General features: G+C 38.6%; 2 protein-coding genes across 6 annotated transcripts; one reads left to right on the top strand and one right to left on the bottom strand.

The window, feature by feature from the left end:
- Positions 1-30018: 30018 nt before the first annotated feature.
- Positions 30019-35404, bottom strand: rdh8a (retinol dehydrogenase 8a). The gene is made up of 6 exons (XM_055035377.1): positions 35296-35404; positions 32650-32811; positions 31629-31808; positions 31363-31456; positions 31063-31246; positions 30019-30946 (listed from the first exon to the last, which is right to left on the bottom strand). Exons 1-6 carry the CDS (start codon positions 35399-35401, stop codon positions 30719-30721), a joined length of 954 nt encoding a protein of 317 aa, XP_054891352.1. The 5' UTR covers positions 35402-35404; the 3' UTR covers positions 30019-30718.
- Positions 35405-35423: 19 nt separating this feature from the next.
- On the top strand, positions 35424-95960 carry col5a3a (collagen, type V, alpha 3a). 5 transcript variants are annotated; one of them, XM_055035373.1, is made up of 68 exons: positions 35424-35528; positions 40051-40144; positions 54494-54658; positions 54987-55200; positions 55463-55625; positions 60942-61064; positions 63419-63826; positions 65100-65222; positions 65320-65433; positions 65528-65581; positions 65692-65733; positions 66872-66934; positions 68486-68560; positions 68718-68801; positions 68947-69003; positions 69277-69330; positions 69464-69517; positions 69646-69699; positions 70213-70266; positions 70478-70531; positions 71040-71084; positions 72878-72931; positions 73034-73078; positions 73284-73337; positions 74819-74863; positions 75195-75248; positions 75859-75903; positions 76208-76261; positions 76802-76846; positions 76979-77032; positions 77137-77244; positions 78185-78238; positions 78582-78635; positions 78742-78786; positions 78916-78969; positions 79252-79296; positions 79394-79447; positions 79571-79624; positions 79825-79878; positions 79986-80093; positions 80392-80481; positions 80689-80742; positions 80933-81040; positions 81311-81418; positions 81512-81565; positions 81688-81741; positions 81821-81928; positions 82013-82066; positions 85370-85423; positions 86715-86768; positions 86847-86900; positions 87017-87124; positions 87226-87279; positions 87368-87421; positions 88522-88575; positions 88682-88735; positions 88837-88944; positions 89037-89090; positions 89217-89270; positions 89358-89465; positions 89546-89599; positions 89898-89933; positions 90372-90425; positions 90522-90822; positions 90926-91038; positions 91119-91187; positions 92072-92305; positions 92528-95960. In XM_055035373.1, exons 3-68 carry the CDS (start codon positions 54538-54540, stop codon positions 92672-92674), a joined length of 5484 nt encoding a protein of 1827 aa, XP_054891348.1. In that variant the 5' UTR covers positions 35424-35528; positions 40051-40144; positions 54494-54537; the 3' UTR covers positions 92675-95960. The 5 variants fall into 5 exon arrangements, with proteins under 5 accessions (XP_054891348.1, XP_054891347.1, XP_054891351.1 ...); XM_055035372.1 differs by lacking the exons at positions 35424-35528; positions 40051-40144 and adding an exon at positions 44652-44914; XM_055035374.1 differs by lacking the exons at positions 35424-35528; positions 40051-40144 and adding an exon at positions 50677-50725.
- Positions 95961-117081: the final 21121 nt, after the last annotated feature.

The raw sequence follows: 117081 nt of genomic DNA, 5'->3' as shown, positions 1-117081 counted from the left end.
AACACTCCCACACTGTTGTTTCTGCAACATTGGGGCAGACTGGACTGTGTCCAACACTCTGTAAGCTTGTTTGTTTGTGTGTTTAGAGCTGATTAATTGCTGATAAGGGACTGAATTGTGTTTACATGGTAGCAGACATGCAGTCTGCAGGCAGCTCTGTTGTCCTCATGGCTAGTGTACTGAATCTGAGTCCTAATTTCTAAGTTCATCTCAATCTCAATTCAGCCAGCAGCCTCCAATGAACTCATTTTCTGCAGGCGGCACATAGTGCCTCAGTTGTTCTGCTGCACGGCGCAGAGCCTTTTGCTTTCAGAGACAATAGGCTTGATTTGAATCATAAAAGCAGTGCTGCATTATGACACAGTTTTGCTCTGCAGGGGAGGGTTGCACGCTAATATTCAAGTGCACTGCCTCTACGCTATCGTCTCCCCCTTTCTGTTACTCTGTTCCTGGACCTGGCCTTGCATAAATTACAGGAAGGAGTTGGGCTATGAATGCAGCAGGCCGGTTTGGAGACAGCTTCGTTAGTGCATGTGACATCATCTACATGGGCTTGTTAGGCCTTGGAGACACCTGCTTCCTTTGGCACTCCATGTGAAAAAGATCTTATAGAAATTTTTTTTGATAGCTGAATTTAACTTTTCGTGCAAATTATTTTGTCCTGTTCTACTATTACTTGAAATATAATACTGCAATAGAGATCATTATGATGACTCACATTGATGCAGTTACTACTCAGATTAAGAGTTTACAGCAGAGTAGCAGCAAGTGCAAACCAGCTTTATAGAGAAGAGTGTAATTCTCTGTTACTGTTCCAAGCAGGTGTAATAAGATGTGTGTGTGTGTTTTTTGCTTTTGTTTTAATCTGGTTGTGAAAATATCTTTCACCCTGAGGGTTAGCTACTAACTCAAAACTCTGGCGTATGTCTGCAGTATTTTGACTGACTTCCAGTTGGAGGACGTCCCAGGGAGAGTGAGCTCATTGCACTTGAGGCCAGCCAGTTGCATTTTTAAAAATCTTTCTATTTGTGCACAAACACTGCAAATGTGTCATGTGTCTACAAAAAAGAAACAACTATTGGTACACATCTCAAGGATTGCTTGAGCATTCACAAAATACAGACCGAGGAGGTGATCAAAAACAAAACAAAAAAAAAAAACCAAAACCAAATACAAAAAAAATAAGGAGCCAAAGTGGAAACTCCACTTTGCATTGGCTTTCTCCAATTTCTCTTTAGCGCAATTCTATATCTGAAACCTCCCTTCCAGAAATATGATCACTGTCATTGTTCAAAGAATGAAAGAGAACCTAATACATGATCATGTCGATACTTCAGGACATCCACTAGTTCCTTTGCACGAAATATTTAGTTTTCCTACTAGCCCTATAGTTTATGTACACAGGATTTAATAAAAATCTGATTATGCAAGGAATTTGTCTTCGTATTTAGTTGTGTCACACCCTTGGACAAACACACATAAAGTTAACAAATACATTTGTGATTTGTTTGTACTGGAGAGAACCTGTGAGAGTGAGAGTCTTGGTGACAATGTTCTCACACAGGACTCCAGGGAAATCTCCGGTCACAAAAACAAAGAAGAGACAGGCCAGAATTTATAACCCTCTTCTCTGCTGAAAACAGAGCTGTGCTTCCCTTTGATCAATGCTAGTACTGTCCTTGGATGATAAACACAAAGAGGAAACGGCTATTCTAAATTTAACTCAGACATTTATTAGCAAAAAGCCTTTAATGTATCACCTCTTCATTGTACTACTTCTCTGCATTTCTGGTTCCAGCTGTACCATACCCTACTGTGAGGCACAGAGATAATGTAAATGCTGCTACTCAAGACTGTAAATTAATGACTGAGGTTTGTGGTGTTAGGAATAAAAGTGGACCAATGCCCATTAAGGGAAGACCACCCATTGGTGAAAAGGAAAATTGTATCTATGTGCCGTCACGACAACTCTCAACCAAGTAGGGCCTTTGCGACAGCGGCCAAATGTATCTACATACATTAGGCACGTAGAGCAACTTAAGAGGTTATATGGTTAAATATCAATTAACATTACACATAGTTATGTTTTATACTGTCTCAACTATATTTAAAATTTTGTATTTCTTCCTTTTTGTTATAAGTACTGCAAATAAAGATTGGCATCATCACCAAAAAACCAAAACAAAAAAAGAACAACAAACAAACAAAAAAAATAATTAACAGAAGTAGTATATTAATATTAATCCAACATATTAATGACTAGGTGTAATACACACGAAATATAGCTTTTTCATACACAAATCAAGAAGTGGCCATTACGCTCCCTTTGGGGTTGGTGGCCTTTAGAGCTAAAGTCCTCCAAGTGATATGGGCAGTAACTGGCCATGTGTGTGGACACAGTGGACGTGATGACTTTACCACCCAGACCAGACTGATTTATGTGGGAAAAACCTGAGGAGCACCCACAGAGCGTGTGGAGAGGATTAGAGGGCCCTCTGCAAAACGGGTCACGGCCAATCAGCAGCCAAGACCCCCTACAGGCAGACATTGGGGCCAATTGAAGATCAGAATCCAGATAAGTTGTACAATTTAAAGTTTGTAGTATATTTTAAAATGTTTAAATTGCATGCCTGTTAGTTTTAACGTTTTCTCATTTACCTTTGTTTGTTTATTCACTTATTTTAATGCACTGACATATATAAGGACATAATTAAAAGCAAAAAGTAATTTAGTATCACATGAAATAAAATAAATATTTTAATAGAGAATTGGAGGATATAGCTTAAAAGTGATTTTAAAATCTGTTTTTTTTTCATGTTTTCTCAGGCATACCATATCGAGGAGCTGGTTTCCTTCATGTGTCAGGGCACTTTTAGTCTACAAAAACGAAATCTGAAGAAGGCATCCTAATTGCTTCACTAAAATTGCTGTGTATTTCATTTCAGAAACAGAATTCTGAAGCAATATGACAAATGAATGTGAACTAAAAAATACAGATTTTAAAACAACTTCGAGACAAAGAGCAGTAAAATTCAGTACAGTGAAATTGTTACATTGTGTTTTTCCTTTTATTGATTTTACTGACACCCTCAAATTTATGAAGGAATGAGGACAGACTCTTGATGTTGTCTGCATGTTTGAAAAAAGCCCAGCATCCCCCATTGAAGCTCACACCCAACTGCATCCCGGAGCGATAAGATTAGAACTCTTTGGTTCTGCTCTGTTAAAGGCAAGTGACCTTTTCACAGTGGAAAAAAACACCTCTGCTTTTCCCAAGATTTTTGAGAGTTGTTTGTGCAGCCACCGTCCCACTGCTGTAAGTTTTTCCACACAGAAACACAAAACAAAGATGAAGGTCATTGTACCAGTTGACAATTGTGTATTTGTACAGTTTGTCATCTACACCATTAAGTATTGCTTTTTTTTTTCTTAATGTTTTCTATTTTAAACAATTTCTGTACCTGGGTGGCTTTGTTGCATTGAACATGACATGTTTCTTGCTCATACTTAACCTGTTATGCCACAACTGAATAATTGGTCATGAGGCAACCTGAAAAAACATTTCTACAGCTTTGTTTGTATTCATACATTGTGTATCTTCAGTTACTGAGTCTTTGGTTTCGTTTTTTTCCTTCCACCCACTCTCTGACATACACACAGGGTAACTTAGAGACTGGATTTTTTTTTTTTTTTTTTGGCCAAAAGTAAACATACAGGAATGATGGATCTTTCTTTGGATTGTGGGAAGAAGTGTTTGACTTTCACACAAGGTCTCGAAACGACTATTAAATTGTAAATGTGTGCAAAGGTCTTGGTTCTTCTAAAAACTGGGACAGACAGTAGAAAGAAAATATTTTTTCACAGGACTCTTTTTTCTAATGACTCGTTTGACACTAAATTGGTGTCTGTCAAAGGAATTACAACATTTTGCAAGTTTATCTTGACATCTCTAATCTAAACATAGCCCTACACCCCCAAAAAAACAGAACTATCTTTTGGTGGACAGTGGATTCAGAGAAAGGTTGCATGCATGCGTTTCCAAATATGTGAGAGGCTGGAATCAATATCACTGTAAAGGAATGCAAATCGGAAAGAGCTGGAGGCACAGCAGCTGGGGGAATTGAGAGCATTATGACTCTGCTTCCGTGTGAAATAGCTGCTTAAGACCACTATAAACAGCTGCTGGGCAGCACCCCCCCACTTCCACCCTCTATACAATGTTCCAGGTCCTCTCACCCTCTATGAAGCTGTAAATCTTAAATAAGAACAGAGGTGTTGGCGACTTGCTGAAAGGAATCCAGGGAGAATCCCGGGGTTCAGAGCAAAAGGTCAGATCTGTGTTAGCAGGCCGCAGCGCCGAGTCTTTAGTTTGATATCTACTGATGACCCGACACACACACTTCAGGCCACGGCACTGTCCATCCTAGCTCAACCATGCATCCTGGCTTCTGTTGTAAAAATTATTATTTTTTTTTTTCAAAAATAGGGAACCAGAATCCTCTTTGCAACAAGTGGACTTATCTTAAAAAATGCAGGTCACATGTCAGAAAATCATGTTTGAATCTGAACTGTGTGATCTGTCTAACCACGAATAACTTGAATTAGTTTGCACGTTTATGACAGTAACAGCCTTTAAAAGTCCTCTGGGTGGCATATGCTGCACTAAAAATGTCAAATAAAAGACATGTTGAGAAAAATGAGTGAATTATAACTGGGTCTGATCCCACATTTGCCTCTGAAAACCAGAAGAGAAAGACATAGAGGGGTCCCCTGCACTCTGTTCATCCTCTTTCCCTCCTGAGTCAATTGTTGGTGAAGCATGGTGTCAACCCTGCGCCATCAATCACCCCTTTTCAGTGGAGGGCAGACAAGGCAGGGACCCGCCCCCCAGGACAGGGGGGTGGAAGTTCTCATGCCCTCCCCGCCTCCTGAAGCCCTCCGCCCCTACAGACAGAACTCCGACAGCTGGTCTGGCCATTAGGGATAGGCCAAGACCTGAGGGCCCCCGCACAGCAGCAACAGCTGCCAGCCTACTGCACCCCTCTATCACCCCACCAACTCCGCTCTATAAAATTTGTAGTTTATAGAAACAATTTATTTTCTTTCTTTTACATTTCTGCACAACCATTGCTACATATCATAGCTATTTTTTTTTCTTTTTCTACCCGCAGAACAGAGAGTTCTGTGGGTAGAACCACAACTTTGATGAAAAAGTTGTGGTTAAAATTTTGTTACAGATTACTCATCCACACCCTCAATTAACAATTTAACAAGTGTCTCCGTCGGTGGGCAGCTGCTCTTCTGTTGTTTTGATGTCAAATTTTCAGTCTCTTCTCTTTTGAGCAAATTAGCTTCCAGAAGAGAAATACTGATTCACCAGTCAGGACAATTTAACAAAATAAATAGATCATGAGAAAAAAAGAGTATGTTAATAACATATTTATTGTAATTTTTTTTTTTTATGTTCATCAAGGAAGTTCTTGAGTGACTTTTCAGTCATAATTTTACGTCACAGTTAATTCAGAGAGATTTGTTTTGCAAGCTTCCTCAGCAAAGCTCTGCTTTTTAACAATGAAATCACTGCAAGGTAATGTTTACCTGGCTGAGACTGCATTTACAATACAAATATGTCTTTACATGCCTATCTCTGTGTGTGTGTCTGTACGTTTGGAGCGGGCTTTCATTTGATGATTGCTGTTTGCAAAACGTGTTGATTGAGATAAATGCATGAGTGTACTTAGTCTTCTGGCTAAATTTATGTGTTCCATTGGGTGAAAGAAAGACAAGAGACAAGAGCGTTAGAGGAGATTACGACACACTCCCTCAGGATCCTTGTTATTCATGCACTACTGGCGGCTCAGAGGTTCCCACACTTGTACTCTAAGGTGAGTAGGCTGCACCCACAGCCCCACCTGTCCCACTTCATGTTTCAGCAGAACCCTCCTGATCCAAGATCGTCATTAGGCAAAGAGCAGGGAAGAAAAACACTCTCAATGTGGCCGGTGTTTCATCAAAACGAGTCAGTACATAACAATGCAAGTTTACCACAAAGAAATTTGCAATTTTGAAGCAACCAAGAACGGGTTGATTAACAGGTACCTGCTTTTGCACAATTCTGTCGAGTTTAATTCAACCTATTTTCATCCCATTTTATCACCAATTACTTTGTTTTCAATTAATTTGTGATGTTATCAAATATTGGTTGATCCAATGTTTTTATATGTTTAACCATACAAGTCTTAAATGCTTGTTTTGATAACACTTTGGCTGTATAGAAAGTCATCAGTTCTTTTGACTTTTTACTGCATTCAACAATCCATCCTACTTTGTCAGCCAAGCAGCATCTTAATGAAAGCCTTCTGGCCCATGTATGACGGTGGTTTGTGATAACATGTGGGGTAATTTATTCCTAGCATCCTAATTTTGTCCCTAAAAGACACATTAAAAAATATCAATATTGTATGATCAGAAATCCAAATCAGGACAATTACAAAAAAAAAAAAAAAAAAAAAAGAAGAAACTACACAACTCCACCAGTCTCTTTTCCAACATATACATCCAATATAATGGATGTATTTCTAAGATGCTTCAAGTTGATGTGAAGAAGATCTACAAGTACAAAGCAAAGATTCTAGTACTGAAGTGTAAGGCATGTCACCTCTGGACTCTAAAGCAGTGGAAATGTGATGAATCATGCCTCTTGCTCTGGTAATTCGATGGATGAATCTTAATTTGGCAGTTGCAAGTAGAAAGTCACTCTCCTGAATGCATTGTGTCAAGTGTAAAATTTGATGTAGAGGGAATCATGTTATGGGACTGTTTTGCATTAGCTGGGCTTAGCCACTTAGTTCCAGTAAAAACATGCCTTTGCTCATCATTTAATCAGACCTCCTAATAGTTCTTGCTTGGACAACCTAGATATTTCAAACTGAGCCAACTGTTCACCTATTACGCCATGTTTTCTCTTGACACGGTTTTAAAAGATTAAACCTACAATGAAATCATTAAGCACTTTAAATGAACTGAACCATGCAGAAGGGTTTCCAACAGGAACAGCAGAATACAAAGTTGACTGGGGAGATGTCACTGTGCAGAGTGAACAAGGATTGAATCCAAACAACTAAAATTTTAGAAAATCTACCATTATTGCATGCCATCGCTATCCTGATCATCTGAATTACAGCCTATGCATTTTATCATAAATAGTGTCATCAACAAAAATATGTAAAATTAATTTAGTTAATGTAATATCAAAGTGCACCAACTTTATTTAGTCACATTCAATTTATAGTGTACTTTGTCAGGCAAACATTCTCTCAACTCATTATGGAACGCCCCCTGCACTCTTCATCCAAGACCAATGAAGAGGTCTGTGATTACATGTGTGGTATCCTCATCATCATCACATTACACTGGTAGAAGCAGGACCCGATCTAGTGAAAGATCCTATTGTATACAGACATACCAGAGAGGGTGGCTGGACTTCATTAAAGGAGGCCGATAGAGTGCTCTGGTCATTTCAGGGAGTGAAAGCTGGGATCAAGTCCAGATAAATGTGGGAAATGGCAGGCTTACTGGACACAGATTGAAAGGTGCATGCACATTCCATTCTCATTCTCTGCATGGCCTCAGGGCATGCTTAAATGATAAGGAAGGCAGTATTGAAATACAAAAAGGCTGGGCTACTGTTGGGAGTCAAAATGGTGTTGTGTGCCTTGGGTTACTTTAGGAAGAAGCCTCTTTTATGATATGCTGTTTGTAATTTAGTTGAAAAACAACATTTATGAACAGTAAGAAAAATTGTCTGTATGTTAATTGCAACATTGTGTTGACCTTGTTTTGTGTTATTTCTGAAAAGAAAGAAACATTGGTCAATTTAGGTAAAATTATGAAATTGCATGTATTAGCTTCGTTTGAGAGGGATTTCATGGCCTGCTCAGCGCAACTAGAAAATGGTCAATATGAGTCAGTTGGGTCAATTATCAGAAACAATAATAACTCTTCTTTGAGCCCAGTTGTGGCATTGAGTGGGTGAAGTAAGTGGTGGTATCTGCAGACATTCCACACCACACCACCACAGGGCAAAGAGGAGAAGATGAGTTGCAGTAATTCCACTTTTATTAAAACATATTGAACAAAAACATGAAAGAAAGTTACTAAATCTGCATGACAAATCTGCATGGACATCTTATCTTTGCCCTGATGTGTCCAATCTTATCTTCAAACAATGCATAGAAGTACTCAAACAACAGTTTAGCAATCACTAATGAGCCCACGAAGTCAATCGATTTTGCTTAGTTTGTCCCATCCCACCTGTCTTCTCACCCCCAAACTTTCATGTTGCTCCCTTTTCTTTTCATCTTTTGTGGGTTTTGTAATTGTGATCAAAATAACACACATTTGTTATCTGGAATCTCTGAAACCTCCCACCAACTCTGTTCCCGCAGCTTAAGGTAAAGGTTGTGTTCCGGGGCGGGTCCCAGCCTGTGTCCTGCTAATCTCTGCTAAATGGCCCCAACATCATTATTGAGGCTGGCTTTATTGTGTAGGCAATTTTACAACTATGCCTGCAGCCACGCTGACCCTGTGGCCTGGTCGCTGTTTCTCTGGCAACCAGTAAAGAAAGCTTGATAATGCACCGTAGAGAATTTTCTGCATGATCTGAATATTGGAGCTGTTACACAAAAAAATCTGCCATTCTCATTTCTTCAGTTCCTGGTTGTTCGTCATGTTTTTCCCCCCTAATATGTATTGACTGACTGGATGTGGACCAGTGACGGTTCCATGCAAGCTAAAAATTCCACACAAAATCCATGAGGCCAGGAATGCAGAGATATGATACACTGGATTATCCAGGATCCTGTCAAAACTATGACTTAGGTATAACCATTTTCTCAAGACTTTGCGGAAGAGAAAGGCAGTCCAGACAATCCAGACATTCCTGGGTCTTGTAGTGTTCTCTTCTAGTCTCTAATTTGAGAGCAGCTGTCAGGTTCTGCAGACCCTACACCATCAAAGCTGGGTGAGGAGGTGGGGTTTGTGAGCATAACTGATGCCCCTCCATGCTCTTCTGGTTTGTGGCACTTGCACTCAACTGAGCAACTTTAGAGTGAAGGATGCACAGTAGATTATAGACCAGAAAACAGCCACTGCAGTCCTCAGCAGTAAAAACAGAAGTCACACTGCTGACGATGGTCATAACTCCTTTGAAAATTATTTTTCCTCTGCTGTCAACAAGTTTTTAGTAGATTTTGGAATTTTTCACTAAAGACATATATTACAGCTTGTTGTTTACAATTTTGACAGCTCTTTGTTTATTCGCTTTTATAAAACAAAAGTGGTGTGATAAAACCTCAAAATGTTTTGGGTCAGAATAGATGATAAATAGATAAATAATTAAATCAGTTCCATATGTTAAGCGTTTCTTGTCTGCAACAAACAAACATTGACTTTTATGCCTCCCTGTTCTTTTTTTACAGCACTTTTTCTGGTATTATGAAGAATACCAGAATACCAGTAACAAGCAATGAAGTTTTCCAGATGTTTTTTTTAATTTTTTTTTTTATTTTTAAATTTTTCTTGCAAACACTTTGTCAGCTGTAAAATGGGACCTGGTTTGCATTTCAAAATCAGTCATGATTGCTGGAAAAGCCAGTCCTATGCTCTTTTTTTATGCTACTGGTCAGATTGTTGTGTGATATATACAGACTGTGGGTTTGCATTGGCCGACTCAAAAAGTGCATGGACGTTTTGGATAAAAATGTCCTAAAAGCAATTGCACTGCTTTGAAGAATTTGCATTCTTTTCCAATTTTCTGCCATCTCAGAAGAGTAAATTATTTTGGTAAATCAAATGACATCCCCTGATCACAGAATGATGCCTTGATATTAGTTATGAATATTTTATCTAGAGCACTCTGTTCATGTAGTCTAAAAACAAGGATGAATCAATGCTGTTTGGAAAATTGGTGATCACTCATGCTCAGGTCAGAGACGTTTTGCACTGGAATTCCTTAAGACTTCATAAATCATTTGAGTATATACATGCTGGAGGGAGAAATAAACATCTTCTTTCCATTGTTTCAGTCATGGATGTTTTCAAAAATGCTGAGAACATTTTTGTAATATTTCAAGTGTTGCAAAGGAACAAACTCTCATGCCCTTCTATTGTCTTGAAGAAAATTTCATTCAAAATTACTTACATTCTATTATGTTCATAACCACCTTTCAGATACGTACAAAATTTCTGTTTCTCTTTGTAATTTTTTACTTTATTTTATTGCTAGTGAAGAGATTGAATTAATGCATTACTTTTCTAGTCATATTGCACACATTTATGCACCGATATGCAGCTCAGTAGGCAACTTGCAGGGGCCAACATCATCATATGCCTGAAGGAAGTTGCAACAGAGCCTTCAACTTTCATATTGCAAAACGTCAATGAATGAATACCTATTTAAAAAAAAAGTAACTCTCATAGGATCATTGGTCAGAAACATATAGGGTCTGAATGGATGTATCCCCTGATTAAAAAGTATTGGATATAACAGCCTAAATATTGCCATTTGCTTAAAAAATCTGCAGTTTTTACATTTAATTCTTGACACTGTTAGAAATATCTTGTTGACAAGTATAACTGCAAGAAAATTGTTTTTTTTTTTTTTACAATAAACTGCGTCAAGTACAGTTAAGCCTGTCATATACAATTCACAATGTGATGCTGTGTTTGGAGCAACTGTGTATTTAGGTGTGCTTAAAGGCTAAGTTCTCACACTACGGCAAACATGCAGAGACACGAAGTCCCCAGGGGATCCCAGATGTGGGCCACACTCTGCTTTGTACTAACCCCTAATTACACTATTGGGTGCCTTATGGGACATAATTGCTAGGAATATGTCTGTGATTCAAATTTGTGGCTTTCAATTGATTTATTTTTCTTGTTTCTACTTCCAGTGCAAAAATGTACCTTCCCACAAACCCATGCATTTAGGCATATTAGTTCCAAAATAAGAATACGACAGGGTAAACGATTTAGATTGAGCCTGTAGGTTTTGTGTAATAATACAGCTGACCACTTGAGTCCAAAGATCGCCCTATGTATCTGGTATTGTTCACTGTCTGCACAGATTGAATGATAACTCAGTGACAGAGGCTTAGCATTTAATCACAAGGCATTTCTAAAAATTATGTTTCAGATCGGAAATCTTTGAATGCATCTTTCTTCCTAAAGATGAGAACTGCTGATGAAAATGCAGCACTGACACTGAACATTAACAGTTTTCATCACAATTCCAGCATTTACTTTAAAAAAAAAATAAAATAAAATTACTGAAGTGACAATGGCAAATTTCCCCAGAATTTGAGTAGGATTTATATGACAAATCCTTTTATGGTAGTGGATAATTGTAAAGTGGAAGGATAAGGATACATGATTGTTAACATTTTTAACAAATAAAAACCTGATAGAACTGCATTCATACTGGGATTAGATTACGCACAAGTGTACTCTATTTGATGGTTAGATTACTTATAAAAGTACTAAATTCAGTTATATTTAGGGTTATACTAGTAATTGCTGAAATGTGCATGCCACACATTTCAGGTCTTTTATCTGTGGAAATAGATCCTGAGAATTGTGTATCATTCTCATTTTCCTTCACAATTAGAGCTAATAAACAGAATCCCAGTAAAGTACATTGAAATTTCTAATGATATTTGACAAAATATTCTAAAAGTTAAAGGGGTGTGAATATTATTTATAGTCTATGGCTAAGCACTTTGTGCATTGAAAAATATTTAAATGTCAACTAATGTTTAACTGATGAGAAAGTTTCTCTATACATTGTCAGGAATTATCTATAAAATCTGTTTTTGGTCAACAACCAATTACTCCCAAAACAGGATCACGTTGTGCCTTTACGCTTCCTTCATTCTAAACCGGAAATGGACTCAAAATAATTTTTAATCTTAAGATTTTCACAATCTTAAGGATCTCTTCTGACGGACTTTGGAAAATGCTTTTCCCACACATACATTACAAGGGCCACCTTAGGGGTTTTCTGGACTTGCACTCCCATGGAACTGCTGTTTCAACAGCTTGTTCTAATTCCCATTTCTCCTCTAGGAAAAATAACGGGAGGCGGAAGCACTGAAGGCCAACATTGCAACAATAAGAGTTGCCTCGAGGGCACAAGGAGGAAAAGGGTCAATGGAATCACAGTGGTGCTCGAGGCACAGGAGTGAAAGAGCTACAAAAAAGAGAAGCTGTTAACTCACACCCTCATGTAGGGATTTCTCATTTTAACACAGAGTCTAGTCTTTTTCCCCTTTTGCACAAGCTGGCCCCCACTCACAGTAAGACAGTTGTAAGCTCTTGTGAAATTAAAATCCTTGACTCTACTGAGTGCAGTCGTCTTAACCTCAGATTTCCTTTGCTTTATGTTGATCTCAGAGACAATCAGTTGGAGTAAGCTTGATAAGCAGCGGGTTAACCATCTAAAGCAGCAACACAAGAAAGAAACATCCATCTCTGAAGTCAACTTCTGGATTTACGCCAATTTCTTAAAAAAACAAACCACTTCTCACAGGCCACAATCAGACACAGCCACCCCTGTGGTTGCTGAAATCAAGGCAGCATGAACGAACGCAAAGCACAGTTTTAAAAAAGGATCACATATGATTCTCTGTACGGAGACATCAAAGGAGTGCAAAATGCATCAAGTCCTTAGGAATCCTTTCATTTCCTTGAAAAAAAAAACCCAGAAAGTCTTTCCTGTGACACCACTGAGGGAGCCTCGGTGACTAATGCCTAGATTTCCTCTTCAGCACAAGCCGCATAGAGTACATTTACCATCATGTCAGGCCTTATCCAAGCAGGAGTGAGTGGCTTGTTGAATCTACTCAGTGATGGTGTCTGCCTGCAAAGAAGGAGCATAGTAAGAAGAACAGTTTATTGTGTGGAGAAAAGACGTTTGACCTCAACAGAGATGAGTGAAACCTCTGGACAGGTGGTGGTTTTATTGTGAGACACTGGATTTGGATGCTAGGTCTTGAGTGCAGACATCTGTTGCTCACATAGGCTTTCTCTAAGCCCTCTTTGACGAGGCCAGAACCTGTTTCATCTTTTTGTACTGTTGAAGGCTGTGAAAAAAAAATAACAAAAAAAGACTGCCATGTTCAAAGCGACATCAACTCACAAATTGGCAGGGACACTGGACATATAATCTCCCTGATGACAGAAACACACACTCCGTTTGGACCAATTACTGGCTTCATGGCAAAGTAACTCAGCCTGCTCTGTACATGCGAAGACTTTCCAACATCTACTCATCAATAGCATCCATCCTTCCATAAATCGTCATCTGTCTTTTCTTAAAAGACATGCCAACTGGGCCTTTTCATGGAGGTCTTGGTAACGCTGATGTTTCAAGGAGTGACCTCTCAGTGTGTTTCGTCTTGGATTTGCAGCTCCACATCCAGATGGCGGGCTGTGTGTGTTTGTTTAGGCTGCTGGGTGCAGGGACTTCATGTGGGAAAAAACTACTTTCTGCAACTGAATCGATGACGTAGAGATAAGAAAACACATTGCCCTTAGGTCAACATGCAGAAAAATTCTTGTTTTGCGTGAGAATTTTTTCCTCATTCTGATTTATTTCTTTGGATTATATAATGCAGCCAGGTCCACTTGCTAAGCATTGTTTAAAACTGTCTGAAACAGAGGCAGAGATTTACATAGTTTGTTCAGCTCCACTAGGTTATGTCAGAGGCATCATTGCTCATGCTGTTTATATTTTAGATATTTTCCAAACAACTGCAACCAACACATGACAAAAATGATGAAATGACTCTTTAAGAAAATGGTTCCTTCCAATTATAATTGCCTGGTTGCAAAACTGCTATTCATATTTGTTTTTTCCTTTTATATGCAAAGCATTTTTAAATTCAGTTACCACCCTTACTTAAAAAAATAATGTGGAGGCAAGATTCAATGGCACCACTTTCATTTTTCTTCCTCTATATGAATTAAAATAGATTTTGAAACAGAAAATTAGATTTTGCAGTTTGTAATTGTGCCCATCATTTTTTTTCCTTTGCAAAGCCACTACTAATTTATAAACACCACAAGAATCCTGGAATTTGAGAGTGTCCCTGTATTTTTGGCCCTTTCCCATCGCTGCTGGTGCTCAGCGTGGGAATCAAGGGCAGAGATAGGAGAATGTGGGAGAAAAAGAACGTTCTGCTCTTCAAACATACCAACATTTAGCAGGGGCACAGACAGAGAAGGCACCCAAACCTGTTTTTTTCTTCCCAGCCATCATAATATACAGCAAATCCTCGTTGAGCGTGCCAGATTGGATCACTAATAAGTCTCTGGGATCCCAACAGTCGATGTTACTGATAAATGGCCGACCTGTCTATACGTGCTGTCAGGCAGATCACTATCTCTCACTTTCTACAGTCGAATTCTTGAATAACACTAACACTTTTTTGGTGTGCAAAGATACTGTCATGTTGTTGTTAGATCTTCCACTGGAACTCAACGGCCTGAAAATGTTTTATTTGAATCGTGTTCTGAGTTGCTGTTTCCACACTGGTTTTTCCATCTGTTTTAATCAGTGATGATGTACTTCTTATTATATCCAAAAGACAAAAAAAAAATTCAGCTGAAAAAGACACATTCCAATATAACTACCATTGCAAAGTACAAAGCAGAATTGGGACATTGTTCCCAGTAAGCATAACAGAAAGAAAAAAAAGAAAAACACCTAACAAAAACAAAGAAGATATTGATTGTAAGATAAATATCTTATGTTTTAAATTAATATATGAATGTTTAAACAAGAAAATACAAGTCATAATAACAGTATAGGCAAAGTTTGTCCGCTGCTGTTCTGGCCCTCCTTTGTGGTGGTTGAAGAGGCCCTGTGTGTGGTCTGAGTGGCTCCCATCTGCAAGGAGCGAGCCGATCCCTCAGACACTTCAGGCTGCAGTCTCACACATAGCCACTGACGAGCGAAAAGAAGAAGAAGAGGCCCAATAAGCAGGTCTTGTTTGATCCAGCTGCAGCCAAGCAGCTTGCCAAGATGCCTTTGTCTTAGAGAGCACACCGCAGACTGCCGTCTACCATTGCTCTCTGCTGCGACGAGGGGCATCACTCACATGCTGCCGTGCCAGAGGGAAGGAAAAGAAAAGCAGAGAGAAGTTGGAAAGCAAAGACAACAATCAGAATGTGTATTGCATCATTATGTGGCCAAATGTTATTCTGTTCTCTGTGCAGTTGCACAAAAACAGTTGTGCAACATGCAGGTGATTATATTGTCAAGCTTTTCCAGAGCTATTGCACTTGGTCTGAGTCAAGCATGCTATTTAATCAGAACTTGTGGGAGACATTGGAGTGGGGGAAAGAGTTTGTCTTGCAAAATGCAAAGAGATATAAAGCCAGACTCAATAAATCTGATACTTCACAAAAGTGGAACCAGGATATTTTTGGCCCTGCCAGACAAAATACTGCTAAAATGTCACTCCTATTGTTGTCAATCTACAAAAGACTGATCTATGAAAAGGACAAATGCAAAAGATGGAGTCGTTTTAAAATACTCTGACTTAAATGCTTTCCTGCATGTGTGAGAGACTTCAATTCAGAAATGGAGCTTCTAAAGTCAGGTTTGACGTGTAAAACTATCCTGTTTCTGTTCGGACAGCACAAAACTCTATAGAGAGCTTTGGATCAGGTGTAACAGCATGCCTATTTCCCACAATCAAGACCCAGAACGTAGCTAGATATCTGACACTAATCACCCATTAAAACTCTAATGCTGGTATTGCTACGCTGGAAAGAGCAGCACTGGCAGCTGTTGCTGACACATCCAACTAGGCAGAGAAAACACTTCCCTGGAGGATGGAGAATGTGGGTTATTGTCCTTTTTTTGTTTCCTAACAATGTTATTCCGCATTTCTGATTCAGAATTTAAGTGTATGAAATTAATTTCAATTGAGATGAACATATTAATGAAATTAAAACAGACCTTTAAGTATACAAGATGAAGACAAAACAAAATGTATTTCAAGTTCAACATCAGATTTTGCTCAGGCGTAAGCTTTTGTTGTTTCCAATCTGTTTCCTTTGGTCACCTTCTTGAAGCCTGATCTTTTGCCAGCCTCTCCTCGGGACACAGATAATTATTGGATTCTAACTGCAAGCCTTCAACAGCGCCTTTATATCAGACTATGTGTGTAAAGATCAACTTTAAGACTGGGGTTTTAGGCAGTTTAGGAGCACCTGTTAGGGCTCAGCTCAGACCCAGGATTTTGCCAGACCAGAGTCGTGCAGCTGTTGGTCCAATCTTTCACCTCAGCCAGGAACATCATCATCCCATCTTCTCTCCTCTGTTTGGCTTGTGATCTGAAAACATGCACAACAATGAAGCTGCTCTGTGGGTGCTTTGACCTCAACAAGCCTGTAATCTCATGATATGGAATATGTCTGTGATGATCTAGTAGGCCCTGGAATGTAACTTACACAGGAAGACTGGGTTTCCTAAAAAGGACAGTGGAGCTGTAGTTTTAAACTGCAAGTGTGCAACAAGCTCAGTTTTTACCTGAATATTCCCTCACTGCTGCTTTCTGATTGATTTTTAAGTTTTTATTATTCTTTTAGTGTATATTGTAAATATTTATGGAAACTTTACCATGCGAAGGAATTTTAGAACTAAGCAGAGGGAAAAACAAAATGCTAAAGTTTACAAGTTTATTAGACAATCTAAACCAGCATTGTAAACATTTCAAACATTCACATGGATCCCCCCCCTCCACCTCTGCTTTCTTGCATGGAAAAATGTGTGGCCCCAGCACCTCTCTCTCGGAGCTTGGGTCTCTTGAGATGGGGAATATTAAAGAGCCTAATGTGACTGGGCTGTCCTTTAAGGGCTACCTCCTTGTGAATGTCCATTTATAACCAGATTGGTCCAAATAAGCAGAGGAAACACTGCACTTTCCCACAGTACTGCAGGGGCACAACACGACTTCGCCTTTAGAGTTCATGACTGCATGGAAACTGCACTCCCACTAAGAGCCCACAGAATGGGCGGACCAGTGGAGCTGAATCTGATTAACAAACTTGAAATCAAGTATGCAGATTGTGCTCAGCGCTGAATTAGCAAATACAATAACATGAAGTTAGATTCCCACCATGTTTCCTTGTTAATTCTTTAGTTCTAAACATATTGGCGCTCTTTAGTTTCTAGTTTAGCATTCTTTCTTTGTCTCCCTCTACAAGCCTGATATTTAAGTCTGCTTAAAAGTACAGGATAACATGAAACTCCTCTGCCAAGTTTAACCGTGTGTTATTTTTTTAAGAGACAGTTTCTCCCAGCTGCACTTTGAAATCATAAGTGCTTTGCAGCCCAGGTAACAAAATCTGACAGCCACCTGCTTCCACCCACTTGATTCCTGCTATGCTCTCTAAGACAAAGCCAGTGTGACCTCTGCATTAGTAGACCCTCTGTTCTCTTCTCATCTGCATGCCTGTGTCTTTGAAGACCTTTTGGTTGTTTTTATTTTTTTAAAGTCCGTTTTGGGTATCTGATTTCCAATGCTGTGGCTTGAGGCCTGCGGCTGGACTTTGGCAATGTCGTTCTGCTTTTCAAGACTTCTGTAGTCATACAGCGGAGAGGTTGCGACCTCTGCCTGCATGTGAGTGACAGGAAGGAACAGAGTCTTTGAAGGGGCTTTACTGTGAATTAGCACGCTGATTTGATGCTCTTTTTCACTGCGCTGTGTTGCAATCTGTGCATGCCCCCGTACAGATGGGCAGATCTCCGTTCAGTACAAACAAATGCATCTAAAAATATAGTTTTATATCTCTGCACACAAATGGAAAATAAAACTGCTGTTTTTTTCCCCCAATTCTTTGTTCTGAACTGACATGTTGTTTGGATTAATTTGAAACCTTTAGACAACAATTGTGGAGAAAAAAAAAAAAAAACACCACACTTGTGATTTTTAGGCTTTTCTGTAGCTTTAATTGGATAAAAGAGCACAATAGTGGCCGGTAAAGTGAGCCAGTTTGCTCTAATCAGTTTTTAGGGCAGCTGTGCAGCAAAGACTTTAACAACAACCACCCGGCTGGCTCAGACTCTGGGAACCAGCGAGAAGGGCTAAGATTCACTTTATGCCATTACAGACATGCATGGCCTCTGTCTCCGGATACATTTTTTTCTTACCTTGAACTCCAGCTCTTCTCTCTGCTTTCACACACAGATACACACACGGGCCTTATAAATGTATCAAATACAAGACCACACACACGCACACACACACATATATATATATGTATCTTAATTAAAAAATTAAGATACCACTGAACTCAACTTACTTGAAAACTTCTTGGTTTTTCCACCAAATATTGATTTCTGAACACTTCCTGAGTTAAAACATTTCTATTGTTTCTAAATGAATATAAACTATTTTTCTTTGCATTATTTGAGGTCTGGAAGCACTTTATTTTGACAATTTCTCATTTTCTGCAAATAAATACCAAGTTTATTTGCAGAAAATGACATGTCAGCAGTTCATAGAGAAAAAATAATGTTCATTTTGTTCAAACATATATCTATAAAAAGTCAAATCAGAGAAACTGATCATTTTAAGTGGTCTCTTAATTTTTTCCAAAGCTGTATATACATACACATACATATACTGTTTATGTACGTAGAGAGACGTGAGCATATATATTTCTATGTACATAAACAGCACATCAAGATCACACCATTTCTTCTACTTTTACCCCCTGGTTAAACTGTAATCTGTGGTTCTGTTCCAGGCCTTCTTCCAGCGTTTGTAGCGTCATGTGGTTCAAGATTCCCACATTACAGAGAGCAGCATGCGGTGTGGGCTGCCTGTTCCGCTTCCTGCAGATTAACTTTGTGAGCCTCTCTCCTCTCTTTACTGTGACAGACTGCATCAGGATAATGTAAATAAGCATTCTTAACTTTCAACAAACCGATGGACCCCAAACCCCGAAAGTCCCTCATGGTTGAAAGTGGGAGAATTCCACCAGGAGAACTAAATTTCCCTCTTTCCCAGATCTCAAGCTTGCTGTTTCACAGATGCCTCAGGCTCAATGAGTTTGACTTCCCACATTTAAGAGTGACTAAAAAAAGCATCCTCAAATTGCAACCATAAGTTGCCCCTCTTTCCCTCCTCCCACACACACATGTTCTTGCAAGCTTGATGGGGGTCCTGTACATTTGGGAAATTCAATTCTCAGTGGAATAAATTAGTTGGATTTCTCATTTCGCCAGCTATTCCCAGCGCAGTAACATGCTGAGAAAAGCCAGCAGTGTTGTTCTGTGGGATGCATACTAAGTTTAAGCCTCAAGGTGGAAAACAAAGGAGGAAGCTGCAGGCTTGCTACACAAACAAGAAGGGGTCTCCTTCCTGAAGACGTATAAGCTTTTTTACATAAAATGAGAAACTGAAATAATTGTAGTGAATTGAAAGGGTGATGGAAAATTTGAGAAAGTTAGTCTTCTGCTGTCTGACAATTAATCTGACTGTAAGAAATATATATATATATATATATATATATATATATATATATATATATATATATATATATATATATATATATATATATATATAATATATTATATATATATATATATATATATATATATATATATATGTTTGGATACACTGCGAAGCCATTCTCTTCCCTTTGGTAAATATATCTTCATTGCAAGCTTCTTCCTGCTCCAGGAAACTTTTTTTTAGGCCTGAGAGGTGTATGGAACTTGATCTCTGTGAGACAGTTTGACAGTTTATCCTTCACTCTCACTCCAGCAGAGAAAGAGGGGGAATCAAGTGTGTTAGGTGTGTTATTAGTTGCACTTTCAGCAGAAGTATGCTGGCTCATTCATGGGTCCTCTCAGAAAAAGGTGATTATCAGACAAACTGTTCCACATCCAAAGTCTTACCACTCTTATCATGATCTAGACCCACATCAGGGTTCATGAAATTGCTTAGAAAAAGTCTTTCATGCAACAAAAACTACTGGCAAGAGAGAATGATGAGAATGAACCAGTGGAAGATACTACACAGCACAGGAGGTATGAAACTTCATGGTGAGCTGGAACAATGTACACATGGATATTTGTAATGCAGTGGAACAAAACCACCTTTTACAATCTACCTTTTACCTATTTTCTACTCTTATACACAAATCAAAATCGTTTGACATTTTTTCAAATATTTTTAATTTGTGTTTAAATTTGACTGAAAATACATTTCAGTCAAATCAACTCAACTTGTCGCAGAATAAAATTTTGCTTGAACAGCGAAACAATACTGTGATCGTTTTACTTTTGCAGAACTGGGCCAAGGGAGGAAACCAGAACACCAAGGAAGAACCAATGAATGCACAAGCGAACACACACATGTCACACAGAAAGTCTCCAGACAGGATTTGAACCCAGAACCTCCTTATTGCAATGGAATAGTGTGAAACAATGGCCCCACCATGCTACCAGAATCATTTTCTTATTCAGTGTTGCACTTAAATAATCATTCATATGATTAGGCTCCTTTAAAATGGCTACTTCCTGAATGTAAAACAGAGTAAAATTAAATTTTACATCTCATTGCACACAGTTGACCTTATATCAACATAAATTTGAGCAAAAGCTGATTTCAGCATATTTTCCCCTGAGAAAAGTGGCATTGAAAGATTAAATCTTCTGGGAGTCGTAAATTATAACAAAAGTTGGAAAATGAACATTTTACTAGACGTGAGAGTTAACCTGTCCCATCATTTTTTGTCTCTTCCCATTGTAAATACAGTAAGAGCTTGGAGCCATGGTACTACTGTCAACAGTCTCAAAAGCAATGTCTCACACGTCACTGATGCTGAAAAGCCCCCGTGTTATACCGTCTGCTGTTTTAAAAACACACAACTCTATGAGGGTCTTAGTCAAACAGAAAAATTTAATAAAGTCTGTCATGGTCCATAACTCGCAATTCAAATGATCTTTGGTAACCCTGCCATCTTTGTGCCTTTATGTATAGAAATGTACTGCCACAAAAACATTGTTAGGTACATGAAAGCAAAAGAATTGTTGAGGTATGAAGTAGTTTCCTGCGCACAACTTAAATCATGCAGGTGACAAATCAGATTTTCTGCCAGAATAAAGAAATTTAAAAGCATCACATAGATAAATATATTTCTTATTATAGAAAATTATGGCATAAAATATATGCTCAGTAGTAGGTAGGTCATGTTGACAGCAGCTTTATTACCAAGGAAGTAAAACAACCATGTAAGCAGAAGAAACAGGCCGTTTAGTGCAGTCCTGTTCTAATGGTTTAACTTTAATTTGTGTTTGAATGAGGGGGTGGTTGGGAGGAGTTGTGGTCCAGTGTTGGTTTAGGTTATAACCTCATTCTTGGCCCTCTCTGTCAACGTTGTGAGAGAAGTTTCGTTCCCTGAGGATCACTCCTAGTTAACACCCCTGTCAACCCCACCCGCAATCCCTCATTCTAATGTATCTATTAAAATAACTATAAATAACAACTCCAATTTACCTCCAACATTTCACTCCTGTCACACGACCATGCTTTGTCTAAGTGGTCTTACTGAAGACAAGGTTGGCAGGATGAAATTATGAGCGTTGAGTCATGCCTCTTTGGTTAAAGGCTTCAAATTTCCAAATGCAAAAACTGTTCAAGCGAGTAGTCAGAGACTCAGACTTGCAGACACTCTCACACCCCTTCTCCTCTCCTTCCCTCTGACCGAAGGGCCAACAACAACTATAAGCCTCTCTTGGGCTTCATCAGACGGAAAAATATAAAAGATAAATAAATGAACTAAAAGTCCAAAATTGTTGTGCTTGCGTGGGAGACTTCAGAATGCCCCAAAATAGCTGTTAGTAAGACAAGAGGAATGAGGGTCTGCAACTTTTCACCATACATGGGCCTGTTTTCCATACCCGCTTTGTGACCGAAACACTCCACCACCCTCACCACAGTGACCAGGCTGCTGCCACAGACTGCTGTGGCTTGTGCACAATTTCTTTGTGCTTTTGTTCTCAGAACGTTGTCCTTTGTGTGTGCACACGAAGCCATATTTGATGGGGCGTTCGTTTTTTGTTCTGCAGTACGATCCCGGTTTCTATTGACTGGAGTGGCTCCTGGTAGACTGGCTGTGTGGAAATACTTTCCTGTTTCTACACGCACATACTGTGGAGGAAACAAAATAATAAAATTGACTCATATCGCTTGGTTTCTGAGAGATGTGAGTCAAAGGGACAAATGGCAACATACAGCACAGGTTTAATGAAAGTGGGAATGTGCGTTTAAAAAGCAAACTGAGGAGTCTTTTGACTTTGCACATGTACAAGTGAAACAGCCCTTCCCTGCGTGTCAGCAGCCAAAGCCTTCGACAGTCCTGACCTTTTACACAGAACATTCCTACAAAAAATCAATTCCCATCATCGCTTGAATCTTTTTCTAGAGACATTGCTATCTGCTCATTTTAGGCATGCTTGTGCTCTTTTGCCTTTATAGCTTTCTATCAATCAGTCATCCATTATTTCTGTCAAAGTGTTTTGCAAATATAATCAACCAACTATGATTGCTATGTTTATCTCCTGATGACCTGCAGATGGATCCAACTGTTACAGAAGGATACACAGTTAAAGCCAACAGAAATGCTTGTCAGGCCCAAGAAAGTCAGAAGGGGTAATCCTGCATTTCTAGACCCTCTGACCTCCAGTCGTTTCGCAGTGTTGGCACGTAGCTGGAGCTGTCAGCCCACCATCTATGGGAGATCTGTGTTTAATTTGCAAAAGCGGACTTTGCCAGAATACCGAGGGAGAATAAAAAGAGGGAAAGAGTGGAGGCGGTAGGGGTTGAAGCCAGTACTTTTTCCTTTGTATTTGAGAGAACATTTCTGTGTTTCTGAATGTGCTGCTGAATGCTGATGAGGCTGAGGCTAGACATCTTTGGGGTATGTGACTGAGGTGTTTTCAGTCTTTCAGAAGCTCTTTGAATGTATTGTGCAAGAAAGAGTTGTGTATGTTTTGTGCTAAAGTTTGTGGGTGTGTTTGTCAGGATGAGAAAAAGGGGTAGTCACTGCAAGTTAGTCCGTAATTGAATCTGGGCCTAGAGGACAGTATTTCAAAAGCGGCGTAGGAACCTCCCTCACTGGAAGATGTTTGTCACTAAACTAGACGTACTGAGCAAGATATGACGTACTGTATACTCCTGGTAGAAAGTCAGATGGGTTGTTTTAATCTCAGTTTCCCTGTCTGTGTCCAGACTTGTGAAGAAGTGTGTCGGTGCATAATAATTCTTGGATAAGAGTGACAGGTAACGGTGATTTCTAACAAGTTTTTCTAGTTCTCAGTATTGAACAAGAAATCAAGCTGTGGCCTGTCCTCTTGCTTTGAGCCTGGGAACCAGAGGAGTGATTCTCGCTTGCTTAAGTGCGTGGATGCTCTCTCTGGGAGCTGTTCCCATCCTACTCATCTGTTTATTATTTTCCTGTGAGGACTTGTGTTGTAAGAAGAGAAAGGACGCGGGGTACGGGCGGTGGAGGTCAAGAACGTTCTCCCATGTTTCATTGACAACCCTTCTGCAGAGATGAATGGCGTGTCCTGAATGTAAACGAGTCACAAAAACAAACAGCAAGCAACAGTGACACATGTTATATGTGCAGCAAACTCTTGACACAGTCAGAACAAGATGTTTGAAAAAGAGGGATTTTGTGAGGAGGTCCAGTGACTGAATGTATACAATACATAGAAGGAGAATGAACACCAACACATCACAAGGAAGCTTGAAATTAACATAGAAAGAAAGGGAATGGCTGGAAAACCACTACTATGAAGTGAAACAGGAATAATATACATAAAAGAGTGTAATTGATCCTGTTTTACTTGATGACAAAAATGGATCACTCTCTGCTTAAGAGAGAGAACTTTATTTGTGTAAGAATTCATTCCAGAGATCTTACTCATAAAATCAAGATGAGGAGCTTTAAACTCAGATTAATCTTCCCTGTAACATTCTCTCACAGATACATTTGTTTTTTTTAGGCTCAGTATGGCTTTGCTTTAACTATTTCCCACTCCTGCCCTGGGGGTCTGTAGTTGGAATTGCACCATCATCTGTGGGTTTTGTGCATTGCAGGGAGTGGGCACGTAAGACTTCTGACCCCTGACCTTCCCGCAGCCTCAGGAGGAGAGGCAGTTTCACTGAGAAAGGGAAGACCCTATTTCTGGTCCCACACAGTCCTCTCAAAGTCACATACCGGGGGATGCTTTTCCCACCATATACCAAACACATCATTCTGTTCTTTCCTGGTTTATAGCCAAGGGAGTGGGCGAGCTCATGAGTGGGGTCCTGCCCAGAGCTCATGGTAGACCTGACCTCCAGCAAGTACCACAGTAAGGGCATTCTCTGCAGGTCAGAGAAAATATGGAGAGGGGAAATGTCAAGTGCTGCTAAAACTACAATAGCATTTTGTTCTTATTTTATCAAAACTTTTTTCTTTTTCAAATGTTTTAATGACCCAATTTTAGGAACCGAGACATCGACATTTGAGGAGTATGATGAGCTTTATCATATAACAAACAAACATACATAATAGAGAATAAACTGCTTTCAAAATTATACTTGTCATTTTTACAAATGGATGTAATTTATAGATGTAATATTCACAGAACTCTTATTCAACAGTGACCAGTATTAGAGGAGATCATTTTTATTTGAAATGTATCATTTTACTGAAGTTAAAAGTATATTCAGTAAATTTAGATTAAACAAAGAGCAACATAAATAGTTGACATGGAGCTTTTTAACAATATACAGCCAATAAAATAGTTGTGTCTGAAGGGCCAGTTTGTGATATGGTGACAGATGTTTCCCTGGCTCAACACCCAAATGATATATACATCCATCCATCCATCCATTTTTCCATCAGTTATCTAAACTCAATAGTCCTTGTAAGATCACAGGGCCTTGTCCCTGTCCCCAGCAGTCAGTGAGCACTGGGCGAGAGGCGTGGTACACCCTGGACAGGTTGCAAGACCATCGCAGTGCAACACAGAGACACACTGGAGTGTCTGTGTCTGTATTTTCATGAATAAAATTCATGGTATCACCATTATTGGCAGCCCGGCTGCGAATACTTTGTGCAAATCACTTTCAGCAGCCCATATTGTTGGAGAATACAGTGAAAGAAGGATCTTTGATCTCTCTGTTGTCCAGAGTCATGGGTTTGTTCTTAGGGGTTTAGAAGGAATGTCCTTAACATTTAAATGAGATAAAAAGAAAAACACAAATGACATCTCCAAAGGGGAAAAATACTCTTAAAGTATATAATAACACAGATAAAAATACATTAAAAAGCAGCATGAACCTAAACAATATCATACTTTACCCCTTGCAGGCTGCAGAGTATGTAAGTCTTAGCCTACAGTATGAGGGTGGGCATGCTTGTTTGTTTGTTCTGGGTATTTCTGCATTGCTTTTGTGATGAAAGGGTGGCCTGACCAGTGTGTACCCCGACTGTCACCTAGCAATCACGGCAGATAGGTACCAGCCACCCCTGCCACACTGCATTGACAAGCAGGTGTAGACCATGGATAGATTAATATAGCCACACTTAATGGCTAGTTAAGTGTGGCTTGTTAACTTAAATGTTTTCATTGTTTTGTATTTGCCAAGAGAAAAAAAAAAAAAACAGAAAATTTCAACAAAATCACACAAACCACATTGCTTTGACATTGAATACAGTACTTTGCAACTCTTCCCTCGAGCAGCAGAAACAGAGCAATGCACAGACAATCACAGTTAATGTATGCCACACCTTAAAATAAACTTGTGATGGTCATTGCTGTAAATGTACAAATGTCTGTAGACAAATGTCGGCATGTAAGGCAAAAATAAAAGGATGTGAAAAAGAAGGGAGGAGGAAGACATTCGTTTGTTGTGTTGATAAATACAGAATGAGGAGAGGGGAAAAAAGAGGGGGCGAGAGGGACAGGAGCCAAATGACAGAGGCGTGTTTGTGTTCTGATTAGGCTGAGCCAAAAGAAGGCGGCACACCAATAGAGATAACCAACAAAGACATCTCTTCACAAGGGACAAATCTGCGAACATCTTTTCACAGTCAAAAGAGGTGGGTTCATTAGCAGTTTTTATGTAAAATAATTAAGAAATGAGAATTCATCCAGTGATTTTGGAGTCTGGAGATCATTTAACTTCACTCATATGCTGAAGCTGGCCCGTAATCTACGTTATCATTATGTTCTGATGAACCTCCATGTTGCATATCTATCCATTCTCACCCTGGCTGCCAAGATGGGATGCACTCAAGCTGAATAAACAATGATGTGGGCTCTTTGGGCTAAGGCAGGCTTCCTGGCATGGGTGTGCCTGCGCCCCGTTTGGTTTCTCATCTTTATAGTTGGCGACAGTGAATAGATCAAATCAGTGGCAGTGTGGATCAGGTCCTGAGTGAAAATTTCTCTCTGGCAGGGAAAGGAGGCTGGGATACAGCCAGGGTTGCCAGGCAAGGCAACCCTGGCTGTATCCCAGGACACTATTGGTGTCTTGTCTTTGAGTCCTCTCGGTCTGATTCATACACACATGCACACAAATACCCAGTAAGTTCTCTCTCACACAGCGAGAGGCATGAGAGAAAAACTGTGCCATCCTTGGGAAACAAATTAAAAGGATGATGTTTCCATAGTTGAAAGTACTCCTTCATTGGTGTCGGTTAAAACCAGAAAGGAAAGCATGTTGTAATTTGTCTGTAAATTAAAAAAACATCATATTCCCAGACATCTAATTATAACATTGAAAGAGAGAAACAACTGAACCATGGTGGCAGAGGTTGAAAACCAAATGAGAAATGATATGTTTGAGACAAAAATGTGAGGACATAAGTGGAAAGAGAGCATGTTTGAGTGTATTGCCATTTAGTTTTAGTTTTCTTTTGTCTGTTTTCTAGATTTTGTATTATGTTTTTTGATTCAGGCATCTTGCCTCGTCTTGTAAAGAAACAGGAATTTCAAGTTTTAAGAAATATTGCAACGTGCTTTCGTGTTCATCCAGTGGAATATTACACTCATCTGACCTCATCGGTGGCCTCTTTTTTTTCCGAAAGAAAAGAGATGATCAAGTTACCCTAACTCGGATTACATAATCTTTAAATCCCTGGACAATGAACCACCGACCACTCTTCTTTGAGATCTCCAGAACATTTACACAGACTAAAACCTCTAATCACAGAGTTTCACTCTGAACCGAACTGGTAGTTTTGAGAGAGTGAAAACAGCGAAACAAAACAACACGGTAGAGGGCAAACCCGAGTACCAGTCTGGAAATTCCTGTTGGATTGTTTATATTCTGGAAACGCAGTAGGGAAAGAGAACAGCACTGATGGTGAAATGATTGGGACAATAAAACCTCTGTGTCCATAAAACAATGTGCATGGCTGGCCAGAGGGAATCAAGCTACTTCTGATTTATTTGTGCTCCAGTCAGCTCCTGAATGACTTTACAAACAAGCACATAGACTGAGAATGAGAAATGATACCATCTCTATGAACATGTGAGCATCGCAAGTGACATAGGCTGCATGTGAGAGGGTACTTCTTGTGGACTGAGGATGAAAAGGAAAAGACATGGACAGTAAAAGGAGACCAGGGAGAGAATAAGTTGTGTTTGTTTCTCCTTGTGGAGTCGGCTGTCAAAGAGCAACCTGGGCTTCCCCCATGTTGACTGCAAAAAGATTAATAGCCCCCCTTAGGTCTGGGTTCAACTCTGTTGATGGTAATACGTCCCATGTGGCTACATTTGTAGTCACATTCAGCCGTGCAAAATGATGATTAACCCCAAACTTTTTTTATTCTTCAGTTCTCATTTGTCTTTTCTTTGACATCAGTAAACTGTTACTGGTTATTTAAGTTGATCTTTGAAAACAAGGAAAATGTCAATAGAAGCAGATAAGTGGAGTCTCCTTTGGGAGCATTCTGACCTGGGATCAGTCTGAAGCACCTTTGTCTAGACAATTTACAATTCACTTATCATCCAACTCTATACCTCTGGTCAATCCTCTGTGATATTTTCTCTCTTCCTATTTGTCTTTTTTTGCATTTAGTTCTTATACAAATTCTGAAGAACCTATCATGTTTTTAATTTTACAAAAATATTGAAAAAACAATTGCTTACATTTCTCCCTTTTTTTTGGGAAAATACATTATCCACATAAAAATGCTAATTGCTCATTAGGAAATATGGAATGTTCGACAATTGTACACTATGTCAGCCTCATTATATTGCAGTCACATTCCTGATTGTAAAACAAAGGTACACAACAATGGTTTGATAATATCTCTTGTTTAATGAGACTTTGCTGTAACTTCTGTATTTATTTAGTTAGTAAATAGGTCTTCTATTCATTTCCAGGGATCCCAATTCTCATTTTCCCAAGTTCAAAACATCCCACCCCTTACTAAACAAAATTCTATGCCCACTCCCTGCCAATAGGCTTCCGTGTCCCACTTTGGATCTTGGCACCCCTCAGAACATTCAGGACTCCTCCCCCACCCTTCTCAGATTCCGTATCCCCCTTCTTCACCAACCCGCACACACACGCATACACACACACCCGTTTGATTGTGATTGACAGTGTCTTTGTTCCATTGTGTGGAGCTGTCGCCTCTGATGAAGACACATACTCAGAACTGAAGCACAGAATTCATTGTGCTTTACTCAGACACTACAAGTTCAGCACCAGTTGCATTAACTTTTTGCAATAAGCTCAATGTGCATTCTGACTCAGTAAGATCAGCTTGGGCATATTCCTACAGCATGAGTTGATGAGTTGGAGAACAGAATATTAGGTTGATGTACACTAAACAGGACAGACCACGCTACGACAGGGCCTCAGGAGTCCAGACCAGAACGAGGAGGTCCGGGTATGATGGGTTAAGGGGGCCAGCTGGAGAGGGAGGCTGGAGGTTGTGCAATGCGTCTGAGGTTGTCATTAGTTTTCACCCCTCCTCGGGGATGGGAACCAGGTCACATTCTCTCACACGGCACAAAGCCGGGTGTGTGCGTGAGAGGGTTGGGGGTTCAAGGGAAGGATTCTGATGGGGTAGTGGGGTGGAGGTGGGGGGGCAGGCCATGACCTCTTTATATCCATCAACAGATCACTAACTTGGCCCATAGGCATTCTCCAGCAACACATTCCCAAACACACATGCACACACAGACATTATCATCCATGCAAATACATGCTAATATGTGCGCATGTGCACAACCAAGCCTTCTAACAAAATCCATGAGCAAAGACTAGAGTATCCTCTCCTGGTGGCCTAATGTGTTTCTTGTATGAAAATTTCTTCTTCCAATTTTCTTTACCTACTGAGATATATTTTTTTCTTTTGATAACATCTGCTGCTATCAATATTTGTCTTCCCAAATGAATCAGTAATAAAGTTTGTATGCAACACTGCTGAGACTGCGTCACCAAAACATTAGTTGCTAAGAGATGAGTGACTAATTACAATCTGAGAAAGAATGAATAATCGTTGGAACATAACATAAAGCGTACACCCATCTTTTTCAAAAAACTAATCAAAATGACAAACATGACATACCCTACAGTCATGTTGCAATAAAAATGAGTCCATGAGTGCCAGTAACGAATTGGGAAATAAAGGATTTTAAACATATAGCACACAAATATAATAAGGCATTAATTTCAAATACCAAAAGTTATTTTCGTTTTATAACACACAAACATCTCTGCATGAAAATGTACAGTTTTTAAGTTCTGTCAGACAAAAAAAAGAAAAGAAGGAAAAACAGTAAAACACTGCCCTCTCTTGGTAAAAGATATGTCCTGCAGGCTGAATTAAACAACAGCTTGTTTACATTTTAGTTTTAGGTTAGTATTGTGGTGAAATTTGTAATGTCTATTCTTAAACAAAATAGTGAAACTTTTGGGGTAAGTCAGAACACTGTTTATTTAAAAATCAAAATAATGATAATAATAAAAAAAAATCCAGCTTGGACCTTTTTGAATCATTAAAAACCAAAAACATTCCATTTGCCAAAAGATTAAAAACAGGATTCAACAGCAGTTATGACCACAACAACACTACAATAAACCAAACATAAAATTATTGACACAATACATTAAAAGCAAATTTGTTTATGACTCTGTTATTAATGCCATAACTCTGAGTCTTAACATAGCGTTATCTTGGCTACAATTTATTTATAACCTGACATTTCATATTATGTCATTGTTTCACATATTAACTGAGTTCAGTTTTGTGCTTTTATATTAGTCCATAAGATTTATATCTCATGCTGATTTTGTTTATTTTACCTCTCAGGTTCTTATTTAAAACAAATAAGTATGGTATTTTTTTTTTTTTCATAAAAAGTATGCTAAAACCAATGTTAGTGTTGTTTTGTATGATTTGTGCCTCTCCAATCAGGGCACCCTGGATATACCATCGCCTCAGAAGAAAACTTGTGCAATTTCGCATATCGTCTGTCAAAGCTTATCATAGAAGTGTCTTAGATCTAAAAGTAGCCTCCTCGCATTGAGCTTCACATTCTTCTACATTACCTGCTTCGCCCACAACCTCAAATTACGATGCTGGGGGGTTAGAGAAGGTGAACTGAATGCTGTATTATTCAGTTGGGAGAGATGGTGCGTCTGCGCAGGCAGCTACACGTCAGGCACTTCAGGATGCTCATGGTGATGTGCATGAGAGGACCGAAATTGAAAAGCAAGTTGTAGAAGGTGTTTACAGACAGACCACCGGTCTCATCTGCATACTTTAAGGCCACGATGGGTGTGTAGAGGCTGTTGGTCAGATTCCTAAAGCGAGGCCTCTCCGACTCAATAACCATCTTTGTGCACTGGAGAAATATAAGTCAATTTTAGATGAGGATTACTCAGACTTTGTATCTGTCAATGACTACATAACTCAAACTTTAAACTCTGAACAAGTTTTAGTTGGACTCAGCTGGCTTACTTTAGCTATGTCCTCTGGTGTCTGGCCCATAGCTTCAAATATATCTATGGATGATGGAAGGTAAACATCTTTAAAATATCGAACTGTGTCTGCATCAACTCCAGGAAAATCCATCTTAGCTACATCTTCCATCATTTTCGTCTCAAACTCTGTGTGAACAGGGCCAGGTTCAATCATGGACAACCTGAGGCAAGCAGATCCAGAAAGAGGCAGGGAAGACATAAAAATTATTAAAAAATGAGTAAAAAGCATAGATAAATTACGATAAACTCGGGGGACAGGAGAAAGAGGTAATTTTACCGAATGTTGAATTTCATCAGCTGCACAGCCATACTCTCACAGAAACCTTCCATTGCAAACTTAGAGGCTGTGTAAACATCATTGAACACCACCCCTGGTTGGAGAACAAAATACAGAACATCAAGATAACATATTGCTAAATCAGTAATTTGACATTTTAATTAACACATAGGTTAAACAACAAGAGAATGGTCCTCCTGACATAACTGGTAACAATTCGTCTCTTGGATCATATTGTCTTTACAAAGAGGTTTGGAAACACCTACCCTGGAGACCCATAACGCTGCTCATGACAACAATGTGTCCTGAACGCCTCTTCTTCATGTCCGGCATCACTTCTTTGATCATGCGAACCACACCGAAGAAGTTGGTGTCAAAAACCCTTTTCATTTCATCGATGCTGATGCTCTCCACTGGTCCAAGCAAACCCACACCTGCATTGTTGACTGAGAAGAATCCCAGACACAGACAGTACTCCACTCAGAATTTAACCACTTTAGATTGTTTAACTTGTCTTCTAAGAGTAAACACACATTGATCACACAAGCTATTACTTGCTAATGCCACCAGATGTCAGTGTGTGACAGTTTCAGGAAGGTGTGATGTAACAGGAGTCCTCGCTGTGGGGCCTCTGGGTTTTGAGTAATTATGCGAAGGGGGTGTAATACGGGATGGAAGCAGATTTATAAATAGATGCTTTATCCAGACTAAAGGTTTTAACAAGTACTGAAAAGATGTTCTGTTCGAGGGTCACTAATCTGAAAACTCGCAACATACTGCACATTAAAATCTGCTATTGACAAAAGAAGGTTTCTCAGTTCTAAAATAATTTTTTTCTGCTTACCTTTCACTTCAGGAAAGTCAATTACGACAACAAAGTTGTCTTAAAAGCGTGAACCTTTTATATCTATCTATGTGTATGATGGTATATGATAGCCTTTTTAGCTTGGGTGAAAAATATATCTGGCCACTGGAATTTCAAGACTTCCAATCCCCTCCTTCCACCCACTCAACTGCAAAACCACAGCGAGTAAAACTACAGTCTCAACAGTCTGAAACACTGCAGTTATGGCACTTTACAAACTTTAATAACAACTAAGTCAGCATCATTCTATTAAATGCAGACTATTGCAGAAGGAATTGCTCACTTAAGTCGTGAACAAAACATATGCCCTGAGCAGCAAAAGACAAAGTACATGTATAATAATAATAAGTTGAGACATATTTGGGTAACGGATCTAAAAGACAAGGAGCAGTTTTAAATCCTTCTCAGTGTGTGCCACTCACTCAGAATATCAATGTGGCGGTCCTTAACATTGTTGATGCACTCTTTGACAGATTCGTCGCTGCACACGTCTAACGGGAGCAACATCAGGGTCTTCCCATATGCATCTCCAGCTGCTTCCAGAAGCTTATCCTTCTTCTTTAGGTCCCGCATGGTGGCAATGACTATTTGACAAAGACAAACAGCAATACAGAACAAACATCCCAAAAAAGAACTTTTAAGCTGAAAAGAAGGATTTCTCTTTAATTTAAAGTTCCTAAAGATTGTTCAAACTTGTCCAATAATGTGCAAGATTGCTTTAATGTGGTTTAATGTTGAAAACACTGTGGGAACAACACTGCTGGCTTTTGGCTTTGTAGCCCTGCAAATCTTTACAGACTTAGCAATTTATGGCCAATAAATATTTTGTTTAGGATGCCAAAACTACCAGGACAGGGTTGGGTTACATAAAACAGCAAACAAAAATGATTTGGCCTAAAAGTAAAGAAAACTCTAAAAAACTCTGTCCTTCACCAATTCCCACTGAAACAACAACAACAAAAGAACAATAATATAGAACTTATTTTATTCATACTATGAATTTTTTCCCCTGTCTCTCCAGTGACTGGGCTTCTGTGATCACAGCCTGCCACAGCAGCTAATATGAACGGATGTGCAGGACGCACTGAACTAGAAGATAATTACTTTCTGAAGCTTACAAAACTACCGATGAGTCACTTCAGTTCAGACAGAGTGACACATAGAGATATGCAACACAAGCAAATGAAACTTTCAAAATGGAAACATAAGCAAGAAAACCCTCACAGAGGGTCAAAGTTCCCAAAAAAAGGCCACACCTGTTACAGGACACATAATTGATTTCCTTTGAACTTTAAACACAGGCGAGAGCTAACCTACATACGAAGCAGAAATCTATCACAAGCTGCAGTTATCAGCACAGCGCTGTTGGGGCTTTGTTGCCGTCTTCCCCATCCGGTATTATGATGTTACTTAACAGGCGAATGAGTGGCAGAGCTGTTGCACAATGACAATCAGCAGAAATAAACAGCCTTTTAATTCCACATTTATCTAAATCTACCTGTTGTCCTTTGTAGATAAAACCAAGGCCTAGTCTAATTCCTCCATGAACATAAATTGGGCGAGATAACTCAGGTGAAAATGGGATTACCTACCAACTTCATGCCCATGTTTCATGAAACATAGCAATGAAGGTGGACCTGTATCTTTAGAATTTATTTGCGTAAAAGTTGCATAATTTGCCTGCCACACAGACCCCAAATGAGTTCAACATAAAGCTGTTAGTACTATCATTATTTACAATGCCTGTGTGTAATCAACTGAAGGATTTACGTCTTGACTGAGACGCAATCAAGGGATCCATTGTTCTTCTAGTTCCTGGAGGAACTCAAACATTCTGGAAAGAGCTGCATTTGAGTGAAAAACAAACAAAAAAAAAACAAAGGCTTTTCAGGGGCCTTCTTAGAGTTTACAACATGTCACTGCAGCTAATTGTGACTCAATGCACAATGCAATATCTAATCTCTGCTGGGTTTCCCAATGAACAGAGCAAAACAGTTCCATTTCTCAGATGTGGTTTCGCTCAAAGCCGCTCACAGCGAGGAACACACTGGGAGGGAGGGTGCAGTCAACTGTTTTTGTTTTGCTCATCTATTACACAGCAATACATTTCATCAGATCCCAATGGCTGGAAGAAGAAAAGGAGATCTAAAATGCTGCAGAGTTGCCCAAAAACTGATAGTAAAGGCTTCATTCACCTGCGATTGTAATTTCAGGATTCAGACTATAAGGCTAATGATGAATGGTTTCTCTGGTGACATGTTTCATTGTAACACTACAAACAACATCAGCTCTGTGAAGATTCACAGCTAGCAACAACAATCTTTTCATTTAGGTCTAGGACAACTCCCACAGTGGTCTCACACACTCGGGAGGCTACACAAAGCAAAAGAAAAAAAAAAGAAAAAAGAAAAAGAAGACTCTGATTTTAGCTGAAATCTCTAAACTCAGATTAATGATGCCTGGGAAGCTGAGAGGAAACACACAGACAGACAATGTCAAAGTGGGACACCCCAACTCCCCTGTGCACCAATGGAGACTTCAAACAAGGCCCTTGCTCTGGAGTGAACCCATGCTTGTACAGGTCTCAAACTTTGTCCCCCTTTTCACACTCAATCCAGTGTGGGGACTATAGGCACATTAGACACGGCACTAAACTGGAGCAGGCCCTCTACAATTCACAGCAATAAAAGAGGGCTTTGTGCTGGAGAAGTCACTTGAAAGAGAACTGACAAGACTCCTTTTCTGAATCCTGGCTGGCAAGCGGCATCCTTGCAGAGCCCTACCCTGGAAGCAGCCCTTTCGGATGACAATAGGTGATCCACAGGAGGGGGTGGACTGGATCTCTGCGCTGACTAAACGGTATGATTCCCATGTTGAGTTGAGAAGCTCCACATAAAATCAACGTGTGCGCGTAAGTCAATCAAAACAAACTTTATGGTGGTGCGACAGCAGATCGTTGGAGGACAGTAAACACGGACAAACTAGACTTCAAAACGACTCAGACTATTGCAGCCCTGCTACTGGTAGGTCTAGTCAAAGAAACAATGAATAATAAAGCGTGTTTTTACCATGGTAACGCATCTTTTCATCTTTGGCCAGCGTAACGGCGATTCGCAACCCGATGCCCGATGAGCAACCGGTGATCAGCACAACTTTCTGCCCACTGTTCGCCATGATCCGTCCGGGTAGGCGCTGTGTTTTCCAGCCTCCTCTGCCCCTGATGGTCGCCGAGCTGCTGCGGGAGCTGCCGATCACCGGACTTTTAAAAAACTAAAGCGGATCATGAAGCCACTGCGGCCATGTGAGTCCCCAAGCCAGTCACATGTTCATGCTGAGTGGAGTCTGGAACTCAAAACGGCGTGACATAAGACCTCCTGCAGTTTAAAACTAAATAGGTGTCTCTGTGCAAGAAAAGTGCAGCCTTGTTAATCCTGCATAAAAGTGTGGACGTGCATGCGCGCAAGTGCGCGTTGTGTGAGGGGGCAGAGCTTATTTGATTTGTGAGCTGTTGACCCCACCAACACATAACTGTAATATTCACTCACTATCCCCGCACTATTTCTCTGGCGTGCTTAACATATAATTTTCAATCTAATATTTACATTGACAAGTTAAAAATAATTTTTAGGAACATATTTTTTTTTAATAAATCTGCTCATTTGTTGTGTTTCTAATATTTGTTCTATTTGTAGCAATGAAGTGTTGATTTTATCGACAATTTTGGAATTAGGTTCAATGTGTATTCGTTTGTAGCGCTTTTATTTTACTGATTCCGTTGTTTTCAAAGTAGTGATTAAAATGTAACGTAGTTAACTGTGCTGTACTGCCATCTTGTGTTTAGAAAGCGAGTTGCACAGTCAGGAAACACGTCTTGTGAATTGGTTAACTTTTTCTTTAGTTAGGCCATAGGCTACAAGGGATCATAATTGCAAAGAAGTCGTCCCAAGTCGTCCCTCATTTTCTCCAATGAAATCACATAGACTCCTCAAAAAGCCTGCCTAGTCTGGGCCTGTTGCTAAATGTGATGCAATCGCTTGCAAACTGCAGAACGCAGCCTCTGTCAGACAGCTGAGCTTTCAGTCGAATCTTTGCTGCCCAAAAGCATAAATAACTGAGTGATCTGAAAAATACTGATAGTTTATGCTGTTTGTAACTAAATGGCTTTTCTTATTAACATTACTTCGGGCTAATTTTGTTTCATCTTTCTAACCCTCATTGTTTCTTTGTTTTCCTTGTTATTTTCAGACTAATTTCTGATTGAGTTTTTTGTGTGCTGTATTAAAAAGCTGATGCCTGAATATTTCCAAAATTCCCAAGCAAAACAACCAATTTCTTCCACAGGTAAATACCCATTCCACAGGTAATATTAAAACTTGCTTATCTTTCAGATAAGCAAGTTTTAATATAAAATCGACAAGATCCTTTGCACAAAACTTGCTTAAACCAAGTTTTAAGCAAGTTTTAAAACTTGCTTATCTTTCAGATAAGCAAGTTTTAATATAAAATCGACAAATCCTTTGCACAGTAACAAGATCAGCCACCCGCCTATCTGTTATCTAATATGATTTATCCAAGAGTGGATACTCTCCAGCAGACAACAGGTGGAAGGCTGGGAACACCCTGGACAGGTCACCAGTCCAACACAAGGAAGCAACATGGACAATTTATTCATCTATTTACAAGTAACAAACTGGGTGATAAAGTCTAACTATGAATGACACTTGCATAAAAATATATCAGAGGTTGTAAACTTTTATCTAAAGTGTAGCCTTATCTTGACAAGTAAGACGAAGGATTCTATCCAGTAGAGGAAGCTCGGGATTCTCCATAAGCCTCTACCTCTCAATAAGATGCAAGAGCAGTGTTTTCCACTGGAGCAACATCCAGGGCAGTCGTCTCATGCTTTTTCTAGTTAAAAGGGACAGGTGGGAATGGCGATAAGAAGGACTGCTGGACATCAATTGGTGTCCATCAGCCTTCAAGCTGTTGCTGAGGAATTTCAGACTTTTGAGACTGTGAATGAGACAGAACAAGGAGGAATGATGCATGTCCGTACATGCTTTATAAAGCCGCATGCTTTTAAAGTCTTTTTTTGAACCTACCCTAAACTTCCTCTTCTCCACTTTCTCTGACACACATGATTTGTCTCACTAAAGTTTTCCAAAACTTTCAGAGAACCTTTCACACTTGCTTTGACACTTTTAAAACAGTGCCTTGAGCTCAAACCTTTGTTTCAATTTACTTGAATATCAGACTCTCCAGTAATGAATCTTCTGACCATCTAAAAGCTTTTTTTTTTTCTTTTATTTTCTTTTATTTTTTTTATTTAAAGTTTAATTATTAATTTCCTGTGTTCTGAGTATTGGCATAAATGAACGGATGATTCTCAAACTTCGCTTTTCTAGCTGACTAGGTCACAGCTAATTGTATTTGGTAACATTTAAGTGGGGTTATGTTATTAGAGATGTTGTTGAGGATAAACAATGCAAGATGAATGCCTGTTATGACCGACAAATAAACTATGAGTTTGCTTTGGCCTTGAAATCTCTATGCAGTTTTCCAGGAAAAGAGACACACAGTGGGTGATGCCACTGAAAGGATAAGGGACTGGAATAGAGAGTGGAATGTTTGCCACAGTGCAGGAGTAATTCTTTCTGCTCTTTTGTGTGCAGTCTGCAGATGAGGTGTGGAATGCAAACTTCATGAGAATAGAGGGGAGGAAAGAAACTGAGAGAAAGAATAGCTGGGGGTCAGTGCATGGGAGGACCACTTAAAGAGGGGAGAAGGAAGAAGGAAAACCGTTTCTAGCTCCTGAGGCAGAAAGACATTGCTGAAAGACAAGCACTAGCTGATGCAGCTTTATGCACACAGCAGCACTGTAGTAACTTAAGAGTGAGAACACCATTTTAATATCTAAAGCAACATTTTTCAAAACATTCATTGTACTTGCGTGTTACTGTTCTACAATATGTTTATCAGAAGAAAAATTCTAATTTGTCCTTTGGAAACCCAATGTGTCAATACAGAAGCAAACCCAAAACAGCTGCCATTAATGGGTTGTTAAACAGCTCAAAAAAGAAAGAGAAAAAGACCAGAATGAAAAAGATAAAAACAACAGATTGAGGTATTGGACTGCTTAAGCATCCCTGCGTAGTGAAACAGAATATTTCTACTCACTTACAAAAGCCACTGGATTTATTTCTTTTCAGCATTCAATTCACAATAATGTTTGGCTCTATGATCAAAAGAAAAAGGCAAAGAAAGTATATTAGCAGATTCTCTCAATGGCTGATTATACAGCCTTTGCAGCATGTTGCAAAATTAATCTGATTAAATCACTTAGTCGTTTTGAAAGTCCTTGTATGCTTTCAGTGAAAAGGATATTCTCAACAAGAGACAATTAAAATAACATTTTGAATGCTTCACATTTTCTTGATTCACCATCTGTGGCATTTAATAATGTCAGTTTATGAGAGTCAAGGTTTAGAAATGCGAGCTGTGTTAATGTACATTAACATTTCAATCAATGTGTTGGAAAGGTTAAACTTGTGACCCTACGTTAGCTCATTTAGTCTATTTTATTAATCTTCTTAAGCAGGTTAAGGTTCTTATATATTTAAGAGCTTATCCTCCATCATCCATTTTGATTGTAAATTATCATTAATCTAATTCCATAACGGGACATTTTTTATTTTTAATGCTCCCAAAGCTGGTTAGGCAACATTGTTGAAGTCATAATGTAAAAACTTAGTTTAAATAAGTACAATTACATTACTTTGCATCCAGGTTGTTTTTTGAGAGGTTCTTTTCCCTTAAAAATGTATAAGTGTAGTTTGGTATTTGCCCAATGTAATTACTAATTACTTACTTAATTACTAAAGCTAGATTAAACACAGTTAAACACAGTGACATATCAATCTCTGTCCCAGAGTATCAGTCTGCCTGACATGCTGGTTTTGCTCACTCACAATTCAGATTGGCAATCTTCAAAGTTAATTTGTGGAAATTGTTTGATGATGAACTGAAAACATTTAAATTTTTGATGAAAAAAAAAAGTCCTACCTTTAAAATTGTGTTAGAAACTGTCAAAAATATTTGTTTTTTGCAATAACTGAAAAAAGCCCTTTGGTTTTATTTATTTTTTTGTGTGTGAAAATAATGAATAGAAGGCTGATAAAGACATACCTTTTTGGTAACTTTAGGGTTGTGAGTATATATCTTTTTCAATACAAATAACAAAAGCAAAATGAAATGAAATGAAATGAAATAAAATAAAGTTGTGGATTTGGACTAGGATTTATAGGTTATTTAAGGCTAATAAATAACCTATATTTATTAGAGGTTAAATATATTCTCAAAAAGAGACATTTAAAATAACATTTTAAATGTTATTTTAAATTGCTGATTGCTAGTACTTACTGTCACCAGCAATCAGTGGAGTTCATAGTCTTACATTTTGTAACATGTATTTGGTGAGAGTGGCAATAAAGTTTAATCATACAGATTTCCACCTGGAGTTGCTATATGAATAATAAAGTAGTTATACTGAGGGAACTGATCAACAAAAGATACTTTTGTGGATATCAAAACTCTAAAAGGTTCATCTCAAAATACAGGTATAAATTAATTTTTTATAACAGTAATTTGTGCATAAGATTGGTTGAATTCCAATTTCAAAGGGTCTATGCTGGAAAAGGAAACTTTTCACATATTTGTGTGACACATTAAGCAGTTTATTGGCAGAATGAAAGCGTCAGTAGGATCTTCCCTTTTAAATTGTACATTAATTATTTTCCTGAATTGTGCTCTGTTGTCCTGTTAAGGCATGTCCTCCAAGCAATGGATGAACTGCAAGCAAGCCAAATAGAAGCCGATGTCATGGTCTCTAATCTTTGCACATCTGCAGGAGGCTTGATGGTAAGGCCTGAAGAGCAAGGTGTTGATTGACAACTTCACTTTCAACTTCCATGCTAACTGTTGCTAAACAATATGAAAAGTGCATGTTTGTTCATCAGCATGTCATCCAGAGGGAGACAGAAAATGGGTAATGATTTCAGTGTCTAACACATTATTGCATGTTTGATAAATGTCTAACTTCTTAACTGAAATCCTAATTTACTCACCATCAAAATGAGACTATAAATAATAAAAATGATGCAGAACTAAATAATAATTGGATTTCTTCTTGTTGAAAGACAGAGAATGATTTGCTCTGTGCAAACTTTGAAGTTTTTCCTCCAACAACACGTGCCAAAACACATTTGAGGTATGATTTACTGTTCGAACGTTTCCTGCTGTATGTTATTAAGAACAAAGTAAATACTCTCGACTGGTTTCTGCTGATTTGATTAAGAGAATAAAAGGACTGCCAACATGGTTTGGGATCACACCGGCAGTCTTTTCATCAGCGCAAACATGCTTTTATGAACTTGACAAATAGAATCTACTTGCCTTCTACTTTTTATTTTGATTAATCAAAACCTCTTGATTAGCACTGGATGATGAAATATGAGGTAATTTGACTGAGGTTCTTCCAATTGTAATGATTATGGTAAACACAATTTTTACAGAACCTGAGCAAGCATCTCATTTGACAAAAGATTGTTTTTCTGACATTGGTGGTTATGTTGTTTGTATGTGATGTATGTGACAAAGGTTAGACTCGTCTAGTAGATGGATAAAGCTATGTAGCACATGCTGGAGAAATATTTCTCACCAAGACTTCAGATTAGTTACTGGACTCCTAGTAACTATCTGCTAAAAGCTGCCAGGAATGTGATCCTGACTCAGCCTGGCTGAACCAGTGCTGAGCGGGAACACTGTAGGAGGTTAGAGGTATTTACACAACAGATTAACTCCAGCCTGTTTAGTTAGATACCTTTGTCAAACCTCCTTTAATCTCTCACTTCCATTATTTTCTGAAGTTTTCAATCAGATCAACATGTGGGTTCATGTTTTAAATTTTTGGTTTTAGAAAATATTTTTGTATTTCTGGAAAAAATTATGAGTCGACATAAATTCCAGAGCTTTTCAATCTTTGACATTTTTATAGCATTAGAAAGTGGATTAGAAATGTTCACATTAAATTACTTTAAATGGTAAAGACAAATTGAAAGACTACTGGCATTTTGTGATGGATGTGCTTTTTAGCTTTTATGTGGTTAGTCTTCTCCCATGAGGTTTGGCTCATTTTCTCTCTCTGGAGTTTCCTTAAAAAAGCCTGCTGTTGCCTGGACTGCAGCAACATTATCTTTGGTCATTTTCCAATTAGCAGAGGTTTTTACATGCCTTATCTCTGAGCATGTCTCCACTGAATATAACAGTCTGAGAATAAATTAAATTTCTGGCAAACTTAATTCAGTCCAGATATATTGCAAATTTTCTTCTGTCGGTTCAAGCTTTCAAAGAGATGTTAATTGATGTCACGGCCATTTACAAACTGCAACTGGGTTGGGAGTTGTTTTTTCTTTCTGCAATGTTTTTATTAAGTAAATTTTGTTTCCTACAATACAGATTTTCAAAATGCTAATTTAAGGAATTGGCCGAATCTTTAACCTTCACTCTGTTCAGGTAAGGAAATGTGCATTCAGAGACATCTTTTCTTTTCTATTCTTTTTTTAATCATTTGAAAATCACCACTGAGAGTTGCAGATTTACCAGGGAAATGTGTGTGTGTGTTTGTAAAATCCATAATTTCAACTGGTTAGTAGCCTGTGGGTAATGTTACGATTTTTTCCTCATCGTAATACAACCCACATTTTTAGTAGGAAATAGACATATGGACTGCAGGCCAGCCAGCAAAGCCCATTCTCCCTGATTTCCTGAGTGTTCCTAAATATTTTCCCTATGTTATGTATTTTACACCACTGTAAACTTGTTATTATCAATCTTATTTGCAGTTTTGCATTAAGGGATATTTTCTTTCAAGCGACTATTCTCTGGCAAAGAGGCAAAGCTGAGGACTTGGAAAAAAGTTTGACAGTACTGAATCTGCAGGGTTTCAGCGCAAAGTACAACAACAAACTTTGAATTTAAATAGCAAAGTCTTCAAGTTGAATTTATGGCAAGGTAAAGATTTATATGGTGATGTTTATATGATGATGTGAAGTGTTGTCTGAGGACAAAGCTTGGGAAGCTAACCAGTCTGGGGTTTGAAAATGCTTTGATGTGAGCACAGTCTGTCTGTTATTCACTACACTGATGAATAAATGCATTCATTCATCATTCAGGTAAACAATTTTAGCCCTGGTTCTGACCGCCACTGTTTCTCTACTAATTAATTCTGGGGTATCAGACAGACCTATTGACGTTGGTGAGGAGAAAATCATTTTCTTCATCATTTACATTTGTGAAAATTATTTTTGTAGTCCTTTTTCTACAATGAGCAGCCATGCATTCATTTGACATATTTTTTTTAGAAAGGTCCACTGCCACTCTTCATGACAGGTGCTGTTACAGAAGCTACATCACTGTGGATCTGAGGAGGGGCTTCTGTTTTAAAGGGCATAAGACAAAAGTGTCAAAAGACAGAAATGTAACATAACTTATCTGTTCTGAAAAACCAGCAGGAAGGCTGATTGTAATTCATTGCTGTTTTATACTTTTAACAATGTTAGGTGTCCAGCTGTAAAAAAAAATATTTGGCCTTTAAGCATAAAATCACAACAAAGCTGCCTTCTTTGTCAGCATCCATTCCACAATTGTCAGCATGCATTCTAACTATTTAAGAATTAAACCTTTACTTTTTGCAAAACCGATCAATTATAAGTGGTGAAAGATTCCTGAATTGTTGTTCTGACTGCCACCTATTGACATGTTTGGTATTGCACCTAATGGGTATTAAAAATAAATTAGAAAACACAAACATACACATGTACAAAAAAATAAAATCAAATTCTAAACTGTGTTATCAAAGCCTCAGACTAAACAACACACTACCTAATCATTTTTGACAACTGATCTTTTGATTTTATTGAGATTGTAGTTTTGAAGAAATATGAGCTCTTTACAATGTGACATACTGTTAAAGATTTAAACAATGTTTTCCAGCCTGATGCGCCTGTGTCTGAACAGTTGTCCAGTCCTGTCAGTAACCTTTGACCTGCAAGTCATTCAGCCTCCAGCTTCACATTTTCAGTCTCTGACATGCAAACAGATATTACAGAGACTGGGATTAAAGTACGGTTACAGCTACTGCTAGTGAAAAAAACCCAACAATTTTTAGCTTAATACTAGAATCTGTTTAGGGTGTTGCAGTATTTGAGTAAGTTTGTAAAGCTTTGTTCCATTCTCCACCTTCCAATATCTTTAGCACAACTAATCTTCACTGCAGTTAAAAAGTAACTTTCGACACATAACGTGAAGTCAACTGAGAATCTTTTATGTAGTCTATTATATGTAAAATATATCAACAATCCCAAATTCAGTTTAAAAAAATATTTTACAGGACCCGAAGAAAGAGGTTTTATTAGAGAAATTGCAACCTATTCAAATGCATCTTTATGTATGTTGCATATACTAATCACAGAGTTCCTTTTGAATTGTTGCCTCAATGTCATGAACTTCATTAATCTATGTTACTGCTGTAAGGAAATACAAACTACTTTACCAGCGGCATTCAGCTCATTCTGTGGTCTGTGTTATTGTCTTCTAATGGACAATGTTTCATAGTTTCTATCAGGCCAGTTTACTAGCCAATCAAACACAAGCAGATCATGATTAAAGCAGGTGCCAGGTTTTACTCAGAAATTTAAATCAAAGGCAGCAGATTTGCATGGCTGATCAAATCATTACTGATTGTGGAAACATTGTCTAGGGTACACTTTTTTTTCTTCCACTAAATTTCCTAAAATTTACACACATGTAGAACTCTAAAATCTGGTAGAGACATAATCTAAACCCAACGGAGAATTTTACACTTTGCCAGTTTGAGGTTTAGCACATGTTGAAATGTAACAAACTCATAAGGATTTACACATATGACTCTGAAATAGAGCACGGCTTTTTTGGCAAGGAACCTTTGAAAGTTGCCGAATTTGCTTAGTGTGTCAGGACTCGTTTTCCGGACAACTGCCAAGATATTATTCTTCCATCTGCTATGATTTTCAAAAATGATTAAAACTAAACGCTGAAACATATGTGCTTGTTTCTTATCCACACTTTTTTTTTAAACTGATTTGCTGAAACAAATAAATGTTTCAACAATTTCCTTATTTGTTTACGATGCGTCTGTGCAAAGCATGTGGTGGAAATGACAAAAAATATGAGATCTAACAAACTACTTCAACTAATAGACCTGATTTATGAGGGGGGGTTTCCGCCGGCGCACCGCTCATCCCTGCGTCCTGTGGGAGGGGAGAGGTGGAGAGAGGAGGGTGGGATTGATGATGAGAGGGAGAGATTGAATGAGAGGCACACTGGGAAACTAAGAGAATCCATCACAACAAATCTTCTCCAACAATCAAGGAAGTGGAAATACCGAGTGCATTTTCACCCCACACATGGCCGTGTAGTTTTTTTTTTTTTTTTTTTTGAACAAACAAGTTCTGCAACAGCCAACAAAGTTCTGGGCGCGGAGGCAGACGGGGTCCTCGCTCTAAAGGATGGACCACTTCATAAGGAGCAGGTCGCGCAGAAGAATACCGCTATTTATTTTCATCCTACTTCACCTAACAACGGCTCAAACTGGTAAAGTATCAAATTAACCACGTACTGTGTCACAAGAATGGATCTAAAATAGTTTATGGAGCCACAGAAACATAGACAGTTTCTTCAGTTCTAGTCTAAAATTCATCCAAGTTTCTTTCACTGTTTGCGGGCATGTCTTTGCCCTGAAGCAGTTCTTGTTTTTAGGCCAACAGAGGAGGCAAATTTGCATTTTTGCAAGTTTAACTTCCTATCTCGCATGCAAAGCTGCTTTTAATAACTTGAGGCTGGTGAGAACGTGTTGCAGTCTGTAACTTGTTATGCAGAGCTGATATCGGTTGGTAATAAATTGGCTCAAATTTCTCTCAAAAGTTTCCTAGAACAGCGCAAATAACTAATTTCGTTAAGAAATTCTCGGGTCAACGAACATGCTGCGATTAAATGAGCTTCTGTTGCCACATTTGCATTTTAATGCAACATAATTTATAATGCTTGGATTTGAATGAGCCCCTTTGCGCGTCGGGTCAGGATTCTGCGGCTCAGTGGGCTGCAGGCTGTGATGTCATGCTTGAGTTTGCCTGCGACCGGCGTCGGTTTACCGCGAAAAGGTTTCACGTCGGTCTGAGAACGAGCTGGATGCAAGAACACCGCAAGGAACTGAGTAGATTAACATTCCTGTCATGGATCTGTTTAATGGATCCCCTCCTTGCAAATGTCTGATGTTCAAGCGCTTAGCATTAGCAGTCTCAGCCGCCATATTCCTGTTTATTCTGACAAACGGAAATGTTTGACAGGTTTAATATCTTGCACATCTAGTTTTATTGCATGCAAAGGCAGAGTGGACTCATTTTTCTGCAATGCACCTGCAAGACAGCAGAGCTGTGGGCTCCTCCATCACTGTGTCATGCTGCACTTAAAAACACACCCAATATTTTGTGTACTATGTGTACCATTTGGTTCATGCTGTTTGCCACTCTTATGGTCCATGGCCTATGGCTATTGATGTTTGATGTTTGCTTTTAAGAGGTGCGGACCACTTCCTTTACAGGTACTGCTACTCAGAGACCCCTAATGGAGTGACACATCTTTAAGGTTATCACTTAAAGATGTTTTATCTTTACCCATGGCTTACACACACTTTGTAGCTGGAAGCATTTATTATTCACTGGATGAAATGAAGTGATGGAACGAGGAAGTGAGCCAGCTGACCTAATCACATTCAAGTGGCACAGTAGCCGCTGTGTCCACAGCTAATGAGGGTCTGGTGCACTCGGAGACTGAGATGATTTCAAAGCGCACAGCACATGTGGCTGTGTTGAGATTGTGGCCTTACTTTAGTGCTTGCAGTTGATAATATGTTTGTGTCTCTGAGTCTTTTGATGTCAGACATCAACATGTGTATATTGGAGACATGAGAGAGCATTTAATGCACAGACAGGAAGTGAGACATTCTTGCACATGCACAATTCACTTCAGTTACATTCACATGTTCTTCTACTTCCACACATTTGAGTTAGGTTTCCTTTGCATTCAAAGTCTAAATATATGAAGAGTTCGTTATTTTCTGTGCCTTATCTCCTTGTGTATATTTTCTCCCTCACAATTTCTGCCCTGTCTTGTCCTTTGCTAACAAGGGGAAACATCAATGATGCAGACCCCCCACTGTGTTCTGTTTGATCCTGTCCTCTTCCTTGTCCAGTATCAAACTCCCAAAAGCATAGAACAAGAGTTTCTTCTTTGATCAAAGAACAAATTAATTTAAACTGAAAACAAAATTACAAGGTCAGTTTAATTAGGCACTCTTCAAATTGCAGAACACTGGGATTTTTGTGCCTCATTGTGTGACTATCTTATTTCACTGGAAACATTACTGGAAAAATTAAACATCAGAAGTGTCGGATATGACGAACTCTGCGCCTAGTTGCTGATTCTGCAAGATTCACATCAAACTGCTTCTCAGACTTTTTGATGAGCCAAACTATTTGGAACGCCCCCAAGTCTTTAATATGTAGAAGTGATGCTTAAACACGTTGTGGCGCCGGACTGCAATCTATAGTATTCCATGCACATCTGGCTTCCAGAGAGTCCCTATCCCTTCAGGGTTCTACGACTCTGAGCTTCTGATCACTGAAAGCTCTTAGTAGCTTTCAGTGGGACTGGTTGGAGATGCTTCCTGTAGAATTGCAATGAGCAGACATCAGAGGATCTCTCTTCTTTGCAGTGTCCCTTTATGTCATCTGTGTTTTTATTCAAGTTCATGAACCCAGTGCTCACTGCTGTAGAGGTCATAATTATGAAAACAAGATTGAAACTTGTATATTTTTTATTTTTCTTCCAACAAGTCAGACATTCTTACAATCTTTCAAAGTCATATTTGTTATTTGCCAGACATTTTCTTTGGCTACTTTTCCACTCAGTTCAGTCTAGTCTTTCTGCCTTATCGCGATGGTGTATTCCAGAAACGTTAATAAGAAGAGAACAAAAGCCGTTGATAAAAAAATGCTGAAAATCTTGCCATTGTGAAATATGCTGTGTACCATTTACCTCAACCGTCAGATCAACTTGCATATCAGATTGGAATTAAACCCAACTTTGTTCCTGCAAGTCGAAAGTCAGTGAGAATTGCTGATTATTTAACTAAATGGCAACAACCATTGTATTAGTAATACAAGGTGGTAGAAGAATATTTCATTGTTGTACCATTTTAGTTTCATACATTTATTTAGTTTGTTTGTGATTCATAAACTGTGATGAGTTCAGAAAATTGCTATTTGAAAATCACGCTGTTGGTTCTAAAATGCCCTTTTACAAAACTGATGTTGCATATTTATAATTAACTCAGTAAAAAAAAGGGGGAGGAAATTGTGTCTTGCGACAATCTACTTGTGAAAGAGCGACTAAAGGCCCAAGGAATGACTCATAGATCAGAGTTATGTGGCTTAACAAACAAAAAACATTCCTCAGGAAATTACTAGGAGTAGGATTTAAAGCAATCAAGTTCCAAGCTCTTTTTATGAGCTATTACTATGCTACCCATGTCTCCACCTTAACACTAAATGAATGAATGAATAAATGAACACAAACAAATAAGTGACAACTAACAACATGCTTAACTTCCACCAGTTTTTTTTCCCCTGTATGTTGTTTTCTCCCTGTGTGTGTGTGTGTGTGTGTGTGTGGGGGGGGGGGGTGTGGGGGGGGGGAGGTGTGGGGGGGGGGGGGGGTGTGCGTGTGTGTGTGTATTCTCTCTGGGTACTCTGGCTTCCTTCCGCAGTCTGAAAATATGTTTTTGATAATGTTTTGAAACTGTGTCATTATTACAATCTCCCTGTCTGCGATACACATTATGTGAAGAACTGCTTGGATTGGAATTAATACCAGATATTTAAATACCATATAATGAGAATTTCTTTACGTGTAATATATTTAGTGATGCTATTTATTTATTGTAGCAAAAAACTTCTAAAAAGTAAGCAGGTCACATGGTGGTAAAGTCATTTGGAAACAACAAGTTGTTTTAAAGCTGAAAACAGAAGCAATTTTATCCATAAAACATGGCGGAGTCGAAATAACCAAGGATTAAAAATGATAGACATTATTAATTTTCTTTCTTTTTGGAGCAGTTGCATTGACAACTTTTTATCTTTGGTCTTTGCTGCCTATGAATCTAAAGCATACAGACATTAATAATTTATACTTATTGTATATTTTGTGCAAGTCATGAGTATTGTGTTTTCGTCATTATTATTTCAATTTGAACGTTTTAGTGATATTGAGCAGCTAATATTGGATAAATTAGTTGCTCGACATCCTCTGTGTCTTAGTGTTGCCCTGAAATGAACTCGCAACAGGAGCAACAAGAGCGCCTGTTGCAAGATATTGTTTGCAACAACAACAACAAAAAAAGAATTTCAGATAAAAGAAAATATATTTTGAAAATATATTTAATACATTTGGTTCTCTGGAAGGACTAAAGAGATGAAAAATCACTAGTGACTGTCTGGTTTGTATGAATCTCTGTCAGATCACTTGTTAATTTGTGCTTCTTTACTATTGGTGAGAAGTTGTGATTTCTTTTAGCATTTTAGAGTAAAATAAACTATTGTTAGGTCATTTTAACATTAAACAGGAAAAGGAAATCATACAGAAAAGACACACAAATTGCTCAAGAAAGTCATCATATGTCCAGAAGTTTAAATCTTGAGTTTTTCTGAGGGGCGGCTGTTTGGTTCAGGGCCTTGAGGGGCAGGTGTTTTCTCTGTGGGCCAAGTGGCTATTGGCCTGTCAGCTCATCATGCGGAGGAACAAAACAAGATCATGGAAATCTGCGGAGATCCAAAAATGTTGTGCTAATGTGAACTGGAAGGAGTCATGTAACCAGACTCCAACACCAAAGTGATAACTGATATGGATGTGGAACTATTAGCTCTAAAAACACGACAGAGTTCCTGACCCACTTTCAGTAGTGGGTTTAGTTATCATATGTGCTTTTTCTGGCTGTCATTGTAAAAATGCATGTATTTTGCACCTTATTTATGGACAAACTTGTTTTTCTGAGTGACCTTAAGCAAAGGCTTAACTTTTTACATTGTCAAAGATTTGAATGCAAATGTTTGATTAATGAATTATTTGACTACACTCTTGCATGTGTTAAGTGACTCCTTTCTTTTTATTTAGATTTTGTTGATCATTGATGTTTTATCATTTGTAGAATATTCTGTGTAATGTATTTTAGTTATGTTTTTGTCGAGGAAAAATGAGATTTTAAATCTTAATTGGTCTTCAAATTGACTGTGGTAGATAGGCACCAGCACCCCTTGCGACCCTGCGGTTATAATAAATACATAATAAACAGACGGATCTTTATAAAGCAATGATGATAATGATAATAACAGATAAACATTAAACATATCTACTCCAGTGTATCACTACATTTCAATAATAATACAAAACAAATGGCTAAATCTATATTTCTCATATTTAGAATTTTAAAAAATTCTTCACATTTATTTTGTGTGCCACACATAAAGCAACAGAGATTCAAAAGCAGTTTTAACAAGACATAAGGCTCTGTGTTATTTTTCCCCCTGTAGCTGATTTAATCAAGCTAGATGTGAACAGTTAATGCACATCATGTGCTCAGTTTGTCAAGATTATTTGTGTTTTTTACTTTTTAATATGTGTTACATGTATTAGTTCCTCTTAACTTGCAGTGTTCTTGTCTGCACACAGATGTGACCCAGACAAAGGGTCACATCCTGTTCTAATTAAATTATCTATTCCCAGTGCCTGAGAGAAAATGTGTCTGGATTTATTCAACCATTTGCACTGGATCTTTTATAGTTTTTCATTGTTAATCACCATCTTTGAGAGCCTGGCGCCCTTGGACCTTTTTTTTATTATTATTTTTTTTAATGCATCCTCTTTTTGCTGCACTTTTTACAGACAATTTCATTTCACTGAGCAGATTTGTATTTCTTCTTGATCCAAGCATGTATTTTTCACCACCTGATCTAATCTGAGCATGTCGTGTCATTTCAAGTATAAATGTCAGTTCTTTCCCTCCTCTCATTCCAGGGTGTGGTCAAAGATACGGTGGGAATATTTAAGTGCGCAGATCTCCTCTTGGCTTCATTTCTCGTTAAATTTCTTCCAGAGCAATCACTGTTGACAGTGTAGTACTGTCTCTATGAGAGAGGGGTGTTCTCAGGCAGGGTTTGGTGTGTAGGTGGTGTGAGTCATAAAGAATGTCTTCAGAGACATTTGCTTTAGAATCACAGAGCACACATTATGTCCATGGATGACTGAAATGGTGCTGAGTTGTGTCGCCGCAGGGCAGAGAGAGAACGGACCGTAAGTTCCACACATAAAGAATTTTTACTATCAGTTCTTGGGAACAGGACACAATCTGTAAGACTGACTACTCAAATATTCTCTGTCTAATAAAGCTTGTATGTCAATGCTACTTGGCGGTTCTGGTTATCTCCCAGATAAAAGTACAATGGGAAGGAAAGCGTGCTTAGAAAAAGTAAGAATCTGCAAGTTTGTTTCAGCTTTATATGTACATTTTCTGCATCCTCACTACATTCAATTTGCTGTATTTGAATGTTTTGCAAAAACATCTATGAACTGGCTGGATATTTTAGCTCTTTCCCAAGTTTTTTGACATTTGCTGTAGTTGGAAAAACACCCCGGTCCATGGAGCTTGTGAAATTTATAGTCACGCAGCACCGTTGCTTCTTGCACGGCTTATTTATCAGTAGAATTCCAGAACTTTTGAAGATTTTGATCTTTTTATCCTTGCTCAACCTTCTCAACTTTCTCCAAATTGACATAAGTTGAAAGGGTAGGTAAGGACATTGCAACAAAGAATAATGAGATGCGAGTGAAACTTGTTCAGACAGTCAGTGCTGCAGGAAAGGTAAAGAAGCTGTTAGAATTTATATAATAACTCATACTGACTTAATGGATCTTAAGCATAGAAACGATAACATTCTTTCACTGATGGCTGCTCGTATCCAAACTTCTAAAGGCAACCTTCCATTTCTCTGGGCTTTTTTTCTTGATGCTTGTGTGGAGTAGGCTTTTCTTTATTTTAAAAGGGTAAAGCTCTTTAATAAGCTTTTCACGTTGCTTCAACAGCTTTTAGACTGACGTCTCCACAGGATATTTTATATCCAGGTTCTCAGCATCAAACACACCCATACCAATAAGGTTTTTGCACATTGGTTTCTTGGAGTCTTATGATTCCACCCAAATCTAATTAGGGTGTCATCCTCACTACTTATTGGAAACACACAGCGTCTGCTGCTTGCTTCAGATGTCTCTTTGTGACTTAGATACAGAGTTTTATTATTCATTTACTGACATATGAGTGTTAGAGGTCAACAATCTTTTGTCAACCTCAAACTTAATTGTAGAAAACGATAACATTCAAAACTTACAGCTTTATGTCTGTTGGACAGTGCAAATAGATAAGATTAAAGTAACTTTGTCAGGTGCTGATATAGTTTGCCTGTCAGCTTTTTTAAATTAATCAACCCCATGTTGCTTTTGTTTAGGATCATCACAAGGGACCAATGGTCCAAACATCAGGGCCTTATGACTTCTCTTCCTCAGTGCTTTCAGGAGCCATATTATCAGTAACTAGAGATTTACCTGATATTATGATAATGAAAACAGATGTTCTGTGAAGATATTGGGGTTTATTAGAAAACATGAGAGAGCATAATTATGAAGACCAAGGAGTACTGGTTACATTGCTCCTTGGTTATGCAGGAGCATGCAGGCACCAAACAATAACCAAAACTTTGAACACATCTCAGTCATGTTCAATCGATCATACTGGAGTTGTCGGGAAAAGGAATGGAAAAATACAGTTCGGTCTTAAAAAAGAACTTCTTGTGATCCTTAAAAATTGTAAGCCTGAGGTGGAGGCTCAGCTTCCATACAGCTATAACCACAATTCAGTTTTAGAAAAAACCCAATGAAGACCAGACACGAATGCAATGAAGAAGTTGTGATAAGACTGGAAAGTTAATGGTGGCAGATGTTGTCTATCCAACCTGCACTGAAAGGTGAAAAACATTGACACAGGCCAAATATGAGTATGCATCACACTATTTAGATTTTCATTTGTGAAAGCTTTGGAAATCCCCATCACTACTTTCTGTTGGTCCCAATAAAATATAACACGATTTTTGTTTGCAACAAACAAAAATCAGGTTATGTGTGGCAAATGATTAACTTACTGTTTTAACAGTTCAAGTAAAACCAGCCACTCTTGGTTTGCTAGGCATTGTTTACTTTATACTTGCAATTAAAACGATCAAGCTAGTTAAATTCAGTAGTTGAAGCACTTTATTGCATGTATTTATGTATTTATAAGTACATGCAATATTTAACCACTGCTGAATTAGCACTTTTCCTCTGGAAAGTGACAGTTATAGGAAATCTCTGAAAGGCCTACGTCCGACAAAGTCCAAGCTGTCTCTTTTTCTGCTGTCCTGGCAGGTTTTTTTTTGGCCCATCACAGCTCTGCTGCATGACTGCAAACAGTAGCTCACACAAAATATTTCATTCGTTGTCAATAAATTTCCCAGTGCCACCAAAATGCTGACTTCCTGCAGAAATATATTATATAAGAAGAACAATTCTGCTGTGTATCACACAGAGGCCTCTGGACTTTGGGTTCAATTGTCAGCAAACGTTTTGTACAAAATTGCATGATGTGAATATTTATAAAACATAAGCTTGGTTAAACTTTTATTATTTTGCTGAAGCTTTTCAAAGAGTACTTTACTGTTCAAGCTAAAGAAATGTTTCAGTTTTTGCCATTTTCTGCTATTTCTGTAATGATTTAATTTGAACAGTGTGTATTACTCTTTATATAGTCAGCATTTGTCCCATCAGATCATGTTTTCTATTGTTGAACATAGTTATAATTTATTGTCTTATCTACCAACAACCTCTTATGTAGCTGAGGGCGATGGAGCTGTTAAAAATGTTTAGGGAAAAAAAAAGATGGAGTCTGCTCTGCAAATAAATAAAGCCATAAAATGTAATGCTGTGTTTTTCTCCAAGCGGTGTCTGGGCAATAGTAAACTATCCCTACATGTTTAATTAACGAGGAGAATAAAAGGCAAACTCTGAGCAGCGAGAGTTTCAGGAGGCAATTTGGGTTTAGGATCCTCATTTCAGATGCTTGGAATGCAAAGTGCTGAGCCACACTCTGTAGCAGCTGGTGGGAGACTGGCTGCGCACAAAGCTCTGATCCTGGCTAATGCTCACGACAGCACTTTATCAGCAGACATCTAATAACATGAGCAGCAGATTGCAAATAAAACACAGGCTCATTGAAAGGAGGGAAGCTGTCGTCTTGAAGGAAGCCCTTATCTGTAGGGGATAAAGTCAACTGTAATAAACATTATTTGATCATCTATGGTTCAGAAAATGCATTTAAACAACTGTTATGTTATTGAGCTTGCAAAAAATACATCATGAAAATAAAAACTCATTCCTTTATTTGTTTGTGGCATGCAAAACTGAGGATGACTGGTTTAGATTCTTTTAAATGAAATCCAGCTGTGTCATTGTTGGCTGGCACTGGGGGATCTGTGCAGGTGTCAGCTGCACTACCGCAGAATTACAGGTTAGTCTGTGTACCACCTCTTATGCTATAATAACATCCACAGAAGCCGGACCACCTGCCAACGCAGGGGACATCTTTTTTTTTTTGACTCACAGGAAGGAGGAAGGCACCACACATTAAAACCAATTACCAGCCACGATAAGTCCTGCTCATTGGACAAGTAACAACTAGTATTTAGCTGAGCCAGATGAAGAAGTGGGAAGTCGCAAAGGTAGAATTGTAGTTTTGAGCTGACAAGATAAAAGCATTTTCCCGTATGCTACAAGTTTCTTTCAGTGTTATGTAATTTTTTTTTATGCAATGTTAGATGAAGGGACAAACATAAAGCAAAACATCATTTATTAAAGTGCGTTAAGTTGTTTGAAATGTCTGAATTTACAAGTGTGTGAGCATGAAATAACTCAATGTTTTCTCAGACCCCTTTATTACCATAGACAGATGGTTCATTTTCTCTTGGTTTCCATTCACAGCTGATCCTGTTGATGTTTTGCGAGTTCTTGGGCTGTCAGAGAACATGGAGGGGGTTTCCTTGGAGGCTGGTTTCTGCACTGGCAGGAGGGGCACAGAGGAGACGGACCTGGCTTACAAGATCAAAAAGATCCAGCTCAGCACTCCCACTAAACAGCTATTCCATGGTACTGTCTAGACTTTTTTCCCCCTTCTACATGACAACACACAGAAAATCCTCTTAATCTACTTCTGCCATGGGGTTCTCAATTATTTTCTTTAATGTCTGAAATTAAGATGTACAAAATATATGCGAATGTTGACCCTGTAGAGCAAAATATATGTGACAGAACCTCACCTACTTTCCCCTCTTCTACACTCCATCTTTTCATAGTTCATATTTTTCATCATTATTCTTATCCAGGTCCTTCCCAGCAGGATGATGAAATGGGTGCTTCCTGCTGCGCCCCGCTCTTCATTTCTTAACAACTCTCCTCTCTGCTCCTCCACCTGCAGATTCCACTTTTCCTGAGAATTTCTCCCTGATGGCTACCGTAAGAGCTAAAAAGGGCTCCCAGTTCTTCCTTTTTTCAGTGTATGATGACCAGGGGGTGCAGCAGGTGGGGCTCGAGGTGGGTCGGTCCCCTGTCTTTGTGTACGAAGACCAGCATGGGCAGCCCACTCCACAACAGTATCCTATTTTCAGGAAGATCAACACAGCAGATGGAAAGTGGGTAGTATGAAGGCCTTATCCTCCCTGTTGAATATGACACCAAATGATCTGACAGAACTAAGCTGTCAGTTTGATTTCATGTGTTAATTCTTTTAATCTTAACCAAACTCAACATGAGATTCATCGTGAAATTGTCTTGTCTAAATGCTTTGCAATATATGTTAAAGACTGGATAAATTCGGCATCTTCTATGGACACAAACAAATAAACTTCTCCTTTAAGACTGACCTGTGTTAATTCTTTCTGGTTGGTGTTTCAGATGGCACAGGATAGCCTACAGCGTTCTCGACAAGACTGTGACCCTTTACTTGGACTGCCAGAAGGTGGAAACTCTGGATCTGCAGCGGGGGGACGATGCTGTGGTCAGCACTGAGGGAGTTATTGTTTTTGGAACACGACTGCTGGATGAAGATGTTTTTGAGGTATGAGATTATGAAAGAGCATGGCCACAAACAGTTGATTTCAGGGTCAGACTGATGCTTACTTTATTGCTTTTTTTTCTATTATGTTTAGATCTCTTCTCAGCAGATCTGGTTTGGCAGATACTAAGAATAAACAATGTGATTGTATTGTGTGCTGTGAGCCTTTATGCAGCAGCAGTTCTGTCTTCTGTCTGAATTTTTGTTGTGGTTTAAACAAAAGAAATTGTCTAAAACTTTACGTCTCTTTTATTTTTGTGTTGCATGTGTGTGGGAAGCTTATTCTGATGGGGTTATATAGTCTATATTAGATGACAAGGCTCAGTAGGGGACTTCCTGGTGATCATGCATGACCTATTTTATTCTATCATTTGGAAACCTCTCAGGGTTGTTTTAAAAAACCACCAGATGGAGTGGAGCTTATCTGAAGTGCTACAAACATATGTGGTTTTAAAATTGTCAAGTAGCTTAAACAACAGGGATTTCAACTAGTTATTGATACAGTTAGATTATGCGTTCCACTGCACCAGTTTTTAAACAGTATTTTAATTGATTCTTTTCTTACTTATATCTACACAGTTTCAGTTTAATGATGGCAAATTGAGAATTTGTAACTTCTATAGGTACTGCCACATAGATCCCATTGGACATGGGATCTCAGATGTTTGCTTGAGAAGATCAGTGACCAAAAAGCTTCAAGAAGACCAAACAAGACACCAGACATATGTTGTTCAAAACTCACAGCTTGAGCAAGGAGAGAATTAATTAAAGAACCAGAGAACAGGCCCAGGGTGATTCTGGAAGAGCTGTACAGGTTCTATTAATGGTGCGCTGCGGAAATGTGGCCTTTTTGGAAGTGTGGCAATAAGAAAGACGTTGAAAAGCAAAAGCGGAGTGTAACGAACATATTTGTTACACTTTTAAACACGTTTCAAGTTTGAAGCCTTTGGTTTAAATGCTGAATGCTCTTTTATGGACAGAGCTAGAGCTACACGTCACCCAGAATATACAATTGCCACTGCTAAACATGATAGATACCACTTGACACTCTGGGTATGCTTTGCTTTTCTTCACCAGAAAGAGAGAAAGTGGGAAAGTGCTACACTAACTGCAGAATAATCTTGGTAACTGAAAGTAGACTTGTAGCTTTAAGAGAAGCGTTGATTTTTTTTTATTTACACAAACAATTAAATCATGTGTTCTTTTCCTAACAGTTTACAGTCACACCATACTTTGTGTTCATCTATCACACAAAATCACAATAAAGTGCAAAAAAGTGTGTGGTTATAAAATGACAAAATTGAAACAAGTTCAGACTTTGAGGCTTTAAACAATTTGTAATTGTTAATTTTGTAGAATGGGGGTGACATATGAATTGTTTGTTAATTGCCACTGTAAAGAAACGACTGTCAGAAGAAAATATTATGTTTAATAAGGAAAATTGTAACTTGTCCTTTATACCAAAGCCAAAAAATAATGCTAGTATTAATTTAAAGATTTGACTTTGCACATGGGGAATCTTGGTAGTGTGACTGTAATGATAAAAAGCTTAATCTCTACAATTTAAGGGATTTCTGCAAAATGAAACAGGCAGGCTTTTTACATTAACATGAATGGCCACATATGTATTAATATGCAGCAAAGCTCACTCGGGGAGTATCAAATCAAACTCTGAGAGTCTCACCAGTTCCCTTTTTCTCTGCTGTAACCTTTACTGTCAGTCATTCTTTGTGCTTCCCATGATAATACTCAACCTTCTCCATTGTCATTCCCTATGAGGCCCAACTAAATCTCTAACCAGCAGCATGAAATTGAGATCAGCTCAAGCCCCTTCCCCTTCCATGTCCTCAGGGCCCAGAGTCCTCCTAATAGAGTATAGAAGAAAATGGATGATAGAGAGGCATAAGATAAGATTCTGTACCTGTTAAAAGGTTTTGTGAATGTGCAGGGTGAGTTTTTTATTCTTAGTTGCAACGACAACAAAACAGAAGAAATTCTTGAAAAAAATTATTGATCACAATACTTATTTACAAATTTTTCCTTGCTTGATATGTTTTTATTCATTTCTTTCTTTTCTTGTTTTTTTTTTTTTTGCATATTGCCTTCTTATAAACTTGTAGCTTTTTGGGTTTGTATGCATTGTCAACACTTCATTTTTGACTTTGCCCACAAATTAACATCTTACCATTTGTGCCCTTACTTAACCTCAGCTGCTATGCTGTTCCCCTCACTTCCACCCCACTTCCTTGTAGATAGTGATTGTAGCTTTCCAGTTTATGTAATTACTTAAATCCCACTTGAGAAATGCGTCTCCTTGTGGGCATCATAAATTTCCCTATTCAAAAGCAACCAAGACCTCTTAATTTTTGGCTTTGGTCCAAAATCACTCTGATGCCCTAATTTGTCATCTTATGCAAAGAGTCATGATGATGATCACATCCGATTTGTGGTTATGACTAATACGTTAAAGTCAGTCTTTATTATGTGTCATCCCAAATCATCCTTTATGTCAGTCAGTAAACTTTTTGAGGTTATATATATGTGAAGAACCCCCCTTTTTTGTGTTTTAATTAAAAAATATTTTTTATTTTGTATTTCAACAGCAGAGTTCGATATATTGGGTGAGGCTGGTACCACAGGGAGAGAAGTTAAGCAGGCTGACCTCTGGGCCTCTGTTCCCAGGCCCTGGTTCTGGGGAGGTGGCCAATGTTCTGGCCCAGTTCTCCCATCATGGGACCTTAGCGTGGGAGCACAAGGACTGTGGTCTGCCTATTGCTTCCAGATTGCCTACAAACGGCTACACAAACTCAGTATTTTTGCTCGGAGATGCAGTAAAGTAAACATCAATTTGGCCCTGCTGTGTTTTAGCTTTGGCTGCTGCATGCCTCCAGTACATGGACTGTGAAGATAAGATCCAAACCTGGACTGCATTGTTAGGAAATTATTATCCATTCTGGTTTAAACAGTACAAGCAATAAGAGAGTTATTGGCCTAGTATGCTGGGCATGTTGAAACAACTATTACAGTGCATAATGTTGTGTAACAAATGTGATGTTCGCACCATCGAAAACTTATTCAAAATGGTTGTCAGCTTTTTAGATGTTGCAATTGTTGCAACTTAGGCAAAAAATAAAAGTTTTACTCTTGTTATTTTATCCACATATTGTGCAGGAAGGGTTTGTTTCCTGATCTGATTAAGGCATGTCAGAGGGGCTCAGTTCAGTTTCTTCTGACATGGGTGAATATGATTGCAGGCTTTTAGGGAGGCAGTGGATAAAAAAAAACAACAACATAGCATTTGCCAAAAAAATAAACTGAATCCTAATTCAGGTGATGTGTTTTCTGTATGCAATTCATCCTCAGAAGTTCGTGCCTTATACTAAACAGAGTACGGTGCAGATTAGCTTTACGACTTGTGCTTTTCAAGAGGGGTTAAAAGCACAAGAAAAGTGCAGATGAGAAATTTCCTTTGATTTCAAATTGTGATTGGATTAGTTTGCATTAGCTCCCATTTGCTTTTCTTTCTTCTTTGTCTCTCACCTTTGAGTGCAATCATTTTATTTCCTGGGATCTGGCTTGTGGCCAAAACAGGAAGAATAATTGGATAAGTACTCCTTTTATGTTTGATGTTTTGAAAGCATAAAATGCAGTTTGAATAGTCAATCCTCAGTTTATCCTTTTGCTCTGCAGTTAAGACTATGCATGATCATATTTTGCTGACTAAGGTTGTCTTGAGTTGTTTCAGATGTTGTGAAACAGTGATGTTAATACTTTGGATTTATTTGACCTGTGGCTGCTAAATCCAGTTAAAGGGATTACAATGGGACATTAATTAAAACAATATCAAGGTTTCAGTCAAATATAATTTATCCCACATTCCTGCCCAGATGTCCTAGTTTACCATTTCACCTGACAGTTATGATTTCAAAGGGTGTGACTCCTTTCACTAATATACTGCTGTCAAACAGCAAGCAATGTGTCCTGTGGACTTTTACTTTTTAAAATTTGTTGAATAATTATTTCACAATTAAATTCAGAAACAAATCTGGATTTCACAGAGCTGTGAAAAAATCTGGTCACAGTTCATCCCCTGATTCTCTAGCCTCTTTTTAAATTTATTTTCACACTTAAATCTCTCAGGTCATAAAATAAATATTACTGTCAGAAAATATAACAAACTGCAGTTTTCAGGTGATTATTTCTTTTATAAATCACAAAAGGCATCCAAACCAACATAGCATAATGTGTGAAAATTTTATTACCCCCTAAATTTGATATCTGTTTTTGTCACACTTGGTGGAAACAACTGGCATTAATAATATTTTATGGTTCAATCTGTTGTGGTAAATTGCACTGGACTTAATGGAGTCCCATTAAAAGGAGCCACATTGTATCACTCTACAACTTCATGATTGACTTTTGGTGTGATGCTTGTTTGTAAAGAGCAAACTTGTGCAGGATGCACTTAGCTTGAAGTTTTCTTCAAGGTTTATTTAGGGTTACATGTTCATTATACAGTCTAACAGTAATCAGGCTTGATTATGACTTGTAAAATTTAACTCAGCTTTAAGAAATATCTTATTCATCAGAGTTAAATCATGATTTAACATTAATACAATTAGTTTTTTCGCATAGGGCCAGGTTAGTTAGAATAGCTTTTTCCCCCTTAAAATAAATAAATTTATTTATGTTAATTTTCTTGTATATTTGTTCAAATTTTTTTGATGATATGAAACATTTAAGTGCAATAAAACAACAAATGACATCCGTAACAAAGCAGATACTTTTTTACTTGTATTGCTTGTACGATTGCTATATGAAGCATTGAATTTACTATTGTCCTTGATTAATTAGAACTTGATAAGTAACCTAAAGTTTTTTCACAACACAAATAAAAAAATTATTCTAGTCCTTTAAATGCCATGAAGAATTCAGTAATCTTATAAGGAGATGCTAAAGCGAGTGGAGCCTGTGGGCTCAGAGCTGCAGGGTGCAGCAGTGCTGTCTTTGTCCATGTTTGTAAATATGCTCTGGCATTATGCCTGGAGGGCACAATGGGAAATTAAAGGTCCTGACAGGAGGGGTGAGAGAAAGCTTTGTGACTGTTTCTTGCACAAAAACGAACCCCCTCCTGGGGTTATAGGAGCACTGTGAGCTATTGTCTGTGTCCATGCTGTCACTTTTATCAGCCTGACACCTTGATTTAGCCAAATGATTACCAGCCCATTCTTAAGGTGTTTTGAAAATGGTTCTTCACTTTGTACCATTTTTTTATCACTTATTTAAAGGGATCATTCATTTTTGATTTCTTGATTTCAGGGAGATATTCAGCAGCTGATGGTTGTGGATGACCCCCAGGCTGCTGCCAACTATTGTGTGAACTTCATACCAGATTGTGACTTGGCTTTGCCATACAACAGTCAAACTCTGGACCAGCAGGAGGTCAGTACTGCAAGAGACCCAGCAATGCTAATCAGAAAAAGATATCTTTGCACAGTTTAGCTCTAGATTAATTTCACATATTTGCAAGATTTGCAAGGAAAAGAGCCCAAATGCACCACTTACACTTTTGTAATATCTAGATGTGTCTAGATGTCTGACTTTAAAATCTAAATGTCTGAGATTTTTCATGCACATTTGAGAATTCACAGTGTCAAAGTGAATTTTTATATCAGAGGACATCCAAGTTAAATGTGAAATTAAACTGTGAAATAAATCTAGAAATATTAAAGTTTTTTGTTTGAATTACATTTTCTCTATGACGCAGTTACCCTTTATATCTTGTAACACCTATTAGTGAAATGTGAAAGCTTTTTAAATTTTGCACTGTATTTTGAATTTTCTGTATTATCAAGTTATTTTACTGGATGTTTGAAGATCATAATTTTTATAATATGGTCTTAGAGACACTACAGGCTTTTGATTATTGCATCTGACTCCAAGTCCCCTTGCCCCTTGGCAATTGAAAAAGGTTTGGTGAATCCTGCATATCATAAAACTACTCATAAAAGTATTAGCTTACTACTAGACACAGTTGTGCGTTGCAAAGTGTGTCTGCAAAGAAACTGTGCTGAGATAAAGAGGGAATACACCAGCTGTTGAGACTTGTTTTGAAATACAGCCAACATGGAAGCATTTCTAATATCAGGTGCGCTTTTGGCAGCTCACACTCTCACACTAAAACACGGAAACAGAGAAGAAAAGCCAAAAAGGACACACATCCGACCACACATCTGTACAGCAAGCCAGAAGCAAATGACTCAACAGCTCATTCTTTCCTAGAGGCATGTAAAAAAACATAAAATAAAGATTTTATCAGTAATAAAGATGATTATATATGGTTTTGTGGTGATAAATGAAAGAGATAAGGGGAAAAGACGCAGCTGTGCGTGTGGACGGGTTTCAGGAAGCACGTTTTAATTCAGCTTACATAGAAATAATTAAATAAATGAACGGCGCACAATGCGGCTGCTCATCGATGAAGGAATGAAGAATGAGTCCATCTTGGTAGTCACACAGCTGCCTTTCATACAAATACAGCTGAATGAGAAGCTCTTAATCCAGAGCGTGTCCACATCTCTCACCAGCCTGACCTACTTCCCATCACACTCTCACTCACTGACCATGTTTACCAGCGGATCTAAATCATGTCACGTCTCACATTTCACAGGTTTTGCCTTCAGAAGCATTTTTAGCCACAGGACATTCAGATAAGTGACATGCATCATAGATCTCTCAGTAAAGGCAAATACTTTCTCAGGAACAATGACAGTTTTAATATTTGTTGGATTATACACAAAGTCTTTGAAAGTAATCTACTGCATATGATGATAATAACTGTAAACTTTAGCACATATTTTTCACACTACAGAAACAAGCTTCAGAGGGCTTTATTGAATGTAATATGACAGCCCAACGTAAAGTGGAGCAGAAATTGGTAGAGGAAGAAAAACTGTGAAAAGCTTTTTTTACAGGTAAAATCTAAAGATTTGTTTTGGATTTGTATTCACTGAATCAGTAGAAACTCCTTTTTGCTGCTACAATAACTTAAAGTGTTTTGGGTGTATGCATCCATTGCATTGGGCCCTCTCTTTTAGAAGGTATTTCAAACTCAGTCAGTTTGGAGGAAACACATCTGTGAACATCAAATTTGCAGTCCTTATTTAGATTTGGCACAAGGTTTTAATTGTGTCATTCCAAAACATGAATCAGACACTTTGATCGAAACCACGCCATTGTTCAGTGTCGTCGTCCTGCTCGAAGAAGACAAATCTTCAGGTTTCCCGTTCCATCTTTTGATCCAACCATCTAGCTTTACTATCAGGTTCCACAATGAGAATGGTGATGTGAAGTTTTATTCCACAAATAGCGCTTCATGATGATTAAAAAAAAAACTTACATTTTGGTCTCATTTAACCAGAGCACCGATTCCACATGTTAGCTGTAGCAAAATGCAAACAGGACTTCTTATGGTTTCCTTTAAACAATAGCTTTCTTTTTGTAACTCTTTGTAAAGGTCAGATTTATGGAGTGAATGACTAATAGTTTTTTATATCATCATATTTCCTGTTTCTACCTGACCTTTAAATCTCTTCAGCCACAAGGGTTTTTTTTTTGTTTGTTTCTCTGGTTGTTTTAGTAAGTTTGCAGGTTAATAAGTTGTTCCATATGCTTTTCATCAACAAAGGATGGAATGAGCAGAGCTCTACTGTGTGTTTTATTTACCATACTATTTGTTTTTGTTTTTTCCATTTTCCACTTTTGCTTCTGCTCTGTATTTCAACATTTGATAATAGAACTCCCATCTTGAGTTGATGCAAAGTGGCCAACAGAGTGAACTCTCTAAGAAGGACAGGAGAGGCAAAAAAAACAAAAAGAAGAGGCACAAAAGCTCTAAAGGAAAACGCAAAGGCAAGGGAAAAGGAAAGGGAAAGGGAAAGGGCAAGAAGGGGTCCAAAAAGAAGAAGCATGAAGAAAAGGGTCCAGAGGAAGACTTTCTCAGAGTAACTACAACACCTGCTGAGTTTCAGCCACAGGACCCTGCCCAGCCCACAGAACTACCACAAACTGAGGGCGACTTTGAAACTCTTCTCCCCACTGATCAAACCACCACGGTGATGCCAACGCATAAACCTGACTTCATCCCTGAGGGCCCCACCGTGGTGCCGCCTAGTACACTGCCTGTATCAAAGCTTATCAAGGAGGTAGACAAATCTATCAATAGATGTTATCCACTCTAATACCCTCCAACCATTTGTGATTCTAACCAGACACTGCCCTTCTAACCGTAGCGAACACCTCTTCCTCTTCTTATCACTCGAGTTGCTTATCACAACTAACCAGCACCATCCTACTCATCACCTAATCTTCATCTTCATCCAGCAAATTTGGGTATTGCATCCTAATTTAACAAACAAAAATGTGTTTAATCTTTACTGAATATCTGTCTGTAATTTTGGAAAACACACAGATGCAAATCTAAAATTTCTTCTCAGTAATTATGTATCTTAAGTTCACTCAAAATGAATTCTGTGCTTGGATGGCGGCTAATTAACCCTCCTCTTGTCTTCGGGTCATTTTGACCCGAAGACAACAGGAGGTTATTCTTATTTTTTTCGTCAAGTTCACATTTGAATTGCTCCAGCAGAAAATTCCATCTGAGTTGTGAACACTGTAGGTCTGATTCAGGACTGTTAGATTTCAAGTTTCTGTATGCAGTTGCAATTAAAAAAATGTTTTATAAGGGCTTGTCCTCGGGTCATGTCAACCCGAGGGCAACAGGAGGGGGGGGAAATTTGAAAAGATATCAGTTTTACGGAGATCAGTGATGCCATTCCATACTGTTTGCCTGTCCAGCTGTGATTTCCTTAGTCTTCCGGTCAGTCTGACCTGAGGCTGGATTTGGTTATCTTTATTATTTTGTAAAGTTCACATTTGGATTGCTTGAGCCTAAACTTCCCCCTGAGTTGTGCACACCGTAGTTCTGATGCAGGACTGTTAGATTAAAGTTTCTGTATGCAGCTGCAATTGAAAAACATATTTTTTAAGGGCTTGTCCTCGGTCGACATGAGCCGAGGACAACAGGAGGGTTAAGGACATGCCACAGCGACTCGTGGTAATATGACCAGGTTTTAACTTCTCTCTAATAATAAAATAATATTTTGTATGACTCCTCCATGTTTGTTATTTCCAGTTTGTCAAGTGATGTTTTCCTGTTCCCTCTGTTTTCTGTCAGTCTCTTCCAGGTGTCACATGAATCTGATCTAGTCTATCTGCTAATTACACTTCTGTGTTGTAATTAACTGCACACCTGTGTCTCAGTTATCCAACACGTTTTAATGAAATCACCCTTTTCCCCTAACATTCATTGTTCTTTAAAGATCTGCCTTCGCAGGGAGCCACTGCGCCTCTCAGAGAGGTCTCAGTGCTCTCTGGTTTGCCTTCATGATGACTCATTTGAAACTGTGTGCCGGCCAGCAGGAAATCACAGCATCCAACACACCTCTGGTGGCGGAGTATGAAGACGACATTTATGGAGATTTACATGAAGACCTCTCGGTTTCTACAGTGACTGTGGTTCCGAATATTACTGATTACGAGGTAGGACAAATCACATAATATGCAATAAAATAGGTGACTTCACATCAGAATAGAAACGCTGATGGATTCATTCACTAACAAGTTCCTGACGTTTCAGCATATTCTTGAATACGAAGATTTTTTGAACGACACACAGTATGAAGAATATGAAGTATATGAAGATGACTTTGACTTTGCAGAGCGGGAAAGAGCTGAGACACTGGATGTTGAGGTAAATCTGGTGCTTAAATTGGAAAGTTATGTTTTTTTTTCTGCTTCCTTTGAGTCATTTATAGAAATTTGTATCTATTGTTTCTTCACTACAGGCTATACTCAGAGCAGAGAAAGGCCAGAAAGGACAGCCAGCTGTTATTGAACCGGTGAGCTGCTCGAGGGTTCAATTTAATAGTACAACAGTTCCAGTTATGTGCGAAAGTAAAGAATACTGTATTTTTTGAATCTACATTACATGAAGTTTGTTTGTTTCTAGGGTTTCTCAGTGGAAGGGCCCCCAGGTCCACCAGGCCCAGAGGTAAGACACAGCTATTAAACAACTGCATCAAAATGATTATAACTAAATGACAAATAAAAAAATGTTTCACATGAAAATGCATTTAAAAAAATTATCATTAAGGAGGGAGGAATACAGCAAGTCAATAAATTGAAGCAATCTGTTGAGTTTTTTTTAACAATTTTTAAACTGATTTGAATAATGAATTGCATTATTCAAATCAGCTGTGATCCTATCTAGCTGATCCTAATCAGCTCGATCTTATCTAATCGATAGATAGGATCAATTGCAATGTGTGTGACATTGAACTGAAATGACCACAATTATTATCCTTCAAAACAATAATTTATTGTGAATTATTGCTATAAAAATAAGCTGAATTGAATTAAAAAGTTCAAATATTTTATAAAAAACATAAACTTATTACATATACCCTTTGCTCACAGGGATTTATTTCAAACAATTTCAATAGAGGGAAGCATGAAGTGCTATAAAATTTTCTGTTGGACAGCTGTGCTGACATTGGGCTTTATAAAATATAGTGGACCAACACCGGCAGAGTGCATGGCTCCACAAATAATCACAGACTGTGGAAATGTCACACTGAACACGTCAACCCACTTGTATTTTGTGTATGTTCACTCTTCTTCTAGACTCTGGGACCTTAATTCACAAATTAAATTCAACACTTTACTTAAAATTTTACTGGACTTCTAGACAACTGAGCAACAAACTCAGATAAGGTGTTTCTGTCATTGTCTGTGGTTTAGGTGTGGCTTAGTGAGACCTATATATTTTTCACTGACTTATGCCACACTGTAGTGCTCTGAGAAATAGCTTTTTGGTTTTTGTGAGTTGAAAGATAAAATCATTAGAAATAAATGCTTGAAATGTATAGCTATTTCTGTGAAGAATCTTTATAGTACATCATTTTTTAAATTGAATTCCAGAAATACATAAACATTAAACTTCAATTCACTGAGGTGCCCTTTCCCATGTTAGGAGGAAATCGGTGCACCACTGTAAACTAGCTGAGCAGGAGAATTTTACCATTTTTTAAAGCACTTGGAGAATCAAAAACATTTATTGTTCAAGAAAGCTTTATGTTGCAACATTGCCATGTTTGTTCGTTCTTGGCAAAGTATTGTTTTGTTTACAGGGACTTCCTGGGCCAGCTGGACCAACAGGCCCTCCAGGACCCAGGGGAGATCCAGGTGATCTGGTGAGTGTGGCTCACAGTTCTGTGACAAATCAGAGATTGGAGGACACAATTGTTTACAGTGATTTGAGATTCACATTTTACAGGAGGGACTAATGAACTGAACTTGACTGTCTTATTTTGTAACTGGAATAAATTAGGATAGGAAGTTACTGACATTAAATCTATGTGACTGGAATAAAAATACTACATATTTTCTATTTTATCATTGTGACTTAAGATAACTGAATAAACTGAACTTAGTTTGATTGAAGGTCAATTCGTCTTCATCACACTCAGGAATACTGGCTCTAATCAATGTGACCTCATTGTCACCATATTTAGCTTGTTACTGTTAGCTTAAAAAGAGGGACATTTTTGAAATGTTTTATTGCTATTTTATGCAACTTAGTGGCAAGAAGATGAAGGAAAATATCCATAAAAAGAAATGAGCTCAACCTTGGTAGACTATTGATTTAAAATTTATGATTTAAAAACTCCCTGGAATTAAATCATGACAATCCAAAATCAATGGTAGCGTTAGCCACAGGATGCATGAGCTGCTCCATTCTGAACAGTTCTTAAGTTTTTAATGCAAAAACACCATATAAATGCATGAGATAATTACAACAAGGCTGGCTCCACTCTGGTTCCAATGGGCTGTAGGGCTTGGTTAAGGGTTTGTTTCCTCTCAGGAGCTGGTGGTGAAAGCAGCCGCATCCAGAATATCCTTTTCAGCTCAGGTCCTGAAAACAAAAGCAATGGTTAGCAGTAGTAATGTTGGTCTCAAACAGGCTATCTTGAAAGTTGGGATATCTTTTTAGGTCTTGTTCGCTTCGGCAAACCCATGGGAAAAAAATAATAGCAGTTCCAATAATAGGGAATCTGTAACTCCAAGGTTACTCCAAAAATTCAATGGATGACAGACAACTCTATTTTGTATCCAAAGCTCCTGGATAAAGAGGCTGTCCTCCCCAAGTGAAGAAAAGGGGTTTGTGTGCTTATTTATCCACAGCATAGCTTGGATGAATAAAATTGTTACAGAGATAGATGAAAATGAAAGAGTCAGTAATGACAAATATTTTTTTCCCATACTCAATTTTGTTAAAAGCATTTGTCAGTTATATGACAAAATACACATCTTACACTGATCCATTACTTCAGAGCTCAAATGGGCATGTCAAATGGGCAGATTCTTACATGGATTTAAAAAAAAAAAGAAGCTAGAGAAATAACTATTATGACACACAACATCATTTCCTTATCTCCCACACCAGTTTCTATGCATGAATACAAATGAGCAGTCACTGAAATCTAGGCTGTTCAGATCTGTATTGGCAGATGGGACTAAACATCTGCTAAAGTGAGCTCTTTTCCAACCGTGTCCTTACATTAATTTCCTGAAGATTTAACCTAACTCTGTGCAATATTTGCCAAATTCTACCCCCAAAGATTAGAAAAATATGTCCCTTAAAATAGTATCATAGGCATAATTACTTTCTGTTTTCAGAAGATAGTTGGCTCCTCATAACAGGAGGCACAATCACTGATGCTTTTCCCGTTCTCTTGTTTCAGGGTCCCCAGGGACGCCCTGGTCTTCCTGGGGTTGATGGGATCCCGGGTCCTCCAGGAACCCTGCTAATGCTGCCAGTAAGATTTTGTTGCACACCAAAATCCATGGGAAAACACACACATCTTTTCTCCCTCAATGTTTTATATTAGCATGACCACAAGGGGGGGCTGTGTGACTGAGCTTCATTTACATTTGGGAATTCAACATTAGGACTTCTCCTTTCACTGCCAACAGTTCCACTTTGGAGGTGATTCACAGAAGGGGCCAGTAGTGTCTCCCCAAGAGGCACAGGCACAAGCTATCCTGCAGCAAACAAAGGTTCCCCTCACTGCTGTCATAATTACAGATCACTAATGATCACATTGTCATTTTTGCTATATTTTGATAATTTCCTTCCATATAAAATTTTAAGTATTTTGTTTGGCTTAATGTGACATAATAGATAAATATGTTTTTCTTTAAGCTGTCACTCAAGGGGCCTCCAGGTCCACTGGGTCTTACAGGGCGACCAGGCCCAGTGGTAAGTGACTCAGATCAAATTTAAACCAAAACCCAATGCCTTGCATGTCTTCTAGCAAGTTTTATCTCCAGCTTCAAACTCTAGACACGCTTTTCCCTCAGTCATTGTATCTCTAATTCCGACAAAATACACGCTCAGTGATTGTTTATTTTTATGTCTGAAAACCTGTAAGTGTATAAGTCACATTTTTTCTTAACGTGGGTTAATTTTGATTGTTGTGATTGTACAATGTTGGCTTGTCAAGTAAAAGGGAACGTATGTTTCATTTTGTAGGGTCTTCCAGGTCCATCTGGGCTCAAAGGAGACCGTGGAGACAACGGCCCCACTGTACTGTTTTCTCTACCTTACTCTGCACTTCCATTATACAACTTTTTCTCAGAATACCAATTTTGTTTTGTCTTCTTGCCTAACCCTTTTTCACTCATTTCCATTTGCTTTATCCCCTGCATCTCTTACATAGGGACCCCGTGGGTTGCCAGGACCCCCAGGAATTAATGGAAAGTCAGGCAAGAGGGTGAGATATCTAGAGTACTAGAGGTGCTCTCAGATGATACATTTTCCAATCTGGATATTGTGATCAAAACAGTGCAAAATGTGCTGTCAATAAAAGAACCTACATTAACTGGATTAAGTTTCTTATAGGGACGTGCAGGTGTGGATGGAGGCCGTGGAGCTCCTGGTGAAACAGGTGCAAAGGTAAATATTATCACAATGCAATAGCAGCAGATACTATTAAAGTATGAAGTCCAAACAACTCACTTAATCATGTAAATTTGAATACATTTTTTTGGTCCTCATTAACCTTGAATTCAGCCATATCACACATTTATGCAGAAATATATTTTAACAGTAGCCAGCGATCTCCACTTGCTAGTGTAAGCCTTTTGGTATCGACCAGCCCCAAGCCTATTACGTATTATTGACAACCAGGCACCTCAACACATAACAGCTGCAGGAAGAGCTTAGTAAATAACTCAGCCTCCCTTGATGCTGGTTCTGACTGAACAAGGTCTTTATCAGTTAAAGCAGCATTTTAGCCGACCTGCTGCTAATCTGAAAGCACCCTCTCCTTTTTTGACGCACACTCCAAGCAGACGGATCTGCCAGGGGAGACTTTTAAGACAATTCTGCTAATGTTTACACACTGCTGAATGTGTTTGTGTTTTCCGGGGTTTAATGCGTTTGTTTCTTTCTTTTTTAACGTCTCAGGGTGACAGGGGTTTTGATGGCCTGCCAGGGCTCCCAGGGAACAAGGGACACATAGTGAGTTGTGTTTGGTATTTTGATATTGTTGCTGTATTTATTTAGTCTTTAAGATATAAACTCATTAACATGTCATGCATAAATACTTTATAAATCCTGAGTTGAATGTTTCTTTAGTAATTATGATTTTTTTATGGCAGGCCAGAGTAAAAGGAAACATAATGAGCTATTTCTGCTAGAGAACAAAAAAAAAAAAGCTTCTATTTTTTAGGGGGACAGAGGAAGGCCTGGTCCTTATGGGCCTATTGGAGAGTCAGGAGAGAAGGTGAGTGCACTAAAGTTGTCAAAATGATTTTTTGCGACAAACAATAAAAAATATTAATATTTAGCTCATTTTTATTTTTTATTTTTTTATCTCAACATCAAAATCGAAATCCCTTTCAGATCAATAAATCAATTTGATAAATCATTTAGATGGAAAAAACATCCCAAATCTAAGAGATTAAATACAGTCATAGACTCTTGCATTATTAACTCTTCTCCGCTGGCTGGAGTTCATTGAGCACAAAGGCTTGCAAAACACATAAAAACTGGCTGGTGCATCCCTAATATGAACATTAAAATATGAAAGCGAGCAGCTCAGGCAGCACAGAGCCAACCTGTGATGAAGGCTGTGTAGCTTTGAGAGGATGGGTAGTCTTTGCTTGAAGATCATTATCTGTCCCACAGCGAATTTCTTTAATGAACTGATTCCATGGACATAAATGTTCTCAAACTAGAGGCTAAACTGAAGAGTTGCATTGGACTTAATCATTTTATTTCCCTTTTATTAGGGATCTGATGGACCTGTGGGACCAAGAGGTCAACCAGGTGAACCAGTGAGTATTCAGATGTATAGAAAAGTTTTTTTTTATTTTTTTTTAATCTCAGCTCACTACAACAGAGTAAGCATAAGCATTGTCCTTACCCCATCAGGATGATGATCTGGGTTCTTTGTTGGTCTCTTGGAGTAAACTATTTTTTTTCTATTTGAGAAAAATGGCTCTTATGCCTTGTTTCCATTGTTCATTAGTGTGGTTCGGAGTGTCATTTTATGGTTCGCTGTATAAGGAAAGCATTTCCACCACCAGATGGATTCTCACTAGAGAATCCAACCTAATGTGATATTATGCCAGTCTGATGACAAACAAAACATATTAGTATATCTTGTGCTTGCTGCAAGCAGTGATGTTTTTCTGTCTCCCAAACAATATACTCTGTTGTGTGATGCTAGTAGCTCCACCCTAACCATAAAGTATGGTTAGGGATATGATATGATATGGTTATGGTTTGGGACCATACAACTAAAAGCTTTTTAAAAGCTGTGGTTGGTTTTGATGTAACAAGGGTGCAGTTTGCTATTCATATGACCAGATTGGTTTGAATAACTTTTTTTTCCATTAATACACACTATTTAAAATAGGAAAGAGAACCAGAAAACTTGCCATTATAGTAAGACAGATGTGTGATGATTGACCTTATAAGTTCTCAATTATGTGAAATAAATGTTGCTCATAGCTACAATTAGACAGTAATCATTGTAAAATACTTGGCAACAACCTTTTTTTAATTATATATGGTAGGAAGGTAAAGCATAGCAAATCTCCAAAATGGGACTACTGCAGGACAGAAGCAAAAAGTTGCATGTTTTGGTCACCAGGTCTTCATAACAATTCATTTGATGGCTCTTATAAAAATCTATCAGTGGTGTCAATCATCATTTGAGAAGCTGCTGTATCAAAGACTAAAACAAAAATAATAAATAAATAAATAACTTCTCCACTTTTCCACTGTGAAGACTGTAGCTATCAAAAGAAGTCAATTTGATTTGCCCTGCACTCCATCTTACATTTAGCATCTGTCATCAAGATTCTCACTGCTTTCTGTGAACAATCCAGGAAACTGACAGCCTTCCACCAGACCAAAAGTTCTCACCATTTTTGTAGAAGCCAATGTTTGGTGCATCTACTGTGAAAACTGGTTAATTGGCTACAACTTGCTTCTATCTTTCTCCCAGTAGGTGAGGTTAAAGCTCAGCAGGGTTTTGTCTCTCCAAATGGGTCTCTCAGTGCTGCACGAAATAGAGCTGCCATGTAACATGTACGGGAGAGTCTGATAAACTGCAGAAACACTGGGAAGGAATATTCTGTTTTGAAGAGAGACAGGGAGTGATAGGAAAAAGAATAACAGCGGGAGACAAATAGAGGACGGAAATGTGGTTGGTGGTGAATGAGCTGAGATAGACCGAGCAAGCAAAGAGAGAGTTTCGGCAAGGTAAAAGACAAAATCCTGGCCTGAATGATTATATTTCCATATCAATCACTTCCCAGGAGATCACAGATGTGGTTTTGGAACAGGTGGCTTGGCCAGCCTACAAAGAGGGAGGCTGAAACAGATCACACAAAAAAAAGAAAGAAACAGATCACACACGCACAAGCCAGCGAGTTCAGTCTTCATGGCAGACACATACGAAAAAGACATGTTCAGTCACAGAAATACGTAGGCGACGTTGTCCTGTCCTTACATTTGGCCCCTCTCTTTAGTTTTGATTTGTGGTTTAGTATTCCACTCTTACATAGCCAGATCATGACTCCAGGTTAACTTCTGAATATTTGCTGTTTTTTTTCTCCAGGGTCCTCGTGGTCTTGTCGGGTCAAGGGGGCCACCTGGCCAACCTGGCCAAATGGTAAAAGAAATCACAATCAGCAATTATTTTGTAGTGAACAACATTTCTGGAGACTGCAGTATCTTTAAATAAAATCTGATTTTTTTGTGTCTATTTTATCAGGGGATTAGTGGAATTGATGGAGTCCAAGGATCAAAAGGCAACCTGGTGAGTCTTTCTGCTTCGCTTCAGATTACTTGTCAGTTCTTTGTGGTTAAATGTGAAACAATGTCAGGGATTTGTTTAACAGTTAAATACAAAAACAGAGATAAAAGTGTTATTCCCTGATGAAACAGAAGTGTTTTTATTTCATACACATCATAATAAAGAACATCTATAGACAAAGCATGCCCACTGTTTTATCTGTTATTAGGGTCCACCTGGAGAAATAGGACCACCAGGTCAACAAGGAAATCCAGGAGTTCAGGTACAAACAAAGGATTTTCATTCTCCATCAGATCATGTTTCAAAATGCCTCTGAAATGTCATAGCACTAGAAATAGATGCAGCTGAGACCAGATGTTTACACAGACTCCAAGAAAAGCCACAAGAAATCGTTTTCACTATTTGATTGCAATAAACATCTTCTGTTTTAGGTCAGTAAGGATGAGCGCCTTTTTTAATTTGATTAATTCAGAAGGATTTATTTTTATTACTTCGCTCAAACTTTGAAGTTTTCCACATTATCTGTATGGCTTTAAACTATTTGGGAAAGTTCTATATGATGTCATATACCTTATAGTCTAATTCACAACATTTGATTTAGGATGCATGCCTGTGGATGTATTTGAAATTGACAACTCAAACACACCGCTACTTTGCGGGATGACATGAGAAAATAAAGAGAAATCAACCAAGATATCAGGAAGAGAATAGCAGTCTGGTTCATCCTTGGGACAATTTCCGAGTCGCCTGAAACACCATCGGTGCTATCGTACCACTCATGAAAGACATGTTCTGTGTCTCAAAGATTGGCATGCTGTAGTGTTAAACGCTGTTATTAACTACAGAACAAAAGCAAAGCTGAAACTAATGAGAGAGTCATTATCCACAGTGTAATGAGTCCTCCAGTGACATGGGCTGGACAGCCAGTCAGTGTGGAATAAGCTGCAAAAACAGCATTAAAAAGCCATATTCCAGTTAGTAAATGCAATCAGTTTCTTACCATCTTTTAACTTCAGGATGTAAAAGTTTGGGCAGGAATGTGTCTTCAAAATGTACAGGTGCTTTCAATCTGCCTTTTATTTTTTTTTTTATTTTTTTTTTTTTAATAAAATTGTTGTCAGGACAATAAAGTCAATGTTTTGGAAAGGCTCTGATTTCACTCTGAGGTAAATTTATGTTCAGGGCTGAAAAGCTGTGTGTGAGAAAACCTGACTCAGCAAGGTGTGACCAAACATTAAAGATACTGAAAACATTTGAAGCAAGTCATGTAGTTTAAGCCGATTCTACCAGATAGGAAAGGCATGTATGCATATTTCTGTATAAAATTTTTTGTTAGCCAATAGAAATAATTATAACAATCCGAAATGAAGTAATACTGGAAAAGTTTCTTATCAAAGGTTCTTGAAAAATAAAATGCTATTTTTTACATGCTACAGTGCATGGAACTAACTAATTTAGTTTATTACATTCAGAGTTTTTTTTAGTGTGCTTTGACAAAACTGTTACTTTCTCCGGACGTTGAGAGGTTGATTGTCCTTAATGCCAGTTTATGATTTAAGTTGAGCAAATTGGAAACATACATACCTTTTCATATGTTAACATTTTCATTGTTTTCATTGTTTACTCAGATATCCTATTCTACAAACACACAATCATATAGTGAAGATTTAAGCAGCATTTTGACTCCTGAACATTTTGAAATCAGCTATCACCCAATCTGATTGTTGCTTTGCTTGATTTCAGGGGTTTCCTGGCCCTCAGGGTCCCATTGGACTGCCAGGAGAAAAGGTAGGTTACATGCCTCCCAGTTGATTTAAGAAATAAAAGTTGACCTCTCAACCCCTGTCATTCCACACCCAGGGGAAGCAGGAGAGTATGACCAACCACTTCTAGCTATAATTCTGAAGACAAACGGGTCTAGACAGAAAAAAAAAAAAATCAATACTCAGCAAACAGACAAAGACATTTAAAACTGAAGAAGTTCTATGTCAGGAAGCAAGAAGTGGAAAAGAAACAAAATACACTCTTAAGTATGATATATAACCTGTCCAGTGGTAAATTGGTCCCTTAAGTACATCTCAACTTGTTTAGTATTCTTTACTGTCCATGTTTGTTGCAGGGTCCCCAGGGTAAAGAGGGCATACGGGGCCTACCAGGCGTTGATGGTCCTCCTGTAAGTAAGCACTGGTAAATACATATATGAAGGGTAATGTAGAGCTGGGAGAAAGTGCTTGGCCCTTCATACATTTCTCTGTTCCATACTAACCCAAGTGAGTGCAAAAAGTAGTTTGTAAATCATAATTTCAGTCAAATATTTTCTCAAAGCACGACACAGAGCATTCATGAAACCTAAGTCTCAAGGTCGATGATTGCAATTTAAAAATAATTTTGTTATATTTTTAGTAGCGCTATACAGTTTAGCATGCTATATATATTGCAACATGGCCATATAAGATACATGCTCTGTATCCTAGGTAGCAAATGTAAGCTGATCCAGTGCAATATGACATTTGAAACAACTACAGATCTTCTTGCAGCGAGGTTTTTCTCATAACAAGGAATTAATTTTCCATTGGAAACACATTTGTATGAGCGTCACATATTGCCCTTTCCATTGTTCCTGCAGAGCTTTGTGACAGAATGATACTTCATAATGATTTTTTTACTTTCAGTGACACCTTCTCATTTGTTAGTTACATTCACAAAATTCTGTTATGAAGAGATATGAAATGATGCATCACTAGCAGTGATCATACAAAGTAAAATCCATGTTTCTGCTTTAGGGTCACCCGGGAAGAGAGGGACCCCCAGGAGAAAAAGGCATCCAAGTGGGTAACTGCATGTCTGAGGCTCATCTGCTGTGGAGTTATAGGGAGAGTTTAAAGCTACCAAATGATTCATTTTTTCCGGTCTGCAGTGCATTCAGTCACAATGAGGCTTGTCATTACGACCACTCTGTTCCAGTAATGTCATCATCTTTATTAAAGTATTAGCCCATTAGAGGCAGTGCTGTGCACTCAGAAACATTTGCAATTTTTCTGACCCTAAAAGATGGAACATGGTGTTGTTAAAACAGCATTTCTTTTTTTATTTAAAAAAAGAAGAAAAAAAAGAGTTTTTTTTTGTATGTAGGGTTTACCTGGCTCCCAAGGACCTGTTGGATATCCAGGCAGCCGTGGAGTTAAGGTAAGGCATAAATTGTCCATGATCTCTGGCGTTCACTTATATATTTATTCTCTCTGCTGTTTCTTCTGTCCACATGTCAGCCATTGATGGACAAGCTGTTAGTGTCCATGAGTGATGGGTGACTGGTGGAGAAAGAGTTCCTCAGTTCTCAAGGGAATTCTATCAACAGAGTGGAGTTTAGGAAAAACAAGCAGGGCTGAGATGTCAGGAGTCTATTTTGAGCAAACAAAATTCATTTCTTCTTCATGTTTGATTTTGTGAATCGTAAACAGCAGTTTGTCTTTAGGGCTGGCTCTACTTTGCTGTAGAATGGCTGTGATAAATAAACATGAGAGATAATTGAGATTAAAAAAGCAACCAAGTGTCATATCAAGAGAAAATCAACAAATTAATTCTTAATAAGTAAATGTTTTAGACTGAGTATATTATTCAAATAAAAATTAAACCGAGATCCAAAATTAGGTCGATAGTATATTCTTCAGAATTTGATTGTGATTCTTGTCATGTTATAATTATATTCCTTGTTGTTGTATTTCACAGGGAGCTGATGGGGTTAGAGGACTAAAGGGGAGCAAGGGAGAGAAAGTGAGAAAATTCAATAATTTTTTTGTCTGCCATGTTTTTAGACTGTAAATTGTGACCGACTTCTCAAACTGCATTGCAATGATAAGATGTAAAAGCTGTCATTACTTGTCACATCTCCTTGATGAATGTTAGGGAGAAGATGGCTTTCCAGGAGCAAAGGGTGACATGGGTATTAAAGGAGACAGGGTGAGAATCCCATCTAATTGCAACACTTGTTGCGACTATTCAGCAGCTACTTGTGGAGAAAAAAAGAATTATCTCTCATTCTTCCTGATATATTTGGACTTTAGGGGGATATTGGTGGTCCTGGTCCTCGTGGAGAAGATGGACCAGAAGGACCAAAAGGTCAGTCTGGACCTGTAGGAGATGTGGGAACCCCTGGCATAGCAGGGGAGAAGGTATTTGTTTTTTGTTGTTGTTTTTTACATTTTTGCTCGCCCGATTGTTGTGCACTGCTTCTTAGACACCACTTCCCTGAACGGTGGAGTTCAACAAGGCGCAATTCTGGGCTCATTATTATCTCCTTTTCACATTCTTTCTCTTGATAGTGCTATTCAGTTTTTTTTTCTGATAGTTCTTATCGCTTCTAAGCCGATGACATCCAAATTTTTCTCTCTTTCAAAAAACACCAGCTGGAGAATTTCTCCATCCTTGCCCAGTGTTTGTCACACATTAGTGACAAACATTTTCTGGTTTTCACATTTTCCACTTATGCTTCTCAGAGCACTTCTGAAGTTTACAGCAAACTGGAGCAGAGTGGAGACGCATGCAGTGTGAGGCCAAAGATACTGCTGGTGTCTGATCATGATTTTTTTTAATCTGCCACCTCACATGCAGGCATTACAATGCAGGTTCCTGCTTGATGGTCCATTGATGCGCCACCAGACAGTATTAATGCAACAGTAAATACCAGAAATCCCACCAGTGTAAACAGAAGCTGGTCCTGCAGTAAACATAAAGCTGTAGTTAATTGCTGTTTCACTCTTTCATTTTTTTCTGTACTTCTGAAGTCCTACTTTTTTATGAGGAATTTTTTTTTCCATCAACTTGGATTCCAAAATGTATCTGGTGTGTTCAGGGTTAGAGGGGTTAAAAGGTGTCGTTTTGAGATTTTATAAAAAATATGTTGATTCTGTACGTTTTTTTTTTTTTTTTTTTTAAATGTCCATTCTGAGATTATGGCACTGCAAACACAGTAAATAATTTCCTTCTTCTGACACCTTTTCTAAATCTTTAGATTGGAGGGTGCTTTCTTTGTTGTCCTTTGCTGTGAGAAAAATTCTGAACAACCCTTTTTTTCAGACCTCATGTTTATCTCATGTCTTTCTCTCTTTCCAGGGTAAACTCGGGGTGCCTGGTCTGCCAGGTTATCCCGGACGACAAGGTCCTAAGGTGATTTTACATTAAGGAGCTATTACCATCAGTCAATGCATTCTCACGTTGCTGTATCTGAGCTTTAGGCTGCTATAGATATGTGCCTTTGCTAGACTTTTTCCTGTCTTATTAAAAATAAAGTATGATAAATGGCATATTCAGAAAGACTATTTTATTTATAGTTCATTAGTGACATCTATTCATTACATGTTGATGAATGATGTATTTAAGGCTGTGTTGGGCTCATGGATTAGATTTGCTTTAATTTGATACAGTGGTTAATTATAAGTTAATGAGACATTGGGGATGACGTATGATAAATGGAGCGCTAAGGCTGATTAACTTCCACTTGTGTCTTCAGGGATCACTTGGCTTCCCTGGTGTGACCGGATCCCTCGGAGAAAAAGGAAGAAGGGTAAATATTACGCTAGCATTTTAGTCAATATCACATCACATGCAGCTCGATGTTGGTGATAAATAATCATGTAAGTGATAAATAATTGTTGATCGTTACAATGCAGGGTCCTGCCGGTCAGCCGGGTTCTGGGGGTCAAAGAGGTCCTAATGTAAGAACGCTAAGTATACATTCAATGTGTATGTGTAAGCAGGTGCCACATTTTTTTCAGATCATTAGATATTTATCTTCCACCTTTAGACATACGTGCACTAATAAGACAGATGCTTGTTTTCCAAAGGGATCCCGGGGGGGAAGAGGAGCAAAGGGACCAACTGGAAAGCCTGGAGAAAAGGTGAGCTTCGTGGCATAAACACAAACATGAACTTGCAGTTATACATACATAAACACACCTGGCTGCCTCATAAAGTATGGATGAATGCGTCGACCGTGATGGAGCGGGTTGTTACTTTTCACTTCTAGATGACAGGCCATCTGGCACAGTGAAAACATGCTGTCTGGCAGGGGCTGCCGCAGTCTATGTTCTCACATGGAAGAGTTAAACAGAAAAAGAAATATTTAAGCGAATGACGTTAAACTGAGTTTCTGTCAATGGTTTGCTTTTTCCTCTTGTAAGGGATCTGCTGGACAAGATGGTCCTCCAGGATCTCCCGGAGAACAGGTGAAGATTTGTTAATTGGATGAAACTGACTGCAAATAATCTGAAGGCTGAAAAACCTTTTGGAAAGCGAGTTTGACAAACTGTGTTCTTGTTTCAGGGTCCTCAAGGGCCACAGGGTCAAAATGGAGAAACAGGACCTAAAGGACCCAATGTGAGTAGGCTAAGTGTGATTTGATGTTACTCATTTTCTATGTGCTTTTCTCCTAAACCATTCCAAGGTATTTCAGTTAAGTTAGTAAGAAAAAAAAAAACAACAAATAAACTTTGTTTTCAGGGTCTACCAGGAAAGGATGGATTACCAGGTCATCCAGGTCAGAGAGGAGAAGCAGTGAGTCATTTTTCTATCTAAAAAAAATGCCTCAAAGAGAGGATTAAAAATGTTATTAAGTGTGCATTCACTGAGTAGATTCTGCTGAGATTAAACATGATCTATTGATTCTAATAAAACATGCCTTCAACTCTGGAAAGTACGCTGATTCAACTTAACTGAAGTTCAGACTAACAAACTTAATGTTTTTTTTTCTTCAGGGCTTCCAAGGCAAAACTGGTCCTCCTGGCCCCCCAGGGGTCGTTGGGCCACAGGTTAGCAGATTTCTCTAAAACATTTCACAGATGTTGCTCTTTTTAGTAAGCTGTTGTTTAAACAAGGTGCTTTTGATTAGCTGTTACATAGCACGTTTTATCTTCAGGGGAAGTCTGGTGAGACAGGGCCAGCTGGAGATAGAGGTCATCCAGGTTCACCAGGACCACCAGGTGAGCATGGTTTACCAGGAACTGCTGGAAAGGAGGGGGCCAAGGTGAGTGCTATTCATCACATTGACAGGTCACCTACTATCATGAATAATACAGTTAGATAAAGCCCAAGGACTCTCTTTAGCTCTGTCTGAATATCTTATCCCCTCAATCTAATCCTAACTTCTAATTAAGTGATAATTTTACAGAGAAACGCTCGAGGCGTTAAGCGTATTTTGAATAATGAACGACAGATACACTTTCTCAGTATGACTTGCTGTTTCTGTGTGATTTTTGACAGCTTGTGTCTGCTAGCTTCTTGCCATTTATCTAATCCCAGGGGTGGTCGTGTGTTGGTATTAGGGAGATCCAGGTCCAGCGGGGATCCCAGGAAAGAGTGGCCCTCCAGGAATGAAAGGCTTCAGAGGAAGCAGAGGGACCCCTGGTGCAATGGTAACACAAACTTTCAAACATCTTATGTCCTCGCCTGCTCTGACGTTTAACAGAAATGTGTCTCTTTGATTTGGATTACAGGTGGAGTATTAGAGAAATATATAAAGGATATATTTAAGAATAAAGGATTTAAAAACTCATTGAATGGTACAAGGTACTCGTTGCTTGATTGTGACTGATTTTTTTTATTTTTTTTTTTTTCCGCAGGGCTCTGCTGGTCTCAAAGGTGGAGAAGGTTTACCTGGTGTTGCAGGGCTTACTGTAAGTTTAATTTTAGGAAATTGCCTTTCATACCATTTCCCGACCTGTGTTGATGTAATAAAGAACGATAAGACTCATAAAACAACAGGCTGTTCCTATGGTGACCATTGATCGTGGCCACTGCATTAAATAAAACAGTGATTCATGTGACATTCTCACTTCAGCTCATCTCAGCTCGTTTTATTTTCAGGGTGCTGCTGGAGAGAGGGGTCCCGCTGGGCCTGCAGGAGCAATTGGCCCACCAGGACGCGCAGGCGGTGTGGGTCCTGCTGGGCCGAGTGGAGAGAAAGGCACACCAGTAAGAGCTTGGAAAATTACTGTTTTTTTTTTTTTTTTTTTTTCTCAGTTCACCCTCACCTCCTACCACTAGGTATGAAAATGTTTTGAAAGTGCCATTTTGAGAAAAGTGAGGGAAGACAGTTTGAGGGACAAAATGCAAACGTAATCTTGGTAGTGATTTTCCTGTATGATATGACACATTAATCAAAATGTCACTCGATGATATGAGAGCAATGGGTACCACTTGTGCAATTGCTAGATGTGTGCTGTGTCCCTATCTGTTCATCAGGGAGAGAAGGGAACCATTGGGCCTGCTGGGCGCGATGGGGAGTCGGGACCTGCAGGGTTGCCAGGGGTTGCAGGACCTCCTGGACCTCCAGGGGAGGACGGAGATAAGGTAGTTGTATTAGACAGTAAGTCTAGACTGCAGCTCTACTGTATAGTTCATGGATATTTTCTGACTTAGCTATTTATGAATTGTTTTATGCAGGGTGAGACTGGTGGACCAGGGCAAAAGGGCAGCAAAGGAGTCAAAGGGGAATCTGTAAGTTACATTTACATGGGATAATAATACCTCTATTTTTATGGAATAGAGGTATGTCTGTGCTGCAAATGGCAAATGGCATCATACATGTCTCAGTGAACGTGGGTTGAATTTGTTTTCAGGGACCTCCAGGACCTGTTGGGATTCAAGGACCTGTGGGCCAACCAGGACCATCTGTATGAATCATTTCTACATCATAAGCGAGTGTTTTTTCTTTTTTTTTTCTGGTGTGCTAATTATTTCTGGCTATTTCAGGGGACAGATGGTGAGCCAGGCCCTCGAGGTCAAATGGGCCTGAATGGACCTAAAGGGGATGAGGGATCTAGGGGCTTTAAAGGACCACCTGGCCCCTCTGGATTACAGGTAAAGATAATTATCAAATAGCTTAAAGCTTCTCATCCTTTGTGAATTAACGGTTAAAATTTCATCTCACTTTCTTGCTTGTAGGGAATGCCAGGACTCTCAGGGGAGAAAGGAGAGAGTGGGAGTGTTGGCTCAATGGTGAGTTTAACAGTCAATAACCTGAAATCTATGGCCTTGAGCTGGAATCAACAATCCTTCAATGTGACAATTGCCATTGACAATTGATTTGACACTTCAAAAGATGTCTTGTGAAAAATATTAAGCAGTTCCAGATATTTTCTGGGGAGTTTGTACATTTTTCTTCACTTCTTTGCTGCCTACTTTTGATTCTGTTCCTCCTCCTCTGTCAACATTAAACTCTAATAACTTAGTCCTTATTTGTTAATTCTGCTATGTTTGTCCTGCAACAACACTTCCATCATGCGGTGTGACAAAAGCTATTATAATTTATGTATGTATTTTATATTATATACTCTGGTGATAGCGCTATAATTTTTGAAATCATATGTGTACCTGGCTTAAAAAAGTGACCCCCTTCTGTCAGCTGTTCTTATCATTTTAACTCAAACCTATGGATGTCGCACAGAAACTGGTGTTTTCAATATTTGTTTCTCAAATGTGTCACCATACATTGTTCTTCGTGCTGTTTTTATATAGTATAACATTACTGATTCTACTTTGTTAAATTTATTGTCATATGTAGTGTTGCACAAATTTGTTAGTGGGCCAGAGAGGGGATCGGAGCTACTCATTTTACATTTGTTTATTTCTAATGGGGGAACTGGTACCCATGCAAATATGCAAGAAACAAAATTACCTCCTTGAATGAATCAAATTTGTATGCGGAGTTTCCAATGTGTTCAAATACTATTACTCAGCTTTGTTTTCCCTTTGCTTCAGACCAGTGAGCTTAAAATAGTTTTGGTAATTTTGGGATGCCAGGGCTCATGACGAGAGTACATAATAGTAAGCTATATCCAGGCACAACGCAAATGTGCTTACTTTGTTTCTTAAAAACACTTTCCTACAGTTTTCAGCATGAACATAAACCACCTTCCCGAAGAACCCAAAAATTACCTCACTAAGCCATAAAGGGTTGGGTTTCTAAAGCTGTCAGTTTAGTTTTTTGCTGGGTTATTTTTGTGGTTTGGTTGCTTCACATCTATGCTGTTCAGAGTCTTTCTGTTGGACCTGATGAATATCATTTTTTTCCTCCTTTGAGTACTGTTACCTTTAGATTCCCCACCACTGACTCTTAGTTGTTTTGGTTAATTTCTGACTCCTGTTTCTGGTCCTACTACCCCTGCTCAATTAAAAAAAAATTGTTCATATATTTTTATTTTTTTATTATTTTTACTCCAAGACATTTTCTTTCCTTCCAGACATCCAGGAATCACCTTTGGATAAAGTTTTGCTGCATAGCTTTCTGTCAGATTTCTATTGTCTTTTGAGATATCCACCAGTTCTTCTCTCTTTTTAATGCCAGTCAAACCAGTCTTCCCTATTCTTCTTTTCACTCTGTTTCACCCCTTTTTGGTTTTTTTCTGAATATCCAAGGTCATCTTGTTTCATTTGTTTCCAACTATGTTGCAAATCATGACACTCCTCCTAACATGCAGCACAAGTTTTTATAATTGTGCTGCAGTCAGTTTCAGCTTTGTGTGAACTACATGTTGTACCTGGCCAATCCACCTAATCTTATTAAACTTTGATTAGTTACAGCCATTAAGTTAATTAGGAACAGCTGCGCTGTTTGTGTTGCCGGGTGTCAAACTCTGATGACTGTCATTAACATCGGCTTCCTTCAATCCCAAGTGGTTTCTAACTGTAGGAATGAGTTTGTACTGAGTCTCATTATTTTCAAGCTACTTTTCAGATATATTTAAAGATAAGTTTATCTGGGCTTTACATTTCGATTGGTAAACTGAGGCAACTGCGCAGAAATTAGGAGGAAATGTGTCCTCTTTGCCTCAAGCTTTTATACTTCTTCTCCAGTCCAATAGCTTCGGTAATGTGGAGCGTTCCATCTAAATTGGTGTTTTCCTTTAGAAAACACCTTGGTGAGAGAAGATAATTAGATTTTTCTGTGACAAAAATAAACATAGGTGTAACTAATAAAGCTAATTATTCCTCAGATTCCGGTAATAATTACTGTAAGCGAAAGCAAGATGCCAACATATGCAGAGACAAATGGAGGGACTGGAGCAGGGATTTATCACAATCACTGCCCAACAGAATCGTTAACAAATAAATGATTCTTAACTAAGAGCAATAGTCATTAAAACTCAGTTCTTCTCTGACTCATTTTGTGTCTTGCAATCTGTTTTTCGTATCTCAGCGCTGGTTATATTCTCCAAAAAATATCAGAATAGTAATCAAGGTTTACTTGAAAGAATTAGCTTTACATTTACAGTTTCAATCAGTCTGTTTTCAACAGCAAAAGTCCACTACATCAAGTGGAAAAAAAAAAAAAATGAATCAAAAGAGTGAACGTGGTGGCTCAGCGTGCAAAAGGAAAAGCATAAAAGAGAAAAGCAGTGGCAGAAAGGAGCATTGGAGTGGAAGGAAGAGGCGGGGCGCTCATTGTGAGCAGGAAGACAGTGTGACAGCTGCTAATCAGATTAGCCTCAGCCTTGCCCATCTAATGAGCATCCTCCTTTGTGACAGTCATCTTGCAACGCTGTCAGCCATGAACACACGCTCAACAAGATTCTCTATAGCTTGCCTTCTCCGCAGTCAGATTAGGGAGGGAATGCATTAAAATGGAACCAAAACAAGAGAGAGAGAGATGGAAGAGAGGGGAGATGCTGAGGACTCAGTGGGGAAGTTTTATTCATGTGTCACTGTTGCGGATCACAGAGTTCTCCCCATAACGCTGAAATGTTTCTGTGCCAGAAGGATATGTGTTTCCTTCAGTCCCACATGGTCTCTCCCTGGGCAGATTGTCTGTCTCTCTGTTTCAGAGTCTTCATAACGCAAGGTTCCCTAAAAGACTTGAGAGTGATTCAGAGCACAGCTCAACATCAACTCAACTAAAACTGAAGCCAGGACTGTTAAGATTAATTGCTTGGTGCTCTCTTAAGCTGCACAGACAAGTCAAATCACAAGCTCTCCCTGGCTGAGAGAATGTGCTCGAGCATATTGCGGGCGAGAGGTTTCTTATTAATAAGTGAGAATAAGAGAGAGGCAGTGGGAGGCGAAATGGGAAAGAGTCAGAGCTTTTGTCATTTTGAGGGTAATGACCTGTCTGGACGTCTTCATCATGTCAGTACGATGATAATCAGAGATACTGGGGCCATTGCATAAGCAATCTAGCGATGGCTGACATCTAACTCTTATTTAATTTAGGATTTAATTTAGGAGGCACCAGCTCACATTCACTTTGTACCGCTGAATGTTTTATGTGATCCACATAAAAATGTTTCTTTTCTTTCTTGTCAGGGGCCTCCAGGACAGCATGGCCCAAGAGGCCCTCCGGGGCCCTCTGGAGCTGAGGTATCGTTTCTAAAAACATATCTACGTTAGAATTAGGCCATTTGCTAGATTTCAGGAAGAACACACTGAAAAGAATATTGTTCTTCTCAGGATTTATTTTAGTTCCTATTAGCATGCTTTTTCTTCCTTGCTGGTAAAATGTTTTTTTTTCTCTTCATAACATCCACAAAAACATCCAAGTGGAGCATATGTAGATAATTTGTATTCAATTAGATGAATCAGTAAATGCAACAAAAAGCTCCGTCTCATTAGGTAATGCAATCAACATAATCAACATCACTGTATATTCAATCTGGCCTGTTCATGATACATAAGTGTGCATATTTTTGCATATTTTGTCATATTTGGGTTGTGCATTCTGTTTAAAACACAACTCTATGGAGTTTGAAAATATGACCTTGTCCTTTTTAATTTGCTGTGTAAAAATTTTAAAAGATGGCACAGTATTTTAACATTTTTTGTGTTAGAAATTGGTTTTGAGATCCTGTTCTCTTAAACAATGGACGGGTAGGCCTCGTTCAAAAGGCTGTTTTATCATAATGTCGATGCAGTTGCGCTTATTTTCATCCTTTCCTGTCTTCTAAGCACGTCTTTAGACATGCTTTCCACGGCCTTTGAAAGTTTCATGATTAAAAAGTATTAGAATGTTATCTCTGTGAAAGTTATATTTATGCCTCCATGAATCATTAAGAGGCATTAGGCTATTATCCTGGAGAGGCAGTTATATTTACCTCTAGTAAAGGCTGTCCCTCTGCAGTCTCTTATATTGCTCAATTATTTAGCAGTCAGCTGCGGAGAGCTGTGAGACTCACGCTACTGCTTTATCACAAGGAACATGGACACGCAGCACTCCAGAGATAGTTCAATCTATAAATAGATTGATACAGAAACGATAGGAAAGAATGAGATAGAGACCGATTTAAGGAAAGCCGGTAGCAGCAGGGGTTCAGTGGCTCTGCATGGTTGCCTCTGCCTGACAGAAACTTCACTCAGTCATGCATGTACATGCAGAAACAAAAAAACAAACTAAAAAAAAAAAAAACATGAAGAAAAGAATGTGACTAGAAACTTTTTGATTTAAACATAATTTGCAGAAAATTCTAAAGCGGCAACTAGCTTTCTTTCCTTTCTTTGTGTATTGTCTTTTTTTTCTGTTCCAGTTTCTGCACTGAGAGCAAAGATGCTGACAAGCAAAGAAAAAAATACAGCAGAATCACATTTTCTGAAATCAAATGAATATTTAAAACCCAACCTTGTTTTAGTTCAAGCTTTTCTTTTTCATGACACGCAGGGCCCACCTGGTTTGCCTGGAGGAGTCGGTCAACCAGGTCTTGTTGGAGAGAAGGTCAGCAAACCCCTGACCTGTTCTATTTTCTACATGCTGTAAGCTATGTTTTGTAGTTAAATGTTCTTTCTTCATCAGGGTGAGGATGGGGAAGCAGGCGACCCAGGGTTGGTTGGGGAGCCGGGCCCTCCAGTGAGTGACTGTGCTTTCATTTTCTCTTTTTTTTAATTATTGCTCAGAAACTAAAACTTTAATTGAATTTTGATTTTTCAAAACTACTTTCAACATTGAAATGGTTTTCTTTGCAGGGGGTTAAAGGAAATGCTGGTGAGAAGGGAGATGCTGGTCCTTCTGGTGCAGCAGGGCCACCAGGACCCAGAGGAACAGCTGGAGAAGATGGACCTAAAGGCAACCTGGTAATGAGCGGATGCATTATTTCCTTACAGTTGTTATAATCAGCCACTTGGTCTTTAAATGTGAGTCAAGACGTTTTTCATTCAACGTTTTTTGCCTCTAGGGTCCTCTTGGATTTCCTGGAGATTCTGGTCCACCAGGTGAACCAGGAGTCAATGTAAGAGTTAATATTTTAGTTCATCTGTTGATAATGTTATGAATTCTATTATTGATGCTGATGTAATTCTATTATTTTTGTCTTTCAGGGGGTTGATGGCTCAGCTGGACCTAAAGGGGACAACGGGGAAATTGGAAAAACAGTAAGGAGTCATCTTAGCAACATTTTAATTGTTTCTCTATTAAAGCTCTTAGATGTCTAGAGGTAAATTTCAACTATGTAACCTCGAACACTTTTCTCATGGAACTAAATTTCTACTTACTCAGGCTGATTTTTTTCCTCTGTGCGATCCAAAACTGAGCCAATTCATTAAATTATGCATGCTGACAGTGAGATGGCCACCCCTCCTAGTGTTGGAGTGCTACTGAGTGTGTGGGAGAGAGGCTCCCATCATTAAAATAAAAGCCATGATTTTCAAACACAAAACCTTTTTTTTCTATGACTCCATAGCAACTACTACACTTTTCAACTCATATAAATACACTTCAGATTTTATGGGAAGTACAAAGTTACTTCCAACACAGACTTTTGTATTCTCTTGTTTTTAGAGCAGAGGCAGAGCTGCAGACGGAATTGCAGCCATGATTTGTGATTATTTCACAGCGTTTACTCTATGAAGCAGAATTAAAGTCACTCCACAGTCAGAGGGCGTTCGTGACATTAATACGTTTTAATTAAAGCCTCTGCAACATATCACAAAAAAGGACTGACATCTACAAATACATCTGTTTCTTGTGCTTGTTTAACTGTGAACAATCATACAAGGTTGTGACTGTTTCAACATCGTCACTGCGAAACACTTAAACAACTACCAGTCTTGACCAGTGTTTACTGCCTCCACCTTAAATTTAATGAAAATTGTTAGAGCAAATTGTATGATGCATTTAGTCGTAAGCACTTGCAAAACACTAAATGTCATGATGAATAAACAGTAAACTGTAAAGTTGTGATTACAAAAAAGCAACCAAAACACATGAACTGTAAATGAGTTTAGAGTGTGAGATGACTGAAACGAATGCCGGAAATATCCAAACAACAGGAAAGGTTCAGCTCCCATCATAAACCTGCAGTTTTGTGTAAAATGCTGCTTCCCATCAGTGCCATCTCCGGGAGTAGATTTCTTCTTAATTGCAGCTCAAGGGAAAATCTGTTGCAAAGTGAAAATATTAGAACGTTTTCCCTTCAACTGTTGCTACATAAAGTAGGTGGTTCTGTTTTTTTGATTTCTCCTGTTTCATGCAGGGACCGCCAGGAGCCTCTGGAGAGCCTGGCCCTTCTGGGCCACCTGGTCGGAGGGTGAGATTTATTTATTGAGGCTATATATGCCTGTATTTACGTTATGTGCTTATTCATAGCCAATACTTTCAATCACTGTCCCAATCACATTCATTATCTCTGCCAGGGTCATGTTGGTGCAGCAGGAAAAGAGGGAAAACAAGGCATGAAAGGAGTCAAAGTAAGGAAAATAATGTGAAGCTCTGACTATAAGCTCCACTTTTTATTTATAATCTTTCTTCATCGCTTACTTTTGTGTCTCTCTGTGCTTTTGCTCCCCAGGGAGCCACAGGAACTCTGGGTCCAGTTGGAAAGACCGGGCCAGTGGGACCCCAAGGCCATCCAGGAAGGCCCGGTCCAGAAGGCCTTCGAGGCATTCCGGGTCCTGCGGTTAGTATGAATGGACCGCAGAAGCCAAAAATATTGCTGCGCTATTTCTATCTCACCATGCTCACTTTCACCCCCATGTTGCCGTTTTAAAGGGCGAACAAGGTTTAAATGGACCACCAGGACAGACTGGACCGCCCGGACCAATAGTAAGAGGAATGAACATATTATCAAATGAGACAGAAGATTTTTCCATTGCGATGCTCATTGTTAAATAAAGCCATACAGAATTTACAGCACAGTTTCAACCGGCCAACTCTCCCATTCAATTTTAGGGTCCGCCAGGATTACCGGGATTAAAAGGAGATCCCGGAAGAAAAGGAGAGAAAGTAAGTGCATAGTTATTAACGGTTGGAGCTATGTGCTCTAATCGGACCCCAGAGAATATTCATGATAAAGTTTGTCACTGTTTGCAGGGCCACGGAGGGTTGATTGGTTTAATCGGCCCTCCTGGAGAGGCTGGTGAGAAAGGTGACAGGGGCCTGCCAGGGAGTCAAGGTTTGCAAGGGTCCAAAGGAGATGGGGTAAGTGATAACCTGTCACACTATGATGCACCAGGGGAACATAGTGCCCAACAACTAAATATTATTGCTTTTACTCCTAGGGCGTGGTCGGCCCATCTGGTCCAATCGGCCCCCCGGGTTTACCCGGATTGTCTGTGAGTGGCTTCACTTGAACAAGTTCTTGCTCTGCTTCATAACTGAATGAATAATTATTCTGCTTCTCAACGTACTGACAGAAAGGATACATTACCTTTCAGATTTGGTTCTTTGTTGAATACATTTCTGACAATGAGTGAAAAGGAAAAAGAAATAGCTGTCAGGTTGATATTTTGCAGCGCTAGAATGATTCAATATGTCAAAACTTTATAGTTTAAATTTTTCTTAAGTAATTAAGAAAAATTAATTAATTGTGCTTGTTTTTAATGATTAGTTATTCATTACCTCAACTCGCAGGGTGCAGCTGGTGAGAAGGGATCCAAGGGGGAGATGGTAAGTATTGTAATCTGTCTTATTTATGTGATCGCACCTCTTGTCTGAAAGCAGCTGCTGGGTCCATATGCGGGGGACAAAGGAGAAAGTACAATTTGTTGGCCTAAATGTCCTATGCTTCCTAATCACTGCACACTTCTGTGTTTAGAGTTTATCTTTGAAACAAAAAGAAAACATACTGTACAGCTTTGATTTTTTTTTTCTATTGGAGCTTTTTAATAGGATTTGAGTCTGGTGTGATATTGCTGACAAAAAAAGAAACGCGTATTCTGACAGTGTTGTCACAGCTTTGACCTCTGAGTCCTGATGCACACAGCTGGAAAATCCTATAAGCAGCAGCCATACAGTATCTGCCCGGATAAATTCGGGATTTAGACAAAAGGTGTGAGAAAGTCCTGGGGTGAAGTGAGTCGACCCAGTCTGTTGTCTTTATTCCAGGGTTTTGTTGGTCCCAGAGGAGATCGAGGGCCTGCTGGTCCTCCAGGACCCCCAGTGAGTACTGGATGATCCACTCCATGGTTTGCTGATTTCATCCTTTTTCATTCTCTTTCACCACTTTTTTTAAAAAATATTTTTTCCAACCATCAGGGACCCCCTGCAACATTTGTTCAACCACTGCCAATTCACGAAGGGAGAAGGAAAAGACGAAGGCACTCAGACGAGGCAGGAGGAGCAGCGGCGTTGACGGGGGAGGATGTCCGTTTCAACACTGAGGGATTCTTCCAGGGAGATCAGCCTCTGGAAGATGTAGAGGGAATGGAAGAGGTCTTTGCTACCCTCTCTTCCATGAAGAATGATGTGGAACTCATGAGAAAACCTCTGGGGACATTTGAAAGCCCTGCCAGGACCTGCAAAGAGCTCATGATGGTTCAATCGAACTACAAAGATGGTCAGAATATAAATAGTCTTATCTGACACGAATCTGAAGAACAGCGTTTCTTCAAAAATTTTATGCTTTTTGTTTGTGATTGTCTCCAAATTTGCCTCTTTAGGGGAGTACTGGATAGATCCTAATCAGGGCTGTCACAGAGACTCTATGAAGGTCTTCTGTAACTTTACAGCCTTTGGAGAGACCTGTCTCCACCCCGACAAAAAGATTGGGATGGTGAGCCTTCAGTCTTTTTCAAAGAACTGAAAAAATGTATCACTTGATCCTAAAACTTTAACAAACCTCTCTGAACCCAGGTCAAATTGTCCTCATGGAACAAGGAGAAACCAGGAAGTTGGTTTAGTCAATACAGGAGGGGAAAACAGGTAAAATAACTATACAAACAAAATCAATCAGTAATCAATATTAAATAAATGTGGCATATTTAAAAAAAATACCAGTGTTTTCAGGTTATCATTTGAAGCTTTTTAATTGATATCTGTGCATAAATATGATTGTGAAGGCCTATGAAGACTAATTTATTTCTCATTGTCATTTCTTGAATTCATATAAAATGGATGCCTTTAATTAGGTAAAATCATTTTTGCTGCTTCTTTTACAAATATATAAACTAATATTGATAGATATGTTAGTGTTCCAAGAGTAAAGCAGCACATTATATCAGGAATTTATTTCTGCCAGAGTTAGCGCACACAATATTAATATCGGAAAGAATTGCTTGAACTGCAATAAAAAAAATGGTTAATTCAGTAATTAGCAAGCATTCCAGATCCCAATGCATAATAAATTTGATGGTACAAAGAAACTTTATTGTGAAGGACAGAGATCGCTGGTTGACAGTGATTGCTACAAAATGTTAAGAGTACCATAGTATTTTTGCTTGTTCAGTGATAAACATTCACTTGACTAACCCTGTCCTAAAAAGCAAAGTCTTTTTTTTATTTTTTAATGTAAGCAACTTTTATCAAACTTCTGACAATGTCAAGTCATTTTAGAAACAGTTGTATTTTGGCAGCATTTGATTTAAGCTGTGAGAATAATTCAGACAAATACGCAGTACAGCTGTTCCCCATTGACGAGCGTTCATGGCTTCTCATGAGCAGCTGCTTGGAGGTTTTTGTGATCTAATTTTTGGGAAAAAAGCTGTTTTGTGTTTGTTTGTACTGCTTTATTATTAAAATGAATCAAGCATGCTTTTCATTTGTCCTCCAGTTCAGCACACTAATGCTTGTGTCTGTGTGCCATTCAGTTTTCCTACATTGACAGTGATGGGAACCCCGTGCATGTAGTTCAGCTGACCTTCCTTAAGCTGCTAAGTGCCACAGCCAGGCAGAGCTTCACCTATACCTGTCAGAATTCAGCTGGCTGGTTTGACAGCGCCTCCCGCTCCTACCAGCATGCTCTCCGCTTCCGGGGCAGCAACGGCGAGGAGCTGACACAAGCCAAGAGCCCCTTCATCGCAACAGTGCACGATGGATGCCAGGTCAGTGCTGGCATGTATTAGAGAAAAAGACAGGCTGTACAAAGTGGAATTAGCATTAATTAGTGTAATGTGCATGTCGACAGTGTTGCTGTTGTCAGCTGGATTGAATACATTTGTGACCATCAAATCCCTAACCTAATTAGTGATTCAAGCTAAAGGGGGACTGGTTAGTGAAATTAACCCAAGCGGATTCTAATAATTATTTCCATTTTTCTTCTCCAGTCTCGCAAAGGCCAGGAAAGGACTATTTTAGAGATCGTCTCCCCCTCTGCAGAGCTGCTCCCCATTATAGATGTTGCTCCAGCAGACTTTGGCAGCAACAGCCAGAAGTTTGGATTCCAAGTTGGACAAGTCTGCTTCAACGGCTAAACCCATCGACAGCCACATACACAAAAGACCTTCACAGTATGATTTCTAAAAAACAAACAAACAAACAAAAAAACCTGAGCTGGCCACACAGTGTCAAGTTTTTTTTGTGGGATTCTGGTATATTATTTAAGACTCGGCAACATTTTTTGTAATATTTTTATGAATTTCTAACAGTATGAAAAATAGCAAGAAATAATATGCAACAGTGAGGACAAAAGGGAATTATTGCATTTAAAAATATTTAATATCTTTAAAATCTTTTCTTGTGGGCTATAAATGACTCTCTGGATTTAGAAGGACTACTCTGCTGCACAAAACAGAAGCAGTAGCGGTCATAAACAACAAGAATGTGTGCAGTAAGGGTCTTTTTTTTTTTTTTTACTGCAGCATGAGACAGTTAGTTTGGATTTTTCAAATAAATGATCTACCCGTCTACTAGCTTCTTGCAAAATCCAAGACTGAATAAATCTGAATTGCAATACTCATCTGCATGTTTGCATTTCTCAATAATGACAATTGTAAAGCAGTTGTGAAGCAGCAGAGCATATTAATTCCACACCAGCACTGTAATTAAATTTCTATGTGCAGAGATGATAAATTGTCCTTTTTACCCTTTAACTGCAGTTTGCTCAGTGAATTACCATGTTGTGTATTCATTAGGTGCAGTGAGCTATTGAACCCGACACTTACTTGACCGAATAAGGCTGTTTTCCTTTATGGACTGCTTCCCTCCATAGCCTTCCTAATAGGGGTTTTGAGTCTGTCGTGTTTCTGCCGATCAGAGCTTTGTGTGAGCAACATTCATTTAGCAGAGATAAATAATCACTTAGGATGAAAATACATTAACAGACAAACTAAGAGCATGTTGATTATAATGTTCTCTAGTCTAAACTGGAAAGCTATACACCAAGAAACATTTTATGCATCTTTTGCTAACATAACCTATTTGTCATTGCCTAACTCAGTTCTTTCTTTTCTCTTATTCACATGCTGAATTTTGGACAGACAGAATTGTTATTCAGGCACAATTTGCTCTTCTGTGGTGCTACAGATAATTCTGTTATTTTTGTGTAACGATGTTTGTGCGTCTCTGTGGGCACGATTATAGGACTGGAGAATGAGAGGTTATTGTTCCTTCAGCAGCACAAGACACTCAAACAGGGCTGGGACTACGGATTTCCGTTTTATTTGCACATCTTCTGGCTGATTGTGTCATTTTCACACAGCTAGCGAAAAGATACTAAAGAGTTCGGAGCAACATGGTCGATTGCTCTTAAGGGGAAAATTCACTCTTCGGGCAATTTTTGATATTCCAGGGATTTTCAGAGCAAAACCTAGTATTTTTAAACAACAATCACTATCAACTAAAACTTATAGAATATAAAAACATGATGTGATTTGGAAACTACCACATTTTAATTGTCACTGTAACGGACAATGGCTCTCAAAGATTTGACATTTGTCTTGAAATATCAATTTTTTTTGATGTCAGAAATGAGACTGTTATAAATGAACTATTTCCTTCTAATGTAACATTTATCCTGTGCTTTGAATTTTAAGAACAAGCAAATCAATTTGAAGGGGAAAATATAAATGTGCACCTGGTTGTATAAGCGATGGAAAAGCTGTTTGTGCTGTTGCCTTGCAGCAGAAAAACTGCTGGCCTTTCTGAACGGAGTTTGCATATTCTTGTCATTCGTGTGTGGGTTCCCTCCATGCTCTCTGGCTTCCTGCCACAAGCCCAAAATATTCAGGTGTAGGTAAAGAAAGTGAAGATATCTCTTGTATATAGCACTCTTTGGTCACTCCACATGTTTATGCTCAAAAATTTCTATAGACTCTGGTGAGAACATCCACAGCTTCATTTTCTCCATATGACGGTTATTCTTTATCATTTGGAAATATGCTGAGCTGCATATTCGTGCAGTTGGAAGCACAGTTACATGGCAGCAAGAAGGTCCTGGGTGTGAAGCCTGGGCTTTTTCTGCTTGGAGTTTGCATGTTGTCCCTAGTCTGAACTGAAAGAGTGGATTCTCCAGCTTCCTCCCACACCAGCTCCCCACCACTCTGTAAGGGTTCCAGACAATGGATGTAACCCATTGTCTGTTACAATGGACACTTGTAACAGACTATGGATTACAATTGTCCTTTACAATTCATCATCCTAATAGCATAATTGCCTAAGTGCTATTTTTTAAAATGGGACTTAGGCAATTGTGTTATTAGGCTGACAGAGTGTGATCCACTTGGCATCACAATAAATGATGCCAAAAAATGACTTTTCCCTTCTTTCTCAACTATCTAGTAGAAACCAACCACTAGCAAAATCCTCAGATTTATCGAAAGATAATAAGTTGTCATATTTTCCATCAGATCATTTCATCAAATCATTTTTTTTTCATTTGTTTCAAAGAAAAGACCGTCTTTAATCATATTTATCTGGAGGAGTAAGAAATTTTGTCTCTTCTAAAACATTTTTTTACATTCTTCTCCTTATTGATACCATTTACAATGACATCATTTTGATCCTTTGAAGCTTGTTCACAAACTATAGTTTTAACTTAAGGATTAAAATAATTAAATGGAAACAAAATCTTTTCCAAACATTTTATCTGTTTCTCATTTTTGTCAGACTCACTGTAATTGATAACAGCTGTTAACTCACGAAGACCGACTCCTGAAATTGAATGAAATGCTCAGTTGAGTATTCGCTTAATAGTGTGGAACAACGTTTGATCAGCTTTTCCATTTTTTCTTATATTTTTTCCCCTTTGTAATTGTACAGGATACATGTTACAGTACATTAAAAGACAATTAAACGGTTGATCAAAGTCTCATTTTTTACATTTCCAAACTCTAGTGTATTTGCATTTTAAGAGCTACTGTGATTCAAAGACTCTTGTTTCTACATTCTGAATTATATATTGTTCTTTGGACTGGCAAACAGAGCGGTGAGATAATGTAGAAATGACACACAGCATGCCTGTAACTTACATTTTTATAGCGAATTTTATCTGAAGCAAGTGAAATTTCTCAGTGCTTAACTACCTCCTCTAACTCAAACAGAGTGCTTAAACAGCATGTGTAATTATACTACTCCATCCTGCTGTTATATTTCTTTGATGGCGTTTGTGCAGTACAGTTGTTTTCCCCCACCTCTCCCTGTCAAGCACTGCCCCTCTTGTGTATAGTGTTCATTGTATTAAATTTATAAACTGTACAGTTCTTCCTTGGACTTTCGAGCCAACAGCCTGTTGCCTACAATAAAATGTATTTTTCAAAAGTTGATGTGCAAATAAGTCTTCAAGATTTTCTTCTGTTTTCTTTTTTTGTTGTTTTTTTTTTTGTTTATCAAATAACCGCAGAGCAAGCCTGGGAAAAAAACAAAAATCGTCCAGTCAGTCAGAATCTGACTGCTTGCAATTTGTTGCAATGGTGTAGTTCTTCATTACCAATGAGCTCTGGAACATTCACTCAACAAGCTGCAATCAGAAACCCCACACAATCGATGTAATGAAGTCTGATTTGCTCCCCAGTTCATTTATTTCAATTAGCTTTGTTTCAGTCCTCAAGAGGAAAGGCGGTAAGAAGACAGATGGAAGGGACGTATTTGAAGATGAATGGTGAGAACAAACAGCCATGTCTGTAATGAAATGACTGAAGATAAGAAATGCTTTTGTGGCCTTGCCAGTGAAATTAGAAAGAGCTTTTAAGACTAGAGATCCTCATTTGAAGCCGACAAAAACACTTTGTCAGTCTCTTGCCAGTGCACAACACATGCATGTTTACATGCACACAAGCGCAGGCTTTGCTCTCTTGCCCCCAAATCCTGGCACAAGTCAAAGCTTTCATGTCCTTTAAGAACCATTGTTCAAGGTTAGAATCAATGTCAAAGTAAAGGTTACCATGTTTTCTTTCTTGTTTTCACTCTCTTTGACTAAATTGAATTTAACTAGACTAAGCTCTTGGCCAGGAAAGGTCATCTGTTTCCACCACCGTTGAATAATAACAGCAGAAGCACAGAATGAATGGCAGTACGGTATTTCAACAATGCAATGCCCTTTTTTCTTATTCGAAAATATTGCTCCACCTCTCCTGTGACACTGCGGATTGAAAGTTTACAAATATATATTGTGTGGGAAATTCCCTGCCCAGATCTGTGCAGTGATATGTTCAATTATTTCAGAGAGCTGTAAAACTGTAATGAACTTACAATTAAGCTTTGCATTTTAAACACGTGCAGCCTGTGAAGTAAGAGGAGCCCTTCATCTCTCTGATCTGACGGTTCATTTCCATAAAAGCTTTGAGGGGCACTGTGAAATTGCTCTAATATGAGTAAATAAGCTTTTTGGACAAACACTTACTAGATACACAACATAAAGACGGAAAACTCTCCATGAATAAAGAGATTGATCATTACTCAATCTGTCCTAAAACAAGTGAAAGTGTTGTAGTAGTTGATTTGTTATTATTTTTGTTGTTGGTTCTGTTCAAAGTTATTTTAAATATATATATATATATATATATATATATATATATATATATATATATATATATTATATATATATCTACCCCTTTCAGATCAGTTTCAAATCAAACATATCTCAGTGTCAGACAATGCTGAAGAAATACAAGCCATGTGAGGCCAGTGATACTTGAAAGGCACTTTTGACATTTACATTGACAAATAACTTATGGACATGTAATCCAAAAGCAATTGTGTTTGAGAAATGAAATGTCATGGACATAAATAATATATTTTACCGAAGATTACAACTCTTTAGGGATCAAGAATAAGCAAGAATAAATATTCAAGACGCCTAATATGGCCTTGTAAAGATAAATGTTCCAATGTTCCCATTTACAACTGTGGAAAGAAGGCCAAGCAGAAACAGTGATGCATACCAAACACAAGACTGAGATACAAATCTTACTTCTGCCTAATACATCGCGTCTAACATTTTCGCAGAACATAAACTTACATACACATCTGAAATGTTTCCAGAGTCAAGTATTGATTAAAATGTTGCTCATATAAATCAGAATCTAACTCACCAGCACCAGAAGTTTTGTTGTCGTTAATCTCTCTTAGCACATTATTTAGCTAATCTGTACTGACAAGAACACAATCTAGAAAAAGACACACTGTGTATAGTAAATGTGTAATCATTTTGATTTATTCCTTTTTCTCTTTTAAGATGTGAAGAAGATATAAAATTTATAATCACGAGGTAATAGACCTTTTCTCGGCAACCGGAAGCTGTATCTGAAAGGGCTGCGGCACTTCCTGTTTTGGTGACTGTAATTCAAGTATCCTGAAAATGGCTCTCCTCCTCCGGTCCTTTTCATCGTCCTTACGTAATTTTCCAGCCCTTTCTTTCGCTGATGCAGAGGAAATCGCAGCGGCTAATTCATCCACCAACAAACGTGTGAAAGGATACAAGTTCTTCCACAAAAAATATCTCCACCGCTATAAGGTAAGAAAAGACGTAGCTTAGCGAGCTGACCGCTAGCTACAATATATGATCTACACAAACATCGTAATGAAGCTTAACTTAGTTTGCTAAATTACGTGGAATATTAGGGACAAATATAATTTAAACTTTTCAATTATATTTTGATTACATTCTGAAATGTATTTGCCAGTACAGTTTGTGAAAAACAGCATGCTAGAACTTAGTTATGAGATACTAAGTCCTTGACGCTTGATGTTGAAACTGTGCTTTACTCATGCATGCCTGTAGTGTCCAATATTGTCGAGGGACAGGTAGTTGTCAGTCAGAGTTAGATGCTTCAGATCCATGAAAAAAATGAGGAACCGCATAAGCTGCAGGTTTGAAACAGTCAAGCCGCTTGGCTCTTGTTCGGTAGTTCGAGTTCCTGATCATATGTGACAGATGAAGAACTTCCACGTACGACTTCTGGACAACTCAGAGCTTTTTCTAACATCTTCCTGTTCAGAGGGGACTATTTGTTTTCTGTTTTTGTTGCGGTTGCAACATAGTCTGTGTTTTTTTTCTGCTGTTGTTGAAGCTTACCTTCAAACTAGAATCTATTGTTTAAAGCTAAACATGCCATATGTATTGATGTATATATGTGTTACTAAAACAGTTTTCTATTTTACATATCACTGGGTGTTGGAAAAGAAAAGGCTGAATTACTGGATTATTCTGTAGCTGTGCAGCTGGTAAAGGTCTTTGCAATCATGTAGTTGCACTTCTTTACCAGACTGCACACTACTCCCAACTCCAGCTGCCAACTGTTCCTCCTGCACAAGTGATTTACAAAGATGGCACAGACCAAGAACACAGGTAAGAAAAAGAGTAGAACACATTGTCCTATGGGATGTGATATATAAATATACTAGATATACTAATTATATACATTGCATATACTGTCATACACATATGATCTTAAAATAACAGTACTATAGTTATGTACACAATTTATTCCTCCTTTGATTATGTCACACTGCCATTTACGTTCCTTTCCCACCTGTATTTATAATCGCCATATAAAATTTGTTGTAATCTCAATATTACTTGTGTCAAATATAATTTCTCTCATAGTTTGTTTGGAATATTTCTTTTTGTAGGCAATGAAAAAAAAAACAGGCTCAACTGCTATCAATTAATTTATTTGCAAGTTGGGTAAAAATCTAAACTGCCAAATCAGTCCCATTGTGTCCTAACAAATTACTCACTCATCCATTTATTTGTTCTTTAGTTTGACATCTTTCTGTGTATTTCTTGTAAGGGGATACATCCTGAACCTGCCAGCAACATGGTGCGGAAGCCCAAAACGGAAACTATGGGGAAAAGATATCTGCACTCCACACTTTACAGAGCTTACACAGGTATAACATTTGGTTTATGTTTTTACACGTATGTTTCCTTTGTCAAAATTTATTATGATTATGTCACTGATGTTTGTAGGACCACTTCCAGATCCTGACATTCTGGCATCAGGAGAAAAACTACGCCAGCTGGAGTCCCAACCACTTATCGCTATTGTCCTAGATGGTCTTTCACATTTGGAGCTGGTTCCATCCAAATTTGGGCCTGTGCCACAGGGCTCACCAATGTCTTATCAGTGCCCACCTGAAAAGTCCTCTGGTAGCATCATTCTGCACAACATTGCTCCAGACTTCCCTTCTCTACCTTTGATGCTGCATAGTCTTCCAAATATGTGCTTTGTTCCCACACTTGGTCAACTTATGCATCTTCATTCTCTGCAAGTGTCACTGGAAATGTCTTATGTGCGCCCGGGCCCCGCGCATGCGCACAACCGCCCAGGCCCTTGCGGGTGGATGTGCCGTGTAGTCATGGTCCGCAGTAGCATCTTCAGCCTGGCCAGCTTTCTGAGAGAGGACAAACTGCCGTTTCTTCGCCCTCTCGAAAGCAGACTCTCTCATTGCCGGTGCAGTGAAGTTATTCCAAGCAAACAGGGAAGGAACAGCTCCACTTTTAAGGCGGCTGGTGGTGGATCCGCTAACAAAATCCTCTGGTGTGAAGTGGCGGCTACATACGAAAGTGCTCCCTGTCTTTATGCAAAAGTCCGGACCTTCATCTCTTCGGATCGCCTGGATCCACTGCCTCCGTTGGTCCGGGTCCGTCGGGAACGCACGATATGACAGATAAGGCTGTTTTCTTGGCCCACATGAACAACCAGGGACTGAACAAAAACAACTGCGCCAAGACTGAGCCATTTTCCTAGTCTTTTAATGCTAACGCTATAGCCACCGGAAGTTGTCCAACCCCACATCCGCCTTCAAACCCAGAAGCGTGAAAAAGGTCTATAATACATTTGGTAATATATTGTCCATTGGACCTGGAAATATGCTGGAAAAATACATTTTGTACCAACATTCAAACATAATGTTGGTGTTATTGTCATAGGCTGCTTTGTTTCTGTAAGATCTGGAATACTTGTCATAGTTGAATTATCTCCCCCAAAAACCTAAAGGAAAATGCTTATAAATCTGTCTGTGACTTCAAGCTCAAGCAAGTTTAACTCTGAATTGCTTAGCCTATGTCTGGACTCCAGATATAAATTTGATTTAGATGCTGTGGTTATGCTGCATATTTTTTTCGCCATAAAAGTCTGAGAAGTCAAAGTGACCTATCCAATGATTAAAATTTGAATAATTATTTTTAAGTCAGTCCTAATAGAATAAAGATATATTTTTAGTGAACAATTGAGAAAAAAATTACAAGATAAATGCTGAATTGACAAGCACTTTTCTAATAATAATTTTCCCTGAACAAGTAATGAGATTATGATTAATTTCTAAAGAAGAGACGGGGGAATGTTTAATGAATTGATCATTACACAAAAAATAGTATCAATTTGGCAATGTCTGTTAGCCCTTTGTACAATAATAATAAGTTTCACTGGCAGCTCTGAATCAAACAGTGATAACAAACTAATTATCAATCACACATAGAGGACTGTAGCATTTTTTTTTTAATAAAAAAGTTACAGCTCATAACTTGAATCCCATGTGATTGCAGTGGAATTCTGTGAGAAATAAAAGTCAAAAGAGCCTTAAATAATGATCATGTAACTATTTTTCAGGCTTTTGCCTTCATTTCAAGCTTATAAAGTCCTTTATTGAAATACATTTTGTGTTTGTCTCTGTTTTAGGTTGCAGCCAGTGAGAAAGTCACGGCGGTTCAGATGATGAAAGGATTCATTTTGATTCCACTATTTGTAACCACTTAGCCCTGATGTACTTCTTGAGGCAAGAAATATTAAGTAGTAACTGTAAATGCTCTAAATGTGTCACAACAGACTACATAGTTAGGGCCATTATTTGTCATTTTAGAAAGTATATCTCCTTACCCTCTTTATTTTTGAGCTAATCTGACAGTCGCATTAAGTTTGGAGGTGTTTCACTTCACTCTGTAGAAAGATGCCGACCTCTGCTCTCTATTTACGTCAGCATACATCTGAACTCTGTTCCACTAAATGACCAAAATATCAATGCCAGCTCATTATGCCCTTGTGGCAATAAAAGTGATTGAAACGCTTTAGTCCAATGATTTGGGAAGTTGAATAAATACTTTTGGCAGCATGGTAGCATCATGGTGGCCAACATTTTAGATGTTATCTCACTTTCTAAATTGAGATTATTGTGTTGATTATCTCCTGAGGAGGTCGTTTAGTTATTACTTTAGCTGTGTTGGATTATGGATCTAAAACACGAACAGAATACCAGCTCTTAAGGACTGGAAGAATGGAGTTGCCTGTCCCATGTTAACATACTCTCACCACTAGGATAACATTTTGAATAGATTGCCGTTACTTTTCAATAACATTTTATTTCATTTGACCACAAATTAGTTTTGTGATTAAATGCAACCAAGCAATGAACTCTTCACCCCTGTATCTTCTTAATGCATTCTGGATAATGTCTAGTATGCAGTAACATTTCACTTGTGTCTGTTTTATCACAAATTACCTTAACATGCTGATGTGCGAGGATTGTCACAGCCACAACATTCTGTCACCTTCTCTTTCTTACTATGTGGAAGTGAGAGGCATACGTTTGAGCAAAGCGTTCAACCAGCTCTGCTCTGTCCAGTGTCCCATTAATGATTCGAACGGAGCTGTGAGTCTATAGTTGGCACTGATGAGCTACTTTCAGGCCCAGGAGTACATTAGTGCAACCCAGAGGCAGCAAGATCCATAGTTGCTGTGTACTGGACTGACAGATGATTGGAAGATTTTGTCTCTCATTACATCTTTTTTTCTCCCTTCTTTCCATCACTCCCTCCAGCTCTCTCCCTCTCTCTATCTGTCTCTCTCTCTTTCACTCATATGCTCCTAACTCTCTCTCTCTCTTTGTACTGTATAGTTAAAAGTATAGTTTTCCCCCCCCTACTTTTTCTGTTCTCATCTTGTTTGTCAGCTGTTGTTTCTGTGACACTGATTTCACCCAAGCTGCACATGTCACAAAGTCACAATGAGTTATAAACAAATTAAACAGATGTTCAGATTAATTAGAGACACTCAGCAGGAATTGCTATATTTTAGCATGAACAGCGTCATTCCCTGGCTCTCAACATGTCCACCCAATTCCAAATGTTCTGCCACAGCTTGAAAACTACAGACATTTTCCAAGCCACTGATGTGTGCATAAGTGTGCATGCTGTTCACATGCTTACATCTTGCAGTGTGCAAGAGGTGATGAATAACGTGGATCTTCTTTAACGTGAGCTAAAAACGTCCAATGTTGGACACACGTGTTTGTGTGGTGATGGGAAATCGTGAGCAATTGAAGCCGAGCAGAAGTTTTCTTTTATTAGTGTGCATGCAAGCAAAGCTACTGCCAGGTCCCATCCACTGATCCTTTATCTCAGAAAAAGGTTGTGGGGGAATTATTTCCACTGGTGCTGCTCTCATCGGAAGCGCTTATCAACAAAGCTAACATTAGTAAAGCACTAAAAAATCATGGCCTGAAGGCGAGAGAGAAATAAAAGAGATCCCTGGGCATTTGGACAAGCAGCTCATAGTGATTTGGAAACCCAAGGCCTTGTGTTTCTGGAAGTGTCAGATGATTATCTGGCAGACAGAGAGCCCAGATTCAAACATGCAGCTTGTTGTGAATGCCCCCTTCACCTACAACATCAGGATGCAATTTGCTGTCTGCAGCTGTTAGCATTCATCTCTACGGCTACCACCACAAACGCTACAACTGCCATTCAAAGTAATTTTGGTCGGCAGCAATTACAAGAGTGAACACTCTCCTGCCAGTCAAATGTATTGATGAGGCCTTTTTTTTAACTTCACCGGGGTAAGAAACATGAAGAATCAAGAAACATACAAATAGAGTGGCACTCATTCACAAGTGTTAAACTGTTATGAATGATGGAGTCTGTGATAACCAGCCACGGTATCGCTTCATGAACAGCCTCAGCCCAGATCAGGAAAGCAGGGAGCAGATCTGTATTCAGCTGTGTGGTTTGGTGTGATTTGTTAGGGAGTGAGAGCGCCAGTGAGAGAAAGCGGTGTAGCTGCATGACCCCATCACTCAATAGAAATGATTTTTTCCCATAAATCAGACAAGGCAGAGAGGGAAAGAGAGCAAGCAAAAGACAGAGACTGAGTGATTCAGCTCTGGGATTACACTGGCTCAGACTTCAGCTGAAAAGGGAGGGAAACTAATCGTTTCCATTCACATCAATGAGTCTGGTTACTCCCGCCTGTATTCCTGAATGCGTTGAAATGCCCATATTCTTTCCACCGCTCACTCTGTCGTTCTCTTTTTCCATCATTCTCCCTCCCCTTTCACCCACATTTTTTCCCTCTGTCTCCTGTTCTTTCTGAATGATCTAAGCACACCGTCATGTATTAGTGATAAAATTGCTATGATATTTACTCTGTCACGGAGAATTGGAAGTGACAGCATTTCATGGCACCTGGACGTTTTCATAAATCCTCCCAATTAGGAGTGAGCTGCATAGACAAACTGGTTTGCCTGAGGTGTAAATGTGTTAACATTAATACAATACATTTTCTGCCTGTTCGAAAAGTTCTCAGTGACATAATTTAAGCTTTCACAAAAAAGTAAATAAAAATAAAAAATTGGTACAATTTTCAGGTGGCCAAAGCGGTCACATCCATCTGTTCAAACGATTGCATGCAATTGAAACAAGAATTAAGGAAGGGCATTTTCTGCAGATGAACTCGAGAACGAATACCTTGATTTTTGGAGACATGTCCTGTTGGCTGATGAAACTAAAACAGAATTGTTTAGCTGTAGTAACCATAGTTACATTGGAGGAAAAAAGAGGGAAACTAGTAAAATGTCAAATGGTGACATTTTCCAGGTTTTGACAGATTTATTTTAGCTTCTTACTAACTGCTTTTCAGTTCTATAAATTTGTTTTCTAAATTATTTAAATTTTTTCTGGTGAAAATCACTGGATGTACACACTGCATGTTCAAACCCATGAGAAAAGTGTCTCACCTGTGGTGGTGATGTCACACACACTGACTTATTCAGGCAGTTGGCACCAATATGCAGTGTAGGTTTAATTACAAATGTACACACGCAAATGCTGCACTGTCTTGAGATATTTAATGAATGTGTGACGTGTTTTTTTTCAGATCAGCCATAAATGTGTAAAGGTGCTGGACAGGTGAGGCAGAAAGTACTGTGCTGCACAGATAGAGGGCAGCGCTGAGCTCCACATGCACAAAGGGCAACAGGTGCTGTTCTTCTGCACATTGAAAAGACACACAGCATGTTATTGGAATTGGACCGACAGAACCATTCTCTTCCATGGCAATCCTCTCCACTGAAGATGCCAGTTTCAGACGACACGTCTCCAAAAATTAAGATTTTCTTTTTTTCCAATTTATTGAAAAAAAGATGTATCAGCCCCCAAAAACACAACAATCTTTAAATAAATAAATAAACTTGACCTTGTATGAAGTTTTATTTTATTTTTCTTTTCAGCATGTTGTTGAACACAATTAAACCGATTAAACCAGATCAATAGCTTTGAAATATTTCAATAAAAATCACAATTTTTACATTTTGTGTAGTTGAACACTAACTCCAGAGGACTAGGTGCCTCCTCAGTTATGACCTTCATATCACTTTTAATTACCAGACCTGGTGGCTGCTTTGAAGCTCATCCACCTGCAGACTGAGTCATCTTTACAAAATCAATCAATCGATAAAATTTTCTTTGTATAGCACATTTCAGCAGCCAGGCATTTGAAAGAGCTTTAATTTACATGCTACATATAGTCTTTCTTTCTGAGGGACCAGAACAGCTCTGTCAATATAACAGTCTTGTTCACTCTCACTTAAATCTCCAGAAGCACATCAAACCAGGGTTTAATCAGAGAAACCCTCTTTTAAAATTTTGGGTATTATAAATAATAATATTGCTGTGTGTAATTTTAGCTGTTATTAGTGTGAATAAAAAGAGCTTAAATGTTTCTCAAAATGTCATAACCTTGCTTGAAATGGAAGCAAGGTTATGAAATTTTGAGGTGCTCTTGTGTTTGTTTCATATTCAAACCTGTTTAACACACAGCACTAAAAAGTGAGGAATTCAAGCATACCTGCTGTTCTTCCTCCATTTCCTCCAGAACACATCAAATAGTCATTTCTGCTAAAGCTCCATCTGTGTGCCTTTTTCAGCACCAGATGAAAGAGCAGAGGGATGCTGATTGAATACTTCGCTACCCGAACAAACCTGCCGTGCTCAAAACACGATAGTTCTATTTCAATTCAATCAAAGACCCAGCCTCCACTGATCCGCAATATTTTTAACATCATTACATGCAAGTCGTCACGTGTTGAATGAACATGGATAGAATAAAGGGTGCTTGAATAGGTGTGTGTGTCTACGCTACAGCACTAATGAGTGGTGGAGCTTCAGGTGTCTGTGCTCTGAGAGGAGGTGAGTGACAAGGCTCATGAACAGTGATGGTCGACAGCTGCTCATTAACCAAGAGACTGTCTGTCAGCCAGCAGACTGCACTGCCAGCCCTTCCCGTATGTTTTCAGACACAGATATGAAAACATACACACGTAAACACAAGCTCATGCAGATTTTCACACACATACACTACACACACACAGGGACTTCATATCCCCTTCATCTGGGCCCCCTGTGGCTGCAGTCGAGAGAATACCAATCATGCCTTTTCCCCACAGCCTGAGTGCAGCATGTCTTCTTACCTGTGAGCTCACACCACTCCCACTGGGCGAGCGCCAAACTGAATATGGAAACAGCGACTCCACGTAAAGTCTGCATGGGGCTCAGAGAGCAACACAAGGTCGAGGTGAAGAAGTATCTGTAAAGAAAATGATATTCACTATCATTTTCTTGATAGGCACATTCAGAGAGGGATAAAGACATTGTCATACAACAAGAGAGGCTATTAATAAAAGTCTGATTTAAATACATTTCTGTTTGTATTTTAAGGTTCTTTATCAGAGCAAAAACGTTCTTTAAACATTCTGCTAAGTCATAGCTTCACCTCATTGCTTACTCTGACATTTTATTATTTCTTAGTAATAGTCAGAACTCTGGGGAAGTAGATGAAGTGAACACTGACATAGTTAGTTTTTGTGAGTTCCTCAAAGTTCGGAAGGTCCGAGAATCTTTCTATTACAGTATTTCACATTTGTATTCTCACCCTGTGAACTTTTCAGGTGTTTTACATATTATTTTCCACAACTTTGCATTTGACCTGGTGGGCTGAACACAAAGGAGGCAATGCATTTGCTTTTTTCTATTTGGAAAAAAAAGAGAGAAAGTTTTCTATGTCAGTTTTGTGTATATGTTTCAAATTACTTTTTGTTTATTCCACTGCCATGTCAAACTCTCTGTTAACTCAATTTCTCATTATTTCATTAGCAATGAAATAACAAAATTTGCAACTTAATGTTATTATCTGTCATAAAATATAATTTATCGCCATTAACATTGACTCAAACTTGGTTTGACACCAAAAGCTCTGGTAATACTTTCATGAAAGCAAAGCAAATAATTTTATTTTGAAGTCTGGCTCGGCTTGACTCTATTTTTATGCAAGGTAAACTTGGCAATGGGAATCCTGGAATATGAACTGGGTGACGTGATCCAGACCAGAAGCAGGTGGTAAGAGGTTGGCAATTTGTGATTCTTGGCAAAGGAGGAACAAAGTAATTTGTAACTAATAACTAAACAAAAACCAGAGAATGTTTCACTGGCTCCTGGGTTATGCACTAAGGATGTAGGAGCGGACGGATGCAGGGGCCGGGTATTTATGGAGATAGAGAGTAATGAGTTGCAGCTGTGGCCTGAATTCTCATAACAAAGCAACACTTTAGTTATTAAAGACACGCCACGTAAAAAAGAGGTGAAGAGGAGAGAAGGCAGCTTTAGAAGACAAACCCTGTGGTTTAATCCTGTGATGGAATCTACTTTAGCTTCGAATCAATTACAAGAGAAAGGCATGCACCGTGTAATTGTAGCCTCATTTGATCTCAAATAAGCCATGCTGTCCTAAACAAGGGGAAGAAAGAGCACAGATGAGCTGAAAACACCTTCATTACACCAAACACATATCCAGTACACCTTTTTCCCCTCTCACAAACACTCATCTGCATGCTGCTGTAAAAGGAATTTGCCCTCTCACCTTGGGTTTGCTTTTTTTTTTTTTTGGGCGTCAGCCTTGTTTGTGCCTTCAGTCGTCAAAGACACACACAAATGCTCGCCTTCATTCTTTCCACATATCTTGGAATGAGCCAGGGATTGATTCTAGTCACACTGGAGTGGGGCAAATGAGCAGTCACTCTGAATAGGCAAAGGCGTCAAATAATACAGATATGAATGTCGGAGGAATAATTGAAGAAAGTGTTTTATATGTAAAAGACAGAGGAGATGGAGTGGAATTGAATCTTGGGGAAAATGAGGAGCAGTCTAGGTCCCAAGGGACAGACTTACAATAACTCCAACCGTTTTGGAGGAAAATAGACGATAATTGGAGTGGTCACTGGGTTCCACTGAGCCCAATACTGTTCCGTTTCTCTCTTTTTCTGGCTTTCATCCATTCACTAATATTGTTAGCTTCATTTCAGCACATCCCAGTCTTCTATCAGTATATGTCAAAGCTTTTTTCCCTCTTTTTGAATCATTCTCCATTGTCTCTTTCATCCCCTCCCCAGCTTTTCTCTATGTACTTACTTTCTCTTATCTGGCCTTCGACAATCCCTCAATCTCTTCCACAGCCTGCAGGCATAAAACTACATCAGTGGAATTTGATCAGATATTCCAGGCACATCTGGACACCACCAAACGGCATAAATTGAGATTTTTTTTTTCCAAGTGTCCGGTCAGGCTTCCTCAGCCTTTTTAAACAGAGCAGGAACGGCACAATAGAGAGTTTTAGCTCCATTTTCTTGCCGATTCTCGTTCTTTTTTTAAGCTTCGTGCTCCAAAAGATTTATTATTTTTTTGTTTTTTTAGCTTTCACCTGGAGCTAAACTGAAAAACCCAAGCTGGGAGCTCTCAGCCCGAGAAGCAAGTGGCCGTCACCTTATCAATCTACAGCAAAGTTTGGGCGTTTTTGGTTTGATCCACTCACCTTTCCTTTGTTTTTTTACGTTTTACTTTGGCCACCTTGTTGCATGACAACACCGTGTCACTATGGCAACGGTCTAACCAGAAAATAGATTATTTTTTCTTTTTACATTTGTAATGCTTTTTTTATATTGAGTGTGTTGCCAAACCGTGCAGTATAGAAGCTGATGCACAGTTCTTCCCATAGACAGAAAGGCTAATAAACCTTCACAGAGAGGAATAACCTACAAAACATTTACTCACAAGCAAATTGTTAAAGTCTCAAGTTGCTTCCCACATGGCGTGACACTGAATGATGCTAAACAAGAAACAAAGCAGAGCTCATCAACATCTGCACATGTTTCATTGCCCTTTATTTGAATTCCAATCAGTTGCATGATCACAGAGTAAAATTCCTTCCAACAAATAAAGTCAGGGTTGCACAGAAATGAAAATCATTACAAAATCAATTGACACAGTTCATAGTGACCCAGGAGGTTTCTGAAGCTTCCCATAAACATTTGTCTCCCTGTGTGTGGCCACGAACCAGCAGGCAGCGTAAATAAATTTCCACACTTTGGCTCTGTCCTTGCACTTCCTCTCCCCCTGCCTCATTCTACATGACTGGTCCTGTGTCTCCCTCTCTTGCTCCAGGTCCCCTGTTATTGATTGGGAGCCCGCTGGAGGGTGCAGGGATAAGATAAATAAGGAGTCAGTGGCCGAGAACAGCTCTCTCACTCAGCATACCATGAAGGAGGGGGATAATCATGACAGTCCCATGGGAGAGGCCATGTATTTCTCAGGCCACTTTCAAATAAATCCCCTCACCATCACCTTCACAACAAGGACTCAACACTTACAGAGCTGCAAAATCAGATTTAATTAACATTTTCAATGGATTCATTAGAAAAAAACTGCTTTACTGTTACCCATTTCTTTGATAGTGGAAAAAAAACACATAAACAAATATTAAACAGCTCTAGTGGGGGTTAGGTTCTCTGCTGCAAAGCATGAAGGATTGGCATATCAAAAGCCTGTTTTTACTGAAAATTTCCTCACAGTGTACAAAACAGAAGGTTCTCTTATTCAAAGCATAACACTCCACTCCTCACTAGACCTCTATCAATCAAGCCATGATTTCTTAAAGGCTGCCACACATCACTATGTGCAGCATATCTATCTCTTTCTGCACAACACACACACCGGCGCGTACGGAGCCGTCTGATGTGCAGACACAAGCGCACACAGTGGTGGAAAATAACTGTTGGTATCTCTTGCAGCACTGGAAGCAGTGGCGCGAGGCTTCCTCTCAGATTTTGAAAGCTCTATCTGTATCAGGAACAGCAACTGAAAAAGCAATTTGCTTTGTCACACAGAGACATGCTTGACTACACTGAATAATTGCGCTGCAGCTCGGGAAAGAGCTGTTTTGCTTTTATCTAATGAAGGCCTTCAGGGGAAGGTGCACCAGTACATGTGCTTTGTTTGCTTTGTACATGTGTGTGTGTTTTTCTGCATAGATTGGCATAATATGCAATCTGCAATATGTTTGGACCTTGTCCATAGGTGTCAACATCTATAACGTCGCCTTTAAGACACTAAGTACACACTCACAGCTTCGTTTCTATCTGATCCTTTTTATGCAAGTGTCCCCATCTCTCAAACAGCTCCACTAGGATATATCGATTTATCAAATCTGCATGTTGCTCTGAGCTGTATCCAGGTTCAGGCTCAAGGCAGTAGACTGATTCAATAATGCAGAAGGAGAACAGAGAATAAGAACTCCCAGGAACTGCTGAGTCCACACACAGATGCCTGCTGGCCCACCTCTGTGGAGTTTGTGGAAGCCTGGGGGACAAGCTCAGCCTTTGACAACCACACAGCTAGAAGCCCTGCAAAAGACTTGTGAAAGCATGTCAAGTCCAAGGGGACATACTGCTAGTTTATTGGGAATTTTTTTACTTTTTTTGTTATTCCTCTCTCCTCATCTTTCTTTAACACTGGTAACAGTGGTAACAGCGGTAACAGAGGTACATTATAAAGAAGTGTGTCATAATTTAGAAATCAGGGGCATTTTATAATTAAAAATGAGGGAAAAAAAACAAAAATAAAGGAGAAATTAGAGAGGAAAGAAAGCACTCCATCTGATGACTGTGATCAGGAAAAGGTTCTTAATTGCCTTCATGGCTCTAGCATTTGTTCCATGGTGAAACTGTAATTAAGTCATAAGCGACAGTTTGGACTCTTTGACTTCATAATGAAGCTGGATATGCGCAGTTCGTGCTCTATGGATAAGCCGTTGTAATCACTTTTATCTGCTTAATTATGTAAAACCATTCTTTTATCCCACTAGTGTCTAGCTTTTTATCTCTGCCTCGCTTCTTTTAGGTACTGCAACTATAAAACAGTCGGATGGATCCCTCCGTCTGGCAGATATCAGCCCCAGACATGCAGCTTGTTTACTTGGAGGTGTCAGTTCAAAGGGCTACTGGGAAGTAAAATACAGCAAGAGGTGAGAGTTAACAAAGAACACCGTCATGAAAAAGGTGCGACAGCTGTAGCTACTTTAAAAGCAGGCATAGGGCTGTCATCATGCTGAAGAGTTTTTGAGTACTTTTCTTTTAAGCCCCATTGAACTGGACAGAGGACTTCACAGCTAAAAGATGTTGAATAAGACATTCTCCGTTCCTTTCCATTCCAAGTTCATTTCAGATTTCAGAATCATATCTTCCCTGGCACTTATTTCCCAAATTGCAACAGGACTCCTATCAGACTGTGATGGAAGGGAAGATGTGTGCTGGGTGCTGCAGGTTATTTACAAAGGGAGAAAACATATGCTTGATTTCCCTAATGGAGGCAACCTGACTGTACTCCTTTTAGATAGACCTACATCAAAGCTCTGCTTCCTCACCAGAGATCGCTGGCCCACTGGGTACATGCTGCACACACCAACATGGGCACACACTCACATCCATTTGCACTCACCCTCTAGAGTGTGGCAGTGGAGAGTGAAATCTTGTGATGCTCAGGAACTTTGCAGCCAAGACAGGCTTCATTGGGAGAGAAAAAAAAACTGAATGCATGAAAAAACAGGAAGCTGCCACAGTTTCAATGGAGCAGAAAAAGCAGTAGAGAAAAATGTCAACAACAAATAGCTGCTGGTTTCTGCTGCCGCAGGCAGTGTGGACTTCAGTTCCCTTGTGTTTTTTTCCCCCTCGCATTATGCATCATCTTTTCAACCAGTTAAGCACAAGCGTTACTGAATAAAACCAGGGAGCATCTCAGCTTTGGTCATTCTGGGGGAAAAATATGAAGGAGTGAGACATAGGGGGACCTACCGGTGGGAGAAAAAAAAAACAAAAAAAAACAAGTGAGGAATGGGCAGATGTGTTTGTGTGCTTTCACCGTAAAAAATAGAAAAAATGGACCTCTTGGCAGACCATCCTGATTAATTTGGCAACCTTTATTCCCTTCACCCTTCATTTGTTTATGTTTCTGTAAGTCTGTTGTGGGCAAGATTTATGTTTTGCATTTACCAACGTCTCGGCGTCGAATTCTTCTGGAAAGTGACAGATGACGTCTGCAGGAATAAAATGAGGCGCAGACCCTGGCAGAGTTTCTTTGAGCAAATGTTGGCTGAACTTGAGCTGTCCTTGTCTTTGTTGCCTTGGTCTTTTGCAGATTGTAAAGTGCTACCTCGAACAATAGGTGTGAAAAGCCATGTTTAGTTCCATCCTCTGGCAGCCACTGAATGTTTCACGCCTTTCTTTCTTGGCACAGTGAGTGTTTCAATACTCAGCAGAGAAAGCTCTTGACTCTCTGACCCAATGAATGGTTGATTTTCATCACTGTTAACACAAGTCTTCTGATACAAAAAGAAAAGACATTGGGTGGTCCTTCTTCTTTCTGAAAGATATGAGTGAACTTGGTAAGTTGCCTTTTGATGCAGACTGGACTAAAGAAAAACATTTCAGTATTTCGGTGGATGGAATCATATGATTAGTACTTAACCGTTTATTTGAAGATCTAAACTACAGATACTCCAGAACAGAAAACAATTTTCCATGATGAAAAATGATGAGCTGAGAAGATCTGCTGGTATGTGTGAAGACTCAACATAGGAGACTGCTGAGTAATTTCAGATATAAATGGAATAGCAATTTTTTTAGAGTGCACAAAAGAGCTACATGCTGTAATGTTTGCACTTTTTTTTTTTTTTTGCTAGATTTTGCCATAATATTTTGAGTGTTTAAGCTTCTTTGATTTAGTCCAGTGTCTTGGTGTGCAAGGGATGACCTGAGTCATAACATTCATGATTCTGGTTAAATATTATTATTTCTCACTAGTTATCAGAATCAAACTAGTTTCAGCTGAAGGAAGAAAAGGAGAATTAGAACAGAAAACACATTTACTGATGATTTTTGCATCTAATATGAACGCACAAAGTAACTGCAACAACACCCTAAAGCTAGGCAAGACTAATTAAATGTTAATCAGAAGCAAATAAAGAAAACTGCAGAGCACCTTTACCTGAGGATTAGAATGAAATTTGAGCTTTTTACGTGCAACATTAAAAGCTCCAATTTTTTGAAACCATATCAAATATCTGATCGAGTCTCATGTTGCCAAAGAAAGATTATTCTGATAATTTTGAGATTAAAGATCTACAGACCTTAGTCTGAGATGGAGGCAAATGAACTGAGCAGTAGAGACTCAAAGTCAACATTTTTGACCAGCTAAAAATGCTAAATATGTACATTTGAGGAAGCTTAACATTTCTTAGAAGTGCAGAAAGGGGAGGAGGAATAGCAAAACTTAATTCAAAATAAACAACTTGGAGTGGCCCAGTATGTTAAAAAGTTATTGCAATCAAAGCTCCAAAATCTGTCCAGAGCTCAGAACACAAACCGTCTCATGAAATGTGGAGAGCACACCAATCAAAAGATATGCAAGTTGTGCCATATTATCCAATCTTTAAATTTAAGAGATTTAAAGGTCAGCCAATAAGTCCTTCCTCTATCATACCAAAGAATTAAAGACATATATTAAGGAAGAAAAATATTCATTTTTAAATAACATTTGCCTGCTGAGACTTTCTTTGCACATTAAATATAACTTAACACGTCATCATTTCACAGAATAAAGATGCCTTCATATCGAGGTCTAATGACATGATAGACATTCAGCAGTGAACCGAAGGATTTATTATACACTATTCTAATTGAATAGTTGGGAACCTTTAAAGGGTAAATGGAATAAATTTAGATTGTGCTTTTCTAGTTATGCCAACCACTCAGAGTGTTTTGCAGTTGAACCACATTCACACATTCATTCACTGGTTTGCAGTTCTGAATGCAACTTAAGATTAGGAGCCTTGCCCAGTGCCACGTCGACATGTGACAGTAAGAAGCTGGAATCAAATCCACGATTTTCAGATTGTGAGATGACTGCTCTTCCCACGGAGTTCCCACAGGCCGACTTCAGCTTGCCAAGGAGTGTTCGTAATTTACCATTTGTCTCACAAGAGAGTCTAATGCAGCTGCAGGTGATTTTATGTAAACTAAATGTCACAAAACAGTTTGGAATGTCAGGAAAACATCTTTGTTAAGAGACCATGATTTGAGAAAGATGTTTGCTTCAGCTGAATTTGGGTTCCATTTTTCTAAATGATAAAATGACAATGCTGTTTGGAGAGGAAAAGGTCAAAGATTTGAAGGCTTGCACAACAATGCCACGATGCTAATTGTTTTTCATTTTACAAGTCAAAGACTGAACTCAATAAGCAACATGTCTTTCAGGCAAAGTACTGTGGACTCAGCAATCTGGTTGCTCTCTGGTAGCATATGGTCCTTTGCTTCTATTATGTAATAACTCTGCAACATTGACATCAATGGTTACATTACAAAGATCCATAACAGCCATGACCTTAGTAATATTTGTTCACTTAATACAGCAACTCATGTACTTCATAAAATCATATTAGGCTGTCTGTATGTTAAATCTTGATTCTAAGTTTTACTAATGTACCTGTACTATTCAGTCCCTATAAATATAACTCAAAAGACATATCCATCTAGAACATTAGATAAACAAAGTTTATTCAGACCATGTTTTGTTCTTCTTCCTCTTTAGTATTTTCTTGAGTGAAATCCTAAAAATGTGATTTTTTTTTCCAACAGGCCCACCCATTGTAGTTTTCCACAACACAGTTCTGTCTTAGTAGATGCACTGTAGATTTTCACAAAGCAGGTGTCAATGGAAAGCCAGCAAAACCAAATCTTTACACATGCACACCAAGCAATATAAACACAAAGAAACAGGCAGTTGTTGGGTTAAGTCCAAATGCCACTATGTTTGCGGTGCTCTTTAAAATATTTAATCAAAAGCATGATTTTTGATAAGCTCAAGCAGAAGGTGTTATATCATCAGTAATCAATAACATCCATTTTGTGAAAGCTTACTAAAAGAGGGAAAGTTAAACAGGGAAGGTGAGAAAAACACAAAGGAAAGTTGTGGATGGTAAGATTTTATATCCTTTTATATACAATGTAATTTACTGCAAGGCAGTTTGAGATGGCAGAAACAGAGAAAGTGCCTAGGAGAAAACACATTAGCCCTGGGGGTCTATTTTCTCCTTTCTCCAGGCCTTCTCAGACTCACTTATAGGGATGAAAAGAGAAAATTGCTCCTCCTTTGACAAATGGGTCAAGCTTTGTTTGCATTTGTGTTGGAAGCATTCCTCCAGCTTGCTGCCTTTCCCAACATTTCACAGAATAAAAATCAAGAGAAGATAGAAGAGATGAAACACAATCAATCGATTAACATTCATTGAGCATTTTTAATGCGAACAGTTGTAACGCAAAGTGCTTTCTGGAGGTCAAAACAAAATGAAGGACATTTAATCATTGGAAACACGCACATGAAAAAAATCAAAACAGATAAAAATACAAATAATACATAAATATTGACAAAGAAAATAATGAAAAATTAAAAGCCGATGAAGATTTTAAATTGAAGAGATGAAAGAGGAGCAGAGGAGAGACGCCTTGTAGTAAAGTGTATTTCTTGAGCATGATGGTTAAATGCATTTGCACTCTGGCCTCCTGAAGTGACTCATCATCAATTTTACTCATCTTGGCAGCTGTGGGTTTCTTCTGTACTAACCTCTTGTTAACTGTATGAGTAAAAGCAACAATTTGGGTGAAATACTAACGTGCTACAATCCCGGTAAAATAATTTAAATCCGATAATTAGATGGGAGCATTAATCATTTTAATTGTGTTTTTCTATTTTCATACATAACTACTTCCTTGTTCCACTTCATCTGGTCGCTTCACATCCTCATTGTTTGTTTTGTAGCTGGTGGAATAAAGGGGGTGTGCACAGCCACGGGGCAAGAAGAGCATGAAAAGAGACGAGAAGACCATTCTAAATGGTTTTCAAGACAATTTCACTTTTTTTAAGTGTTAAACAGCTTAATACTCTTAAGTTGTCTGCCGTAAAACAGTTGTGAAATTATGACAATCAATAAAGTGTTCTACAAATGCAAACTCTTTAAAGTTGGAAAGTTCATTGAAATTGTATGTAATAGTCAAACAAGAGACTATTACTATTTTTTAAAAATCCCACTGAGGTTAAAAATTTCTTTTGCAAAGGAATCCTTGCCAGGATTTTCAGAAGCACACATAAATTACAAATGCATAAATGTGAAATTAAAGGGAAAGGATGGATGATTTTAATTTATTTTACAAGAAAACCCCCCCAAAAACTGAAAAGTGTGGCGTGCTTATGCATCCATTGCCCTTCATTATGAAAATCTACTGCAACCAGCTGCTTTAAGAAATCACCTTATCTGAAAAACAGGTCCCATTGAGTCAATTTAATCTCAGTATGAATAAAGATGTCGTGTAAACTTACTTTGTTAGAGAATATTAGAGAACATAATGAAGGCAAAGGAACACATCAGACAGGTCAGGGGTACCGAGAGGTTGTGATAGCTTTATATACTCAAGAAGCTGCAGGAACAACCTGTAAAATATTCATATAACTTGCTCACATAATAGGCTACTCTTTGTTTAATCAATTCTGATGGCCAGAAAGATTTATTATTCCCCACTTAATCAACACAAGGATAATCTTTGTAGTTTTAAGTTGTGGATAATCTATCTTGGCATATTATACTTGGAAATGAGTCCTTGCTGAATTAGTTGTATTAATGCAAATGTGAGAGATGCAGTCAAGATCCTTTTTAATTGGTATAATCCAATGACTATCTATCTATCTATCTATCTATCTATCTATCTATCTATCTATCTATCTATCTATCTATCTATC

Source organism: Poeciliopsis prolifica, unplaced genomic scaffold, assembly GCF_027474105.1.
Source record: "Poeciliopsis prolifica strain line A6 unplaced genomic scaffold, Auburn_PproV2 SCAFFOLD010, whole genome shotgun sequence".
Taxonomy (NCBI): Eukaryota; Metazoa; Chordata; class Actinopteri; order Cyprinodontiformes; family Poeciliidae; genus Poeciliopsis; species Poeciliopsis prolifica.
The sequence above is the reverse complement of the archived record's forward strand: the minus strand, read 5'-3'. Positions and strand labels throughout refer to the sequence as shown.

Bases quoted from the DNA above. Each gene is read 5' to 3' on its own strand.
- rdh8a (XM_055035377.1), bottom strand. From the start codon at position 35,401: ATGGCGAACAGTGGGCAGAAAGTTGTGCTGATCACCGGTTGCTCATCG. The intron at 31,809-32,649 runs GTGAGTGGCACA...GATTCTTCTCAG, and splicing joins CCGCCACATTGATATTCTGA to TCAACAATGCAGGTGTGGGT. The intron at 30,947-31,062 runs GTAAGCCAGCTG...ATATTTCTCCAG, and splicing joins CACCAGAGGACATAGCTAAA to TGCACAAAGATGGTTATTGA.
- col5a3a (XM_055035372.1), top strand. From the start codon at position 44,830: ATGGACCACTTCATAAGGAGCAGGTCGCGCAGAAGAATACCGCTATTT. The intron at 76,847-76,978 runs GTGAGAAAATTC...GATGAATGTTAG, and splicing joins AGGGGAGCAAGGGAGAGAAA to GGAGAAGATGGCTTTCCAGG. The intron at 80,094-80,391 runs GTGAGTGCTATT...TGTTGGTATTAG, and splicing joins CTGGAAAGGAGGGGGCCAAG to GGAGATCCAGGTCCAGCGGG.